Here is a 144179-nt window from a genome sequence, read left to right as displayed (position 1 = left end):
GACCCCTATTTAGCACGTAAAGTCTCTGGAAAGCCGTTTTGTGGTAGTACCCTTTATCTCGTTCAGCAGACAAAAACGACAACCAACGGCGCGGGGCACGATACGTTGTAATTTCGTTCTGGTGCACCAGAACGAAATTCAAATTTCACGATATCTTTGCTAAACGAATTAATCTGCAAGAAATATTTTGTGCATAAACATTATGTAGGCCCCTAAGAGGTTTCCAGAGGTTTCCAGTGCATATAAAAATCTCAACTTTTTTTTGAGAAAAGTGGGGGGACGAGGCTGTGGATCACGAAATGCCCTTTAATTTAAATCCCAGCGAAAGTGTACAAAAAATTATTTATAAGGCCCTTCGCACTTGATTATTAGTTTCCTGTTTACCGGAGGTTTTTTTTTTCCTTCCAAATTTCCCTTAATTCTTGTCAATTTCCTTAATTCACCAGAATTTCCCTCAAATTCCCTTAATTCTCTTCAATTTCCCTTAATTTCCCTCAATGTTCCCAATTTTCCTTCAATTTCCCCTCATTTTCCCAAATTTCCCTTAACTTCCCTCTGCGAGTTAGCGCAGCGGTAATTCCCTCGCTTTGCACCACTTTCGGGAAAAAAGCCTCTTGACATCAAAAGTGTTCGGAACTGGTTTCGGACACTTTTGATGTCCCACTGATTTTCAGGAAAAAAGCACCTTGACATCAAAAGTGTTAAATCCCCTAATTTCCCTTAGGCCTAATTCTTGTCCATTTCCCTTAATTCACCTGAATTTCCCTCAATTCACCTGAATTTCCCTTAATTCTCTTCAATAACTTCCCTCAATTTCCCCTCATTTTCCCAAAGTTCCCTTAACTTCCCTCAATTTTCCCAAATTTCCCTTAATTCCTCTCCATTTCCCCAATTCCCCTAAATTTCCCTTAATTGCCCACAATTTCAATTAATTCACCTGAATTTCCCTCAATTTCCCTTAATTTCCCAAAATTGCCCTTAATTTCCCCCCATTCCCCTCAATTTCCCTTAATTCTTGTCAATTTCCCTTAATTTCCTTTAATTGTCCACAATTTCAATTAATTCACCTGAATTTCCCTTAATTTTCCCAAAATTGCCCTTAATTTCCCCCATTCCCCTCAATTTCCCCAAATTTCCCTTTCTTGTCAATTTCCCTGAATTCACCCGAATTTCCCTTAATTCTCTTCAATTTCCCTTAACTTCCCTCAATGTTCCCAGTTTTCCATCAATTTCCCCTCATTTTCCCAAATTTTCCTTAATTCTTGTCAATTTCCCTTAATTCACCTGAATTTCCCTTAATTCTCTTCAATTTTCCCAAATTTCCCTTAATTCCCCTCAATTTTCCCAATTCCCCTCAATTTCCCTTAATTGCCCACAATTTCAATTAATTCACCTGAATTTCCCTCAATTTCCCTTAATTTCCCAAAATTGCCCTTAATTTCCCCAAAATTGCCCTCAATTCCCCTCATTTTCCCCACTTTTCCCTTAATTGCCCTATAGGCCCTCTCCCTCACCAACGATGTTGATGCAAATAATGCCAGAAGAGTAGGCCTATTTGCATCCAAAAAATCTAAATTTCAAAAATGCAGAAAATTGTTGAAAATCGTGTAATGCCCCTTTAATGACCTAATTAGCATATTTCGGGACGAAACTCTTTTCCAGTATGGGGCCGGTATACGGTAGGCCCTCCCCCTAAATACCGATACCATAGCCATGCGACAAACGATGTTGACGTAGGCCTAACAGCATTTTTTAGCGTTTGTTACTAAATTGTTGAAAATCGTGTAATGCCCCTTTAATGACCCACACCGACACCGCCTGGCTAATAATTATTTGGTGCAGAAGGGACACTAAAATGAATACACGGGATCGATACACGTGAATTGCTATGCACGATTTTGATATCAGACGAAAATCTTCTGATACCGGGTTAGAAAATGATGAATATCTCCCGTCATGATTTTTTTCTCAAGAAACCAGATTTGGTCTCATAAACTTGGAAATACGTGTTGAACAGATATGATAGTCGCTAGAATGCGCTTTGAAAATTGGCCGTGCGCTTTGAACTCAAAATTTGACCATTTTATATACAAGCGGCTAGGGGACGCAGGGGTAACCTTGTCAATCAAATACGTCATCTATTGTGTCCAATTCTTAATCCGATAAGTGATCGATGTATATCGATAAAAATAGGATCAACATCATGGAATTAAGCTATGGCGGCGCGCTTTAATACTTTACGGTACCTGGATTCAGCACTCAACAACAGGATATCATGACTTAATTTATTCTTAAAGGGGCATTTCGTGATCCACAGCCTCATCCCCCCACTTTTCTCAAAAAAAGTTGAGATTTTTATATCACTAGAAACCTCTGGCTACATAATGTTTATGTACAAAATATTTCTTGCAGATTAATTCGTTTTGCAAAGATATCGTGAAATTTGAATTTCGTTCTGGTGCACCAGAACGAAATTACAACGCATTGTCTATGGAGCAGTGTAATACACATAATCATGCATAACTTGCAAACGCAAAGTCGGAATCAACTGAAATTTTTGGAATAGGTTTTTTTCGTGGATATCTAATGAAAAATGACATAAATAGAGGATGCTAGGATCACGAAATACTCCTTTAATGATAACGATTAAAAAAACAATAATAAAAATATAAACAAAATAATGATAATAATTAATATTATAAGAATATATTTGTATATAAGATTTCTTTTATAAGAAATTAAACATTTTTTTTTTAAATCATAGGTCTAAATATGAATTTGTTACGTTATACAGTCATATAGGGCCTAATATCCGCACGAACAGCAAGCATGACTATAACTTGTCATAAAATGTATAACTTGAAAACCTACGTGTAATAATTTATAAAATAAACAATACCAATTCAATTTAGCAGAAAAATGTTATATTAAAATGCGCTTTGTGATTTTTTATTTGGTTAAAACTAAGCACTTTAATAATTCTCAAATTGTTGAATGCGTCTTTTGAGTAGGCCTAATACGTATTTATTAGTATTATAGTTTTGCAATATTATTATTTGTTATTATTTATATATTGTGTTATTCAATATTGAATTATGTTCAATTATCCCAGCAAACACTAAAATTTTTCGAGTTATCGACATTTCACAAAAGGTTGTCAGAAAATGTTTAAATGTCGGGTTTAAAGGGTAGGCATAAAAATTCAAAAACATTTTTTGATAACTTACTGCAAATATTCTCAAACATATCATTATTTAAGTGGTGCATGACAAAATATTTTGCAAAAAATGTTGGCAGAAAATATTTTTCAATAACATTTTGAAAACATTTAAAAAACATTTTTGTATAGTGTGTTTCTATACAAAACGTTTTAAAATGTTTTCATGACCTTATTTAACCCGACATTTAATGTTATTAAAACGTTTTTACCAAAACCAAAACCCAAAAAATAGGCCTATTAAACCTGTTTAAAACGTTTTTAAAACTTTTTGTGTTTGCCGGGATGGCCTTTCAGACCTTCACATTAAAATGTAGATTACTTGGTAGCTTTATATTGGTCAATGATTTAACATAAAAGTTATATTATTATTTATAACATTGTGATGATTTTTCATTATTATTATATATTTTTATTTCATTTCAAATTGTAATATTTTATAAGTTATTTAACTCATCCACGCAGCATAACTTGGTCAATTTCGCACAGTGGTCCTCTGGGGATAATTGCCTATCGATTGGATTGATCATGGGTATAAACGTATTGGTGATGTCATAAGCTTAACTTTGGTGGACAATAGAATAACCATTGATTGACAAGGTTACCCCTGCGTCCCCTAGCCGCTTGTTTTTATATTGCGTTGGTCCTGTTATGGACTACAGCGTGCAGCGTGTAGTACAGCTGCACTCACTGTAGGCAGTATAAAAGTCGATGACCATTGACCTCAATGGGGTATACAAGCTTAATCACGCACAACCAAGATCGATTACCCGGCTATTGTGAGTAGCCTTAGTTATGTCCCTCGACTAATTATTAGTTTGAAAGAGCTTTAAAGGTTTGAACCAAATGGCTAATCGTGGCTGTGGATTTAACCTACCATGGCGATTCCTGCTATGAAGATATAGGGTCGATGACACTGTGTGACCTAATTAGCATAATTCGGGACGAAAATCTTTTCCAGTATGGGGCCGGTATAGGCCCTCCCCCTCACCAAGTACGCATAGCCATGCGACAAACGATGTTCACCGACGTAACAGCATTTTAAGTTAGCGTTTGTTACTAACGGACGGACTAACGGACTAACGGAGAGACATGGTGACTTATAGAGCTGCTACCCGCAGCTAAAAAGTATCCAAACGGTGACATTGCAGCACATTCATGCATTACATCAAAGCTCCACTGGGCGCTCCATTCCTTTTTTAAAGGAATTTTTATTTGGATCAAGAAATCAGGTATAGATTTGCCTGAGATTTTGAATGGGATCAAGACACCAGACTTTTCAAGAACTTTCATATTAATCATATTCATCGAGGACTGGAACCGCAAAATAATAATTATTATGAGTGAGTCATACTGCAGTTACTGTCCGTTTTCCTATACACAATACACAGTGCTCTCACCATTGACGCGTGACCCCTACAAATGATGTATGTTGGGAGAATGGACACTTGCCTAGTTAACATCACTGTGTGAAAAATAACCAGCCAATATTTTATTTATTCTCCAAAACTTCTAGCAAATATATTTCTCTAACATGACCTAAAATTACAGCTAGGTTAGATGTTCAGAAATGGTCGTACTTTTGTAAAATATGAGTGAGGGCAAGGCATAGCTAGCCAACTCCCCGTGTTATTTGAATGGAGATTTGACCGAAAATATTGGTATCGGACCGCTCACTTCTGAAGGATGCCACAAAAAACCGGTAAAAGCTACATTTAAATTATTCTAAATAGGTTCTAGAAAATAAAGTTTTGTAACATGTCCTAAATTTTTAGCTAATTTAGGTGTTTGGAGAGGGTCGTACTTTTGTGTTTTAGGAAGGACATGTAAACGACAGATAACACCAAAAATATGAAGAAATTATTTCTAAACCGTGTTAAGTCAAAAATCATTATGTTGCTCATTTTCAAGAATGCTGGTTTACAAAAGCACGACATTGTCTGATTTCGTGAACAAAGCCACACATAACGTTGTTTCCTTTCGTTTCCTTTATAATCGGTTACCCAACTGAAGCTATGAATAGGCCTACCAGCTTTATTGCGATATCGCACATGAAAACAGTCACTTGTGCACAACCAGAGAAGATCCGATTTAATCAGTTGAGCTGTTTCAATGAGTGTTATCTTGGTTTAATAGCTTTTAATGGGGTTAAGTCCTGCAAAGGTCGAGATGAATTCTACTGTAGACATGACTGCATCATGTAATTTTGACCTGATTTTGCCGTCTCTGTTTAGTAAATCATGCCGCATGCCGCACACCACCTGCACCACAATTTGACCTTGTATAGCGCCATCTAACGATTGTGGTCAAAGCAGTGTCCTGAATTTACGTAACAATTGAGTAAATTTGCATTACACTGCCGCAACTTTCACGTACGTAAATTATGCACACTGTAAGTTCCATTTTGTCATTGCGGCATTGGGAATTCCCCACATGTGTCACATTTCGGCAGCAAACAATGCAACAAAAATTGCTTATCTCGCTATTTCCCGGCATCGTCTCAACGGTTAAATCATGCAATAGTAGGGTTGAACTATCAGAGACGTACTAGGATTAGCTTTGAGATAGAGGTGAGTCGTAGTTTAGGTGTATTTTTGCCTTGAAAATGTTGGGTATTTTATTGAATACAGGACACTTCGCCCACAATGCACTTCGCCTACACGCAATTTCGCCTACACGCCATTTCGCCTACGTGCCATCTCGCCCCCTAATTAGCTATAGCGGCAATGCAACACAATGGCATTGTGGATGTATACTATCTATGCGCACAGGATGTATGTGTATTCAGACTGTACTATCAATGATGTATTCATTAAATCGCCCCCATTGAACGGACGAGAATAGGCCTAGTGACCACGTCCTGGTGTAGTCTTGAGAATAGCGATATAGGTCACATGATTGTTTTTAATGATCGTGCTGTGGTGATTTGAAGTTGAGAAGTATAGTTGTATTTCCCCCTCACCTAATTTAGCTAAAGCGGCAATTAGAATAGTAGCTCAGTATTGCGTTTCCGCAAAGTGCATCAAAATTTAATAGGCCTACGTTTTTATGTTTCCAACGGTACCGTTTTTAGTCTTATGGACTTTTGCATGTTTTCTAATTCTTTATTGGGTAATTTGTAATATTCGTCTTTTATATTTCGTAATGGTTTTTTTAGTGTTTGGCTTTCTTGTTGTTCTCGGTTCTTGCTATAATTTGTTATGTTGTTTAATGTTTATTTGTTTTGGATTTATTAAAGCTTTGTCTGAGTGGATTTTTGGTTATATTTTCAATTTAGTTTTTCCTTTAATTAGTGTACTGTTGTTTATGCTTTTCTTTGTTTGGTAAATTAATTTCTTTGTTTGGGATAGGCCTATGGCTTTTTGCTTGTTTTTGTTACGTTTCTAGTTCTATTTTGTCTCGGTTTGGGTTAGTTATCCTTTTCTTTATTTTGTAGGCCTACTGTTTTGTAGCCTACTATACTAATTGGTACGATCGTATTGTTTTTTGTATATTATGCGTTTTTTGTTTGTTTTATTTTGTCTGTATGTCTGTCTGTATTTTGTACTGTTTCCTTTTGATTTTGTTTATTTGGTATTGTTTTCTGACATGTTTGGGGTTGGGCATTTTGTTGTCCTATTTTTGTTTTCCATTATGTTTTTCTTTATTTTTTTTTGCGTATATGCTTTTCTTTGGTCTTGCTTTCTTTTGGATTTAGGCCTTTTTGTTCTATTTTTATGTTTGTTTTTCTACTTTTTGTTATGTGTTATGTTATTGTTTATTCTTATTATTATATAACCACTTTTGGATGGATTTCCGTGGTTCCTGGTGGGTTGTTGTTGGCATCTGAGTCTGACTCGCGGTAGGCCCTATCTGATCGGTTTGGTTTGGATCCAAGTTGGTCTTTTATAATTTTCCTTTAGCTCCCGATAATAATATGATCTGCGAACTAATACACAGATTGTAGGCGCTGGAATGAAATAGCAATTTTCTTCGTTTTACCTCATTTGTTTGGCTCGAAATTAAAAGGGGATAATGCGATCAGTAGGCCTACGAGCTATCAGTGAAAAATAACATTTAAATAGGAAGCTATTTTTTATGCAAATCACACATTATTAAAGGACCACTTCGTATGAAATGGGGAGGTTTTGTGTAAGAATATAATGTAACAACAAAGTAATTATATATAAATATAACATATTATTGTCTTTCTGTGTGCCCACGGACAAACAAAGTATTTAAGCGAATTTAAAAATATGTATAATATTGTACTATAGTCATATATTATAATGTAAGAGATGCTTTTATATTTGTGTTGTGTTGTGTATGTTATTTTTATTCTTTCTATCTTTTTTTCTCAAGTTATTTGTCTTTTGTCCTGTTTAATATGCAAAATGAATAAAAAAAAAATTAAAAAAAGGACTACTTCATATAACTTCCAAATCTGGGAGTTTGATAAACCTAGATTTGAAAGACACGTAGGCCTATGTCATGTGCACTTTATTCATGCATATCTTATACGGGTGTTGAAACTTTGCTTTATAAAACAAACTGATAATGATGATTTATATGTTTAAGCTAGTACTCTATGTCGTACTCAATGCTATTTGATAGTCCGACGAGTAGGACCTTTTTTTCTTTATAGTTACCAAACTCAGACTATGATCAGTACTAGTATCTCACATGGCGTAAGAAATACCATGAAGACGAATCGCGAAAGTTCCTTTTCGGGTGGGGCGGTTATAGTGGACTTTCACAGTTTATCTTTCTTGACTGGCGAGAACTACTCTTTGACCGTTCCTCATCAGGGATATCCCTTTTAACAAAGGAGCACCTGCGCATATGATGTAGCATAAACACCGTCATCATGATCTGACTCGTTATACTTAATTGCTTTGGCTTCAAGTATTTATCATTTTTATATATTTATTTGATTCAAATGCAAGTAAGGCTTTAGGTATTAGGTATTTTAGTCTCAGCTCAACCCACAGTCAGAACGTTTGAATTATTTATGTATTATGACATGACCATTGACAATACAATAACGTTTCAAAGGGAAAAAGAATTAGGCCTAGGCCTCAAGAAAGAAAGAACAGGTTTGAATAAAGAAAAATTAAGGACATAAGGAAAGAACGACTTTGGCCTTATGCCTGAAGGAAGAAACCGGGTTTAACAATTATAGTTTGAACCATGTGATTACCGACGGAGTGCAAAACAAACATTGGACGGGAAAGAGAAAAAATGATTATAATTGGTGTACTGAAATGACATGTGGAGTCCTTCTTTCTTAAATTTCTTGGTGACAAGCTCAAAGTCGAACCTTCCCCTAATTTCTTAAGTTTCTCCTATTAATTTAGTGTGCGAAACTGAGCTGTCAAGAGCGGGGCCAAGAGATAAAAGCCATATAGTGTAGGCCTTGATCGTTTTACATAATACGTTTCAACCCTGATCATACTGATTTTTTGGCATTGTAATGTTTAAACATATCCACTGAGTATACATCAAATTCATTCTGTTTGTAAGACATCGGAGCTACCCTGGGAAAAAATTTCAAATAAATGGAAACATTTTGTGTAATAAATGTGTTTATTGATATACGGGCTGTGATTTAATTTGAAACTTCACGTAACTCGTTATTTTCCCCAGATTTGGAAGATGTAGGTTGTTTGGCTTTATATACCGGTACAGGTATGATTCATTTTAAACTTCATATAACTCGTTATTTTTCCTAGATCCTGTTAACACGCGCACCGCATAGGTCTATCAAATACCATACATGATTTCAATTTAAACTTCATATAAATCATTATTTTGCCTGTTCATGTGCGCACCGTCTAGGAATAGGTCTTCCCTATCTAGGCTTATCAAACACCCAGATTTGGAAGCTATAATTACTCGGATGTCGTTTGCATGATCAGGCTGGCCATACACACAATTAACACTTGTCTAAAATAATTCCTTCCTTGTTTCTATTATTATATTATCTTTCTTTCATTTATCATGTGTATACCTTCTTGTATATTATACATATGCACATCCTATTTCTTTACTGATTTCTAACAAACACCACCGTCAAACACCGAGAAAAAAATTATAATTCGGATGTAGGCACGCAAAAGTAACTTTCCCCATTTCCGCGCTGGATTCTTCGAGATGTATTCGTGAAGGGGTGTGTATGGAGTGTTAGGTGGGGTGGGGGTGTGGGGGTGGACGTAAAGAGAACAAATAAACAAACCAAAGTCAATGAGAAAGATTATAGAATTACAGGAGAAAGAAAACAAAACACAGATTCCAGATTCAGTTTTATGCGCGCAAAAGTAACATTTTCCATTTTCGCGCTTCATTCTTCGAGGTGTGTTCGTGAAGGGGTGTGGGTGGAGTGTGAGGTGGGTGTGTGTGCGGGAGTGGACGTAGAGAGAACAAATAAACAAACCAAAGTTAATGAGAAAGATTAGAGAATTACAGGAGAAAGAAAACAAAACACAAGTTCAGTTTAATGCGGCATAAAAGTAACATTTTCCATTTCCGCGCTCAATTCTTCGAGTAGGGACTAGTATGTGTGCATGTGTTCAATACTGCTCATGAAGGGGTGGGTGTGTGTTAAGGCTGGCATTTTCGGTCGGGTGGCAAGGTACCCGCCGAGATTACATTACCGGGTAGGAAATACCCTCCCGGGTACCGAAATTCAAAAAAAAAAGTTTTTTTTTCGGTTTTGTAGTGTCCCTGGACCTATACTAGACCTAAATGCTAGGATCATTCATGGTTGACCTAAAAAAAAAAAAAAAAAAAAAAAATTCAAGATATTTTGTTATTTTTAATATGAAAATTGATAATTTGTATTCATGTCATAGTCTATTAATGATTTCAAAATGCATTCAAATTCAATACATTTTGAAATCATTAATAGACTATGACATGAATACAAATTATCAATTTTCATATAAAAAATAACAAAATATCTTTGAAATTTTTTTTTTTTTTTTTTTTAGGTCAACCATGAATGATCCTGGCATTTAGGTCTAGGTCCAGAGACACTACAAAACCGAAAAAAAAAAAAAAAAAAAAAAAATTTTTTTTTTTTTTTACAATTCAGTACCCGGTTACCCGCCGAAAATTGCGGCGGGTACCCGGGTACAAAATTACCCGAAAATGCCAGGCCTAGTGTGTGTGTGTGGGGGGGGGGGTATGGTTAAAGGTTTAGTATGCCTACATGGTCAAATATCCCATTCCTGCATATACGTGCATGATGATACGTACATTCCAACCCGTGCTGCACTCCAAGAGTAGGCCTACAAATGTCGGAACCCCCGTTCTTCTATATAGGCCTACAGAATTTCAGCTTCAGTTGAAACTAGTAGGAGACCCGGGTCCCCGGCCGTATATATTTAATATTATTATTTGCGGTCATAAGGTATTTCGTGGGCAAAATTGTGCGATAAATAGGAGTAGGATAAAAAAAAGAGGCCTTTCGGGGGCAGTTGCTAACAAATGAGAAATGAGGCCTTTCGAGGGAAGACCCCCCCAAAAAAAAGAGTTCTTTCTGGGCCATATTATAAAATTTAGGACTTTTCCTACAAAATGGTCTTGGGAGCTGGCCTTTTGCATGAAAACAAGAAGAAAATGATGGGTCTTTGGATGTGTAGGCCTATTAGGTAGCGTTACTAATAATATTTGACAAAGAATAACCCCAAATTAAAATTTTACCGAAATCGTATTTAGTATTAACCAGTTTTGCAAACATTTGAAACTTTTTCTTCTTCGCAAGCCTCCAATAGGCCTACGTCGCAAGCACAAAACATATAATATTCTTGGGGTCTTAATCAAACTGAGAGCATACTTGACCCGGGACTTGTCAAGCAATCGATCGTACATCAGTGTGTAAGGCATGCCGCATGCGCGCGGGGCCCGGGACTTGTCAAGGAAGGTACGTCGGTGTATTCTGCCATTTTTGCGTGCTCAGAATCACGGTACCATGCATTGATTGAACATAATCACATCCGGCGTTTTCGTGTAAGTGGTAGCTAATATCCGCCGCTAACACGCGGTGCAAAAATGGGGCATACGTCACTGCACAGCACCCCACAAAATATCTCAAAGCTGCATGCTGCTGGCGTTTATTTTGGTAGTTGTGCGCATTTGTCTTTGAAAAATTTGCCAAATATTTTTTCCCTTAATTGTTTCATTAGGCTATGTCAAAGAAGATCTCTGATTTAATATCTTTTATAGGACTGCAAGTTTTAAAGGTTTTGAACATCTCAAACTTTATTTTAACTGAGTTTGAGTCGGTAAAATGAATGATTCGGTTAAATAAAAATACACAAAACTCGTAATTAGAGCTTTTTTTTGCCATATTATATAAATTATTAGGTCATACTGGCCATAATTAATTTAACACTAAAAAGTATGAACTTATATGAAGTAAGTAAACATAATTTGTAAAATAAAATAACACATTTCAAATATATAATAGGGGCCTAATTGTTCAATCATGAAAACATACTTGTAAAAATAAAATACCCCAAGTAAAATACATAAGGATTTAACATAAAAATACATTTATAAGGCCTAAATTTCGGACATATTAAATTAATTATTGTTCGTGAAAATATAAGCTAATAATAAGTGATGCAGATGATGGGAAATTTGGAATCAACTTTCATTTAATACCCTTATGATTTTGCCATAATTCAATGGCTTTCCTTCGTCTTCGTGTGCATGGTCCGGACTTACAAGCACAAAACATGTTTTAACACGGCCCGCAATTACAAATTTTTTGTTGCGCACACTACCCGTCCTCCAAGGCTGGCAAGTAAAGACTTCCGCGAAATCGCCGGGTATGACATGGGTAAATCAATGGCACTGTGACCGTATAGCACGCAACGTATCCAGTATATTCAATTTCCGGGCCATAGTCCGTGGTTTGGCTGGCGGTGTGCAGGCACGCAGGGGACTTGTCAAGCAATCGTCGGCAGCAAATACCCGCGGTGTAAAAAGGGGCGAAACGCATAGCACATCAGGCCCTCGCTCGCGCGGTTTGTTTTAAATTTGTCTCGGAGAAAATGGCCAAAATTTATTTTAAACACTTTATCACGTTATTAAAAGCAGGCTGAAAGTTTTAACAATCAATGGTATCTGGGAAAATATTAAGAAAATTAAGACTGCCATATTTTTCTTTATAATTATCTTCATAAAAAATTATCTTCATAAAAATTCACGTATAACACTTTAACACGAAGTTATCAAATTATAAAAAATGCATGTTGAAAAAATGCCTACACATATTAAAATATTAAAAAAATATTGTTATAACCACATCAGCACGGTGTGTTAAAAACCGAACATAATCTACACTTTCGATCTGAGCTGAGTTAATAATAGTCTGACGTTTTATAGTGCATGGTTCATCAGATCATCATTCACAGGCTGATGTATATTTCAATTCGGAATTGGTCTGGCTTTTACAGTACAGTGCCAGGTTTTAGTGAGTCAAAACACGAAATAAAATGTAAAAAACCGCTAAGTAGGACCAAGGCCTGTTATATCATGTAGGCCTCCGGGTAGACCTATTATTCATTATAAATATTATGCTGCGTATAGCCTATTGCAATGGGTTTTTTTAACTATAAAGCAACAACAAAAAAGGCAAATCATGCATGATATACAAATGATTGATCTTCCTTCCATTCTTTCTTTCTTTTTATTTCTTCCTTTCCTTCCCTTTCTTTCTTTCCTTCCTTTCTATTCATAGACACTCAAATCACCACCATCGGCCTGAAAAAGCTGTTCAAATAAGTTTGGCTAAAACTTCACCATTTTGGCCGCCATTTTGAATTTTGGAACATAAGGAAGCCATTTTGGATTTCGTAAACTGTCTAAATGACTTTCTCATGTCCATAAACATATATTTAGACACCAAAATCACCACCATTGGCCTTAGAATACATTTTTAGTAATTTTGACCCCCCTTGTAGGGGCACCCCCCGGAAAAAGCAATTTGGGCACATTTTTAATTAAAGTGGACTACGGGAGCGTGTTCTACATAAAATTTCAGTCTAGAAACCGTATCAAATATAAAGTGAACACTATTTCCCTTCCATAATCGCCATTGCAATGCACTGCATTGCATAGGGGCGAGATGGCACGTAGGCGAAGTGGCGTATAGGCGAGATGCCGTGTAGGCGAAGTGCGTGGGGGCGAGGTGTCCTGTTTCCATTTTATTTTTCCTTCTCACTTCCATGTCCCATGACCATGGCTGCCCTGTAACTTCTCAAAACTTCAGGAACTTTTCTCACGGATCCCCTCCTCACCTTTCCTTTCCTTCCTTTCCTTTCTTATACTTCCTATAGCAGCTCATTTGAGCTAAACTGGAAGTCCTCTGGAACTTAGAGGAAGTGATTATGCACTTACATGCTTATCAAGTCTTGCCCCGGCCCCGGGTCCCCGGCCCTGGGTAGGCTAGCTCACATCACACTCTATAGGTGGCGCTATTCGTCCATAGGGAAGTGGAATGTGCATGTACGGTCCAAAAATGGCTTTACACTGTGGGGCTCAATGGAGAAAATCACTAAAAATTAATTTTGACAAGCAAAACCTAAGTGATGTTGACTTATGTTGGTACTGGCATGATACTGGATTCATAAACTATCACATAGTGCAATCCATGTTCCACCAAGTCGACACTCGATTTAGCTCAAAAGCAATTTGTGTGTAAATCAAGACCATCCAAAACAGCTTTCTTACAGTAAAGAATAGGAGGTCATCTGAGGTCACATACAGTAGTGTGCATTGTACATGTGCCTGCTGTCACAATTTCACACACAAAATTTTGGGCAATTTGATGACACTATTTTTGTCTGTAACTTCAAAAGTATATGCACTAGAAACATGATTGATCCCTTATTGTTTAGGTAATTTAATTCTCTTTCAAATGAAAGAACTTTCAGCTAAAAATATTGAACTTCAAAATTTTATGAGCATCCCTACCCTGGGCCGGGACACAGCGTCATCGTCCCTATATCTTCATGTTAAAAACTGCCGTGATAGTATGGCGAATCCTCTCGTTTTTCAATAGCTACGCATGGCGATTTTGTTCGAGATAGGCGAAGCGACTCAGGCTAAGCATAATCGACTATCATATGAGACACCACCAAGTTCTATTCTACACATTACTACGATTTGCGCATGCTCTAGTATCCCATATGGTGTTGCTATTACAAGGAAATTTGATTTGTTTTCAGGTAAAACACAGGTTTTGTTTTTGATACACTCACTTGAAATTAAATACACTAATTAAAGGCCATTGCTGTTTGCTCTGGATACATTTTTACTGTATTTTTAGCGTAACGATTTTTAAATCATAAGTTAAAATTGTGATATATTTAATTTTGAGAATTACAGTTATATAAAAGAACACATTTAGCCCATCCAGCTGCTTAGAATATTCGATCGTGCACGTGTATATCACAATGCATATGTAAACTTTCTTTATCTGTGTCAACAATAGAATATTGATCACCAGCGGGTATGGAGCGGGATATGAAAAATATTTATAATACAGGGCGTTGACACTGTATGCGGGACTAAGCGGGGGACTTAGCCGGGAAGTACATTTTGCCAGCGTGACATCCCGGCACTGACCGTTAAAGTCCCAGTCTCACGGGCATAAATTTTCTGTACATCCCCTGCTATGACTCGGCCCCCGCTAGCTGGGCTACAGTGTGACAATCCTGGCACAATCCCCGACCCCATGGGCCGGGACTTGCGTTAAAACAATGTACAATCCCGGCTATGCCCCGGCCCATCTTGAAGAGTTAAATATAGGCTACGGTATACGGAAATTTCTTTATTTGTTTGGGTTGGTTTTTTTTGCGAAATGCTAGAAGTGCGAGAAGCTAGGCGAAGAAGAAGGAGAAGACTGAACACAACAAATACAATAAATGCCCTGTTGTACGGGCATAGATAAAAAGAATTAGAAAAGTTCAAAGTTAATTGAACTTTTTAGGGCAATAATATTGCATTTCGTCCGTAGCGGGACAACACGGCCAATTTAATAGTGCATGCCGATAATTTTAAAGACATCAACATGTTTAAGCTTTAATTCACATGCAGACGCATAAGGATTTAAAGAAAATAAAGTGTTTAAAAAAAAGTAGACTTTCATTTATATATAATGCACGAAATTGGTTTGAATATAATATTGGTTACTTAAAACAAGTAATTACCTCACTCCTCAGTTTGCGTTGTAGCGCCACAATCGTGAAAATAGCGCATTACAGAAGAGTATGCATGTCAAAATCTGCCGTTCTTGGTATACTGATGTTTTTAATGGTGTGACTTCTTCGTGAAAGTCCCGCTATGTCCCGGCAGTGCGGGGAAAAATTGTACACCCGGCAAAAGCCCCGCTAACATGAATGATTGGCCCGGCATACGGATAGCTGCAGCTTTTGTGTACAGGGATTTTTCTATCGAGGCGCTGTTGTGTTGTTGATGTTGAACCAAGTTGGATAGATTGGGCATTGGAGTGTGTGTGGGTGGACGATCTACTGTACATTTGATTTTAAATTGTGATCCAATGTACATGTATAGTCTGCACGGGAAGTGGCGCGGCTGTTATAGGTGCGCCTGTGGCTTCGGAACTAGTTGTTGTTTTCGGAATGTTTCGACGTGGAGAGGTGGTGGTTTATTTGCGTGCGTTTTGGTGCCCCATTTGTCGGATGTCATTCAATATTGACAGCGTAGTAGTGCTTTTGGGAGTCGCGCTTGCTTCGATTCCATAGGGATAGCTGCAGCTTTTGCGTACGGGGATTTTTCTATCGAGGCGCTGCTGTGTTGTTGATGTTGAACCAAGTTGGATAGATTGGGCATCGGAGTGCGTGTGGGTGGATCGTCCTTCCTTTTTATGTTTGGATATTGTGGGAGCAGCTATTTGGTTCTGGAACTATAGGCGTATTTGTGGCAGCTGCGTTACTTTTTGTGCAGACTTTATTTTATTGATATGCAATGCATGCAATTTACAAACTGCAATTTATACAGTTTTTCTTGGTATTTTTAGTGCTTTGTAATTTTTAAAGATTAAGGAAATTTTATTTTTCAATATTTGTATATTTTTTTATAACTTTGTATTTTAATATGTAAAGAGGGCCCCAGTGGAAAGCAGTTCTTTGTTCACTGATCTGGGCTACCCTCTGTAAAGATGCCGTTAATAATAAATAATAAATAAAATACATCCCCGGCCAAGTCCCGGCTAACTTCCCGGCCTGCAGGGCAATGATTTTTTGTACATCCCCGGCTACGTCCCGGCATGTTCCCCACTATGTCCCGGGTCCCCCAGGGCCGGGAAAAGACTCGATAAGTGCACTATACAGATATCAGAACCGGGGATGGTCCCCCTTCTCTTTTCGAATAGGCCTCCGACACTTAACATGCACAGGATTTGACTCTTCCTGTACACGGGTCAACCACAATGTTATGTAAACTTAAAAACAAAGAATGATCAACAACTTGCACAAAATCTTGAAAAGCGCCCTCACTCTCAATTTTGACCTTAAATGTCAATTTTCACGAAAACCCAACATCCAATTTTCATGGAATTTTAAGAATTGATATTTCGACTTCATTTACATATATTTAGACACCGAAATCATATCAAAATACAAAAATATAAATAATCTGAAGTATTTTGCACCATAATTCACTCATTTCACTAGATAAAGTATGGTGACGCAGACTGACGCTTGAGGGCGCTGCACACTTTTTTATTCGATCTACATCCAAAAATTTTGTCATTTCAAGTTGAATAGAAAAAACAAACTGTTAACAGAGAAAAACAACCAAAAGACCCCCGTAAAGCTCACTCCTATTGAAGTGCAATTTTAGCAACATATTTGATGCGAACGCCCATCATGATTGCCCGTGTTTACTTCTGAACTTCTATTGCTTTACACTGGGTCATGCTTCATCACTATACTAAAATGCAGTAAACCTTTGACGAGCGCGTATTGTAAGGATACATCGCATATTTACTGCGTTGCACGCACTTGTCTCTGATTGGCTGCTGAGGCGATCTGTTGTTGCCAGTGGAAATTTATGAATGAACAATGATGAACGGTGCGCCGTACGCGTTGTTAGCGCCGAATTTGCAACATCACGGTAGTCGCGCTCGTCAAAGGTTTGCTGCATTTTAGTATAATGCGACTAGATTTCAAATGCAATGGTGCAATGGTCATAACATTTTGAAGTAGGATATTTCACATGGAAATTGTTTTGTTTAAAAAGGTGATTACAAAATGAGGGGTCAGCCATGTCTGTAGGACAAAAATTAGCAAAGTTATAGGCACTTTTTCCAAATTCTGTGACCATCATTGACAGTTCCTTAAAATGAATTACAAAAATCAACAACATTTTTCACCATGCGGCGATGCATTTTACATAACAGAGATTTTATTTGGGGAAATCTAACTATCGATCACTGCATGATAACATCTGTATCAAGGTATAACTATTGACACTTTTTGCCTTCCAACCTCAAGTTTCTGGTGTCCAAATTTCAAATGTCTGTATTACCTAGCTGGTACGGTACCGTATTCAACTTTATTAATCACAGTATATTTCTAGAGGGCAGTTAAATTTAGGTATAACGTATCTGGCGCAACATGAACGTACAAAAATGTACTTAACGTAAGGAGATTTTTGCATTAATAAACCTGGAAATGTTTACTTGAAGTTGAAGATCTGTTTCGTATGAACTACATTTATATACTGGTAACACTAAAGTGTTCTTGATTTATGGGAATGTTAATATCATCAACACCATGATATAGTTTTTAATCCATTTGACTTTTTATGACTTTTATCAAACTTCTTTGTCATTTTACAGAACTATTATAAAGTGCAGCTATAGAATGGCATCAGTATTAGTAGTGGTTTGCCAGAAATGTGGCACTCAGTTACCATCGCTGAATTTTCTGTGTCGTTGCGGAGGACAACCAGTTATCTATCAACAACAACAACAACAGCAGTTTGCAGGTAATGTATACCTTGGTGGGGGTGGGGGTCAGTGGTGGTGTTAAGAGTAGGTGGGGAGGCATGATCGGTATTCACCCAATTTTTGTTTTTTGCCCTGGTTGCCCCAGTCAAAACAAAACAAAAATCACAGAAAACCTACTGCTGAACATGATGGTATCAGCCTATATTAGTGTACATGTATGTTACTTTACTTGCTTACTTGCTTACTTACAACCTTTTGGTCTGAAATGGACATATCTTTAAATGCCATGAAGGTATGAACCCCCTATTGGTGTCAAATGAAAGCGGAAGAAGTAAAGAATATAATAAACTCATTTTCTCACCCGGGGGTGGCACTCATTATAAGCCCTGGGTTAATATTTATATGGGTCCTTTTCCCGGTCCTTTTCATATCTCAAAATGCCAAGAAGGTATGTACATTGTACCCCCGATTGGTGTCAAATGAAAGAGAACAAAGTAAAGATATAATGAAAATAATTTCCCCACCAGGGGTGACACTCTTCAGAAGACATGGGTCAATATACATATTTTGGGTCCTTTTCATATCTTGGAATACCAAGAAGGTATGACCCCCTGGGTGGTGTCAAATGAAATAGAAAGAAGTAAAGAATGTATTAAAATTAGTTTCCCCACAGAGGTCACACTCCTCATTAGACTCGGGTCAATATTCATTTTTGGGTATGACCCCCTGAGTGGTGTCAAATGAAAGAGAAATAAGTATAGAATGCATTAAAATTATTTCCACACTTATTTTGGGTCCTTTTATATCGAAATGCCAAGAAGGTATGACCCTGAGTGGTGAAATGAAAGAGAAAGAAGTAAAGGATACATTAAAAGTATTTCCCCACCGGGAGTCACACTCCTCATAAGACCGTGTCAATATTCCTGTTTTGGGTCCTCCTTTCATATCTCGAAATCCCAAGAAGGTATGACCCCCTGAGTGGCGTCAAATGAAAGAGATCAGAAGTAAAGAATATATAATAAAAATAATTTCCCCACCGGGGATGACACTGCTCATAAGAACCAGGTCGATATTCCTATTCTGGGTCCTTTTCATATCTCCCAAGGTATGAGCCCCCCACCGGGTGATAGTGATATTCCACAATATACTGCCAAAGCATCATGATTCAGCTACAAATGTATGGTGCGGTAACTGCTCTAGTTCATTAATTCTTCTGAAATTGATTTTGTCACACTGAAAACAATTTCAATTACTTATCTTTTTGGGAGCAAAATTATGAACTTTTGAATGCCAACTGAACACTTTTATTTTAATTTTACTGCATCACAGTGCACACAATTTATCACCATATTTTTGTAATTTTTAAATGTGGCTGAAAAATCCTGTAAAATGTTTCATGCCACATGATAGTTTGCTCCCAGTACCTAGAAATAGTTGTGGCACATGGTCTATATTTCTTTCAGCATATAATCTATGTGGCATGCCACATATAACCTTTGAAGTTGAACCTTTGTGTAAAAAATTATCAAAGTCAATAAACTAAATGAATTGTGTATTCTCTATAATTTCAATGTATGCTATCTATTACATGGCACGTTTATATAACCTTTGTAGTTGAATGTATACATTTCATATAGAATGTTCAAGGTCCATCAACTTCAAAGTATCAATAGTCACTTAAAAAGTGAAACTAAAATTAGACCAATATGTTCATTTCAACTGACTGGGAAAAATGCCATTTAGATCTGTTTTGGTGTAAAAATTAACCAATCATTAATCTAATGGAGGGTTTTTGGCAAAGGGAAAGGAAGGAAGGAAGAAGATGGAGAGAAAAAAAGTTGTTTTCCCCAGTCCTGGTTTGAACCACGCTACTGGGGATTGCAACCCACGGGTGTGTACCTTGGCCAGCCAAGGTTTCTGTGCCTACATGTATGTGTGTTCAGATGATGACACAGTCGCTTTGTGCTGTAGCCTTTTGGTGAGGTTAGAAGTGCATGGGAAGGAATTTTTTTTGAATGACGGTTTTTACAGATATGTTCAAAAAAATATGTTTTTCACTTAAAATTGATATTTTATTGAAAGACTTAAATTGATAATTCATACACTCTTAGATAGCGTGAACCAATCAGAGCAATCGTTAGAAAAATCCAAACCATGCATTGATTGTGTATATTGTGCACTCAGCGTCGCAAGTAATGCTTGCACACACGTTAAGCGTCGCGTAGGCTTGATTCATTTTTGGGCAGTTGATGCATTTATATTTGGTTCTGTTTTCCAATATTTTTAGTGATAATTTTGTTATAAAACAGCAAAAAAAAATCACATGTTTTTTCTTCTCGTGTATGAAATAGGTTAATGAGCAGCGTATTACTTGTTGGGAGTGAAATTAGACAAAATAATGCACGCGCGCTGATGTTGATGCGTCTAATGCACGGGGCTCGACCGGCTCGTGCATTATTAGATGCATCAACATCAGAGCAAGTGCATTATTTTGTCTTTCACTCCCAACAAGTAATACGCATTCTAAAACCTATAATTCAACAAGTATCAAGTACCGCTAGTCAAAATTGACAAATGGAAGAAGCACTATATTTGTGGGGATTTAAAAAAAACCGGAAGGTTAAAAAAATAGAACGGGGGAGGGAGGGTAGGGGTAGACCAACCGACCCAAACATTTCCATTTTTCCCCACTTGAGGGCAACATAACAATATTTTTGCCTTATTACAATGTTGATGCGGACATGTGTGACTTCGATATTGAATGATTGGGGGTGTAGGATATAAAGTATAATGCATTTTAAAAAAGATTACACACATGGCCATTAAATATGGTTTGCAGTTGAACATGGAAAATACCAACAAATAATCAGACGTTGGTGTACCAACAATTTTTTTTACAGGATTCGAGTTCCAGTGCATTAAGGACCAAGCTGAGTGGATCATTCCACCATAGCCACATTTCTAGGGTCTAGGCAAACAAGGGAAGAGGCCTACGCATCATACACTAGAACATGGAAACATTCAAACATTACAACTAGCGCACAAGATCAAATTAATGATGCTTAATCGTATTCTTAATATATCAATATACAGGGGAAAGAAGAATTACGCATCGCACACTAGCACAATTAAGCATGAATTTACAAATGGAAACATTACATGCATAGGCAGATATACCAGAGTAAAAACTCCGGACATACCTGCCTGTGCGGGGACTCGAACCCCAGACCTCTCGCTTGTCGGGCGAGCACTCTTACCACTGAGCTACACAGACTGTCCCTGATAAACAGGACTCAAGTCTGGTACTTATGGATATGAGCAGTCATGCGGGGTAAACAGTACAAACAACACATTACATACCAGTGTACGAGATCAATTAATGATGCTTACCCGCCGGCCTAATATAATCATGCAAACAAGGGAAGAGGCCTACGCATCATACACTGGAACATGGAAACATCCAAACATTACCAACTAGCGCACGAGATCAAATTAATGATGCTTAATTGTATTCTTAATATATCAATATACTAATGGTCTAGGCACATAAAAACATGTTGTCAAACCTCATGCACATAAAAACATGTTGTCAAACCTCATAACTGGTTCATCTGGATCCAATAATCATCTGTAATTAAAATGACAGGCAGAAAGATAAAAGAGACTCAAAAAATGTGTGGAGAACTTTCACCACATTGTAATCTAAAATGATTTCCACTTTTTAAATTACAGGTTTCCAACACCATGGGCAACAAGCCAACCTGCAGTGGCAACAGCAATGGTCCGAAACAATGGCACCTCCTCCACCATCTCACATGGTTGCCCAGAATCCGCAGGGAGGCCGCGGGTATGGAAATCCATATCAATTGCAACATCCCCAACAGCAGCAGCAGTACCAGCAACAACAGCAGCAGCAACAGCAAGGGATGGTATTTGGAATGGCCGGAAGGGGTCATCCTCAAGCATACCCAAATTATGGAATAGGAGCTGGACATCAGAAATCGCAGAGTCACCAAGGTATGGCACATGGTACATCAGCCCATATGCAAGGTCATCAAGGTTCCAGTCCCACTGACTCTAAACCACCAGCAGCTCAACCATCAGGGCATGGCGGTGGACAACCCAAACAAGACACCACAAGGTCTACATGTACACCAGATAAACAATCTACAGGACGTGTGATTGAAATTGAAGTGAAGAAAGAACCACCTGATCCTCCAAAACATGCTTCCATGGAAACAAGTATGTCATCTCAGAATCCAGCAGCAAAAGCATCTGGTCAACCAGTTCTAAAATTACGACCTCCTCCGTCTGCAAATTATCAGCCAGCTGCTCCTGGGGAAGTGAAGATTGAAAGAAATGCTTCAGGAGGAAAAGGGAATGATGGTGGTCAACATGAGCAACAGAAAGAAACCGGTGGTGGGTCTTCAAGTAGGCAGGCTGGTCAAGTCTCTCAAGGAGTCAAGACTAGATCATCTGACAGCTCAACTGGCAGCAAAGATCAGCCTTCAGTCTCTGGCAAAAAAGATCAGCCTACAGGTACGGACAAACAAATGGAGACTCGGTCTAATTCATCTGCTGCAGGATCAGGCTCTCAACCAGGGCAAGATAAAGATGTTGGAAATGAGAAGATGGATGTGGAAGGAGGGAAGGGTTACACTATTCAAGATCCACCATCGATAGAAGATTCAGAGATGGAAGATGCCTCAGGTGAGTAGAGTAAAGGAGGTTAAAGGTCAGTTATGTTTTTGATAACAGTCCTTCTGATGATTGAAAGTTTGCACCCTTTTTAGGTTATACAGCTCATGGATAAAAAATAATTTGGTAGCGATTACAATTTTTTCTCCAAAGCAAATTTTTGGCCAAAAGAGTAGGCCTACCCTTTTTGTACTCCATTTACAAAAATTTGTTGAACAGGTTCAGAAAAAATACCCTTTTTTAATCCATAAACATATATCAAATGAGTTGCTTACTTGGTAACATAAAAAATGCCTTTGTTACTCTTTGTTTTTGAAGTATTTCTCATATATTCCATATTGCCTTAAAAGAAAACAGTGCTGTTGAGAGTTTTAAAAAGAGTATTCGTTTGGGAATGTTTTACTCTTAATACATGTTTGTAGTACAGTGTAGGCATAAATTTACAAAACAAGTCTCAAATTTGCAAAATCAAAAGATAGTTTTCAATTTCATGGTATGTACCATTTTAAGAGCTTTAATTTGATGAAAACTCCATCACATTATTGCACTTACGCTTCCAGATATATGACCATTTTAGTGCTGATCAGAACAATAAAATGCAAAGGTAGTTGAATACTATGATTGGCTATATCTCAAAATCAATATTCCTGACATCCGACTCATTTTGCTTGATCACATCACATATATATTCTAATATCTAGAAATATTGTTTGTCCCTCACTTTAAAGCAGGTGATGAAGAACCGCAGAGTAATACAACACCAGACAGCCAGACGCAAACTGACCCCAAAGACTCTACAGGTGGTATACACAGCAAGAGACGTGCCTCATCAGGTGCCAGCAGAAGCAGCGGAGACACACCAGGCACTGGTGTCGATAGATCAAACCAAGCATCCAGTCGGACTCATGCAACCTTGACAGATGACAACCCTGATGGTACACCAGGAGATACCAGTAGCTCATCTTCTAAGGCAAAGCAGACACTGGCAGAACAGGCTGGGATGGCAAACACTGGTGGTTCTGGTGACAAAGATGCAGCCAACTCTAACAAGGGAATGTCATCTACAACATATACAGGGAGCTGGAAGAAAGATAAAGATCAACAGGATGGTGGTGGGGATGCTAGTAGTGATGATACAGATGTTTTGGAGATTCCACCATCAGATGACCCATCAGGAGCAACCAATGCTAATCAGGTGATAATGAAATGTGTTTTTTTTGTATCAGGCAGTAATGCATTGTTCCCCCATTCAGAGCAATTTTTGATATGCTCAGAACATTTCAATGTAAAGTGACAAGGTTACTGCTTGTATGTCCATCAAAATTATAATATACTAATTTATTTCCACAATTGATAACACAAAAAGGCCAGAAGTAACTACACCCTGATAAACTATAACTTAAGATCAAGGTTCTGATCATGGCCAATGCCCAATTGTCGTTGATGGTTACACCTGGGAAGATGTGCTGTTTATGGCACCACTGCTTCACCAGGTCACAGACAGAAAGAAATAAGAAAGATCTACAAGCCAAAGTTTGTCCAATGCCCCAGTCCCATTCCTATTTTCAATTGTTGCTTTTGAGGGGGAACTTATTATCATTAATCTGATCAGGTATGGGATGAAGGGTGGGCAAGTGCAGAGCCAAACAGGTGGAAACAGCCAATAATCCAATAATTAGAGTACTGAATGATTACATGTACTTTGAAACTTGGTTGGATGTGGAAGCCTACATACAATAAATGAAGTATAAAATATAGTCCAGTTTGTTTTCAGATACCCAGATTATGCAAGATTTTTTTAAGGAGACACTCAAGTCAATTGCTCAACATCTACAGAGAACACTTTGGGTGTGAATAAGTCAGAGCAACTCTGGATAAATACTTGACAGCTAAATCTGAAAGGGACTGTCTTGTCAAATACATCAAACTACTCATAAAGGATCAGTTACTGAAAATCCTGATATGCCAAGTGATCCAGGTGTTTTTTAGTTACATGGAACTTCAATACTTGGCATGCAGTGTTATTTAGTGTTTTGTTGCCCAAACATTACTGAATGAAATGACACTGAGCTGTTGTATATTTGTACAATGTTAATGCTGATTTTGAAAAATAGTGAAAAATAAGTCTGATCCTTTATTTTTGGTACTTGTTTGATGTTTATATGTATTTCTGTGGATAATCTGTTTAATACACTGATGTTATTCCTTTTTTACAGCAGGATGGTGATGGTCAGTTCTACCAGAAACCAGCAGAGGATGAAGCTGAATTCCAACCAGTTTTAAGCAGAAGACAAAAGAAGAGAGCTAAAAGAATAAGAATGAAGAGGATCGGTAAGTTCCTCATGAAAAATATAGTAGCATCTAACCAATGAAAGTTTGAAAATGTTGAAGCAGTCCAAGGTAAACACAAAATCACAGCTAAAATATTTCATCAAATGATTTGGAAGATGGGGGCTACATCGTGTACACCATATATCCTAAAAGTAAAATTACACTACAACGAAAAAAACGTTAGGATGAGTTTTCCACCGTGCGCAACTGAATAGCCTGCTGAGCATTAAACTCAACTCTATATTGAGAGATGAAAACATGTTCGTAAGTTGGCCAGTGATGGGATATTTCATCACCTACTGAATTTGACAGCAGGATTCAGCATTCCCATATTGTTCATCCTTCAATTCCCAAGTTTCAATATACCATGGAGAGAGTGGACATCCTAACCAAATCTATTATAATAGATAATATGTGACCCTTCGCCACAACTGAGCCCGGATGTCGCTAAACTTGATTTTGCGCTACAGTGAAAATTGGTTTGCAAGGCCATTCCGATGAAAAATGAGATTTTTAAAGATTTGAAATGATTAATATGTTTCCTTACACTAGTCCAAGTTTCATTGCAAAATATAGAGTAGAAACAAGTAAAAAACCTCATTTTCTGAAGCTTGTCGTTCTAAAAAATATTCCTAAAATTGAGTAAAAAGTGTCCACTGCTACTGAAAAATTCTCTCGATTCGAGTGCCGCCATGTTTGGTATTGCCGGAAAGCTGGGGATTTCCAGATTCATTTTCTAACAAAACTAATGCAATGTGTGCACTTATTGAAATAGGTGCATACTTTTCTATGGATCATAACTGCCATCCTCTCAAAACTTTTTGCATCTGTAAAGATGCACTAAACTATTTTCACATTGACAAACCAATGTGTGCTGCACTTGTTGTGCTAGTTGGTGCTATGTGCTACATAGTTGGTGCTATTTTACTGACATTTTCATACCAGAATGCCATTTTTTATTTGTCCCATTCTAGCACAGAAGTTACATACTAAAAATGTATAAATTATGGTAACTTGCTGTTAACATTACAAAGAGCATTATACCCAGCCTAGCGCTCTTTTCAGAGCGGGCAGTTCAATAAGTGCTGTCGAGGATCATCATGCTAATGACACAGTTATTTGTGGTGATAATTAAGTGTTCCAATTGATACTATAATCCTGTCTTTCATGTATTTGATGATTGTAGAATTCACAAAAAAAATAAAACACTTAAAAATCGCAATGCAAAAATGGTACAAACTCGAAATGGCATCTAAATTCATAAGTTTAGTTATTTGTTCTGTTGCTATGGTGATGGTGTAAGATGTTAATTTGTATTAATTAGTGTTTATTTCTATTATTTTTTTAATTGTTTTAAGTGTTTCTTATTTGCTTTTATTGTATAAATTGTCTAAAAGCTTTCGTTAACACAGCTGATATCAACATTATTGGATATGGTTATGTGTGTGAATTTTCATCCGTTTATTTTTAACGATATCCGATACTGATTAATGAGTATCTAATTAATAACTCATTAAATATGCACAAATAAGATGAAGTGTGGTTTCTTTCTCTTTTAATAATTAGGATAGGATATAATAAGTGTCTGTGCAAAGTTTGGTGGTAATAGCATGTATGAAAGGTAATGGTCGCTATGGTCAAAAGTTGTAAATCATTTAAAAATTGGCAAATTTTGAAACCCCTGACTTTAAACTGTGTTTTTCGGTTTCGCGTTTTGAAACCGTGACACCTTTGAACGACCATAACTTTACTTCTAGATATGATATGAAGCTGGTTGAAGTGTTTTTAAAGCTTATGGTATGGCATTTGCAAGTATGCCAAAACCTCAAAATGGTTTAGGGGCGACATCCGGGCTCAGTTGTGGCGTGGAGTCACATATATGTAACCGATTAAAATCAGATTGATTTTCCTCATTGATACCTCGATCAGCAAGTGGTCCCATTGGGATTGAACCCAGGTTCTGTCCACCAGAAGCATAGGCGTAGATCCGGGGGATTGATGGGGGGATAAATCCCCCCAATATTTTGCCAGGGGGGATGGTCCATACAATCATCCCCCCAATGTTGACACCTGAACATGGGTTTCTGACCAAATTAACCTCATATTTGCCAATTTTAGCCCCAAAAGTGCAAATTTGTGTGTGCTTCGCGCGCATTTGTACCATAAACTTATTCTGTCGGCAAAGGATGCTGGATTCAACATACTTCAAGAATTTTTTCCAACCCCATCCCCCCATGTCAAAAAGAAATCTACGCCACTGATGTAAACCACTGCACAATACTTCTCTTCAGACCAGCACCAGCACCAGCAATCTAGCATAAAATTCTAAGATAATTTTTTGTTTTGTACATTTTATCACTTTAGAGCACCTGATCAAAGGATTGATGCTTCAAGTTCAAACCGCCCTCAAGTCGTCATAAAGCCAGTAGCGTTCCAGGTAGCAACTGGCAAGGGAACAGTTGTGCACTTTCATACGATCATTCCACCGGATTTTGACTATCAGCCTAGTACTGATAAGGTGTTTTTGCGTATGGGAGGTTGGAGATTTGGAAAGTTCAATTACAACTGCTTGCAGATGACATTAGAAAGGTACAGTTTATTTGCTGATGACCAGTGTGGTTGATGTAAATGTCAAAATCAGGTTCCCATATTACAAGGTTGCCAGTTTAACTCTAATCTGTCCTGCTATGTTTTTAGGTTACAATCTCTTTTCTGTGTTTGAGCTGTGTATGTGCACCACAGACAAGAGTCTGAGATAGGTTCCAACTTCTCTGCAAGTTAGTGTAGGTCATCCTAGTTTATCCCTAGGAATTAAATTTATTTTTGGTTGATATTTCTGTGATTTCAGGGAACTACAAGGAGGATATTACATCCTAACAGGCCACGTAAGCATTGATTCTTCAATGCTACAGAACGAGCAAGTTCCATACAAGTTCATAGTCATGAAAAGCGTCGAAAAGTTTGCGTGGGAGTGGATCCATATTCATCATTCGGACATCTGGAACCATGTGCTTAGAGTACCAGGGCAGCACTGCAAAAATGGAGGTGAATCATTTTTAATAATATGAAAAGATGTAAGAGTCATCCGCTCCTAATATACATGTAGGCCGCTCTTTGCCACAGCTGTCATGTGGAAGTTGATGCAGATGTATAAATTAATTACAGTAGTCATAATTAAAAATCATGGCATTAGTTTGAATATTGACAGCTCAAGTCCTAGATAGTTAGAAAATGAAGGTGTAAGATTATGTTTGACTTTTAATGCTTGCTTTCAGGTGTGTGGCATCAGTACAATGATGTAATGCAGAAGAAAACCAGGGAAGTTGGCAACCTGAAGAAAGTTACATCAGCTCTCTCTTCATTTGGATCCTATCTACTTGGAAGAGGTGGAGACACTGAAGGAGAAGTATCTCGACTGGTACATGATAGGCAGTTGGCTGTCCTTACATTCCTCCCCAAATGGGAAGGATTTGTTACTGAAACAACAGAGGATATTGAAGCTTTGGATGCCATCTTACAAGTGGAGCAGGTTTATATGGGTGCTGCAACTCCAATGGTTAAGATTGAATACCTTCCTATGAGGTACTGGACACCTGATGGTTTTGATGGGGCCAAGGTAAGTAATTTTTTATTCAACATAGGGTATATTGGTTTTCATACACATTCATCACTTTCTCATTTGGAAGAGCAGGAAGAGGGAAAAAACTACCCTTGCCGACACTAATTTTCTCCTTGTTGTAAATATCAAGTCTTTTTGTGGGATACAAAAATACACATCATGTGGAATAAAGAAATGCACTTCAATGCAAACAAATTATAGAAATGGTGGAATTGAAATGAGGTATTATTAAGATGCTACAATTTAAAAGGAAAATACATAATATCCTACTTTGATCAACGCACAGGCACAACGCCTAGACGTTGATCCACAAGCCTCAGCACACTTTACAGGTTGTCGCTGACCACTATGGCCCCACATCATTCCATAAACCATTAAACAACAATTCAGGGACTTTGCTGCTTCAAGAGCGCACACCCTAGACATTCCACAATTAACCATCGCAACCAGGATCAGCTCCCCATGTTTCGTACGGGTTACAACGAGACAAATTAGCAGTGAGTTCCTTGTCCAGGGAATTTCAAGCTAACTCAATTTTTCCACGAGGCGTACTAGGCACCGCTAGGGTTCGAACCCGCAACCTCTCGCACCATAGTCGAACGCCTTAACGATTGAGCTAACTTGACTGCTTAAAATACCCAATATTGCCAATATTATACACATTTTCAGCTACTGCTATTTTTTTTGCATTATGATGAAAATAAGAAACTTCATCAAACTCTACATGAGTGTATTATTTTAAGAAGCACAAACTTCCCAGTGAAAGTTGTTTGTGGAAGACTTTTTAAAAACAGTTAGTTTTGATTAAGTGTATCACTTGGCAAACATACATATTCTTACATGTTAATGTGTGTATAAAAAAGAAAGTGCCCCTCAAGAAATATCTTGCATAGTCTGGCAACTACCGTATGGACTATCATAAATTTGTAATGCGTTATGTGCGTAAACTGGAAAAGAGTATAGGGCAAGTAAAATATCAAGTCTGCCCAGTGGTCACACGATAATTTAGAAATTTTGCAAGGCGTGATAAGCTTTTTACCCAATTCCTGCCCAAATGTGTCTCTTATTGGAAGGAAGTTCTCAAATAAATTTTTAAATATCTAATTCTTTATTAAATTGAATGGAAAACACCAATGTGACGTTGCCATGTTCAAATCCATTTATACTGAAGCACTGTGGCATTGCGCTTGATAACTGCCAACATAGACTAATGCTAGGATTCAAATTTCATTTAATGTCAATGTTTTTTTCAGCTCTTGTTGTCATTTCTCTCTGCCAAACTTGCCTCTTTCACCAAAGCGACCGACTCCAAAGAGACTCCAACAACCAGAGACATTGAAAACCGACTTACTTCAGCTTTGGCTATCACCCTGCTTGTAGGTGTATACAGCCTTCCTCTGACAGACAAACAGTGGGGACATCTGTTAGATGGTCTTCAATTTCCTACTTATCTTGGCAAGAAAGACTGCAACTATCTTATGAAATCTCTCTGCGATACTTTCAAAGCACGCAAGAAGTAGGTATATTTTATCATGTAGATCAGAAAGGTGCTGTGTAATAACTAAATATTTGCTAAATGTTATTTGAGTTTTCTGTGTTTGGACAGCCATTGTACTACAAATTAAAGTGTCAAGCCAGAAAAGTTTGAATTTACAAATTTTACATTTGATGCTTTGAAATTGAAATCAATGGATTGATAAATATGCTGTGAACATGAATATTCACAGTCATCAAATACAAGATACATCGATCACCAAACGCCAATGATTTTGAAACATTTAAAAAAAACACTGAAGCTATGGCAGTATTAGGCATTGGTATTAACTGCATTAATATTGTATTAATTTATAATAACATTTTATGTTTTTATTACAACTTTGTACTACTAAGGGACATTATACTCAGTGTAGAGCACCTATGCAAGAATTCTAAGCTTGAATCTGCACATGAAGGAAATAAATACAATTGGCTTCTGGTTCTACCCATACTGCACTTTCTACGAGTGGAAGCAGTACCACACATAGAGGGACCTTTGACTATGGACTACAAAAATCCAAAATGGTGGGGAGTGGAGAATCTTGGTGTGGACAAGATTAGTGACATTAGTGACAAGTAAGCAAACCTACTTTTGTTTTGTTTGAGCGGAGTATTATTTAAACCTTGATGCAAAATATGATTTGCTTTTGGCATATAATACCTTCAGTTTCAGTTGTGTTCCGATACTTGGTTACTGTTTTCTTGTTTCAACAGAGTCAATAAATGGAGAGCATTAACTCCACAATATATCTCACTATTACACTATTTTTTCAATTATTCATTGTTAAGTAAATGTTAATGGGGAAAAGTTGAATATATATAATACTCTATAGTTTATTTCCTTTCACAATATAGACAATTAATTACTGTTGTCTTGTCTTTATTATTGTGGGTGCTTTTTTAGACATAATAGTTTGGGTTCTATGCAAGGGTCTATTCAGATAAATGTGGTAGGTAATGAGGTGTGTACACAATTCCATATCAATCCACGATGTTATGAGTTCCACCTATTACGAGCTGATCATAGTATAGTTGCTGTTATCTATCACTGCATAATCTTAAGGCATTGTATTAAAACAAGGTTTGTATTAAAGAGATACCCAAACAGTACCAACTCAATATTGCTCTGTGTGTTGAACACTATGGTAAATCCACCATATTTGCTTGTCGATAATGGAGGCAAAATAAAGTGAATTCCAATCTTGGATACCAGTAAAATAAAATGTATTGCATGCTTGACTTTTTGCACGAGGAAGAATAAAGTTAAACTCGCTGGAACGAATATATCCATGTATATCAGAAAAAAGTTTAAAATTGTCGGAAAGGTAAGACACTGAGGTGCCATTGAAAATCTTAAAAACATGATTGCAAACACAATCTTTGACATAGAGCATGTGCAGTCTGTCAAGTTCCTGTTGTCCTCTATGCATCCGGGAGTCAAGGTTCAGGATGAATCTGACCATTTGGAGTTTATTGGACTTCTAAAACCACTTCTAATAACTTGGATCAAAAGTTTTAAACTCTAATCATTTGATAGACCAACACAGATCAAGTTCAACTTTCATGAACAATCAGGGTTGAGTTGATTCACTTACACGTCACATAGTGTTGTGCGCAGAAGTTTGTCATTCTGTAAGAACTAAAGCAGACCTTTCAACAAATTGTACTTGTTGAGGAATGAACAGGTACACTGTAAAGTTCAGGAAAGCTTTCTTTATATACCCATCGCTTGAATTGCCTTTGATTTGATTATTTTACAGAGAAGCCTACATGTTGCAAAATATCTTGGGGCAGCTAGCACCTTTATTTGAGATAGATCGTCTGCTTCCACGGAGTCTCCTGTGGCTCAAGATGACACCTGAAGGTCTCCACCAGGTTCTTCAGGCTCAGCAGTTTCCACCTGCATTGCTATGCTGTGCTTTGCATAAAGTTCTTTCAGAAGTGTCAACACTGGATAGGGATAAGATGAAAGTAAGTTCAGTGTAAAAGGATATTCCCAGAATTTGTGGAGGTGATTGCCTGAAATGTTTAAAAACCTTATTTTGACTTCATGATGCAGTAGATTCAGAATTCAACGTGAAATATCATATGGGAAGTGCATCATTTTCTTTTTAACAAAACAGTAATTTGTTTTAAAAATTTGGTATCAGCTGTTTGCCATTATGTTGGTCTCAATGGTCTGTGATAGAGTTTTGGCTATTTTGTGTCAAAACGTCTAGTGCAAATTCTTTTAGATGCTAATGAAATATCAACCTAAATTTTATAGTTAAAACCACAAGAAGAATTTTAACTACAATTCTGATCTTTGGATGCACAAAATGACAATAATTATGATCCATGTCATGTCAAAATGATTTTTCCTGAAACTCAAATTTTGAAATGTATGTGCACTGTGCAGTCATTATGAAATGAAATTTGTAAATGAAAAAACTCAAAATCTGTGAATATCCCTTTAAGATTAATGATCTCAGATGTTTTCAAGGTAAACATCTTTGTTTTTTAACTAGTACAAAACTTCACAAATGATGTAGCGAGAAAAAGAAAAAAGAAATGCTTTAAATTACGTATGTTGTTGATAATAAAAAATGTTCAAAATGTAACATAAAGGAGGCCATAACAAGTTTTCTGTTGAGCTAATAGCTTATATCTTAAAATGATTAAATTAACTGCGTGGACTAAAATCATACAGAGATGCTACTTCCCAGATTTTTTATGTAATTCTTAATTTGTAACTTTTCCAAATTTTTTTTTTTTTCAAATATTCTGCCCCCTAACTGCTAGGAGCATTTATGGTTAACATTAAAAAACATAACATTTTGTGTCTTCAATATGCAAATTTGTGTTCACTTCATAGTTTATTAATGATTTTAAAATGCATTAAATTTGCATCCATTTTGAAATCATTAATAGACACAAATTATAACTTTACATATTGAAGACAAAACTGATTTGACTCTATACATGTACTATACCATGATCGGCTCATAATAAACGAGAATTATTCAGTTTTTGTTATTACGTGAGTCAATAAAGCCTGACTTATGTCCGCGTAAAATCACAAAAGACATGAAAGTGCACATCACTGCGCAATACACAAAGCGCAGTTTGCAAAGGTGCTACGCCCAGCTATGTGTACACCATTCTATATCAAGCTATGATGTTATGAGTCCTGCCTATTACAAGCTGATCAGAGTATAAGCGTTTGAAACATCAAAACAAAAAGAATTCTCTTTTCAGAGTACAAAAATTTAGTGTTTTACTGATATTTTCATGATGCATAGTAATACTGATAAGTTTTAAAATGAACAAAATGAGCTGGCCTAAATGGCCTTAATTACTCTTGGAAATGCATGATTTGGTATCATAGTTTTATAAATTTTCTGTTTGGGTTGATGCCCCCACACCCTGCAGGGAGCTACACCCTTTGACCCCTGCAGAATGCCTTGTGCAGGTGCTCAGGGAAAGCTCGTTTGCTTTTTAGGTAGATCAATAATTTCAGGATTTTTTTTTTCACATCCCAGTGGGCATCTCTGATCATAACATTTCTATAGCCATGGGTAAGTTTCACATTTCCAAAGTTTGACCATGTAAGCCTGCTTTTATCCACAGACAGATAATTAGATACCTTGTAGCTCTTTTTGGTCACTGGATTTTCTGTCTAAAATCATCATTTTTTCATCAATAGGCTATGGCTGTGAATTTGAAGTTGCTCAGTGACCAGGTGAACAAGGATGATGACGATGAAAGCAGGTATGTATGACATTACTTGAGATTAAGTTAATATCCCAGCCCTATATGTGTTATAGTTTATTGAGAATTAATCGTTTTCGTTAATACGTTTTTATTTAAGTCCAAACTTACACTTATGTAAATTTGTATAAGCACTGCATCCAATGACATGCAAGCCATTCTATATCAGTACATGATGTTATGAGTCTCATTTATTTGGCCAATTATAAGCTGAAGCAGAACAAAATATTGAAGTAGCATCAGTGGCGTGCGCAAAGGGGGGAGGGCAGGAGGGCCACAGCCCCCACTTTTGTTGGTCATTCGATCGGGGAAAAAAAAAAGTCATTTCCCCCAAAATGACTGATTTCGCCCGCACCTTACACTCCTAATCAGACTCCATTCGGGGGAACCGAACAACCTGCCCCCCCCCCCCACTTAGTAGTAGCATGATGTCCATTACAGTCCATATGTTAATTTGTGGATGTGGATTTTTAAGTATAAGTCTTTAATTCCTAGCAACAAGCTTTTAGGTCTTGTATATTCAGGTGAATTATTATGTGCTTCATGTTATCCTTATTTCAGTTTAGTAGATTACACTGCCCAACACAGTTTTTGGTGACTTTGGTTTGAGAGTTGTTTTTAGGTAATTTTGGGTTGCCGATTTCAAATATAGCATTAGTTTTTTGCATATCACGTCAAATTTTCACTCTATGACTATAAATCATGTAGAAATATACAAGATTCCATGTGTTTCAGAGCTCCATTATGTGGTGCAAAGCATCATGGGAAGGTATGATTGTCTGCTATTTTAAAAGCTTAAAAGCTGTATTTATCAGTCATCATGTATCACGTACAATATTTTAAGACAAACATGGCAAAGGCAAAAAGTATAACTCATCCTGTCCTTGCTTATTAAACATATGTGTTCTAAATAGTAATTCATGAAATTTCACCATTTGTCATAGAAAAAAACTTGACCTGATAGGGAAAAACTGATGCCATATTTGAAATCAGCGACCCCAAATTAGTTAAAAACAACTCTTAAATCCAAGTCACCAGAAAAAAAGTTAAATTTTGTTGGCCAGTGTTATAAATTGGTGTATAATTGTCATTTTATTTTTCTTCACATTTGTATTGCATGTTGTTCATAAACAAATTGTCCTCAACCTCAAGTAATGTCAGTCTAAATTAGTTTACAAGTTCAAAATGTCATTGATATCACATCTTTATTTCTTATTCCAGCAGCAACAAGCAGAAGTCAATGGCCATGTGTGTACAACTTGCCAATCATGTCAGTAGACTAGCACCAACTGTATTCGACAAAGCAAGCAGACGAGAATACTATAGTCTTGTAACTTCATATTGTGACTTGTTTGTGGCCAGCTTTAACCTATGTTTTGTGAACCATCCAAGACAGTTAAGATCACAGCAATCTCTGATGACCAATGTGGAGAGATCAGCAGTTGAATTACTGAAGGAACTTTTGAAGTGGCTGAATTTACGACTCTCAAACTACTTTACTCATGATGGAAAGACGCTAGTATTTGCAGAGGAACTAGATGTAAGTGTATAGTTTGAAACCCCTAAATTGTACATGTATATAAACATAAAAGTATTTTTTAGGAAGCCTAGCAAATTACAGTTTCAATCATATCAACATATTTGTATTTCATTGCTTATGTTAATTGTTTTACAGCACTACTATGAACTTGGACAATAGTAATAATATGCTAATGATTAGTTTGTAAAAGTGGGTGTATTCATGGTCACTTGGAGATAATTTTTGTTAAGCTATTTTACAGTAATTTGACCTTTTTGTGTATTTTGTCAGTATTATTAATATTAGTTGAATTAAAATATAACTTTATATAACACAGATGTGGCACAGTCTTTTGAGCAACAGTTACGTGGATTCTTCTGTGGCTGAACAATGGAATCACCAACTTAAAACAGTGCTTGAAAAGCGAGTGAATAAGGTAAGAAACAAACCAAAAATAATGTCATGAATGACACAAAGTAAGTTTTTTCAAAGTCATTTCAAAGTCACATATCTGAGGTCAAATAAGATATTATTTTTTGAATTGAATGAAAATGGGTTAAAATGAAGAGGTACATGTAGGTGCAAAATGCCATTTACAATGTTTTTGAGTTATAAGGCCACTTAACAGCTACCCTTTAAAGCTATATATCAACTACAACATACGTACAAGGCCCAGGTAATATGTGGCTCTGCTAGGGTCTGCTGACCTTACTACTAAAATCTGCCACAGACTATGTAACTATAATATTTATTATGATATGAATTTTTTGCCTGTTTCATTTTTTTTGTAGTTGCGTGATGACCACAAGCTAGAACTGTTTGGAGCTACTGATGTAACCATTTACCATGGTGATATTGGAAAGGTATTCAGCGAAGCAGCTTTCACAGCTTTGGATGAACTGATTAAGGTTAGTCATAATGAATGATATTGAAAAAATGATCCCTAAAATCAAATTACTGTCTGGTCTTATTCCGTAAGAGACAATACAGAAATGTTCTGCTTTTGTGATTGAATGCATTTACCTGCACCCCATTTCTGTGTACCTACATTGATTTAATTGCAGGTGACACTTTTTGGGGGCTACCGAAGAGATCTTTTTGGTTTTTGGTCATTAGGTGAATTTACACTTTTTAAACATCCTTTTATGATGTTCAAGAATGATTCTAATTAATGATGGGATATTATTTTGTTGACATTCAATGACAAATATCAATGTATCTTTGCATTTGAAACCTTTTTTACTTCACAAGGTATTCCCCTTTGTAGTTGAGCATTTTGCAAAAAAATATGCATTGGTATTTGTGTGTATTATGCTCTGCAACCTTAAATTAATGCACATGTTTGCAACCAGCGCAGTATGCATTTTCATTGCTACTGAACTTGAGGAGAACCAAAATATAGTCATTAATCTCCAAGTTTATGGCAATAAATATTAAAGATGGTGAATAGAAGCTCAGAGTTTCTCATTTTGTTAATTAAGATCTCACAAACTGCATGTTTATAATCTTTATTCTTATTCACCTGATAATTTGATATTCTTAATACTAGGTCAAGGGAGATCAAGGACTGATTTCCAAAATTGGACAATGGATTGGTGGCTCAGATCCAAAGAAATATGGTCAGTTGTTCTCAGATGTATTACTAAATGCCTGGCCAAAACCTGCTGCAAGAGGGCAGCAGGTTGGTGAGCTACAAATCCTTCAACATGTGCTCAGATGGACACCATTTGTCAATTTCTTCAAGATAGTAGGCAAGTACTGGATGGTGTTCTTTTGATATTTAAAATCTTAATTGATACTATGGACTATGAAACACATTATCAAATGATAAAAAAACCCAAAAAAAACATGCCCATGTTCAATGGACCAGGACTGAGTCCCTGTATAATGGTGGCTAATTGGTGTAGGAATGTGTGAGTGTGTCAGTGGAAAGTGTGATACGTACGTTTATTATAATAACATAAACTTGAAGTCATTAGGGTGAGGGAAATTTAAGTTTGCTCTGCAATTACTGGAGTTTTGGTATTCCGATGTTTTCAATATTTCAGGCAAAGTGGGTCACTTACATTAGATCTAGGTTTTGATATTGTTTTAGGTGTACCAAAAAATGCATGCCCGTCCCCCTCGGCTTGCCAAAATATAGTTAGACATATTTCAAATCCATACACATCCTTGAAAAAAGTGTGATACATTCACTTCATTATTAAAATTACTAAATATAAATGCAAGCAAATACCAAAAATACAATTCCATGATATGTCATGAATTTACTTACACAGATGCTGACACAGGCTTTGGCAAGATCCTCTCCCAAGAAGCCCAGAACCAACTGGCTCTAGCAAAGACACTATTTGAATCGCTACGTGAATCTGTCCAAGATGGCACCATATCAGTAGGCCAGCTTAAGCTTATTTCAGAGGGAAGATGTATGCAGCAATTTGTAGAGCTGTACAAGATCATGACATCAAGTAAGCAAGGAAGTGATGTGGATCAAAAGTTACTGAGTGCTACTGAAAGGAATACAAGAGCAGTTCTGAGGTTGTTGAATACACGGAAGAGAGAGTTGGAAGCACTACAGCATCAGATAGAGCTGAACAAGAGGTTGATTGCTGTGTGTAACACTATCCCGCCAGGTAACTAAGGAATATATTTTCATTGTAAATTATTGTAATACAGCTTGTCTGGCCAAGCATGTTATATTCAGTTTGTTTAAAGAAATGTTCTACTTCGTAAAAAGTAACAATAATAATAATATGGAAATTTATATCACATAAGTATCCATCAGAGTCGTTCACTGCGCAACAAGAAGAATATGCAAACAAAGGAAAACATGATGAACAGAGCAAAATACAGAAACTATATACAAGAAACCTTAATAAGAAAAACATTCTACACTACAAGTTATCAGCAATTTCCTGTGACATCCTTTTTTTAAATGCAGAGCAGGGATCATATTGAACTGTCATGGTTGAACAAATTGGGGAATCCAGGAAATTCCTCCTGAGGAAAATTGTGCATTTTGAGGGAAATTTTGCTTTCCCGAATAAATATGATAAAAAAATTGTTGGAAATTTTGCTATCATTGTGGGGAATTTGGCTTGTAGTCAAAGAATATTAGGTAAAAGGAATTAATTCATAATATGCTGATATTTTCAGGAAAGGTCAAGGAAGAATGGGATAAATGACACACTAAAAGTCCCCAGAAGTCCTCCTGTGATGGCATCCAAAATGGCCACCATTACATGTTTTATTAAAGTAGTCCCAACATAGTATAAAAGGGTATCAAGCTGAAAGACTTCAGATACAAGCAGTAACAGAAATAAGATGGGAAGATAGAGAATAAAGGAAGGGGACAGTAACAGAGAACAGAAGGTAGAAATGATCAACATCTTGTATTTTACAGTTGACACTTCAGTTCTCCAGCAAAAACTCAAGACAAAGATTCCAGAACTACAGTTGAACAAAGTGTGTAAGCCAATCACCATGGAACAGCTAGCACAGCAAGGACGAGAGCCCCAGCCAGAAATCATTTTCTTCTCTCATCCTATGCCAATACAGAATGGGTTGCAGCCACTGAACAGCATTCAAGACTGCAAAGTATTCCAGAAGTAAGTTAAAATAAGCTGCTGATAGATCTTGTGTCATGGGTTTGTTGAAGCTAAAGAGATTGGGCTCTCAGACTCCAGACTCATCAGAATAGCCCGTTCCATAAAGCTGCTATGGCAAATTCACGGTCATGGATTGTCAGCCATTGGGTTTATGCCTGTAAGTAGTGTGTGTTACTGCATTACAAGCAGAACGCAATAAAGCACAAGCACATTATTTAGAATATTTCAGATTCTATGGGCCGTTTTTTCAAAGATAGGCAAGAAACTGCTTAAATGCAATTGGGCTTAAGGACCAGTTAGTCATATAATTATTAAGTCATATTATTTTCTGCTATGCCTTTCACTTCAAGTAAGTAATCAAACATGTTAAGGGTAGATGAGGTATTGTTGGTCAAAGCAGCCAAAATCTAAATCGATATATTATTGAAAAATAACTCTTTTATTTTTTGCAAAACTTCATTTTACAAATCATATACTTTGAAAACGGTCTTGATTTATTGTTGTAAAATGACACCACAGGACCTAAAAAGTATGTGGTATTTGAATTCTTCTTTACTTGCTATGAAATGATCAATGCAATATTTGCCAAAGCTCACTACAATTCGCAAGATGCTGTAAACTACCAAATCACAACAGTTTAAAATAGTTGTTAACTTTAAAATATGCTCAAAATTGCATACCCTTTGCTTGACACAACCTTTTAAGTGATGTGAAGTTCAAAAGTAAATTCATAAAAATGACACCAGTGTTAGAGCTAGCCCAAAGCCCTTCCTCTAGACATGCTTTGAGAAACCTGCATTTTTAAGTCCAATTTTGTTGGTCAATGTGGATCTGTACGTCAAGGCAAGCCATGTTTTTACCAATTATGGAAAGGGAACAGAAGAACAATGTTTGCTACAAAAGTGGAAAACTAGCTGCAAAATTACACAGAAAACTGTCTCAAATGCTTTCACTCAAATGTAATATGAGCTAATAAATAAATAGGCTTGGATTTGGGTTTGAATTTGAAATTGAGGTGTTTCAAATATTATATACTAGAAAGATATCAACTAGCTAAAGCTTGCTGAAACTTTACATTTTAATTTTGACAAAAATGCCAGGTGTTTGTGTGGTATGGGAAGTCAGCATGCACAAAGTATTGAGACAGCTCTAACAGTGCATTGTTTGTGAACATTGGTCAGTTGGCAAATGATGACCGACACTCATCACACTTCTTAACATTTTTTTTCAGAACTTTCATGAAAAGTGCTTTTGTCCAAACAAATTGTTCTTTATCCAAATGGTATGATTTTATAAATACCCTTTATGTGCCATTGCTCAATCTTACTATAAATATGCTAATGTTGTATCTATCTATCTATCTATCTATGTGTATAAAGGCTCCGTCAGTTTCGATCCAAATGTCGCCAAATTCATACGGGAAGCGAGGCTTATACCGAGGCGGTAATCTGAAAATTTGGTTGAAAAGCGGTCAAGAATTGGCTGTAAAACAGTGAAAATATGGGTAAAAGCGGGGTTTTGTTATGAAAATCAGTTGCCAGCCTACGCGTTGACTGCAGCTGGCGGCAGTAGCTGTCGGCACAGCGTGCGTATGTCGCACTACGTAATCTTGGCAGAAGCGGCGAGAGCCACACGACTTGCGTGCAAGAGACCAGTGGACATTATAATACGGAAAGAAGGAAAAAGAGAGGACGTAATAAATACGGGAAAAAGATGTGTAAATGAAAGGGAACGAAACAAAGAAGGAAAGAAACTAAAAATGAACATGTAAGAAGAGACAGATTTAGCCTAGATAAATAAAATGTACCTATTCAATGATTCTACCTGTTCAGTAATTCTTCCTGTTATAGTGAACGCTCCCATTTACTCATCTAGCAGGGACCCGCGCAAAGCGCGGGTATCCCGCTAGTATAAGTAAATGTTCTTGTTTGTGATAACAGACTGCTGAAGAAGCATGCTGCAAGACTGAGAGAAGGGAAACCAAACCCAATGTTGTCAATCCTAGAAGTATTCACACAAGTCTTTGGTCCAGTCTATACCAACCAACTACCAGAGGTTCTCACAAAGCTTCAAATGGAAACCATTACACTTGGTCAAGTGGATTTTCTATTTCGAGACATCAGAGATAGACCTCAAATTCTACAGAATGAGTTTCAGATGCTTGCCAGGCTGAGATCAGATCAAAATGCAGTGTGGGTGGCACCCAGATTGAAACAGATTCAGGATTATTACAGAGTCCAGCATCAAGCTCAAGCAGCAGGGGAATTGCTGAAGATACGGGATGCTTTCATTCTCAATGGAAATTTTAAACCTATGGAGACATTGAACAATGTGGTAAGTAACATATTTCAATGGAATTCATAGAAAAAAAACTGTCATATTTATTGAAGAAAAGTTATGAGGTGAAACCGCTTGGTACTCTAAGTCAGTAAACATGAGGAGAACTTAACCTACTCATATAGGGAGCTTTTTGGCAAAGGGGAAGAAAAGAAGGAGAAAGAAAGAAAAAGAAGAAGAAAACTTTTTTCTCCGGTGCGGTTTTGAACCACGGACCCTTCGGGTGCTGTGCACAGGGATCGCTTGCCACAGGGGTCTACCTTGGCCAACCAAGCTTTCCATGCCCATATGTGTGGTTGCATGATAACACAATCGTATCATATGGGCAGGGACAGGCGATTTGTGCGGAACTTTTTTTCCGCGCAATTGGCTATTTCTTTTCCTATGGGCAGGGATACATGATTTGCACTGAAAAAAGAGTTCCGCGCAATTTGCTATTTTTTCCGTGCAAATCGCCTGTCCCTGCATATGGGATACCTGATTACCTGTACTTGCAGATGCTTTGTGAATTGAGCTTTTGTGGGGTATGGTTCGGTTACTGTTAAAGAAGAAATAAAACTAACAAACAAGTGAGTTTGCCAGAAGTGAATTGTTACAGTACTTCTGAAAACAATTTTATATTAGTATTATTTTTACATTTTGTTTTGGTGATTTTCAGTCTTACTCCAACATTTTCAGTGCAATTTTTATGTTCAAAGTTTCATTGTGTTTGTCTGAAATTGAATTTTGCAGAATGCAAAGACTTTCAAAAATCAGCCACTGGGAGCCATCAATCAAGAGGTGATCAATGCAGCTAATATTCTGAAGAATGTTGGAGAGAAAGAAGTGGAATGCTTGGAACAGCTGGCACGCTGCAAAGAACTCATCAATTGGGTGCGACAAGAGATCAAAGGTCAGTTAACATTGAAAATGATTTGCATGTATTATTTTCTGTCTAGTCTTTCTATTCTACCCAGTTTGGCTTTAGCCTGCCCACACCCCTCCTCAACCCGATGGTCTGTATGCACAAAACAAGTTAGACCAGATAAGATAAAATAAAATGAAGATACTAAAAGTTGTTTTTCAATATTTACTTGACAGATGTGCAAGAACTGAAAGTGTTTGTGGATTTGGCCATGATATCTGCTGGTGAAACGGACATAGAAGTTGACCGTGTATCCTGCTTCCATAGAGCTGCAACTGGATATGCTCCATTCATATTTGAGTTGAAGGATAAAGCTGGGTACAGAGAATTACTGAACATGACAACAAAGGTGTGGAAGGCTTTGGAGAATGATCAGCACCTTCCGCAGAAACTGGTATGTGCTTGTTAACTTTCAATAAATTGAGGATATTGTGATAAATTGTAAACATTTCATCAAGGATTTTCCCATGGTGCATATAGCTGGGGGGAGATTACAATTGGTGTTTGCACAGGTTAAGGTCATTTCATGGTGGTCAGCAGCAACACTACATGTCATCAGCCATGAGCTGTTGGTGATGGTTGCAAAAGGACAAAGTCTCATAGCTTGGGCACCTGGTGTTTATTGTTCTGTGGAATATTGGGCTATTCCATTTAAAATCCACCCCTACCCCTATGGAAGATTTAGCTAAAGTCTTCCACAGAGGGAGTATGAGTTTCAAATAGAATGGACAATTGGGTAACTTTCATTTGAAATACTCAATCCATTTGTGAAAGATATGGGTAAAGCCATTACACAGGGGGAGTATGGGTTTCAAAATGATTAATCCTGACCAATTACATTTGAAAAACATACTCCCTCAGTGAAAGATATTTCCAAAATCTTCCACAGGCGTAGTGTGGATTTCAACTGGAATAGCCTATTGTGATCTTGCAGCAAGGAGATCTCTTGATGGATTACAACAATTTGGCCATCCAACTTGCCTTATGAAGTGCTCCTGATTGCTGTTAATTTGATGGATTGCTGACCACCCAGAAACACCTCCTGTGAGAGTCAACTTGGATATAAACATCTTTAGGTTGCTGAGCAAGACAGAAAAAAAATGACCTGCATAACGTTGTTGGGCAGGAAAACCTATGTGCTTGTAGCCCCTGAACATGTTTAAAACAAAACTGCCAACAGATTACATAGGAGATTTGCTTTAAACATGTTCAGGGGCCAAGGACACATAGGAGGTATTTCCTGCCCAAAATTAAGGAAGATAAGCGTTATACGACAAATAACAGAACTTTTGTACTTGAACTGGGGTCATCATAGTGGCAACTTGTAATAGTTTGATAACTGTCTTATATCTATAACAAATTTACAGAGTTGCAAAACTTTTCGTGATAAAAACTCGAACGGTGGTGATGCAACTGCAAATTTCACTTTTGCAAACCAACATGTAATCATTCACCGAGTTACGCTGCATATTCACCTCATTTTTTTTCAATCTTAGTGATTAAAGTCTAAAAATGAGCAAAAATACCTTAAAAATATCCAGGGACCTCAAAATAGTGAGCATCAGTTACTAACAACTACATCGCGTCAAACAAAAAAATCTTGTGTCTTCGCGTATCAACACGCCACGTCAAAAAAAAAAAACGCGTATCATTTAGTTCGCGTCATCTCGCGACATCGCGTATCAACACGCTGCCTCTAAAGTAAATGGGAATAATAAACACGGGAAAATCAAAATGAGTGAGGAGAGTGCATGGGTGCCATGGGTTGGCGATATTACTTAATAACAATCCGTGATACATAGGTGATCATGATGCATGATGCATGGGTGATGCATGAGTTACACAAATTGTTCGCAATAAAAGGGAGGGTGGTGTTGCATTTGTAAAATTGAATTTATTTACGAACCGCGAAAGACGGGTGACCGCTAGTATTGCAAATTGCTCACATGTGTACGTTCTGTATAGGGCAGCTATTAATTTTTTTAACCTTCTCATGTCCCAACAGGTGTCACATCCTTATAATATGATTTGGACTGTAAAAGGGGCCAACATTACCACAATTACTCAAATCCAGAAGTAAAGCACATGGCATGTATATTAGAATAGCTGGCTTATAGCAATTGTGCTGCATAGTGCAGGTCATAGGCTGACATTGGATCCAGAAGACAACTTTGAAATGAAGTTAAATTTGTGTAGCTTTATATTTTGGTAAATAGCATATTTTAAGACTAGGTACACAAAATCAGTTGACATGAGAGGCATTTGACGCACCCTGCTGGATATCAATAACATCCATGTACATTAGCATTTTTACAAGTAATAAAATGTGAATTGATTGGATCACATATGATTTATAATTATATTTATGATATCATGTCATGCATTGATACCCACAGAGAGATACACAAAGACAACTGTTCTGGCTGAAAGAAGTCAAAGATTCTCAAGGCTCTGTAGAGACCTCGTCCCTGAGCCAGGCAGAAGCCATCAATGAGGGCGGTGTATACACAGTCGGCAATCTGAGGGATACTGCCACCATCAAACTACGCGTTGCTATACGTGAGATGACGGTAGATGAAGAGGAGGAAGAGAATGAGCGAGTCTATACTTTGGAGATGTTGCGTGATTTACAGAGCAAGTTGACGTTGGTGGCAGGCAAGACACAAGAGGACAGGCAGGGATTGCAGGCACAGGTGGAACAATTTGTGGAAGTAAGTGAAATTATTTGTATGTATATTTGTAACCCAAAGGATGATTGAAGTATTTCCTAAGACCTATTTAGTAACATTTGTAACCAGCTTTGTGTTGTCAGCAACACTGCATAATGTTTGTGAGATTTGAAAATTTCATTATTATATGAACTGCAAAATTTCACTTTGTAAACATCAGTCTGAAAGTCTCTCAATTCAAATTGTTGCCATGGTATCTGCTGAAGGTAGATGTGGATTGGAAATTATCATATATCTGGTATAGGCTCCGCTGTGGTCAGCTTCGGCAGATGAGTCTGGGCTGGAGGATGTGTGTTTGGGACAGCCGGGCTTGGCTCATGGGGCCCTTATCTTCCCGGCTGCCATGTATGCCTGTGGGTACCTGACACACTGGAATTAGGTACATTCATGTACAGGCACTCTATAAATGAGCTGCTCTGTTCATTTGATATTTATTTTATCAAACGTTCTGACATACATAACTACAAGACACGGTATGTAAATGACTTTAACCTAATCAAAAATAAGAAAGTCTTTTCTGATCATGCCATACGTACAAGAGGTCCCATTCTTTGGAATTCTTTAGATAAAAATCTGAAAGCTTCAAAATCTGTTAAACATTTCCGCAATCAATTCAAAACAAAACTTATCTCTAAATATAATTTATCTTTTCCGCATGCACTCTCCCCTTCCCTTGTCTTGTCTTTTAGTTATGTGATAAATGTGATGTTGATTTGTTTTGTTAATATCATTTGATTTTAGTGAAAGGCTAACTTTCAGGCCTTTTCGGTCTTCCAGCCTTTTCCTCCATATGTACCGTGTTTGTATATATTTCTTTTATATAAGGTCGTTGATTTTTATGGAAATGAATATGAATGAATGAATGAATGACCGGATATCTCTCTGGCAGTTTAAAAGAAGATATTATCAGTAGAGTTGATAGAATTTAAAGCTAAAGTGGCAGTTAAAGCCCTGACAACACTTTTACAATGTGCCCATTTACCTAATTTTGGTTTACCACATTTTTTATTTGAGAAATGTCCACAGAAGTTATCTTAAAAACTGACTACTGTTACTAAATTGAATTCTCTGACATAGGTGTACTTGTCTGGCATTGCGTTATAATGCATTTGTGTACTCTGTAGAAGCTCCAAATGTAGCGACTGGCTCTTTAGTAACAACATCGGTTTGCTTGATTGGTTAAAATTTTCTTGCATATTGCTTACAACATCATACGCTTGTGGAATGCTTGTTTGATGCACTTGTTTCTTGCAGCAGCAAATGGAACAGTACAATAATGTTTTTTAAGTACAATTTTGTAAGTAAAGTTTGATAAGATAATCGTTATTTTTTTATTGATACAAACAGGTATTCACAGCAGCCCAGCAGTTAGCCTCCACATACACCAAACTCAATTCAGCTGGATGTATTCTCTTCAAAGAATGGAAGGCTGTATTGAAATGTGGCAAGAGATTAGGCGAAGTATCAGTGATTGTAGATTTTGGCGCTTCTGAGCTGCTACTCCTAAAAGGCACACGCCCTCTCATGGTGGAGCTAAGATTCTTGCGAGAGTTCATGGATGACTGTCTGAATCAGTGGCATCACTATGTTAATGAGCAGAGGTCCAAATGTTATGAGCTCAACTACTACACCACAGAGCAGCTGGTTATGTTACGGCAACATGTAGCGCAATTCACAAAAACTAAGAGTGCGATTCCAGCACAGGTAAAAAATGAGTATGATAACATTGGTTGAAATTGCAGAAAGTTGATTAGGCCTACAAATTTAAGAAGTTAATAGTTGACAAGAAACTTTGTGCAATGAAGGTAGTCATATTAGGAAACTACGCTCATACTTTGTTTCACTTTGATTTTGATAATGGCACAAGTGCTTTTCGCAGATGCACCGCAAGACCATTAGATAAGATTAGGTTAGCGCAGGTGATTCAATGCTGCAACCAGTGAAATATATGCACCTACTTAGGCCTGGGTGCTCAATCTCGCCGATTAACTCTTCGGCGTGCCCGGAACCTAAGCCGCAGACCCACGCCGATGCACATATGCTGAGAAATTAAATACTGTTGCGATATGCACTAACAAAATGTGTGTCTGCTCAATGAAAAGCCATGTTCAGTCACCCGTTCATCGGCTTGATCGGCTCAACTCCTGCATTTTTCGCAACCGGCTCATAACACTTGACAACAATACCCTTACAAATTAGTGTCCTTGAGTGAGTTGATTCTTTGCCGGATTATATCGACTGATCCGCAAATTGCTCACGGTGAGTAAACTCAAGTAGGTACTACAATAAACATTAATATAAAGGTTTTGTGTAATGAATGACAAACCGCAGAACAAGAAGATGGCAAGATGTTACGAACTCGATGCCCATAACTGCTCGCGATTTCGCAACCAGGGATATGGCTACACTATATTAATTTGTCGGCGTACTGCGGCTTGAAACTGCAAGCCGCAGGAGAACAATCGAAATGCTACGAGACGACGCAGAGTTAATCAGCGAGATTAAGCACCGGGGCCTTATTGCCCAAAAAAAAGGTCCATGTTTCTTCGGAATTGGTAACTAAGACTTGGTGATACCCCCTAAAAACGGTGGGAATTCCCAATTTTGAAAGCACTTTTTGCAATTCTCACTTTTGTTTCTTTTAGGCAAAATTTTGCCTTGGGAATTCCCAAAAGTTTCTGTAAAAATCTGTTTGCCTTCTGTAGGGGGTCATTAATTTCCGAGTCTATTTGATAATAATATATATCCCTTAATTATTCCTCTACAGATCTATGTCTTGCTGTCCAGTGTCAAACAGATGTGCAATCCAGATGACATCGATGTTGCCCTCAAAGCAGCCATGAGACAGGTGGCTCATGAAGCAGCACCTGCTCCCATGGAGTCAGAAGCCATTGATGCGCCAGAGGTGAATGAGGCAGACATATTGAATCAGAAGAAGTTGCTTGCTAAAAAACTGGTCGATGAGTTCTTATTTGATGAATCCATGGCACTGGCAGCTGTACAGGTTTGTTTCATTGATACTTTTGTATGAATTGCTATTAAAAGTTTGGAAATGGAAAAGTGATAGATATCGGTCATAAGATAATAGAAATTATTATTCATGACATTTCATGATTAGGCTATATGCATGGGTCATATATCATTATGGAAAGAGGATGATACAGGCACGAACCCTAGTCTACAAATAATAACCACCACAGCCAGGAGCAGCTCTGTGAGTCTCATATACAGGCAGACTGACAATGAGTAGTAAGTTCATTGCCCAGGGGAATTTCAAGCTAGCTTAATTTTTTTCACAAGAACTAGAATAGACCATGCACTAGTTTGAAATTGTACCATCAAGCACTCGCACACCAGAGCTTGTAAGCTTACTGGACTGCTCACTACAGTTTTAATTAAATTGCCAAGGGAATCTTGGCTTGTGGAATGCCAGTGTCCTTTTCAACTGATGTACGGTGTCTGTAGTTAAAAATTACGTAGGCCCCCCTACCAAAGGTAAATCTTGTACAATAGCTATAGAACCACATGTGTGATGACACTGATTAACCCTGTTCATTCCCCTGGGGATTTATTGGGGTGAGGTATTGAAATTTAGGGTATAAAGGTAAAAAAAACCTGCCCTTTTTTAGAGACCATTGCACAATCTGGCTGCGAGATCTTTATCATCACCTGCATTTGCCCCACAATGCATTTACAGTAATGGAGAGAGCTGGTAATTGAATATGAAATTTGCCTTCACTGGGGATCGAACCAGGGACCTCTCCTACCATAGTCAAGCATTAATCACTGGACCACGCTGCTATCTCCTTAAGACTATCTGCCGTAAAACATGTTTACAAATGTTTGTATTATTCTTCCTGTAGGCTGTTGGATTAGAACATACTGATGATGATTTAGATGAATACCTGGATTGGTGTGTGGATAATGATGAAAACACTGAACTCATACAAGAATTGGTAACAGGATTGCAGGCCCAAGGGCTTAGGCTTAGTGATGATATGACTGACGAGGTAGCGACTGGGGAAGAGATGGATGATGATGATCTCAGCAGGCTAGCGGAGGAGGAAGAAATGTCATTTCCATCAATGGCAAAAACGATGCAGGAAGTCACAGAAGAGCTTTTGAGAGATATAAACAGAGGGTATGTATGAGCAATGACTAAGAGTATGGTATGACTGTGTCATGGCAGGGGATAGGAGCTAAATACAGATGAGTGGTCTTTCTAAATCCTCTCCCCCTGCCCCCATGAATTGCCTCTTCTAAAGTTACTACTGTCAACATGACAAAAGGCCAGGTTTTCATGGTTCTAAGTACTGCTCTAATAGTAAAGAGAGAATAAGATAAAATACTTTTTGTTCCGAATTTGACAGTATTAGAAGAAATGGCTAAACAAAAGCATTCCAAATATTTTCATAGATGTTGCAGTTGGTATTTGAATGTCAAGAAAGCTAATTTCAAACAGGCAGGTAAAAGAAATGGTTAGGTTTTGTTACTTTCAATATCATATCATAGATATAGGCAGTAACTTCAAGCTGTTGAATATTACAAAATATTTTATATTTTATAAATTTTAAAGTATTTTATAAATTTATAGATGGTATTCAGTAATCAACATGTGCTTCTGTAAAACTGTTTTATGTGTGTGTCCATGTTTTTCTTTGACTAGTGATTTGAATAATCAGTTGAAGCAGTTGTGGCAGAATCATCTGCATTCCATGAAGTCAATGGATGTTGAAGATTGTCTCAGCTTGGAACATCTGGGCATCATTCTACATCATCTCAATGAAGCAAGTATGTATGGTACATCCTTATAATACCCACTATGAATAGTTTAGAAATAGGCTATTCCAGTTGAAATCCACACTACCCCTGTGGAAGGTTTTGGAAATATCTTCCACAGGGGGAGTATGTTTTGTTGCATGTAGCTGGTCAGGGTTAATTATTTTGAAGCTCATACTCCCCCTGTATTATGGCTTTACCTATTTCAAATGGAAGTTACCCAATGTGTTTATTCTAATCAAAACTTATACTCCCTCTGTGGAAGACTCAATCTAAATCTTCCACAGGGGTAGTATGGATTCTAAATGGAATAGCCCAATGATAGGCCTAAAGTACAGAATTGCTTTGATCCTACCTTCATGTTAAAATGTCCGATTTTGTAATTGTCCAATTGCATGTATGTTTCCCATTTTACACCATTCATTACAAGTACTTTTTCTGATATGATCAAGCTAAATGAGTCACTTGTCGCTAATTGATTTTGAGATACAGCCAATAATAGTGTTCAACTTTCTTGGTATTTTATTGTTCTGAGCAACATTAATATGACCATATCTCTAGAAGTGGAAGTCCAATTATGGTGGAATTTTCATCAAAATAAAGGTCTGTATATAGCAGATTTGATTATATATACATTTTAATTGATTGCATCACATTTATGTGTGTTCCAAAATCAAGAGTTTTGTTTAATTTTAAGGTATCTGGTTTGTCCCTGCAATTGTTGGAAGTATCCATTTATTTGAGCATGCTTATTAAAGTCCAAGCTTGAGCACTTAACAATAACCCTTATCCTAATCGAAATTCTAGCCCCAAACTTTAGCCTTAATAATTCTAAGCCTATCATGGGGTGTTTTATGAATATGGAAATGTCCTAAATTTGGCAATATAAGCCCCAAATCCTAACCTAACTGCAAGAACCATAAGAAAATAGACATCACAAAATTTCAAAATTTTAGAATCAAGTATACTAGACCTTTGGTATTTTCAGTTTTTGATAGCCTAATGTTTGTTTAATGTAATATTATTATAATAACTCAATTTTAAATGCTATCTCTGGCCTCCATGGACCAGATCATGTCACATATTATGTAATGATATGACCACGTTTTTTCTCTCACAACTCATATGTGTTTTCTCTTTAAGACCCTCGACAGCCTGACAGAAAATTTCCAACATTCCTGAAGACGGGCCAACCAAACCTTATTGTCAGATCTGCAGGTAAGTTGAATTTATCTTGCTGTTTATTTTTATTTTTGTTTTTATTGTTATTTGTTTGTTGTGATTTTATATAATTTCCAGAATTTAAAAAATGTAAGAAGGCAGTTGATACAGGATTTGTCAATTCTTTATGCAAAATTGTTTTAGAATGAGAATGGATTTGTGCAAAAGGAAAAACTGTTGCACACATCTTATAAAAGAAAATGTTGATGTTCTTAAAGGTGGTATATTTATCACTCCATCAACACGAAGGTGTGAACCAATTTTGATATTACAGTGCTATTTTATGAAATTGTTGTGATAATGAGTTTGATATTTGCCACATCTTATAAAAGAAAATGTTGATGTTCTTAAAGGTGGTATATTTATCACTCCATCAACACGAAGGTGTGAACCAATTTTGATATTACAGTGCTATTTTATGAAATTGTTGTGATAATGAGTTTGATATTTGATCCTTTTGCAGGAGATATCTGGACAACAGTGTTGTCATTATACATGCATGAAGGAGGACATCTTCCTACTCAAGAAGAAGTGCTGATATGCAATACAGCTACAACTCTAGAACAGGTAAAGGTACCTAAATAGATAGGTGCTTGATACAAGCTGGTTTTCCTCCACCATTAATGTTCTCACAAAGCTATTAACTGTCATTAGAGATATGATCCTTCATCTTCTTTAGCCTATTTCATTCCACTTCAGGAGAAAGGCCTCTTCGCCAACTTTCCAATCCATTGTATATTGAGCTATTCTCTGTCAAGCATTTGTGCTGTTAACTTATCCCTCCATCTCCTGTTTTGTCTACCTCTTCTGGTTAGGTGTCTAGGGTTGAAACTGTTGCTCAGTGTATCTTATTTATGTATTGTCATACCTAATAGCCAGGTATTCTGCCCACCTCCAACCGCAACTCTAGAACAGGTATAAGGGTACCTAAATAGAATTTGACATGCTGTTATAGGTGCTTGATGCAAGCTGGTTTTACTCCACCATCAATTTTCTCAGAGATATGTTGTCAGAGATATGATCCTTTATCTTCTTCTTTAGCCCACTGCACTCCACCACAGGAGGAAGGTATCTTCGCTACTTTTCCAATCCATTCTATCTTGAGCTATTCTCTGCCAAGCAATGTTGTTTTGTGCTGTTAACTTAACCCTCCATCTACTGTTTTGTATTCCTCTTCTTCTGGTTAGCTACTATGGGGTTGAATCTGTTGCTCTATGTGTTTTATTTGTTAATATCATACCTCCTGGCCAGGTGTTCTGCCCACCTCCATTTTTTTTTTTTTTAATTTAATATCCTGCACTCCTGATTCCTTTCTGAAATCTGTATTTGCTGTCCTGTTTTTCTTTGTTACACCTATCATAATTCTTACCAAAGCCCTTTATGTCACCCTGAGTTTCGTCTCCAAACATTTGGTGTTTATCCAGGACTCAGTGCCGTATGATGAGTATAAAATGCACTGGTAAAATACCTGCCTCTTCAAAGAGATTGGAAGAGAAGTCCTTAAACAAGTGTAACTTAGTGATCCGTTCATATCAGAGAAGTATACCAATGAGGCTGGCTGGTAAAATCTAGCATAAATTTGATGCCATGTCTATTTTATCTATTCCTTATGGAAGATGTCCTAGCATAATTTGCATTGACTTAAATAATCTTTTTTTTTCATATATTGCTATTTGAAGGTTCTGTTGCTATGGAGACGAGCCTTGAGTGACCAATTAAAGCGAGTGTTCTGCCTAGTGAGAGCTGATTTATTGGACTATGATGTCAGTGTGAAAGCAGAGCAGCAGTTGCATCATTTGATGCAAGGAAAAGCTGGTAAGGGGAAATATTTATGAGGTACTGGGACATCATTTGATGCTAAGGAAAATCTGTTAATATATGAGATAGATAGAACAGTGTTACTTTTCCTCATAAATATTTATTAGATAATCATGGCATCTTATTGGTCAATTGGACTAGCAGACAAGTAAAATATTTTGAACATGTCCAGGTGGTGTGTAATCAGGCTGATGCAGGGGATGTGCTACCAAAAATGACTAACGCCTTTTACATCCCCATCTCGCATCCTGCTATGTCACAATACTCTTCTGCCAATGGATGTGCAAACCATGGATTTAGTATAAGGCTGTTTCTTATAAAATATCTATTTGAATTATTTCACTGAGCTCAGCAAGGTACAATGATACAGAAGTGTGAGACCAAATCAATCTGTAAATCATATGAGTGAGTTATCATATGGTTGATTTGTCAAAAGACTCAACTTAAATTGAATTTTGTTTTTGTCATCAGGTTATCATCTAGTAATACTCAGCAGCAGTGAGAGAGAAGACAGCTCTCACATTGTAACAGCACTGGACCAATATCGTGTGGACATTCCTGGCGTCCCATCAATAGCTGAAATACAGGCCTATCTGAGGCAGGAATTGGAAGCACAAGCACAGAGTGTACAGGATACCACAAGAGTTCACCCAGCAGCTATGATTACTCCACATGGGTAAGTCATTGCGGTTAAATTTTTTTTCCCAATTCGTGGCATCTGGCAGGAAAAAGTTGCCAAAGACCCTAACAGTTTTTGTACAAAAGACAATGTGCTTTGTCTTCCAGGTCTTCTTTTACCAAGTAAAGGGTGTACATAGCATTATCTTCAGTAGAGTTCATCTTTCTGCATCCTCAGGATATGTCCCAGGAGTTGTAGTTGCTGTTTGAAAAGAGGCTCAGTTTTGAATGATTAACCAAGATAAAAGGAGAATGGGCTAAAATAAATCAGCAGAAGAGGTTATAGTCGGGCTCTCATTCACGCGCGGATGGGAAATAGTGTTCACTTTATGTTTGATACGGTTTCTAGACTGAAATTTTGCGTAGAACACGCTCCCGTAGTCCACTTTAATTAAAAATGTGCCCAAAGTGCTTTTTCCGGGGGGTGCCCCTACAATGGGGGTCAAAATTACTAAAAATGTATTCTAAAGCCAATGGTGGTGATTTTGGTGTCTAAATATATGTTTATGGACATGAGAAAGTCATTTAGATAGTTTACGAAATCCAAAATGGCTGCCCTATGTTCAAAAATTCAAAATGGCGGTCAAAATGGTGAATTTTAGCCAAACTTATTTGAACGGCTTTTTTATGCCGATGGTGGTGATTTGAGTGTCTATGAATATGTATGTGGACATGAAACAGTTATTTACATAGTTTATCAAAATTCAAAATGGCTGCCTTATACAAAAAAATTCAAAATGGCCGTAAAATGCGAAAATTATTCTAACTTATTTGAACGGGCGCTCTCGGGCCGATGGTCGTGATTTGAGTGTAGGTATATGTTTGAGAACATAAAACATTCATTTATATTGTTTATAAAAATCCAAAATGGCTGCCCTATGCCCAAAATTTCAAAATGGCGGTCAAAATGTCGAATATTATTCTATATCATTTGAACGGGATTCTCTGGCCGATGCTGGCGATTTTGGTGTCCAGTTATATGTTTGGGGACATGACAAAGTCATTCAGCTAGTTTACAAAATAAAAAAAATTGCCCTATGGTCCAAAATTCAAAATAGAGGCTAAAATAGTAAATTTTAGTAAAAATTACTTCTTAGGCTGATGATAGCGATATTGGTGTCTATAGGTATATGTTTGTGACATATAGGCCCCTATAGTGTACATGACCAAGTCATTTAGATAGTTGATTAAATCTAGAATGGCTGCCCTATGCTAAAAAAATCAAGTGGTAGCCAAAATTGCAAATTTTATATTGATTTTATCTAATTATCATATAGACACTCCAGCTCCTGGGACTTAATTTTTGTTTTAAATCTAAAGTCGCCTTGTCACAATATAATCACTTATAAATGGAACATAGATGCCCAAAATATTCAAAATGGCGTCATTAACCAAATGTTAATACTAACTAACACTATCACATTTGATGTCCATTGATCTATTATGATTTAAAAGGTAGTCCAAAGACGATTGAAAATGTTGTATATCCCGTAAAATGAAAACTAGTTCTATCTCTAAACCTGGGCACTTGAAGACCTTGGCGGCCATAATATGAAACATCATATAATTAAATAATCATTATAACGCCAATAAGTAAAGTGATAAACCCTAGAACTAAGTAGGGGGTTGTACCACCCCAAAGATTTTCATCCGCCATAAAAAAAATACGCGTATTTACGTCCAAACGACTTAAGCTAATCGTATATCCATCCATTGCGCTCATTTTAGTGATAAAATGTTTGCCCAAATACCTTACCGGGTAGGACCGACCCGGGACCGACTCATCAAAGATGGCCATAGGGGTGGGGGAGGTGAGGCTCATCATGATTTTCATTTTACTCTTGTAAAATTATTCCAAGATATATTGACTTGTTACTTGTTAGTTGAAATAGCCATTTCCTTTTATATTTATGAGAAATTTCGATGAAAATCGCACTTTAGAATTAAAATCGTAGATTTTTTTGGCCGAATCTATTTTGCCTATACTTTTGTAGATAGCTAAAATTTCCCAATTTTACATGGGTGTGCTCACATTATGACGTCATAGCGATATATCTGGAGAGAGTAGACCTATAGCTATACTTTGGTACCAAATATAACGGCATATGACGTTTGTAATTGAAAATTAGGGGGGTTGCAACACCCCATCCCTTTGTTGTCCGTGTTACAAAATATGGCTCAGTAGTTCTAGGGTTAAACTTACAGACGTTTCCACTTTTGATATGTTATGAGTGAAATTAATGTGCTAAAAGTGGAAATTATTGTTTATTATCTATCCTTGCTCAATGGACACTCGCTTTTATCACAAGGATATCAGGTCTTTGTCAATATTATTACCAAACAAGCGAATGTGATGGCTTTCTAACAAATCCAGCTTTCTCAGTTACCTGGCTCCAAGGAACAGTCGCTATATTATTATTATTATACTACTGAGAACTACTGAGCCATATTTTGTACCACGGAATACGAAGAGGGGGGGGGGGGTGTTACCCCTAATTTTTAATTGTATTAGGTACCAATGTATAGCTATGGGTCTCGTTTATCCAGTGATACCAAAAGAAGTACAAACATTACCCACATAATGTCGCTATGACGTCATACTGTGAGCACATCCTTGAATATATGAATGTACAACCCCGCCACCCAAGTCCGTACTTTGGCCAAATTGAGTTAAGCATGGAAAATTGTTGCTTATACATAGGCCTATCATATGTATAAAAGTTGAATCCAAATCAACCCTCTACGTGGGTCTATTAGCATGTGAAATCCAAAATGGCCTATACCCGGCATGTATATACACATTTGTTTTTTAGTTTTTCAAAATCACTTTCGATGGACTTGGGTGGGTTTTGTATTCATGTATTCAATTCTGGTTATTTACAAAAGTAAAGGCAAAATTGATCTTCTTCCAAAAATTCTACTAAAATGCGATTTTCACGAATTGTCTCCTAAATATAAAGGAAAATGACTACCCCCCCCCCCCCCCTATGGTCAATCATCTTTGATGGTCAGTCATACCCCGGGTAAGGTGCTGGGGTAAAAATTGTATCACTTAAAAGATCGTACAGGGTGGATCTACGATTAGTTTAAGTCGTTTGGGCGTAAAGACGCGTGTTTTTTATGGAGGATGAAAAACCTTAGGGGTACGGTACAACCCCTACGTAGTTCTAGGGTTAATCACTTTCTTTAATTGGGTTATAATGATTATTATGTTTCATATTATGGCCGATCTTCAAATACCCCGGTTTAAAGATAGAAATCGTTTACCTTTATACGGGATATACAAGAGTTGGCCACCTTTTTAAATCATAATAGATCAATAGACATCAAATGTGATTATTTGGTTAATGGCGCCATTTTGAATAACTTGGGCAGTATGTACCAATTACAAGTGATTATATTGTGACACGGCGACCTTAGATTTAAAACAAAAATTAAGTCCCAAGAGCTTGGGTGTCTATATGATAATTATGTGAAATCAATATAAAATTTGCAATTTTGACCTCCACTTGAATTTTTTAGCATAGGGCAGCCATTTAAGATTCCATCATCTAAATGACTTGGTCATGTACACTATAGGGGCCTATATTTCACAAACATAATACCTAGACACCAATATCGCTACCATCAGCCTAAGAATATCTTTCAAGTAATATTTACTAAAATTCACTATTTTAGCCGCCATTTTGAATTTTGGACCATAGGGCAACTTTTTGGATTTTGTAAACTAGCTGAATGTCTTTGTCACGTTCCCAAACATGTAACTGGACACCAAAATCACCACCATCGCCTGAGAATGCCGTTCAAATGATATAGACTAATATTGGACATTTTGACCGCCATTTTGAATTTTTGGGCATAGGGCAGCCATTTTGGATTTTTATAAGCAATGTAAATGACTGTTTCATGTCCGCAAACATATACCTACACCCAAATCACGACCATTGGGCCGAGAGCGCCGTTCAAATAAGTTAGAATAATGTTCGGCATTTTGGCGGCCATTTTGAATTTTTTGTATAAGGCAGCCATTTTGGATTTTGATAAACTATGTAAATAACTTTTTTATTTCCACAGACATATTCATAGACACTCAAATCACCACCATCGGCCTGAAAAAGCCGTTCAAATAAGTTTGGCTAAAATTCACCATTTTGGCCGCCATTTTGATTTTTAGACCATAAGAAAGCCATTTTGGATTTAGTAAACTATCTAAATGACTTTCTCATGTCCATAAACATATATTTAGACACCAAAATCACCACCATTGGCCTTAGAATACATTTTTAGTAATTTTGACCCCCATTGTAGGGGCACCCCCCGGAAAAAGCACTTTGGGCACATTTTTTAATTAAAGTGGACTACGGGAGCGTGTTCTACATAAAATTTCAGTCTAGAAACCGTATCAAACATAAAGTGAACACTATTTCCCATCCGCGCGTGAATGAGAGCCCGACTATTATGTTAACCAGTGGCGTAGCCAGTGGGGGGGGGGGTGGTTTTAAAACCATGCAAAAAAATTTTTGGGTCAACAAATCACAATTTCAGTCGGCAAAAAATATTTCCGTTGGTACACTTACAAGTTGTGCCCCCTCGGTTCCAAAATCCTGGCTGTGCTACTGATGTTAACCTTACCATTTATGCATCTTGGTGGAAAAGATAAGGGAGGTCAATGCCTTGTGTATCAGCCCTGCTAAGACTCAAGCTAAGAACCACAATCTCCAAGTGATACCGAGTCCATGCTCTTCTGTTATTCTCATTATTTCTGCCTGTTTTATCTGTATCCAACAACAGTTGCACTGTTGAGGTCATAGTATCCAGTCGTCCAGGAGTAGGCAAAAGTCTAGCCATCAAACGCTATGCACAGAAACTATGCAAGCATCTAGGCCGTAATTCTGGTGACAAAACGTGGGTGACAGTGCCACTGCAAACAGCCCAGGTAGAGGAGGATATAGTTGTATCTGCATTGCTTCCATATCAGCGAGCATCTTATACAACTACCCCACGGATCTTCCATCTGGATATTGCACCAATGGTGAGTAGTTTGTTAGATTAATAAATAAATTATGGATTTATAGATCACCCTATGCTTCAAGCAAATTGAGAGCAATTCAGAAATGAAATATGTAAGCAAAATACAATAGACCTTTCAGCAGCTGATTAGAAATTCACTCGGTCGGGGTTACGCTATCAATTGCACCTACACACTTTTCATGTCTGTCAAAGGGGACACGCCTCGCAAAATCCCTATTGGTTTTTACAGGGCCTTTCAGTTCAAATCAATTTTCTCAGCACAGAAAGTACCAATTTCCCTTGTCTTTGGTAATTATTTAAAAGTTGATTTCTGTGATAAGAAGTCAAATTTTTGGAATTATTTCATCAAGAGGTGTTTATTTTATGGCATGTTTTGTGATTTCCCCCATTAAGTGCAACAGTAAGTGTCCCCTTCGTGTCCGAGGAAGCGAGATGGAACAGCCAAATCTGGGTAAAAGCAGCCAATGGGAAGAAGTGATCTATCGCAACAGAATGGTGTGTGCAGTAAACAAAAACCACCCCAATCACACTCTGGCAAGTTTGCGATTGATGAGCTTGTGGTCACGGTTGTTTGATGTATATAGAATTGGCTTCATTATTAAGAAAATGCAAACTATAGATGGCGCTATTTATCTAAAAGAGTATTTCTTAATTTGCCAGGGGTAGGTAATCAATACTACCATTTAAACAGGTGGAATAGGTGAAACAAGCAACAAAGAAATTTTGTAAACATATTTCATCAAAAAACAAATGGAATTATTATTATTAAAAGCCTAAAAGAGTAATTTCCAGTATCTAAATAGCGCCACTAATCTTGTCATAAATAGATACATTTTATATCCGAAAAAGCTTTAAAAAATGCTGTGAAAGTGAATAATTGTGTAAATAAGGGGAAATTAAAGTTGAAAATGACTCAAAAGCATCTGTATACATTAATATTGACCGCTTTAAGCTGTTTAAGCCTTAAAATGGGTTGTACATGATGTTTTATTTAAAAACCTAATAAATGATCACATCAAACAACGGTGGTGTGGTATGATTGTTCACACCAATCACATACCATGTTGCTCTTACTTTACGCAGCTTATTAAATGCAGTGTCCGCTGCATTGTTGAATACACCTTCAAAGGGCTAGAAATTGATTTGTTGAATATGTTTTATGGTCACGCATGATTGCTCTTTTTTGTTTAAGTCCTGAAAAGGCCTATTAAATGTGACAAAATCTGAAATTGAAATGGGAGGTTAAGCCTCAACTGCTGGAGCACTCTTTACATGTGCAGGAAGCCTGTTCCACTCTCTAGGGTAGAATGTGTAGTTTAATTAAATTGGACCACCATCTTCTAAATTATGCACCTGTAGTTCACCTACCTTCTTTGTACAGTATTTCCAGACTTTTAAGATATATTATCCAACTTGTGACAGATAAGTCTCAATCATTATTATAATCTCAAATTTCTGCCCTTTTCGCAGGTCAAGGATGGTCTAGACCATCTGCTCTTCAGTCTTCTGATTCTAGGAGGCTTATGTAATAGCCATGGCAAAGCCTGGAAACGCAAACCACAAGACTTGTATGTTGTTGAGATCACAGACTTTGCGTTACAACATAGACACACTAGGGTAAGATATGATTTTAACTTTATTATCATAAGACAAGTTTGAAATTTAAATGGGCATTATATCGATGGCAAAGCCTGGAAACGGAAATTTTTTAAGAGCAGTCACAAGTTTCTTGTGAAATTGATGCTGGATTATATTAAGACAAAGTTTTTGCACATTCAGCTGATTATGTCATGTATTTTTTTCAGCATTCATCCAAGCACAGTACACATCCATTCTATGCCTTACTGCCAAGTGTTACTTGCAGAGCACCTCAAGAAGTACTTAGAGCTATGCAACAGTCAGGTAAGATATGCTCTGAAATTATCATGTGTTCAATAAACTTAAATGGCCATTCATGATCAGTAGCCTCTCGACATGCCTCACTTTTCTCCAAAAAAAAAGTTAGACTTTTTTTACCACAGGGAACCATTGGCCACATAATGTTAGTAGTCTATGCAGCCATTTGATATACATATCATATAAGGAAAATAACTACAAAATTGGAATCAACTGAAATTTTGGGAATAAACTTTTGTCATTGATAACAACTCAAGCATACCATAAAAAATCATAGACTACTCCTTGTTTTTATATGCTCAGCTTTGAATCATGTAATTATAACTGGCTTGTTATTTAATAAAATCTATAATGACCTATTAATGTATATTTTGACACATTTCAGCTGACTGGCCTAGTAGTGACCCCAAGGTTGACAAGGAAGAGTTCAAGAGTGAGGCCTATCAGAGGACCTTCCAATACCTCATGAGGCGACAACAGAATGTCAATCTAGATACCTTCAACTTTCAGCGTAATTCTGTAGAAGGCACAGAGAAACTATTTCTAGAAACACTTCTTACGTAAGTTTTGCATTGTATCTGTTCCCTCAGCTGTAGGGCCGACATTTCGGTGTGTGTACTTTTATTTATGTGTGTATATTCTGTGTTGGGGTCTGTATCATGTGTGTTATGTGTTCCCCCAGGTTATTTACTCAATTTTAAGTGATTAAATTTCTTGTATCTTTACAAAGTTATGGCTAATGTATAAACAGCCAGTCTTTACCCTAGTCAGAACTAGGTTTAAACCCTAACCATGCCAAATGTAACAAAATATAGCAAAGCAAAACCATGTGATGGGATGACACAATCATATATATGCACAGTTCCTTTGGCCAGGCCTGCAAAACACTTGTAGCTACCAATCAGTGATTCATGCTTGGCACGGGAGGGGTCATGGGGTCAAAACTAGGGGGTACCAAGCCATTTTGTTGCTCATCTTCAATCCTTTTCGTTCCTTCTTTCCTTTCTGCATGTTCCAATAGCCAAAAACCACTTTGAGTGTTAGGGTTAATCAATTATTAATTGTTAATGATTTTTCTTCCACCAGGGATCACACCGGTGACCTCTTGTACCAGAATCAAACATCTTAGCAACAGTGTCATGCTACTTTCTACAAATATAATCTATCACATGGTCACACTTAGCACATTCTTTCTTTGTTTTTTACCATACAGAAACTGTGGTGTAATTGACCCATCCTGGGCAGAGCTGCGTCACTTTGCACATTTCCTGAGCATTCAACTTCAGGATTGCCAGCAGTCAACATTCTGTATTCCTGAATTACTAGCAGACACTGGACTTCAAGGATTCAAATCATTTGTTGTCAAATTCATGGTACAGATGGCAAAGGTAAAGAGTAATGTGATGTTTACCACTCTGTGTGACAGGATTTGACTTCATCTCTGTTAGAAAATACATTACTTATAATATTGTGATGTACCATAACTTAGATGAGGTTGAGGACTTACATGTACTCATACATTTACAATTAATTTTAAATGTTAGTGAAATCTAACAATCATTGATAACAGTCACACATTACCCATTACAGGACTTTGCCACGCCATCCCTCAACATGAGTGAAGAGAGTCCATCTAAAGCCATGCTGCTATTGGGTAATAATGATGGAAGAGGCAATGGACAACAGGCAGATATCCCAGAGTTAGCTGCCTTTCAGCTCAGACGAAGATGGGAGTCAAGGTATGTGTACTATTCTAAATTGTATACAGAGCTTTTTGTCAGTGGCAACCCAAGATTACAAAATAATGTTTAATTGAAGTCATTGAATTGGAAATCAAACCAGTGTTGATTTTACAAAAATGATATTCTGTTCATCTTAGGATGGAAGACGTGACCTTAATCTCCCACACGTGTAGTGTTAATTTCAAATGGGGTTACCTGAATAGGCGACTCCATTTGAAATCTACACCCCCTGTGTGGAAGATTAAGGTCATGTCTTCTGTAGGGGGTGTATGGATTTCAACTAACATAGCCCATCGTGAGCAAAGTTTTAAAATGTGTAAATAATAATAAAACATTTTTGTACGGAGGAAAGATTTGATTCAATTTCATAAAGGTGCCAATATGTTCCAAGTTTCCTTTCTATTTATTATTCACAGCTTCCATCCCTACATCTTCTTCAACCATGACCGCCAATCAATGACATTCATGGGTTTCATCATCGACCAGCAGGGTTCTCTGATTGAACCCACGAGACGACAGATCGTTGAGCCAGGTTTGATGACACCTCAGCTGAGGGGAGGGCTGCAGCTTCAGCGAGTAGATCTCAACACAGATTTTGATCAGTTAAGCAGGTTAGTGTTGGGATCAATATTTAGGATTGTCTATATACTGAAGATATATTGGTTCATATAAAAAGTCCGCACTATAGGTTAAATACCACTAAATAGGCCTGGGCGATACATTGAAATACGATGAGGAACTATTTGTTTTCATGGCATTGAAAAGACTGCATTAAAATCGCTGAAATTGATCAAGTTATATAGCCAAAAAGTACTTTTAGAGTTTGATGCTTCAAAATGGTACATTTTCTCTCATTATATGACATTTTTGATGTAATAGTACCAAAATTCATACGCACGGCTTCGGTTTTTAGTAAATAGTCGCCTTATCATATTGTAACTTTCAGCTTCGAGGGCGCACTGTCATTTTAAGGTGTTTATGGTTCAGTGCGTTAAAACAAGAAAAGTCTCCGGTCAACCTATGTTGAATTTTTGATCATTTGGCATCTAAATCATATAGTTTCACCTGATATTGGTGGCATTGAACTGTGAGAGTTCTGAATATGAGAAAATTCCACCCAAAATTAGGCATTTTCCCATTGAAACATGTGTAATACATAATTAGTGGTATTTAACCTATAGAAACACTGAATTCTATGGATCTGATATTCGTCATGGAGACTTTTCTAGCTATATTTTGCTTACATTTCTCAATATTTAACTGTATTTGCCCTGGGAAGACAACGTGCATCTTCTTCGACTACTAAGGTATGTTTTAGAACCCGTTGAGGGTAAGGGTTGGGGAGGACTTGTGGCATTAGTATTGGGTTTACGGCTGGTTTCTGTGATTTCAGGGCTTCTATATTCAACAACCTTCGCTTGCCTGCGTATACATAGAGAAAGCTTAATGATGATGAAAAATCAATGTTGATGATCATATAAACATGCCACTTTGTTAATTAGACCCACATGCACATTTTGTTGGTGATTTCCTTGCCCTAAATAACGTACATAGGCCTATACGTGTAAATACAGTATAGGCCTAGGCTAGGCATTTTGCTAAAGCTTTAAGGCGCATGTAAGGCCTATAGTCACGTGTAAAATAAAACCTAGTCTTTGTGTGCACGTTGTCTATGGGCCTCTACAGCATCCTGTGTGGCCTCACTCTATCCTAACTCAAGCCGGAACCCTAACTTGATCTATAACTCTATTTTAAACCCATATCTAATCCTCGGACCTAGCCGTATCTCTATCCCTATCCATGAGCCTAGCCCTATAAAAACCCTATTCCTAATGCGAACCTGACCCTAATCAACAATTCTAATACTAAACAGCAAGCCTATATCGGAACACTAACCCTGAATCAATCTTAATCTGATCTGATCGTGCTAGGACAGGCTACAGATACGACTCTCAAGATATAGTCCTAGGTTGAAGCAAAAACAGCGAACGGTCATCACACAGGGTGTCCGAAAATCATTGATATTTTACTCGTCATGCTGTTTTCCAGAAATTTTCTTGTTAAAACATGTATTGCAAATGTCAATGTTTACATTCATGGCATTTTTCCCGAGATTGGAGCACCTTTGTGCTTATATAGGTTAAATACCACTAAATAGGCCTGGGCGATACATTGAAATACGATGAGGAACTATTTGTTTTCATGGCATTGAAAAGACTGCATTAAAATCGCTGAAATTGATCAAGTTATATAGCCAAAAAGTACTTTTTAGAGTTTGATGCTTCAAAATGGTACATTTTCTCTCATTATATGACATTTTTGATGTAATAGTACCAAAATTCATACGCACGGCTTCGTTTTTTAGTAAATAGTCGCCTTATCATATTGTAACTTTCAGCTTCGAGGTAGCACTGTCATTTTAAGGTGTTTACGGTTCAGTGCGTTAAAACAAGAAAAGTCTCAGGTCAACCTATGTTGAATTTTTGATCATTTGGCATCTAAATCATATAGTTTCACCTGATATTGGTGGCATTGAACTGTGAGAGTTCTGAATATGAGAAAATTCCACCCGAAATTAGGCATTTTCCCATTGAAACACGTGTAATACATAATTAGTGGTATTTAACCTTTAGTCTAGTCTTGGTATAGCCCTGTGTGTAATGATATGGTAAATACACTATATTGGAATGTTATGTTTGGGGATAAAAATAGTGTGTGTACCTCCAGCAGATATCTGCAAAAGCCAAAAATGAAGGATGATTGGCATCTTTAAGTTTCAACATTACAAATGTTTGTGTATATAGTGCATAGCACATTACATGCAGCATGCAAATAATTGAGCAGTACACTACATTTAATACGCGGATTTAGGGTTTCTCTACCGGAAGTCAATTTGTGCCGAAATTCCTTCCCACAATGCAATATGCGTACTGCATAACAAAGAATATTGATTAACCTCCGAATTGTATCTATTGTTATGGGAAATAAGTGGGGCCAGGGGCCATTAAGCTCCTGGTTCATTGAAAATAGCCCCTGGTTCTCTGTAAAACCCTGTGAATCAGGGGCTATTTTTTTATAAAGTAGCCCCTGGTCCCGTGCTTCTTATTTCCCAGCCTGCATGGTGGTGGCACTTAGTCCATACATGGACACCCTCAATCTGATATGCAACTTAGCTAGGATGGGTACAAAAGCCATGCCAAAGGTAATGTTAGACTGTAACAGGATGGCAAATTGATTGGCAGCTTTAGACTGATATTCTAGTAAAATCTGGTACTCAAAGCCTCTATGGGCATGTACGACTGAGTGTCGTTATTGTATTTTGACTTCAAATGGATGAGGTGTTCATGATTTTTATCTATGATTATGACAATGATGACAACTACTACAAAGATGACGATGGCGTCAACTACATCAATGATGATAACAATTTTAAGAATATCACCATGGATTCTCAGGAAACCAGGTACTCGTCAGTTTCCCAAGTACCAACCTTGTAAACTATTATAATATCATAATATAATTCCTACAGAATTGAGAAACTGATGGCTCTCTGTATGGTGTTGGGTGTAGAAGATGTGACTGACCCAGATGACACCTATGAATTGACCACAGACAATGTCAAGAAAATGTTGGCTATACATATGAGATTCAGGTAATATAATTTATTTAGTAAAACAAGTTATGTAGCTCAGTAGAAGCAATTTCCGACTGACACGGTACTCCAAAAGTCAAACCTTATGATACCATGGAGCATGGTGGCGAAGCAGTTAAGATCGGACTGATCACTAGGTTGTGGGTTCGAGTCTCATTGAAGCCAACATGTTGTGTCCTTGGGTACGCCTTTCATAATCTCGTTTGCTTCACTACACCTAGGTGTACAATGGGGAGCTGTTGTGGGTGATCATACTGGAGCCATTATTGTTGGCAACCACATGGTGCATCATATCGTAGTGGCAGTGGAGTAATTTGAATGCACCTGGAACAAATTGAAAAGGCGTTATATAAATGCCAACATTCATTTATTTACTATATACCACTTAGCATACGGGTAAACTACTCTCAATGCAAACAGCCTATAGATACTGGCAATGACTTGTTGGTGTTGTAAGTTGAAAGAGACTCAATGAGATAGATTTATAAATACTGAGTAATTATTTTATTTTGTCTGAAGATGTGGCATACCAGTAGTGATCATGGGTGAAACTGGATGTGGCAAAACTCGTCTCATAAGATTCCTGTGTCGTCAACAAGCAGGATGGCGCTCTATGGAGGGACTCAACAACATGATTCTCATGAAGGTATGTCTAGTATAAGAGACCTGTGGAGTAGGGTTTCTTCCAAAACAGTGCTGGAACAAGTGGTGTATCCAGGAAGCTGCTTCTGGTATTTGTTGCCTTCTCAAATAGAGAATATTCTTATTTATGAGAAATGTAGCTATCTTTGCTGGATATTTGTGACCGTCCAACACAAACCGCTCGTAAAGTCAGCAAATTGTATTCTGAGTTACAGTGCAAAATGTGCATAAAGGTTGTAATCATATGTACCTGAAGTTGGTGGTACATGTTTCGCATTTTACTAGTGCCAGTCAAACAGCCTTGTTGACTTGGGAATGATTTGAAGTGAACGCCAGTTATGACCGTTTGATATTTATTACCAGCAATGTGCAAAAGAGACATTATGTAATCAAATTTTGCTACATGTTATTTATCCTGTTCTGATTTTGAGAGGGTTTTATTTTTGTGAAATTCGTGAGTAGACAATAATATATTTTTATACAGAAAGCCGGTTACGTAATTTTTCAAATAAATTTTGCAAACCAAGCAACTCGCATGTACATTACTTAAAACTTCAAGTACAGAGGAAAATTTTTTCAGACACCTTTCAGGGTGTATTGCTTTGAAAATTTGGATTTGTTTTTGCAATAAAATTGATGGTATTATTGTGCAAGGTCCATGGTGGCACTACAGCAAAAGATATCCTGAAGAAAGTGAAGGGAGCTGAAGAAAAGGCCAGACGAAACAAAAAGAAATTTGGTGTAGACACAGTCCTGTTCTTTGATGAAGCCAATACAACAGAAGCTATAGGGCTAATCAAGGAAATCATGTGTGATGGCAGATCAAATGGTGAACATATCAATATGGCTGATGGAGCACTCAAGATAGTGGCAGCCTGTAACCCATATAGAAGGTAAGATATATACGATGAGAGAATAATTTCAATCTATTCAACCAGATTAATCCAAAACGTACCTTGGAGCAACCAACGTTGCGGTCAGTACCACTGACCTTCAGCTGGGTTGTGATGTTATACACCTTGAGTCCCGATGACGTCACCCTGTGACGTCATTTGGCGAGGTAGAGGCCTGCATACGATACACCAACTCACGTAATGGTATGCTCCCAGAAAGTACAAAAAACATTGGAAATTATCTTACTTTTTTCATCTTAAAAAAGTAAGATATATACCTTTTTCCAAATTTATTGGAATCCACTTGATGCTAGCTAATAATATCTACAGTTCTTTGTTATATACTAACCTACTCAATGACCCTCAAAATAAAGTCAAATAAACAGTACCCTCTTGTATGCTACTGGAATAGAGTATCGGACAAGATTGTTTACTTTACTTACTTTTTGGGTGGGTGCGGCGTGCCGCACCCACCCTGTATTCTCTGACTATTGACCTACTTCTTCACATGCCGCAGTGTTGAGAAAATATTTGTGCGGTTATATCCCAAACACCCACAGAGGTGATAGTTTACGGCCAGTTTTGTAATTATTACTTGATTTTGATATGTAAGTAATACAATAAAGTCGTCATAGGCAGTAATGTGTTTGTATTAAAAGAAATAACAAAAATAATTATTTAAGTAATAGAAATACTATTTGGAAATTGCAGCAAGATTTGCAGATGTTTTTATTTGAACAGTACCAGTTCACCAGTTTTGCTAGTTTTCCTAATCTTTGGGCTAAATTAATAGCATCGTGAAGGTCATATATATCATTTGATACTGCCAGCTCCGGCATGTAATTAAATACAGCTTGTATGTGCATTGTGTTCAGTGTGTACATAGGCTATTTACTTTTCAAATCTTGTGACAAATAGTGCTGGCTGATGCTTGTATAAGGTATTATAGACAAATTATTAGAATGCATGTGCACCAGTAGAAATGGCCCAGGTTGAATAAAATAAATAAACATATGAATGAATATTTTATTCCCTGGATTATTTTTGTTGGGACAAAATAATGATATAGTTTGACGCTTTGAAATACAGTTATGTTAATCATAATAAAGTTACAAAGTTAAAAAATAATATCGAAATATTGTAAAATCAAACATTTCCCCTCATAAGTTGCAATACAACATATTGAGGAAATTGATATGACAGATTTTAAACTCTGATATGGAAAGATACCCCAGCCCTGTTGTCTCACCAGAGAAGATGAGCAGAAGTCTTTCTATCTGATGATAAAAAAACTCTAGGTATGATTACGAAAATGTTTTAAATAACTATTATCTACAAAAGTTTTATAACCATGTTTTATATAAAATGTTAACATAAAACGTCTTGTGTTATGATGTGAAGGGTTAATATAAAAACAGGAAAATCTGTTCCAACTGACCAGCAGAGAACAAAGGATAAGCAATAGATCAGATTAAAATCAGGAAAATATGACACAACCTCCAATGGGGAATAACAAGCGTATAAGCGTATAAAGTTAAAAACTCTTTTAACTTTGTTTATACGTTTGTGTTATTCCCTATTGGAAATCGATGTTGTGCCATATTTTCCCTGTTTTTAATTGTGAACTTGACTTACTCATTCTTTCATCTCTTGACAATTTTTCATTTGCCCACCCTATTCCTTTTAAAGGAATTTTTATCTAAACTGGCTGCAAGCCATGGTTCATATGTAAGTAAGTGGATCCATGCAAGTCCTGACTAGAAACTTATTCACATCATCAGTTAAAATGTTGAATGTCCTACCATTCTTTTCTCTTGTTACTTGCTTGTATAACCTAAATGTTAAATAGCTTCTTATAAATAAATTTCAGAATTTATATAGCGCTTTTTCCAGAGGATTCAAAGCGCTGTAATTTCGCTGCGTGGTGAATCATCACAATCAGATCGCATCAACTAGGCTAGTTGCAGCCGAACCTGGCGCAAACCTATCCGCACTTAGATTGTAACATCCACCCATTTTCTGCAGCTCCCCAAATTCCATTGGGTGAAGGAAGTTTTTGATAACGAAACAACTAATCACCGATTTTGAAAGCAGGAGGAAACCGGAGATCCCGGAGAAAACCTGCGAGAGCGAGCATGGATCGGGATAAACCAAATGCACATGAGTCCTTGGGCCGCGCCGGGGCTTGAACCCGGGACCTCAGTGGTGCAAAGCGGTGGAAATTACCGCTGCGCTAACTCGCCCTCCCTTTCTGTTATAATAATGATGTTATGATTTAGTATTATTACATATTGCATCTCGCAGACATTCAGAAGAAATGATCAAGCGCCTGAAGACAGCAGGTCTTGGATACCATGTGTCAGCAGAAAATGCACAAGAAAAGCTAGGTAAGAGTTTATTGATAAATGATTGTGTGTTTCTCCGATTGAACATTGCAAAGGTTTGGGCATGTAATACTACATGTGCATTATCAGCACATTTCATACCAAATGCAAACAAGCATATACTTTAAATCGTGGTTTGCCAGGAGTGTGGTGAAATGATCCAGATGTACTCTTTATTTTCATTCAATGAGCGACATGCAAACATGGCAGCTTCCAAAAGTCTATTCTTGTTGTTGAAAATTTCCAATGTTTTTTTGTACTTTCAGGGAGCATACCATTACGTGAGTTGGTGTATCGTGTGCAGGCCTTACCTCCTAGTATGCTGCCATTGGTATGGGATTTTGGACAGCTTGGGACAGATGTAGAAACCAAATACATCAGGCAGATTGTCCAAAGACATGTAAGTATACAGAATAAAGCAACTGTAAGACCATGCATCACACATGATATGATTGCGCAATCCTGCCAAACTACATATACCCACCAAAACGTTGGTTGGGCAATGGTCACATGTGTGGCATTCTTTAAGCGTTCAGCTGGTTTGCACCCAAGGGGTTTGAGGGGGGGGGTCAACTCCCCGGTGGGTTAAATAACTTTTTTCTTCATCTTCTTTCCTCCTTCCTTCCTTTTTTTCTTTCCACTTGGGCAAAAAGCAGGTTGGGAGTTAGAGTTAAGTTTATTTTAAAGACAAACAAAAAAGGATCAAATAAACCCAGGTCAAGAGCTGGAAAACCCAACTCAGGCAGGGTTTGACAAGACAACATTATATATTACCATTCAGAATGTTTTACTGTGGAAGTGAAAAAGGAAGGAATAGACAACCTTGATATTCTACATAGGTTCTAATAAGCACTAATACAAGTTATTTCAAATAGCACTTAATATTTACTTTGTGAAGGCAAAAACAAAATGACAATTTCCATGCAAAAAGAATTGAAAGTCCACAAGGATTGCTAATTACAGGAAGAATGCTAATTATGTCAAAAATTATAAAATGATCTTTTACTAAATGAGGTAGTAAGGTACTACAGACAGTTTGTAAGCTTCCAGCTCAATATCTTTTACTTTGTGTATATATTTCAGGTGAGGCCAGATAAATTGGCAGATGACCAACAGGCCAATGTCATCACCAGAGTGTTAGCTGCTTCTCATGATTTCATGAGATCACAAAAGGTAAGAGATGATTTGATTTCTGTAAATTTATGAACAGAAAGCCAGGCACCCAATTGAAGGCTGCAGCTATGTTCCTGGTCGATGCTGATCAATTCAGCAGGGGATAATATATCTGAAATGTAATAACTTGTAATTATTTTGTATTTCAGAATGAGTGCAGCTTTGTGAGTCTGCGGGACGTAGAGCGATGTCTTGAAGTCATGGTGTGGTTCTACAATCGTATGGACATGCTGGAACCAATGATGGATCGCCTGAGGAGAGATGAGAAGAGGAGACAAAATGAGGGGATGAGACAACAACAGGTGGAGGAAGATGAAGAAGAGGATGATGATGATGAGGTGAGATGATGCTTTCAAACTGGTTGAGTAGCATTTAACATCCTGGAACACCGTTCATTACGGCTGGTCAAAGATTCTGGTATCAACAGATTTCAACAGACTTTCAATTCTTTTTGGTCTCTACCATAATTCTGATTTTTTTACACTATTTAAGAATGGCACTTTTAGACACAAGATTGCAGATTTGGCACAGCACATCATTCTACACATTTGAATGCTGAAAATTTGTGTGTAAATTTGGATTTTCAACAGACCACCTCGTTTTAGTGTGAATCACGCAAACCGGTAACCACTTGCTTTGAATGCCATTGTAGTTCCACTTTAGGATCGGGCTAGCTGATAAGGTCTCCGTCATAATTCAGTAGTGTAATTTTGTTAATTTGGGTTGTGAGCACTGAGCATGTAATTACAGAAGCTGATCAGATTAAATATAATCGACGTGAAAGTGGCTGATTCAGCAAATTTGCATTAGCTGAGGATGCCTCATTATGTACAGGGTATGTACAATGTGTGTATTTTATTTATTTATTTATTTATTTATTCGTTATTTATTCAGGAAAATTCCATCAATACAAAAGTACTGGTCTCCCTGGAAGCCCTGATAACATATACAAATAACATTATAAGAATATGAATAAATAATATACAAACATATAAATATAGAACAAGTTCAAATTAACATATTAATGAGGAGGGCTACAATAAGTTCCTTATTAATTTAAAATACATACAAAATTATAAGGTATTCAAGGTTTTCTGATCGGATTATCAATATGCTGTAGGGTTGTTTATATTGTACTTTTCATGGACTTGCCCATGGAAAAGAGGTATAGAAGCAAAGGCATGTGGTAGAAACAATCTGGTATTTCGGTCAAAGCATTGTGGTCAAAGAAAATCTGTCACAAATAGTAGACCAATTTGACGAAGGGTAAGATGAACAGATTCAAGCCATCAATTACTGTTAGTTTTTTATATCACACCAATAGATCATCAATGCACCAGTGATGAGTTTTGGCCATATCTGATGTTGAATTTGGTTTCTTTCTATAGATCTATCTCTTTTGCAAGCGTAACAATTAATGCTTAAATATTTATCTGCTTCATTTCCACAGCTGCTAGATGACTTGACCATGTCTCTAGTACTTGCCCTTGGAGTATGCTACCATGCATGCCTACAGACCGGAAGAGCTGCCTATAGACGTGCAGTATCAAGAGTCTTCACTGAGCCGTGTTCTCTACCTGGTGGAGCTGCCCAGATGCAGGAAGAAATATCCAGGTAGGATGATTAGGGAAAGTTTTCTCTCTATGAGGCCACATGGAAACATAATGTGATGAACTGTTAAAACCCCTGTGAATGGTGACTGAAATTTAGAATATAAACAAAACCACAATAGCTATCCCCAGGAATTTAATAGGTTTCATATATGATATAAACTGTCTATCATAACCAACCCGGATTAAATGTTTTATTTCTTAGATGCCAAGATGTGTTCCTCACAGAGCTTCAGCTTCCTCCCAACATTGCCAGAAACAGTGCCCTCAAGGAGAATGTCTTCATGATGGTGGTGTGCATAGAGTTGCGTATTCCACTCTTCTTGGTGGGCAAGCCTGGTAGTTCCAAGTCTCTTGCCAAAAGCATTGTAGCCAATGCCATGGAGGGAGACGCGGCACACAGTAAACTCTTCAAGAATTTGAAGCAGGTAAGAGGCAAGATTTAATGTAGGCTGAGAGTGTGGAATTTTGTATTTTAACTCAAGCATTCAGGGCTTGATTGCACCATCAAAGCATGAAAAGCAGCTCATAACAAATATGCCAATCAGTTACAGAGCAAGAAAAGCGATCAAAACAAAATAAAATGATGAATATCAAATAGACAAAGATTGCATAAAAATTGAATCGTAAAAGATAACGATACAGTCAACATTATTTTTCTGGTCTTTCAGAAGATCTACACTAAGCCTATACTGGCAAACAGCACCTACCTGGGTCCACCCACAATTATGAGAGATCAGTAGGCTGACAATGTGTCAGCGTACAACAGGGCTGACATTTTGTGATTTCATGTTCAAATAGGCTCAAAGAAATGATGAAAGGCCATTCATTTAATTCACACCTCAGAACGTGTTATGTTTGTATGCAGACATAATATATAAGATGTAATATGCACACATATTTTACTAAATTCTATAATTATTTTTCTTTTGACAGGTGCATATGATATCCTTCCAATGCAGTCCCTTGTCAACACCAGATGGTATCGTAGGTACATTCAAGCAGTGTAGTCGCTTCCAGGAAGGCAAGGATCTCAACCGATTTGTGTCTGTGGTAGTACTAGATGAAGTAGGCTTAGCTGAGGACTCGCCAAGAATGCCTCTGAAGGTAAGAGACCTAGTGGGCCATAATGAACCATGCATACTATCAAAGTTTCACCAAAAATGTTTCTTTTAAGTAAGAGCAGAACAGCATCATATGGTATCATAGATTGTCAATTTTGCAAGGTTTTCAATTTTACTTATGAAGGCAAGAAGGTGTGTTAGATTTTTTGTCAGCTGTCTATTGCACATGTAAACCAGAACTAAGGATTTGAAAAATGTGATAAAATGTATGACAAATTCTAGGTTTGGATTAATATATTATATTACATAGCATTGGGCTATTCCAGTTGAAATCCATACTCCCCCTGTATAAGACATAACCTTAATATCCCACACAGGGAGTGTAGATTTCAATGGGGCTACCTGAATGGGTGACTGCTTTTGAAATCTACACCCCTTGTGTGAGAGATTAAGGTCACATCTTCCATAGGAGGTGTATGGATTTCAACCAGAATAGCCAATTCCTGGTGACTGGGATGTTGTTATCCTTGGGAAAAAGGTGTACTCTTAGATTCAAACAGGCAACATACTGATCTCTTGAACTGACACTTTGTTAAGGCAAAAAAAAAGGGGGGTTGTCTCAAAGCTCACAAGTTGTTTGAAAACAAATGCAATTTTTTTTTATTCCCGACTTGGTATTTTTATGGTGTTTTGAGGAAAAAACCCTGATTTTGGCCAAATTTTTCCGGAAAAAATAAAAAAATAAATTTTTTTTGGAAAAAAACAAAAATCTGCATTTCGTTTTTTCAAATCTCGCGATTTTACAAATGCGCAATCGAGCTTTGAGACAACCCTTTTTTTTTCCCCTAAGTTAGCCATAAATACTGAGTGTACATGTTAAAGCACTAGATTACATATATAATTGTTGGTATGATCATCACATTCTAAAGCTTAAACCACAATACATTAATTCCATCACAGACCCTACATCCACTGTTGGAAACCGGCTCAGAAGAAGATGAAGACAGCCCAGCAGCACACAAGAAAGTTGGCTTTGTAGGATTGTCTAACTGGGCCTTGGATCCTGCCAAGATGAACAGAGGAATTCTGGTGTCCAGAGAAGAACCTGATGAAGAAGAACTTGTAAACACAGCTAGGTAAGACAAAAAAATCTGTATGTTTGTGGTAAACCAACCGACCCTTTTAAAAAAGCTGGCCCACTTTTTTTCCAGTTTTGGAAAAGCAAGAAAAATTCTCCAATATTCATATTTTGTTTAATTTTGGATGATTGTTTTTATAGAAATGTCCAATGACACAGAGCGTGTCTCTAAATTTTTATTTCTGGAACAAGACACTTAAAAATTGACCAATAACCGACCCTCACATAATTATTGTACACCTGAGCAAGATGGATACAAAGCGCACACATACAAGTGCACAGGGATCTTGATCTTGATAGAAAACTGCCCAACGCTCCTGATCGAGTCAAGCGGATAGGGTTTGTGACACACACACCTCCTCACCCCCCCCCCCCCCTCTTTCTCACGCTCAGGGTGTGTGTCTGTTCCTCTTTTGCAGCTTCTACAATGTCTCCTCATTTTGTTTTTGTCCCTGTCTATCTCCTCTCTGTAGTATCTCTCCTTTCAGTTTGATTCGGTCACAAAGGCTTGTCTTGACTTCATAAAATATTAAATACTTATATTTCATATATTTCATATTGTGTGTTTTAATTTGATAGGGGTATTTGTGCAACAGACCCTCATGTGCTAGGTTTGATAGAACCATTGATCCCATCATTAGCAAAGGCCTACCTCTCATTATACAAAAATCAGAAGAGAGAATTCTTTGGTCTGCGTGACTACTACAGGTAAGCACCTATAACAATCAAATTGAACTTTCATTGTGACAACTCAGTTTCTGGTCTAATTATGCAAATTAGATTGTACAATGAGTCGCCAAAATGGGGCTTTAAAGTAAAATATGAATATGCATGATATTGTCAATGTTTTCCAGATCACAAGCATGAAGTTCATTGTTCAGTGGGTTATGTGATCTTCAGAAATGTTTGACAAAATTATGTAATATGCTAAATTTCAAACAGTTTAAGGGTGAAGAGCATGTCAGAGATGAATTGCACATCACTTTTGCCTTGGCAAAAGAAGTCTGTTATAAGGGTTGGACCTTTGCATGATTTATGACATCAAAGACGCAGCAGTTATACCTTCCTATTATATGCTGATACCCATTTACACCCGAGTAGAGAGATACAATAGAGGCCACCGTGCTCCCCGTACTCATCATTGTACTCATATGACTACTGTGTACTGTTGGCTTAATGGTCTTGATATGTGAACCAAAAATGTCACTTTCCAAACTTAACCAATCTGCTTCCATTTTCTTTGTAATTTATTCCAGCCTTATCAAAATGGTATATAGTTTCTCTAGTAAGTCTGGCAGAAGTCCAACTCAACTGGAGATAGAGCATTCAGTGAAGCGCAACTTTGGTGGGTTGCTTGGTGCTGAAGATCCGATGAGGGATTTTGAAGAACACATGCAGATGACGGCTTTAGCTGAGGTTGGTGTGGGGTGATTCATAATTTGCATATTTCAGATAAGGCTTTACATTATGGATAACACCTTAAAATGTCTTTTTGATAATTGTTTTAAATATTAAATATATTAATAAATGTAGGCACTCATCTGATGATTTAATGTTTTTGTTATCTTTGTATGTTTTTTCTTATCTTTTGATTTTCTTTGCATATTTGCATGTTTCTTGTGTTTTCTATGTGGATATGGTAGAGTGACATTGATGATAAAGTGAGTTCAATGTAAAAACTAAACTCATTCATTTCATTTCTGTAATACAATTATATAAAACATCAAAATACATTAACTCCATGCCTTTCTTAAGTTGGCTCAATACACGATACCTCTCTTTGTAACCAAACAAAATAGTTGATTTGATTTGATTTGATTTGATTTGATTTGATTTGATTTGATTACTTGATAATCCAGACAAGCAAACATACAAAAGTAGAAAAAAGGCAAAGACATAGTCAACAGGGTCCCCGGTGTATTCCTTAATAGCAAAATAAATTGCATTAAAATGGGTCTCCGATAACCCTATTGACAAAAAGGAAAATATTTTAGAAAGCAAATCCATACACAACAGTTACTGATAAAGGCACACACATCTGTACAATTTGCACAAAAAGAAACAAACTAAAGACAATTTCATTGGTGACCATAACCTAGGGAATGCAACAAAAAGGAATTATGGAAAGCATCAGTTTGGCTGCTATGGAAATGGCAGAAATCTATGTTGACTGTTTGCCTGGAGAGAAAAGAGTATTAAGCTTGATATAGTCAGTCAGCCCAACTAATATTGTATTTATTCTACAGACATACAACAGCAAATAGTTCAAAATAGAGCTTTTAGAACTACATGTATTAGCAATTTAAGCTTAATCCGCATCTGCCCTATTGAGTATTCTTATGGTATTTCTGATTGGCTCAATACCTGATATACCCCTCTTAATAACCAATCAAAATAGTTCTCAAATAAAATCTAACTGCTACTCAAAAGCAACAATATCAGGTTATTATTAGATTATTACATTGTTTTCTCATTGATATTTCAGGCCACCCCTGATGACCCAGACTGTAGTCCAGCAGGTCTCCTGCAAGCTAGTCTTCAAGGTCATGCAACAGGAGAAGGGTAAGTAAACAAGTCCTGGAAAAATTAACAAAGAAATTGTAAATCAGTAACAAAGCAGGTTATGGCCTTACATTGGGGTTTCTCATCAGTCTGCTAACAACGCAGAAATGCAATATAACACAGCAAATACTTGCTGCTACCTAAGTAAAACCAATATGAGAAGTAAGATCCTGTTTCAAGTTACTTTGCTGTTCCAGTCCTACTATATAGTTTGTCAGCAGACTTCATTCATCATGAATAGTCCTTTTATCACAGGAGAGAATTTTATTGGCTCATTTATGCAATGAATTTTTACTGGACATACAATGTTTTCTTATTTCAGTGAGAGTCGTTACCTGTTAGTATTGACAGAGAACTACGCTGCTCTTCCAATCCTACGTCAACAGCTACTGAGCCAACAGGATGCTATCATTATATTTGGCAGCAGCTTCCCATATGATCAGGAATATACTCAAGTAAGAATTCTAATTGAAGAGAAGCCACCATAAACATAATCCTAACTAACCCTAATCTGTCATCTGAACCCTAAAACCTAATCCTAATCCTCATCTACTGGGATGAGAGCAGTCATTCTAAAGTCTTACACATGCCTACTGAAGCCACATCTGCTCACCAAACCTTGAAAACTTTTCAATTTCATTTGATACAAAAGTCCAGCACTAGTCTTTGGAGGACATAGCTAACTGTTATTTATCTTGTTTTGGTTACAGTTGTATAAGTCAAACCTGTTTATGTAGCAAGTGCCACTATACATTGAACAATTTATCACATTTGATGAAATTTACTTGTATTATGTTATAATCATGTTGGATTGGTACAAGTATACAAGAGAATCATTAGATGATTGTTTAAAACTGCATGGAATTAGCCTAGCACATACAATCTTCTATTGAAGGATTATACAGCTTTATTCCCTAAGCTGCTTTAAAATTCCTCAGTGGAGTCTTCACACTAGTCCAAGACATTGATATCTTACACCAAGGATACACCTAATCCGTTATTATATTTTAATTTTTCAGGTGTGTCGCAACATCAACAAAATCAAAGTCTGCATGGAGACAGGCCGCACTGTGGTGCTTCTGAATCTTGAGAACCTGTATGAGAGTTTGTATGATGCCCTGAACCAGTATTATGTAATGTTTGGAGGACAGAGATATGTTGATTTAGGATTGGGGACTCACAGAGTGAAATGCAGGGTGCATAATGATTTTAGGTAAGCTTATGCATGCATAGAAATATACATCCGAATCAGTAGTGGAATTATCCACTCAAAACGAGAAAAGAAGAGATAGCTTCAAAATCTGACAGCTGGCAAGTTACAATATCACAGGACAGGAGTTTTGGTCTTGCTCCATATATAGTCTGATCAGCACCAAATAGGTTGCTTTTGTTACTACACCTGGAATGTAAATCTCTTTTTGTGCAATAATTGTCCTATATGTTAAACAATTGCCCTATATATGTTAACTTTGTATGCAGAGAATGAAGCAAAAACATACTTGAAGCCTTTTGCTTAAAAAGTTACCTTTTTCAGAGTCTTGGTTAGCAGCGACGTAGCTTGCGACACCATCACAGCGTCTTCATTCAGCGTAGTATGGTGTCGCAAGCTGCTAACCAAGACTCTGAAAAAGGTAACTTTTTAAGCAAATGTCAAGAATGACAGAGTCCAATATCAGTATCCATGCTGCTATACTTGAAGCCATTTATCCATCAATTTTATAGCTGCAATATCATATATATATTATATATATGTGACCATATTTCCGTTTTTTAAAGTTGCAAATCTTTTAAAAACTAGATTGTCTCAGCAGCAGGGGACATTAGGCTGTCATGTGCATCTAGGTGTAGAGGCTTATCCTCTTATTCCCACTTGAGCATTCTCAAGTACACTTAAAGTTTTTTGGTCTCCTGGTCAATTCAGTTTTAATTTAGGGGTTGTTGTTATGTTGTTATAGCAACAAGCTCAGTTTTTCTGTCAAGTCAGCTGTCACTTTAGTGGTGTGCAGCCATTCAGGTCTCCCGTCTTATTTTTTCATTCCTTTGTTATGTCCATAGTTCTCCTAGTGATGCACTTGCAATTGTTCCTTCGATCTTGATGGACCAAAAAATCCCACCCACCCTCCCCAAAGCTTGAAGGGTGAATCAGTTAACTAAATATGGTTAAAGATACTCCAATAAAATGGTATGTCCAATTATGCTGCTTTATGCTTAAAAATAGAGGCTTTGTATGGAATTTCTTCAAATCTTGAAGAATATCATTAGTAGATTGTCTCTACTTTCTACTGCATTTTATAGAAGGGGAATGAATGCTTTGTATGGAGTTTCTTCAAAACCTGAAGAATCTCGTCAGTAGATTGTCTCCACTTCTACTGCGTTTTTATAGAGGGTGGTGGAGTTTCTTCAAAACCTGAAGAATCTCGTCAGTAGATTGTCTCCACTTCTACTGCGTTTTTATAGAGGGTGGTGGAGTTTCTTCAAAACCTGAAGAATCTCGTCAGTAGATTGTCTCCACTTTCTACTGCGCTTTTTATAGAGGGTGGTGGAGTTTCTTGAAACCTGAAGAATCTCGTCAGTAGATTGTCTCCACTTTCTACTGCGTTTTATGGTATTGATTGGTTTTATTGGGCTATTGAATGCTTTGTATGGAGTTTCTTCAAAACCTGAAGAATCTCGTCAGTAGATTGTCTCCACTTTCTACTGCGTTTTTATAGAGGGTGGTGGAGTTTCTTCAAAACCTGGAGAATCTCGTTAGTAGATTGTCTCCACTTTCTACTGCGTTTTTATAGAGGGTGGTGGAGTTTCTTGAAACCTGAAGAATCTCGTCAGTAGATTGTCTCCACTTTCTACTGCGTTTTATGGTATTGATTGGTTTTATTGGGCTATTGAATGCTTTGTATGGAGTTTCTTCAAAACCTGAAGAATCTCGTCAGTAGATTGTCTCCACTTTCTACTGCGTTTTTATAGAGGGTGGTGGAGTTTCTTCAAAACCTGAAGAATCTTGTCAGTAGATTGTCTCCACTTTCTACTGTATTTTATGGTATTGATTGGTTTTATTGGGCTATCGAATGCTTTGTATGGAGTTTCTTCAAATCCTGAAGAATCTCGTCAGTAGATTGTCTCCACTTTCTACTGCATTTTATGGTATTGGTTGGTTTTATTGGGCTATTGATTGCTTTGAATGGAGTTTCTTCAAAACCTGAAGAATCTCGTCAGTAGATTGTCTCCACTTTCTACCGCGCGTTTTATGGTATTTGTTGGTTTTATTGGGCTATTGATTGCTTTGTATGGAGTTTCTTCAAAACCTGAAGAATCTCGTCAGTAGATTGTCTCCACTTTCTACTGCGTTTTATGGTATTGAATGGGTTTATTGAAAGCTTTGTAAGGAGTTTTTTCAAAACCTGAAGAATCTCGTAAGTAGATTGTCTCCACTTTCTACTGCGTTTTTATAGAGGGTGGTGGAGTTTCTTCAAAACCTGAAGAATCTCGTCAGTAGATTGTCTCCACTTTCTACGGCGTTTTATAGTGGGCTATTGGTTGCCTTCATGCTTTCCTCCCTTTCTACTGCGTTTTTATACGAGGGTTATAAATGCTTTGTTGCTTATTTGGAGTATCTTTATTTACTTGGTTGTAAATAACGGTGGATTTAATATATTATATATCAGTAAATGGTTTAAGCATTGATGCCAGATCTTGCTGAATACAAAATGTTCGTTTGCTAGTGTTGGCATTGTTTATTCTTTTGGAGATTTCTAATTATTTAATTGCCGTTAAAAATGCTGTTTTCCAATCCAATCCTCTGTTTGATCCAAAGAGGTATCTGTTTAAGATTGGGCTATTGAATGCTTTGTATGGAGTTTCTTCAAAACCTGAAGAATCTCGTCAGTAGATTGTCTCCACTTTCTACTGCGTTTTTATAGAGGGTGGTGGAGTTTCTTCAAAACCTGGAGAATCTTGTTAGTAGATTGTCTCCACTTTCTACTGCATTTTTATAGAGGGTGGTGGAGTTTCTTCGAAACCTGAAGAATCTCGTCAGTAGATTGTCTCCACTTTCTACTGCGTTTTATGGTATTGATTGGTTTTATTGGGCTATTGAATGCTTTGTATGGAGTTTCTTAAAACCTGAAGAATCTCGTCAGTAGATTGTCTCCACTTTCTACTGCGTTTTTATAGAGGGTGGTGGAGTTTCTTCAAAACCTGAAGAATCTTGTCAGTAGATTGTCTCCACTTTCTACTGTATTTTATGGTATTGATTGGTTTTATTGGGCTATCGAATGCTTTGTATGGAGTTTCTTCAAATCCTGAAGAATCTCGTCAGTAGATTGTCTCCACTTTCTACTGCATTTTATGGTATTGGTTGGTTTTATTGGGCTATTGATTGCTTTGAATGGAGTTTCTTCAAAACCTGAAGAATCTCGTCAGTAGATTGTCTCCACTTTCTACTGCGTTTTATGGTATTTGTTGGTTTTATTGGGCTATTGATTGCTTTGTATGGAGTTTCTTCAAAACCTGAAGAATCTCGTCAGTAGATTGTCTCCACTTTCTACTGCGTTTTATGGTATTGAATGGGTTTATTGAAAGCTTTGTAAGGAGTTTTTTCAAAACCTGAAGAATCTCGTAAGTAGATTGTCTCCACTTTCTACTGCGTTTTTATAGAGGGTGGTGGAGTTTCTTCAAAACCTGAAGAATCTCGTCAGTAGATTGTCTCCACTTTCTACGGCGTTTTATAGTGGGCTATTGGTTGCCTTCATGCTTTCCTCCCTTTCTACTGCGTTTTTATACGAGGGTTATAAATGCTTTGTTGCTTATTTGGAGTATCTTTATTTACTTGGTTGTAAATAACGGTGGATTTAATATATTATATATCAGTAAATGGTTTAAGCATTGATGCCAGATCTTGCTGAATACAAAATGTTCGTTTGCTAGTGTTGGCATTGTTTATTCTTTTGGAGATTTCTAATTATTTAATTGCGGTTAAAAATGCTGTTTTCCAATCCAATCCTCTGTTTGATCCAAAGAGGTATCTGTTTAAGATATGCTTAAGATTTGCTTAAGATGAAATTGGTTAAATGTGATTCAGAAGTCAACTTTTGTTTGTCCAGCCTGTATGGTTGGCTTATACACATTTTTCCAATAATTCGTGTGTTTATTGATTTATATGAAGATAATCAATAATTCCAAATGCTTGCTGCAATTAATTATCTCAATGTATATAATTTGTTTAATTGATATGAAATCTGTTATTATCTCAATATAGTCTTAATTTCTATGAGATTGTGAAATTATTATAAATAAGCTTATGTGTATTAAATGGTCCTCATGATCGTGGGGGCAATGCGGAGTCTATTCTTTGCGTTGTTGTGCTTTCCTGCTGTCTCGAGACAATTGAAATCAGCACAAAAAATACATTAAAATGAGTACAAATAAGCCTAGTATTGGCTCAGTGGTTCCTGAGATAGCTCTTGATATTTTGAGAAATTATCTCAAAACTTAGGCTTTTTATGTTGAAGCGTATGGCCAGCATGCAGAGTATTAAGGAAGGTTGATATCAACAAAGCCTCAACTTGTGGTGCTGATCAAAGTACATATAGTGGCTGATAGCCCCCATCTTTTTAACCAATACCTTTTTCACTATATGGTTTTGTTTCAGACTCATAGTGATAGCAGACAAAGATGTCGTGTATGAACGCTTCCCAACTCCTCTCATCAATCGTCTTGAGAAACACTTCCTGGCAACCTCTACCATGCTGACTATGGACCAGAGAGAAATAGTGACACAACTTGAACAATGGGTGAAGAATTTTGCTACCATAGATCTACCACAATACAAGAGGGACACCAAGTAAGTCTTTGTATAGTATAAAGCTGAGAACATGGGATGAGCTTAAGGCAAATTAAGAAGACAAGTTTTGATGGGTATATTTTCCCCTATCCCACATGGGCACTTCACTGGCGATATTCTGATATCCACATTCAAATTTCAGAATTTGCATACAGGCTATGTGCAGACTTATTCATAGAGATGAGTGTGTATACCTATATATAGCTGTACCCTATAGTGCATGATGGAATAAAATTATCGTATAAATTTCTGTATTCTCGTCTGTGTTATTATTGTACTAAAATGAACTTTTGGTGCTGATTTAAACATGATGCACTCTACAAAAAATGAAATGTCTTTTTCTTGTACAGCTACAAGTTTGCTATATCTGATGCCTTTGTTGGATACCATGATGACACACTTGCTTCACTGGTGTATCAAATATGCTGTGAGATGGGAAAAGCAGAGGGTAATGATGAGTGGAAAAATATGGTAAGATGGTGTCTCTGTTGATTTATAGTATATACTTATATTTGTGACCAGATCTGATCAACTCAGGCTTTAATTTGGCAATAATGAAACCAAAATAAAGGCAAAAAGTGCGGAAAAAGACAATAAAAATATAAGAAAATTGACATATTTAAGATTCATGACTTTGTAACCAAGTATTCAAGAGACCTGTGGATTCAGCATCAGTAAATGTCAGTATTGAGCAAGTTAGTAATGGTAGTAACGCAATTTTCAAAATGTCTGACTTTGGACTGAGTGGATCAGTTCGGGTCACATTTGTAGATTATCCATGATTTGTACTTTGTTAATTTCAAGATGCATTAGACTACTCCAGTTAAGATCCATACACCCCCTATAATGAAAGACATGACCTTAATCTCCCACATAGGGACTGTAAGAAGATTAAGGTCATGTCTTCCATAGGGGGTGTATGGATTTCAACTGGAATAGCCCATTTTGTAGCTGAAGATGTAGGTTGTAATAACTTACATTGGGAGCATCAAGTCTGAAATATTTCTCAATTTCATGTAACTTTCAACACTTGAAATGCTACTATGTATTCAACATTAATGCATATCATAAGACATTGTAAAGGTTAATTTTCGGGTTGATTCGGTTTTTTTCTTTGGAGAAAAAGTTTGCCTCAGAATACATTGTTTAGTTGTCAGAAGAAATAGAAAGTTTGCCTGTGATGTAGCCAATACAAAGATGACATTTTTCTCTCCTTAAATTAAAATTTTGTTGTTTGATTATGTTCTATCTGTAGGTGTGTGACCACGTAAAGAGCCTACTTCTACAGTGCGCCACACCAGAAGCAGTGTGTCGTCTCACCAATTCCAAACTGAGACAGGAAGCTGATGAATTACACAGACAGTATATGGAGGTACAGCAACACAGCAGTCTAGCAAGCTATCTCAAACAACAGCTAAGGAGTGGAACACCAGGGGGTGATGGACACCACAGGGAAATAATTCATCAAGTAAGTCTTGATTTGGGTTCTTATTTTCTTAGGTTTCTTTATTTCATTTTCCCTTTTGGCTTGTTTGCATGGTTTTTTCTCTCATCTTTATCTTTTTTGTTTCTTGCTGTCTATACACCAATCCGAGAAGCGTTTACTGTATTTGGCCCTCTATTGACGGCAACACAGATGTACCAGAGCGGGAGATTTAATTAAGTAATTCAATACTCATGATTGTGTATTGAATATCACTATTGTGTACAATTCCCGGTACAATTCTGTATAGCACACAATAAATAATGGATGGAACCCCCGACCTCGGGACACCGCAGTTTTACATCGGGGACACCGCAGTAATGGCGAAGTCGGATAGGTGTATACAACTTTCTTTCATATCCTTTCTTTAAAGCTGAATTTAATTGTGAATTAGCTGTGTGTAACATCTGCATTTCATATTGTGTTATACAGTAGCGTAACTAACTTTAAACATGCTATGTTTAGCAGTTTTAATGGATTGAGATTGCTGTCTCCTAAATTTGCAGAATGAATGACTTTAAGACGCAGCACCTCATCTGTAAGGTGCGGCAAGGATATATCATTAACATAGCTAGAGGCAAATGTCTTGCAAGCACTTTCAATGTCCTCATTAGACATGTCTTGATACTGCCACAAGAAGCTGAATCAATTGTTGATATTTTCAGCCGCATTGTAGCGAATAGTAAATCCAGCAATTACAGAGTCTAGGATCTTGTAATATACCAAATGTTTGAATTCTGTTTCCTCTGTAGTTTCTCCAATTTCCCCTTCCAGTATTCATTTCTTGGGAGCTTCACCATGGAACATGCGTTGCCTTCCTTTCCTTTTCTCTGCAAATGCTGAGACAATACCCATAGCATTGGCAACTTGTTTAGATTCATCTACAATTGCTTTGAAATTGTTACACAATTCCTTCATGCCATGAAGCAGACTTGCTAGGTTTGATACCTCAACATCAATTGTGATGCGATCAAGCAAAATCAGTCGGAACTCGGCCATAATAAATTTTCAGTTTCCTGTAGGATAGTAAAAAGCATTTACAAAGCTGGATTTTGCAGAAAACCCCATTGAAATTGAACAACCAGTTCCAAAGATATGAGCAATTTAAGAGTTTCCAAAACAAGAGGAAACAAAAGGAAAACCTTTCTTTGTTTGGCTATATCTCAAAATCAATATTTCCGAAGTTCGACTGATTTGGCTTGATCGCATCACAATTGTAGAACTTCTTGCCTGGATTATTTCATTCCATTGATCAATAGTGGTCAAGATCTTTAGCCAAATGGCAGACATAACAATACATTTGAACGATGAAACATATGCTATTGATGTCATGTTTTGCTTTTGCTGTTAAATTCAATGTCAAATGCTCCCTAAGGGCTGCTTTGATGCCTGGTAAATGAGCTGCAAATGGACGTACACTATCTACGCGATCTGTCCATCGTGTGCCAGACAGCCCATGAAGAGAACATCCGATATGTTCCCGCCATTTTGGACTACTGGAAAATGTGTTGTAGACAGTCTGTACAATACCAAAGAAAGTTACAGCTTCTGGGCAAATGGCTGCCGCATCAGATCCGACAAGGTGAAGTGAATGACAGGCACATGGAGAATTTACGGATTAAAAGTTTTTCCTGAGAAGATGTCTTTGTGTCCCATTATACTTTCCTGACATATTGGCCCCATTATCATAATCTTGTGGGCAAAAAATTAAAATTTGCCGAAAATTGTCAAAAAAGGCTAAAAGGTACACAGAGGCATAAAAAGTCTTAAATATCAGGGTGGCCAGCATCTCACAGGGGTAATACCCCTAACAGGAGCAGCTGCCCTCTCCCCCCTTAACTTTGACAAATTTGTCAGCAATTATACCCAGTACCTGTTTTGTTCTATTGTTTGTTTATTTTTCGACAAACCTTGGATACGCTCACACCTTCCTCTAGAATGAAAAAGAAATCAGACAAACTTTTAAGTCTTGTCTATAAATTTATATAATTAGTTATTAATTACTATTAGTAGTTAGAAGTAGTATTTGCAGATTGTAAATTTGGACATTAATTTGTTTCTGTGCAGGTGACAACACATTCCAGGCTGCTAGTGAAAGAAGACCGGATGTCTCTTGCTGGTGAACTAGACCTGTCACCACAGTGTGTACAAGGACTATTCCTACAGAAATTCCAGACTGAGCAACAATTCTCTGCAGAAATAAGGTCAGTTTTTCTGTTTTACTCTCAAAAAAGTTTGTTGAGTTGCTTAAATTAATTATGTCATATTAACCCAAACATATTAACTACTTCAGCCATTTTTCTGTGCAATACAATTTTGTGAAATCTTTTTATTGATATCAGCACTTTCAATTTGCTTTTATTTCAACAATGAATCATCTTAAGTTTGCAATGAGTATTGATATTAAAACGATTTCATCACTTTAAACTGTGTACCTGTACACCAAGGATTCCTTTTTGAATGTTGGCCCCTTTTATTGAAAGTCTGATCATCCACGCCATGACCTCCTTGTTAAAATTTTCAAATGCATTTGTGATCCTGAGCTTGATTGCGAACTCAAATGCAGTTGTGAGTTTGAAACAATGGGTAGTGACACATGGTTGGGAACCACTGATCTACTATCTATGTTGATGCAGAATGTCATGAGAAGACATACAATTTTACTTTTACAGAGACTTCTTTGGTAGCAGACAGGAAAGAGAGGGTCTACTGCTTGTACAATGTGAAGATGGTCATCAGAACAACCAGTTGATAGCATGTGCCTCATATTGCATACAGGATGAGAGAACTCAAGCCAAACAAGAAGCTTCACAGAAAGGCATTCAGCTCTATCCTGCCCATGTTGTGTTTGTGATTCAATTGTCTCGTATGGGCAAAGGATTCACTGGATTCCAAGGTAAAGCACTGATCTGAACATAGCTTCTAATGTGTAGTGACAGCCATGATTAACTCCTGTGCAAATGTGATGGTACACTCTTTGAATGTGTTGAGCATGATTTATTTTTACATAAGAACATAGTATTAATGCATATTAGACCATGAACCACGAATGGGCTGCAATGTCGTCAGAACTTGTTTTGAGATATGGTCCATTGAACTTCTCACAAACAAATAGAAAACAAATTTAGAATTTCCCAACTCTAACTGATTTTTCACTACCTTGCTAGCAAGCAACAGACTACAGAGACAGGTAATAAATCAATGTGAAGCTTATTTTGAGGAAACATTGCTTGGCTGATATCTTACGCAGTGAAAATGCTGACATTACAGCATTTATGGTCAGCATTTGTGGTGGACAGTCACATATTACCATTATTTATTTATGTGATGTTGCAATGGCATTTACTGTTGATCTGGGATACCTTCAGCAAGGTTAAATGACAACAGCCATCCAGATCACAAGCGATGATGCTCAAGAATTCTTTGGGCTTCTTTGGAAAAATATTCAGGAGTTGCTGCTGCTGTATTGTCAGTAAAAAAGAGAGTGGTTGCCACTATATTCTGTTTTTCTGGAATCAAATGAAGATTTTTTTATTAATTTAAATCAGGTCATTTTTTTGTCAGTATTTTGAATCTAAATGAAGCTTTTTAATAGTGCAATATTTCACTAAATGATATTTCCTGTCCATTAGGTGGCAACTCACGTTCTACTCACATTGACGACCTTCGACCTCCGCAACCAAATCGTCCTGAAATAAGTACTCTAAGAGGTCAAGGAGTGCATAGTCTCTTGCAGCAAGATTTGGCTGCAATGAAAATACAAACTGGCTATGAGCCTGCAGAAGCATTGATGGAGACAGAGGCTAGGGATGCAAGGGTGGAGAATTTGGAAACCATGGAAATTGGAATGGAAGGTGTCAGGAGGGAAGAGATAGAGGTAGAAAATGGAATGGATGCTGATGATATGGCAGTAGCTGATATACAAGGTAATTATTTGTTATGATATGAAGTGTTCAAATGCAAAACATGACATATCTACCAAGGCTGCCTTGTGTATTTTGGAACAATATAGTTATTATGTGTAATGAGATTACTTTGTAATGGATTGTGAAGGGTACATAAGGGTGAACACAGTTTGAAAGTTCATATCCATTCAAAAATATAAATATGATAAAAAAAATAGAAAAATGCTTTCAATATTGATATTCTTGATTAAAAAATTAGCACAAGGCGGCACATAATGTTTATTGTGTTTTGCATCTGCATAAATGAATGTACATTGTTTGGTCCAGATGTGAGTATGATAGTGAATTTGTCTTATTATTATGCCCCTTAGGGGAGAGAGGTTCAACAGTAAAACCTATGATTCATAATTATATAATATCTCAAGTTCATGGGTTTAGATCTCTTCAGCATTTAATGCTGTGCAAATTGGGTGATATAGTGACAATGAAGACATAGTTTGGTTTTCAACCTTATTGGATCGGAAGGATTAAAATGCATTTTAGTGGCTGTCAAACATGGTGGAGTCTACACTCTTTGGCTCTACCTGATTGGCTAAATCGGTTTTAAATCTATGCTAATGTTACAAAGACTTGCTGCCCAATGTAAGTCTGTGAGTGCATGGCTATTATTGTTTCATGGATTGACTCATTTGTATTGCCTTATAGAAGAAACAATGGATACAGCTGCACCTCCAGTACAGCGAGCTGTGGAAGTAGAGCCCTGCATCCAGGCAAGAGAACAGAGTCGAGTTCAAAGGTCAGCAGCCCCAGATGTCGCTCAAAGAGCTAATATATATAGAGGTAAGAGAAACAAAAGTCTTTGGGAAACATATTTGATTAAGTATAATTAATTGTTTAAATTTAAAAACCCGAAGACAATACCTATTGAAATATGAACAAATATTTCTAATTATATCCTTCATTCATAGATTCTTGTTCATTGATTGGTTACAAGTGTGTCACATGATCAAAAATAAACACACTATTCTGTGAGAAGTGCAAAAAAGTACTATTTACGTCCGTAAATAGTACCTTCAAGCCGTAAATAGTACTTTTGGATATTTACTATTTACGGATAGCAGCATACCCACGTCACAGTCCATAAAGCATAACAATAACATTGAATGTCGACATTGACTATGAGAGTATTTTGTCACTGCCGAGAAACGACAACACAAAAATGGCGAAATATAAATCAAGCTGGAGTGGGTTGCTACTGCTGAAGAAGATCACGATTTCAGCTGTTTAATTTGAATTGTTACCAGTTTTAGCGCAGGAATGTGTTTTAGACCAACACAGTCAGATTCAGAGCAATACTGACATGGTAAGCTTAAAAACAAACACTGACAGTGCGAGACTAGTCTTGGACCACCGGCCGTCTAGCCGGCCTAGTGCCGTGCATACGGAGTAGTGCCGTGCGTACAGATTCCTCTCCCGATGCATGATGGCCTTCACGTTTAGGCCTACATATAAATCTTTTTACATGTACCGCCACTATAGTTACTGTGTGGTAATTATGTCACGACAATCATGCACTAACCTTGCCATGCAGAGCAACTTGCAGAATGGAGAATAGCAGGTAGCAACAGTAGCTAGAAGGAGCCTGTCTCCCAACAACACTATTGAAGCCTGTCAACTTGTACAGGGCTGAATCACAACTGGCGTGGCCACTTTTCTTCTTGATTTCTTCTTCCCTTGTCTTGTCTTGAGTTCATCATGGTGACCATGATAAAAGTTAATGAAGAACTAACGCGATAACAGTTCAGAATAGTTCATAACACGATGGAAACTTCCAATTATCAAATTCAAAAGTCAAAAATAACGCAATCAGCAGAACACAACTGTGTGTAAAGTACTGGAACACTTCAAAGGGGAAAATATTTACAAGATGACTCTCATACTCATAGAATAATAATAATAATTCCTGTGGACTGCTTTAATAATCCACCACAAAGTCCTGGAGGTGTGGTGGTGGCTTGCGGTGACGCTCAGAACGTCTGGGGCCATTGATTGCAAGACCGGTATCTGTTGGCGTTGAAGGAGGATCAGCATCTGCTAAAGTTGTTGAAGGACTATCTGCTGATGCTATGGGAGGACTCTGGGAATGAAGCTCATGCATGTCTGTGCTAGACTCTGCAGGCTGAATGCTCTGCTCGCTGTTTATATCATTAGATGCAGGGGTAGAAAGCTCAAGTGGGATGAGAGGAGGAACCCGTGGCTGTGGACTCTTGTCCACAGGGTCATCATCATCGCTACCAGTACCATATGAATAAAGGCGACCTGGTCGAGGATGTGGTGTGTGCTCTTGCTGATATGGAACTGTGTAGCATTCAGACTTCTTAACGCGATATGAGGCATTCCTTAACTGTGAGCCTATGAACTTGACATTGCACCAGGTACTGTCAACTGAAGTAACCAAATACCGATTTCTGGCACGTGATTTATCATGGTCAGTTTTAAAGTACACAAGATCACCAACATCAATTGGTGAGGAAACGACAGGCTGTTTGTGGGGAGTCTTCGAGCGCTCGCTGTATGGGTGATTAGACTTGCGGAGCTGATGTTGTGACTGAATGAGCTGCTGGTCACAAATGGGGATTTGTTGATTGCTGAACTGATCACGTTGGAACCACATCTCTCGTGCAGAAAGACCATGTGACCTAATGCGGGCATTTAAGTTGGCAATGGCGATTGAAAGGGTGAGGTCCGTTATGGGGCCACCCAATGGGTCGAGGCGAATCAACTCATCTTCTAGTTCCCGAATAGCCTTCTCAGCAACTGGGTTTTTATTGACATTCTTGATGCGGCCTATCTCAATGGTCATTCGGTGCTGTTTGAGGAGATTGTCCTGAGCAAGGCGTACAAAGCCAGGGGCCGGATCTGTGCGAATAACAGCTGGGGGACCATCTAGTGGGCGCAGTTCAATGCACAAGTGAATTAAAGCATCCCGGAGAGTGTCATGACGTTCATTATCAATAATACAAGACGTGGTGAAAGATGTGGAGGTTTCACGGAGTACAAGGATGCACTGACGAGTGCGTCGTATGACATCAGCAGCGAAGGATACACCAACAGTTTCTGGAGGGTCACCTGTCGACTGGGTCAGGAGTGACTGGGGTATGTTGCTGAGGGATGCACAATGGTGACAGCCTGATGTGACTTGGTCAATGGTTTTATCCAGATCCAGGGCATAAAAGTGGCGCTGTGTGACTGAGCGAAGTTGGTGTCGTGTGGGATGATCAAGTTGAATATGAAGTGCTGTTAATAAGCCACTGAGAACTTGGCGGGGACAATGATGCACTCACGCCGTAGGTGACAATGGCTGATCACGGTGAACAACTAGTAAACCATCCTTGGCGACTGAAGCTACCTGAAGATATCGTTTAACATCTTTCACATTGGTTGCTTTCTTAGACGGTCTTGTGCCCTGTGTGAGATGTGCATGACATCGTCGCATATCGGAGCACTCCTGCTGGATACTTGTCCAGGCTGGTCTACTGGTAAACGGGAGGCGGGCATGCCCAGACATAATGTCTTGGGTAGATATACGGAGAACTGTGGATTCTTCCTCTCGTTTCACAAAGTTACAGATCTGACACACTGGTTCGGTGCAATCAGGGGCATTGCGGCTTGCAAAATCGGAGGGAATGTTGGCAGACCCAGCAAGGTGGCGTACAGATGCTTGATAGCGACTGACGGTAGACAGAAACGTTGAAACCCGTGGGCTTGTGGAGAATTCTCCACGACAAAGCTTCCCGTGAAGGCTTGAACACATGGTTTGCTGTCTGTGAGAATACACGCATGGTGATGAGACTGAATGAGCAAAGGGCTGAAGTGCTTGGTAGAGGCTGCTATTGAAAGGGCTTCAACTTCACAGGGTAGCCATGTAGGTTGACGACCACGAAGCTTGGCACTGAAGAATCCAGCGAGGAGTGGTTTATCATTGCGAGTAACATACAGAGTTGATCCAATACTGTGTTTCTTGACAGAACCATCTGTAACAATCCACAATTGGTCATCTGGGCGTGGAAGGGTGATGGTATGGGATGAGGTGAGAGCTGTCTGGGCAGTTCTGAAAGCTGTATTGAGTTCATCTGTCCATGGTATCTTGTCCTTCGACTGGAGACCAGCGATGGCATTATCAAGTGGGCTGAGGAGCTGGGTACAGTTGGGGATCACACGAGCCAGTACTTTAAAAGCACCTATGAAGGATCGAAGACCACGTACATTGCTTGGAGTGGAACATGTGCTGAGGGTCGCAACTTTGTGGGGACTAGCCCAAGAGTGCCACTGGACCATATCCACCCCAGGATCATCGTATTTTTAGGACAAATGATAGTCTTGGAGGCAGAAAGACGGAGGCTGCATTTGTACAGGGCATGGAGTACTAACCGCCAGTTATGGAGTAGCTCTTCGACTGTGTTGCCTCCACAGTACAGGTCGTCGGCGAGCTTGGTAACAACTCCCTTTTCAAGAAGATCACCAAGTACACGACACATGAGCTCTTCCAGTGCCGTTTCCGAACCAGGCATTCCCATAGCTGATCTGGTGTACACACGTATTCCATGCGGTAGGGTGTAGCTACCCCGCAGTACTTCATTGATGCCCGAGACAAAGGGATCTGATAGAATGCACTTGTGAGGTCAGTTGCAATGAGATACCTCCATCTCGCAATGTTGCGGAGAGTAGAGTCGACGTCTGGCATGAGAGATGGCTGCGGCTTGCTATAACAGCCAACCTCTGCAAAAGCGGTTACCAGCCGAAAACCGCCGCTGGGTTTCTTTATTAAGAATGAGGGGTTGAGGTACTCCACCGTTACGCCGATGTCCTCTGGACGAGCAAACACACCTTGTTTCTCCAGGTCGTCAAATTTGTGTTGGAGTGCTTGGAGCTTGTCCGGTGCATACTGTGGGAGTCTACCCTTTCGCTGTGGTGGCTGGACCGGCCCCATATCGACAACAGCTTTGCAGGGACCTGCTGAGCCATTTAGCCAGGAAATAAAGGATTGAAGACCTCATCATACTCCTCTAAAAGGGTGCGGAACTTCATCTGATCTTCGAACTGAGTGTGTTGTCCGGATCCACCGAGACAGATACAGAAAAGGGCTGAGTTGGTTGGATCTTTGTAGCACCACTTTGTCTTACAGGTAGGGTTTCTCTGGCTTCTGGGATGTAAACGGAACGGATTTGACCAAAGTGTTCTTGGCGTTTGAGGGTTAGGGGCTCATTGGTGAGATTAGGGACACGGATTTTCCCTGCAATGCTTTGCACTATAGTAGGATTGGGCCATATCCGGTTTGCTGCGAGGGTCTTGGCAATGTGGGTGTCGGTGCGTGGCTCCAGGGCATAGGTACCGGCATGAGGTGACACTTCTTGTGGTAGCTCAATCTCAACAAAGTCACCTGGCCAAATGGTTGTGGTTACTGAAGGGGCTCGTAACACATGGGCACTTCGCACACTCTGGTGATTAGGCTTGTCAGTAATGAGCCGAGATCCATATAACCATGTTGTTCCATCGAGAATGATCTCGTGTTTAGCAGGTCTGATTGTGATGTCATTAACCTCCATGAAAGGAATGCCAGCCAATACATCAACATCTAAGTTCTCAACTACCAAACCCTCAAAATGGAAGTCATGTCCATCCCGAGTGAAGGTCACGGTAGTTTCACCAACAACAGTTAACGGTGACGAGCCATCAGCTTGGTGTGCCGATTGAGTGCTTTTACGAATGTTGGCGTTCAGGGATTTTGTTGTACTTTCTCGAATGAGGTTTCCTTCTGCTCCACTATCAAGTGTAACTCTGACTGAATGATGCTTGTGGAAGGCATTAAAGTATGGCGACTGGCGAACTTGGACACGATGTGTAGTTGGTATTTCTGAGAGTGGTTGATCTGGTATGTTTTGTTCCACGTACGCACATGTGACATCAGAGGCTTCTTCTTCATCATCATCTTCAAAAATGTTGGCTACTTGGCGGGCACGTAAGATAAACTTTTTATCTTTGTCAGGTAGATAAGAGCACTCGCTAAGGAAGTGTTGGTACTCCGAGCGCCCAACCTGTTTGCATATGGGGCATGTCTTAGTTGGTCTTGGTCGTTGGGGTGCTGTGCGTGATCTTCCGCCAAAGGCGCCCTGGCGGGAAACTGTTGAGGACGGGTACTGTAGCGCGCATTGATCTTGCATTCTCTGATGTCTGTAATTCGTCAAGAAGGGAGTCCAGGGCTTGAGATATCTCTGGTTTGATTGAGGCCAAAGTTCTTGAACGGAGTTCGGTACCGTATCGTTGTTTCACCAAACGAGGTAGATCATTGTGGATTAAACGTAGCCATGTAAGCACGATAAAGTTCTCCAAGGATGGGGTAAGCTCTTCATCCTCATCAATAGCCTGACCATGGTGTGTTATCCCTCCATCTGGTACAAGTAGGTTGTCCTCCACAAAGGCCATGAGCCGCTGATAGAGATCTTCATGACGCTCATTTGGTTCTAGCTGTATGGTGCTGAAGTCAAGAAAGTGACCCCCGGTGCTTTGAAAACCGTAGTGCAATCTAATTGTCTGCCAAATATTGTTTAATGATTTGGAGTTTTTGATGATGGTATTACGCGCGATGATTGGGCAATAATTAGCGATTTGTCCTAGCATGAGATCCAGGGTGGCACACTTCTGTTGCGCTGTTTTCCGTGACGGTGCTTCAACATCTTCTCCATCATCTATCATGCCACGTTGGGGGGCTGTTTTAGTCTTGTTGCCCCACTGTAGTCCTTCAGTAAGGTAGGGGGTGAAGTTTTGATCTAGGGACAATGTGTACAGTAAGTTCTGTTTCCAATTCTCAAAAGAGTTTACTGTCTCAATCTTTGTGAGACTCCACTGTTTGGGGGGCACGATTAGTAGCCATATTGTAAGACTGGTGAGGGCTCTGCAATAAACCAAGGCAGTGTTATGACAGTTCAATACTAACTGACTGATTGTCCACTGGGAAGTGTGTGACTTGACATGTGATGTAAGCTTAACTGTAGAAAGTATGCTTAAGCTTAAATTTAGGTAAGCTTAAATTCAGATAGTTCCAGACAGTGTCACAGGGTGCTAGGATGCAGTAGAGTAGGTTTCACAGGTGCGTGGAATCCTTTTCCAGTGCTGCCACCACGCCACTATAGTTACTGTGTGGTAATTATGTCACGACAATCATGCACTAACCTTGCCATGCAGAGCAACTTGCAGAATGGAGAATAGCAGGTAGCAACAGTAGCTAGAAGGAGCCTGTCTCCCAACAACACTATTGAAGCCTGTCAACTTGTACAGGGCTGAATCACAACTGGCGTACATCTTTTCACTAATCTTTGTACAAATAATCTATGAATGACATGAATGAAGGCAAAGTGGAATGAAGGTACAACTTGAGTCTTGAACAAATATACACTGACAATGAGTAAGCTTAAAAAACCTAAACCGGCCTACCGTGCATAGGTCCTACCTAGGCCTTTCTCGCAACATGGTGGAGTTTTCATGTAATCTTTTAACCAATCAATGAACAAAAAATCTATGAATGAAGGATATAAAACAAATATATACTGCCTTCATTCGAGGTACTGGTTAAAACTATGGTCCCTCACTGAGATCAATAGTACTATTTTCCTTCGGGGCTGCACCCCTCAGGAAAATAGTACTATTGATCTCACCTCGGCCCATAGTTTTAACCAGAACCTCTCATGGCAGTATATATTTGTATATTAAATGGGCTATTCCAGGTAAACCAATACACCGACTATGGAAGACATGACCTTAATCTTCCACACAGGGAGTGTGAATTTCAAATGGGGTCAGCTAAATGGGTGAGTCCATTTGAATTCTACTAACTCTGTGTGGAAGATGAAGGTCATGTCTTCCATAGTGGGTTAATGGATTTCAAATGGAATAGCCCAAATGCCCCTGTAAAACTTACGGTATAAGTTTTAGACTTAGAAAATGGAAAAAAAAACTTCAGTTTTCTAGCATAGTTTGGCAGCAAATCATTTTTCATGTGTAGGACAACATTCAAAATACTCTATTATACCATAAACATTTTATGCATTTTGAAGTCCTATTACCAGTCATAGCTAACCATCTGTCTAGCCATCTTTTTGGACGGAGGGCTACACTATTAATACATAATATTACTGTTTCAAACTTGCAGTTGCTGCTTTGCCCCCCATTGACTGTACCAAACTACTTCAAGAAAGTCTACATGCAGCAGCTCTAAGGATTGGCGATAGTGAGGAAAGAAGACACAGGACCACAGAGCGCATCACACTACTGCAGCAATATTTGCAGCCTGGTGTAGGCCAAGGTAGGTCAAATGAAAGTTTTCTACAACATGAATTAGTCAAAAATAGATAAAACCTGTATTGAAAGTTGAGTCTCTAATAAAAAGTGTGTGTGAGGTTCCTCATGTAGTAGTGACCACAATTGTATTAATCTATTGTTCACATTATCTAAGCCACTCAACATCAAAAAATAAATCTATGCCTACAGCATCATAGGCTGTTGTCCAGGTTCGTCATTGAAATGCAGTCAGGATGCCTATAATGGAAAAGACACTTTCATTTAGCGTTTGTTAAAAGACATCTATTTATGGATTAGACATCATTCATCGGATCATGATTGGCATCAATCTATCGACCAACAACTGAATATTATTATAAAAAATATAGCTATCAGAATATAACTCTCTATATTCTGTCAATTACAGGCCCACTCAACTTCCTGTCAGCAATAAAGCAGCGTGTGACAGCATTGACTGGGGAGTGGGAAGAGAGAAGTGGTAGCAGAGATGGATGGCTTCATAATGAAGCAATAGCAGTAGCTAAGGTGCAGGAGAGTGGCACATTTAGGTCAGTAAAAGAGATGATGTTTTGTTGAAATATATTTTACTCTACTTGTGATGTTAACAGTGTTCTCTTGAAGGCCAAGTAGAGAGTAACACCATGTTGGATTTCATAGTGGCAGATTCAAATCATGCATGCTAACCTAATTCTGTGGTGGGGAACAAAAACACATATACAAGGGTGATTTGTCTGTACGCTGGTGACGCAATTGCGTAAATGCACTGATTTGAGTCTGCCACTACCAAATCCAAAATAGTGTTAGTCTTAACTTGAGACGAGACACAGTATATGTAGGGTAACTCTACACAGGATGTGCATCAATGGGAACTTCATCTCTTCTGTGCACAGATGGCATCATGCCATGAGCACCCTACATGACACAACCAAAAAGTAAATTTTAAAATATCTGTTTTCTTGAACTATCTTAACATAGGCGATCTGTCTGGCAGCATCTGGTTTCCATAGTAACTCCTCTACTAGCAGAAATATTGGCATTCTGTGACTACAATGACAATCTGAGTCTGCTAAACATGTATCCACAAGGACACTGGCAGCACCAGCTATGGCTTGCCATATTGAGTGATCCCACCTTATCACCACTACACTATGCAGATTTCCTTTCACCTAAGAATCAGGTATTGAGAGAGAAGGCTTTGGTGAAGATGTTAGGGAGTGGTGAGAGGCATTTCACTGCTAGGTTGTCTTTCTCTTGGCTACTGAAGAATCATCTGGACTTGGCGCATACAACTGCTAGGGAACTCAAAGGTAAATCATTATTTTGATTTTGTTAAAGTTATCCTCTCTTGCATTTTTTTTAAGTGAAGCTCTGTCAAACTGATATGTAATGCTTTGAAAGAGCGAGAATGTCCAGATTAGAGTACAGCCAGAGCCGGGGGGGGGGGCTGCTGGAGTGCAGCCAATTTGTGCTCTTGTGCCTAAGTCTGTTTGTTCTGTTCTAACTCTGATATATCAATCCTTTGGTAGAGTCACCTTCAGTAGTTTAAAGGACTTGCAACTTTCTGTACAGTGAAAATGGCCCCTGAGCACTCAAGATTGATGGTCTAGGTCTAGATAAAGCTTATCTAACTGTGCTACATGGAATACAGTGGATTGCTGGGGAATCTTTATTATAGTCCATCTGGCTTCTACGAGTCAGTGAGGTCAGTACTTTGTTGCAGGTACTTTGTTCATGTACCGCCTTTGTTCATGCCTCATCTTTTAATAATGTGCCCATTGGAGCATGCACTGACATCACTGCCTTGATGAGGAAGCCAATTGGATAGTAGTCATAATCACCTCCTTTTTCAATGGCCAAATATTTAATTACTTAAATTAGGCTGTAAGATGATAGGCAACACAAATAATATGTGGGAGGAATGCATGTAAAGATAAGATGACAAAATTAAAACAGAAAGATAAGCTTGGGTGTGCTGGCAAAACAAATTAATGGAGCCAAAATCAAGTGAGAACTACTAGAAATTGAAGCATTTTGCCTACTTTTAGAATTTTACCTCGTTTACTGTACTCAACAAAAAGCAAAAACAGGTCAAATAATAATATGATGAGAAAAATTCATTTACATTGCAGCCAACACAGAACAGTCCACCGTCCATGAAATATTCTACAGTCAAATTCATGAGTCGCCATGGGGACGATTGTTAAACCAGATCATACCGCCTGGAGCCAGTCAAGAATTCATGGAAGCCTACATGATGGACTATGTTTGCATGGTGTACACTACTAAATCTGATGTGGAACGAGAGGTTGGTATAAACATGTGTCATATGGAGATGATGACATTGCTCTGCAATCCATGAACGTATCTATTTTATATAAAATTTGCATGCATTTTTATCAATTTTGTTCAATTTTTGTGAAATCAGTTGCAGCTTAAACTTTTCATAAAGGTTTTGTGATTACTGCACAAATATGGAAGTGGGGAACTGATTGACTAATTGAGATATGTCACAAGATATAGCACCTCCTTCACTGAATAAGTGGCATAACATTGAGAATTGGGAACTAAAAATATGCAAAATCTTTCCATGAATGCTACAATAATGTTTCGAGTTTAGCACACCATTTTAACACTAATATCTCTATATAATTTTTCACTGCAGTGTGTTTGCCAAGCATTGCTATTGACCAGCCAAGTTATGATGCGTGAATCAGGTCAAGGGTCAACCTTAATCGAGTCGTTGGTGGGGCTACATGTGGCGCATGCTAAGATTCAAGGACGTCTGCTGCATTTCTCAAGATTGATGGAGGTGTATCCAGACCTTGTGATTCCAAACAACCTACCAAGATTATCAAATCAAGATGGAGAGATGGTAAGGCTAAACTGGTTTGGAAGTAGATAGTGGCCTATCCGGGGGTGGGGCATTGGGGCATTCTCTATTGATAAAGGTGTATCCAGAACTTGTGGATTCAAACAACCTACCAATATTATCAAATCAAGAAGCAAAACCAGTAATTCACTGTGCAGCTTAAACAAAACCGATCAACTTCAAACTTGTATTTACAAACCTTTGCTGTGGGGGCCACCTTAATTGCAAATCGTGTAATTCTAATTTATTTCTGTTGTACACCCCGCATATTGAAAATAAGGCTCTCTTGTGGAAATTCTAATATGAGAGAAAGAGATGTGCCTAAAAGATGAGTTTAGCACAATATGGTGTTGCCAAAAATGTTGGCTTCAACTGCCACTGTAGCTTGCACATTGCATTCTATTGACAAGATACCCAGTCAGCAGATAGTACAACAAAACAAGTCTCGACATCAGATAAAGATATTTTATTGACTAGAATTTAAATAATAGTGATCTTGCAGCTCAAATTGCGGTCAAATGCGACCATTCTTTTGTTCATTTTCCTGTTATTGTGCAGTGCATGACCAGCTCTGATGGATACTTGCATATTATTATTATTATTATTATTATTATTATTATTATTATTATTATTATTATTATTATTATTATTATTATTATTATTATTATTATTATTATTATTATTATTATTATTATTATTATTATTATTATTATTATTATTATTATTATTATTATTATTATTATTATTATTATTATTATTATTATTATTATTATTATTATTATAAATACTTAGTTTTCACAGTGGGTATCAGGAAGTGCTTAAATCATCCCCTGGGATTACTATAATTTGAAGAAAAGAAATATGTAATCACACTTGGAGAAAAAACAAATTATGATTTCTTCTTTTTATTCTTTTTAGACTCTTGATGCCAAAGCAGTCTATGTCATCATTGACAGCATCCAACCTACTAACGCTGAATGCAAAGAAGAACAGTCTCAGCATATCTGGCTGAGAAAGGTACAAGCAGCAAGGCCCGTGATTGAGACTGTTATACAGACTATACTCCAAGGTAGTGCAGAGTATGGTCCTGCAGCAAAGAAAATTGCAGAAAATGCCAAGTAAGTCTTCTATTAAATGTCACATCTCACAGGTCATACAAGCATGAATGGAATGTCTCTTAATATGATATATGGTCAAATATGAAAATGGAAGAATGTTGGGTTCAGTTTATTTTGCATTGTAATGTTTTCAGCAAAATGAAAATGACTAGAAAAGGAATTTATGATAATGTTTTAAAAATACTTTGAGCTATGTCATGATTCCTGGCTGTGATTATGAGCAATATAACACAACAACTGGCAACTGGGCCAATGGACTTAGGTCCATATGCACAAAAGAGTTAGACCGGATCTAAAGTTAGACCTGGTCTAACTGGAATTTAGTTCCATCAGGAATGGTCCTTTACTCTTATTTCCTTCCTAGAGTAGCTAGCAAATTCTAAAGATTTTAATGCAATGTTCAAAAATAATACAAAATAACTTAAGCAAATGTAAAGGAAAATGTCCTTTCTCCTGGGACTAAATTCCACTTAGACCAGGTCTAACTTTAGACCTGGTCTAACTCTTTTGTGCATATGGACCTTAGGGTGCATTTAAATTTGTAACCATACGTTAACTAGACCATACAAAACTATACAGCACAAAGTTACTACAAGTCCATCATGGGATTCGATTGCGTAATCCTGCCAAACTACATATAGGCACGAAAGCATTGGCTGGGCGAAAGCCACACACATGTGGCTTGCTATCCCCGGTGTTGTGGTTGGCATCCAGGGGTCAGATAAGCATGTTAAACGGCTGCATCGATGATTTGATGTAACTGAATCCACTAGACTAATAGCACAATAACACACCTGCTCACAAATTGAGTCTGACTGATAAGCTTGAATGCCTTTTATTTCATATTGTTTTCCCATCAGGCAAATGTGGGACAAGATGTCAGTGCAACGGCTGTTCATAGAGAATGTGTGTCCTACAAATGCAGATGTAGATGACAAGATTGCACAGCAGGCCACAATGCTGTGGAGGGTAGGTGCAAATATTAGGTTTCAGCAAGTTATAATTGTAAAAAAGGGTACAAGAGAAATATATTTCAGTTGGTATTTATGCTAGGACTGGTAGGTGCTGAGTTTCATTACCCATCTTCAGGCATCAAATCTTTCATCAGTGTAACATCCAAGTGTACATAGGGAACATTTCTTAGGCTATTAGGAAAAACAATAATTGCATTTATATGGAACATACATATCTCAAATCTAAACATTGTGTTTGTTTTTACAGGGCATGCGTAATGTCTCCAGTATGAAGAACATCGACGGTCTTAATCATCTAGAGAAAATCCTCATCCTGTTGAACAAAAGTGCAAGCAAGCTGCATTTCAAGTAAGTTTCATGAATGCCATTTACACACCCTGCTATAACATTCCAGTTCTTTGAATTTCTACTATAGTTCATTTTAGAGGTAATTAGAGTTTGTGTACTGGAATCATAATTCTATTACCCTCACAACACAATATTGACCCAATCACACATTGTGTTTTGTCAAAACGTGTGATGTGAAAACATTATAATTTGGGATGATGTGCTCTGAAAACATATGGAAATTATGCAATAAAGCGTGGACATTCTACACAGAGCAATATGTGAGGTTGCACATTCAATTTCCCCATGATACGCACGTTTACTGGCAGTGTGGATGTGCACAGGCTTTACCTTGATGTAAACAACTTCAAATATATTGACAAACAAGTAGTGATATTTTTTTCACTGTAGTTACACTGTAGTTTTGCGATAAGAGAATAGAAACAAAGGTTGCTGCATTATCGTTTACACCAAAATAATGTGTCCATGGCGATAAAAAAATTAAAATAATGGTTCAGTTGTGCCTCTGACACAATATTTGGGTGTAAAGGATAGTGCAAGCATGATGTTGGTACACATAGAAGTGATTAAGGATTTCTTTGAGGTTAATTGGCATAATCACAAATTATGCTTTCTCTTAAAATTGGCCAATGAATGATTGAACTCAGTCATAAGAGCACTTTTCTATTCACCCATGGGTTCTAGCTTAAAGTTTAAAGAAAGTTTTTTTCACCATTGACCAACTCAAAGAAAAGAGTTACTGTGATCAAATTTATGATACTGTCTTTCATAAAAGATGTTAAGCAAAATTGAGAAATGCTTAATAGTGCTCCTGGAACACAAGACCTAACCCTAATCTTAACCCTAGCCCAAAATCCTGAAGCAGTAACCCTATAACCATAACCCTGATGCTCTAGGAGCTCTATGTGTTGACAAAATTTTAATTTTGCAAGATATTGAAGCCTGTGATGTGATATAATGTTGTATTTTTCAGCCAATGGTGTACTTTGTAGGTCTTGTAAATTTGTAATCTATTGTTTAATTGGAAAAATTTTTGTGCAATTATTATTTTCACTCTTTGCCAATTGATATGCGAAAAGCACAAAAATTAATTTAGCATGAAAATATCTACTTTTACCATATGTATTGATTGCTTTAAAGGTATGGCTTTGAGGACTGTCCAATATGTTTGATGACCATACAAGAACCAGTTGAGTTACCATGTCATCATGTGTGCTGTAAGAATTGCATCCGGCAGCTATTCCGTGATTTAAACAAACATGAATGTCCAACATGCAGAACTGCTGTGCCAAAAGACTACAAACCACTTGTGACCAAAGAAAACAAGTAGGTCATGATGTACATATAAGGCTTACATGTGGCAGCTATTCCCTGTTTCAAATCAGTGATGGACCCTAGACCTATGCTATATGGTCCTTAAGACTTCAAGCTGCCCATGAAGGCCATGATTAATGGAAATCATATAGACAAATCTAACGAGCCAAGTCATGGTCAGGATTTGGTCGGCCATTACTGGGTCCCTGGCGCACCTTACTGGAGTTGTGACTGCCCAATTGGGTGGATTAAAACCCGCTTAAAAAATGATGTTATATTGTATTATGCTGTAAACTTTCATCATTCTTTTGTCTACGTGTAACACGGGTGATGGAATGCAGTTTAAAATTCCCTCCAAGGACGCATCACTTCACATTTTTGGTGAGATTTACTCAGCGGGGACCCAGTTATGGCTGCTATTGAGGTGTAGCAATGCGTGAAATTGGATTTGTCTATAGCCTTGCAATATGAGATGTCTAAACCGAGTCAAAATGAACCAGTATTTGTGACAATCATCATGCTAACAAACATGTTTGCTAAAGAGATGATAATAGACTCATTCTTATGAGGCAGACGGCAAGAGGAAATATATGATTCTGTTGCATTCAATTTGAGAATACTAAATTATGAGAGGCGACACTCCAGTAGCAAAACTGAGGACAGCATGATGTCACTACGAAGATTGACTTGCAGAAAAAAGGTAATCTTGAATAGGTAATGAGCTGGACAAAAGGTGATTCTCATAATGAGTTATGCAATGACGTAAAAAAGCAGACGAGATAGATAAAAACGTCTTTTCTCATCTTTTCTGGGATACCAAATGTATGGTACAGCAGGGCGGGGCTAATTGTAAAAAGTCAACTCGAACAATGGTACAAAATTGTGATTCTTTGCACACATACACCTGATCGGTGGTACAGAAGTCGTAATCCTGTTGAATTATGATACCAGGCTGAGGTGACTCCAAATCGGTATAGGCAATCGCTACAGAGTGCTGTGGGCCAGATTAAGCATGTAAGTCATCTGTATTGATCTTAATGATCAAAAAAAATTCATTTATGCAACTTCTTTTACCCATATTTATTGTGGAGTCTGAAAACTATTACATTTTGTATTGAAATTATTGTCACCGCCAACAATAATTTGTCTTTCAATTCTCCTCTCAAACCTTTACAGAGCTGCACTAGACAAGTTCCATTCCTTCCGACAACGCTGCAATGCCTTCTTCATGGATGTAGTCTCCCAGCTCTGCTTTGCTGATGGCACGGCACCAAGCCATGAAGTCATTACCAAGCTGCTTTCATATGTGACAAGGAAGACAGAGTCGGACATGGAGACTGGTGCTATGCAGACCAAGATGTTGACAGCATTCAAAGGAGACTGTATAGACCGTACTCCTGTTATTAGATCAGTGCTATTACAGTTACTGCTACAAGCAAGGTATACATGAAAACTGACAAACCCATAAAATATATTAATAACCCAAAGGACTGGTTCATGCCTGAACTCAAAGGCTACAATCAAAAACATAATTTAAAAGACTAGTTTGCATCTTATGTCATTTGTCAAAACATTAAAACCATCTCAAAAGTTAGATCTTAGTAAAAGAAACTTTTTTCCCTAAAGGCACCATGTTAACAATGCCTAGAAAAGTTGCTTTTTGACCTTTTACGCACTACTTACTAATCAAGGGTCATGAGGAGTTTGACTGGTAGTGACATCAGATGCAAACTAGTCTTCTTAATTCTGTCTTAGTGCCTATATCTCTGTTGTCATTAACATTGAATTGGAGGAAAAGGGGTGGCGATTTACATTTATTATGCCAGAGTATGCCAACATTATTGTCCTACAAAAAGGTATACCTAGAAATTGACAAACTAATAAAATATATAAGCAACCCAAAGGACTGGTTCATGCCTGCATTCAAAGGCTATAATCAAAAACAGAATTTAAAAGACTAGTTTGCGTCTTATGTCACTTGTCAAAACACACAAACCATCTCAAAAGTTAGGTCTTAGTAAAAGAAACTTTTTTCCCTGAAGGCACCATGTTAACAATGCCTAGAAAAGTTGCTTTTTGACATTTTACGCACTACTTACTAATCAAGGGTCATGAGGAGTTTGACTGGTAGTGACATCAGATGCAAACTAGTCTTCTTAATTCTGTCTTAGTGCCTATATCTCTGTTGTCATTAACATTGAATTGGAGGAAAAGGGGTGGCGATTTACATTTATTATGCCAGAGTATGACAACATTATTGTCCTTCAAAATTTAGTCTGTAAAATATAACCTATTATTTATTTAGCGAAATCTTACTTTTTATGTATGTTATTTTTTTAGTGTTGGTGAAGTACAAGCGTACATGAGTGAGTACTTGGACCAAGCTCAAAGAGTACTGGTCAACAGTCCTGCACATGATGTACTAGAAGTCTGTACACTGTTCATAAACTGTATAGAGGTAAGATTGAGTCAGTACTTGGACCAAGCTCTAAGAGTACTGCTCAACAGTCCTGCGCATGATGTACTAGAAGTCTGTACACTGTTCATAAACTGTATAGAGGTAAGATTGAGTCAGTACTTGGACCAAGCACAAAGAGTACTGGTCAACAGTCCTGCACATGATGTACTAGAAGTCTGTACACTGTTCATAAACTGTATAGAGGTAAGATTGAGTCAGTACTTGGACCAAGCTCAAAGAGTACTGCTCAACAGTCCTGCACATGATGTACTAGAAGTCTGTACACTGTTCATAAACTGTATAGAGGTAAGATTGAGTCAGTACTTGGACCAAGCACAAAGAGTACTAGTCAACAGTCCTGCGTATGATGTACTTGAAGTCTGTACACTGTTCATAAACTGTATAGAGGTAAGATTGAGTGAGTACTTGGACCAAGCTCAAAGAGTACTGCTCAACAGTCCTGCACATGATGTACTAGAAGTCTGTACACTGTTCATAAACTGTATAGAGGTAAGATTGAGTGAGTACTTGGACCAAGCTCAAAGAGTACTAGTCAACAGTCCTGCACATGATGTACTAGAAGTCTGTACACTGTTCATAAACTGTATAGAGGTAAGATTGAGTCAGTACTTGGACCAAGCACAAAGAGTACTGCTCAACAGTCCTGCACATGATGTACTAGAAGTCTGTACACTGTTCATAAACTGTATAGAGGTAAGATTGAGTCAGTACTTGGACCAAGCACAAAGAGTACTGGTCAACAGTCCTGCACATGATGTACTAGAAGTCTGTACACTGTTCATAAACTGTATAGAGGTAAGATTGAGTCAGTACTTGGACCAAGCACAAAGAGTACTGGTCAACAGTCGTGCACATGATGTACTAGAAGTCTGTACACTGTTCATAAACTGTATAGAGGTAAGATTGAGTGAGTACTTGGACCAAGCACAAAGAGTACTGCTCAACAGTCCTGCACATGATGTACTTGAAGTCTGTACACTGTTCATAAACTGTATAGAGGTAAGATGTAGGAGATATACTTACATGTCTAAAATAGTGTCAAAACTTGGTTGGCATTGCTTACATGTAAACAGTTATTTCTGATGCTTTAAGATGGATGGACCAAAAAAGTGTCTTATCCCCTGGCTTTAGTCATAAAGAGGGATATTTCTTTTTATCATTCATGACATCAACTATATATGAAGGGAGTACATTACCCTATCCTTGTTATAAAACATGCATTCAACCTGTTGTAAATGGTTGATTTATTAATTCAAACTTTCCTGTACAGGATGCCTTGTATCGCAAAGCTTCATCTCAGGCAAACCCTAGTCTAGGATTGCTGAATTCTGCTACCCTGGAGTTCCGAGAATCAGCTGCATGGTTACGTCACCATGCGCCAGATGAGGGTGTGACAGTACAGTACCTACAAGCTATAGCAGGGGCCAGATTTGGAATGGTAGTAACAGCACAATTTCTTCATGAGAGTAACAGGCCACATGATAGAGAAATTGAACGAGAGGTGAGTACATACACATGTAGGCGGTAGACCCAGGGCCCATTTTAACTCTAACTGTGCCCATGGTTTTTTGCTATCAGAAGGGAAAGAAGAAATGAAAAAGGAGAGAAGATGAACAAAGTAGTCACTTTATACCCCTGGATTCAAACCTCGGACCCCTCACATGCATTGCAGAAGATCACCAGCCTCTAGCCACGGGGGTTACGCTGGCCTGGCCAGCGATTCCCTGAGTATATATGACTTAAGGAGGCTGTGTACTCTCAGACATGCATGTAGTAAAAGTGCAATAACTTTGTAATTATTTATGCAAGACATATAAAAGTATACATTTTTATGAAGGCAAGACATCAATAAATCTTAATATAAATACAGATTTGGGGTAAAAACAACAATTATGAAGAAAATCACAAAAAAGTGAGTTTTTGGCAATATTTGTTAGGTACATCATAACAAAAAAACACTCTTTCCAAAATATTTTATTTTGTTTTTAGCTCAATCTTGAGGCTCCATTCCAAAAACGGTTTTTAATTTTTTGATATTGGCCATATGTTTTGAGATATTGGCCATATAAGGCATCAAATTGAACTTTTTAAAATTCACAAATGCATATTTGCACAAAATGATGCCTAAAATCGGAAATAGACCAAAATATAAAAAAATGAGAAAACCGTTTCTTGAGTCGATCATGCTTTTTACAATGATCATATTTGCTTACCTATAGATGCTGTATTTATTGAGTTATCGTGTACCTAAATCGTCATTTTACCGAGAAAATGAACATTGAAATAATGGCCGTTGAAGTTTAAAGTGGTCACATTTTGCACTTTCATCGAATCTCACAGGAGAATGTGCCAGTTTTCGTTTTTGTACCTTACATTACGTTAACATCGGGTAAATCCACAGCCCCTTGAGAAGTTTGAGCGAAATCCATTCATAACTTGATATTTAAATCGGGGAAAGAACTTGAAAAACCCACATTTTATCAGCTAAAACGGAGCCATTTGACCGCTAGGTTTTGTGAAATCAGTGCTTCGCGGTGCTTCCATAAGATGCGCCGCGATGCAGATAAGCGGCGATGCGTAGCGTATTTTGCGTTAACAAATTGCGCGATACGCGAACGCGATGCGTTGTTGCTGCTGCGTGTACCCTGCTGGTACAACAAAGATTTTCTTTCCTTTTCAATTTCAAACACGAGTGGAATAGTGAAATAAAATCCTTAAAATATTGCAGTTGGAGTTTACAAATCTGGATTTTCATTCCTTGTATTTATAAAAAACATAACAAAGTACAAACATATCAAAAAAACTCAATTTTGAGAAAGAAACAATGTCTAGAGTACACAGCCGCGTTAAGCTGATTGCATCATCGCATCAGGTGGAGTACATGCACTAGCAGTGGTTTTAATAGTGAGCTTTAGTGAGCTCTGGTTGGGTTAGGGTTAATATTTACAATATTATGAACCAGGATGAATTGGGACAGTTGGGATACACACTCTTCTCCTTACGAAACTGCATCCCATATCGAAGGAAGAGGCACATTTCATTGTTCATTTACCTACTTTGTAAGGCTAAACAAAAAAAAGGTTCGTCTCAAAGCTTGCGCGCGCATTTGTAAAATCGTGAGATTTCAAAAATAATTTAAAAAAATCGCATTTCGCATTTGTATTCAGTCCACTCGTGAGCTGACGAACCTTTTTTTTTTTTTTTGTACCATTGGGAGTAGAGTTGGGCGACTATCACTTTTTTCATAGTCGACTAGTCGGCAGCCAATAGTCACGACTATGACTATAGTCGCGACTATCTGTGGTCAAAATTGGACCGAAAAATTGGGTGAAAGATTGGTGCTAATTTACAATAACAAGTCAGCAACACCAATTTAATGATGATTTATGGACTTTTTAATTATTTGTTTGTTAGTGTTACTATTGGTAAGACGATGATTAATGTTTTTATCACATTTCGCAGTTTATATGTTAGTATTTGGTTGGTTTTGGTGTGGATATCTGGCACTTTTAACATGATTTTTTAACATAAAAATATAGTTGTGTTAGTAGACTTTTGGTTTTTAATAGTCGTAGTCACGACTACCAGTAATAGTCACAACTAATGACTAATGGCGACTTGTATATGCTTGTCTATGGACTATTCCATTTGAAATCCACACTCCCCCTGTAGAAGAATTTGAAAATATCCTCCACACAGAGGGAGTATGAATTTCAAATGGAATGATCACATTTTCCACTTCATTTGAATTTCATACACCCTCTGAGAAAGATTTAACTTGAATCTCCCATTGAGGGAGAGTGAGTTTTAAATGGAGCTACTAATAATTATGTTCATTCCATTTGAAATTCATCCTCCCCTTGTGGAAAGTATTTCCAAAATCTTCCACAGGGGTAGTGTGGACTTCAAATGGAATACCCCAATTTAAGAGCTAGTGGACCATGGACCCTGAAGCAATAACTCTAACCTGTCCACAACACTCCTTGCAATCGAACAAAAGGTTCTGAACTTATACCATATCTGGAAACAACGTTTTTTGCACTTCACACAGCACTATAATTTTCCAAACTTTGTATTTTACTTTCCTTAGATCAAGAACTTGTTTGAAGAAGCCAAATCTTTCTGCAATGAGGATTCCAACCATCAAGCTCATCTATTCCTGATACGGCAGCTGTGCAAATGCTATGGCACCAATACCATGGATATGCTATCCCAGCATGCACAGCTAAAATGGGTCAAACCTAGGGAGCTGAGAACAGCAGTAAGTAAAATATGCACTATTTATATAGCCTATATGCTGTCCTTGAGGCAAAAAAAAAAAAAATTGAATGTTGTGATTATTTCAAAGACTACTCATTTTTGCAAGAATCTGTGATGCTAGCTGGATTGCTTGTGTCATTTCCTTTCTGAATATGTATATACTTATCTTTAATAAAAAAAAACCCAATATCTGTATTACTGCCTCCAGGAAGGCATACAAACTATTCGGATGGTCAGATCTTATGCTATCCCAGCATGCACAGCTAAGATGAACCAAACCTAGGGAGCTAAGAACAGAAGTTAGTAAAAACAAAAAGATGTTAAGGAGGTGTGTGGATGGTCATATCTGATGGACCTCACAGCCAAACCTAAGAAATTGTACTTTGCTTGGAATATCCTTTTCATCTGGATATTTGAAATCTATTTAACTTTCTTTCTATATTATTATATCATGATTGTTGCATTTTGTGAATTGTTGAATATTTGTATTGTTTTCAGACCACACAAGTTCCAGACCGTTTTGTTGTGTGTGGTTGTGTGTACCGAGATATCAGAGAGGCCTTAGCACAGTTTGTAATGACAGACCAGTTTGGTGGAGTTACAGCAGCAGTCAGGGTAAGTGAAACAGATTATCTGCTGATGATGATGACGATGACATCGAAGACAACCACAATGATGACGGCAATTTTAGATGAGGAGAGTAACCCAGGACATCTTTCACAAGAAGCAAAGACTTACTAGGGCTCACTTGTAACTTTTCATTTGACTGTTGCCTCAGACAGACATGCCAACTAGTACGGTTTCACCGTATTTTGTATGGTAAAACATGAAAAATACGGTGGTACGGTCAACTCCCGAAAAATACGGTATTTGATAAGTCATGCCTCAAAAAGATAAACGGCTGCAGTAATAGACTACCGATCTAAATTGACATCGTTTGACCTGTTGAATTGCATGCATGGTATTAAATGTAGCTTTCATTTGATCTGTAAACACTGCATCAATTTGGCCTTGTCGACCACTCGGCACGCTTGTCTTAAAAGTACTCTGGCATCGTAAATGTTCGCGTTTGCTGGCTCTATGTAGCTTTCACCGCCACGCATATTTCTGGCTGAACAATTGAAAAGAGCCTAGTCGAAAGGGTACCAGTAGTCACGCTTGCAACAAAGCACAAGAACTTGAAGAAAGAAGTTAAAGCCACGTTATAACATTTCCATAAAAAGTAGATCAGTATTTTTTTTCCATAAAATGTTAGCTTTTACTGTCATATATATCCCCTTTTAATTATAACCTGAACAACTGAGGTAAAGCAAAGAAAATTGGAATTTACTACCAGTGCCAATTGTTGTCAATGTGTGTCACTCCATTCGGTTGTGCTACGACACGATCCTTTATGTGCGTTGCCATGTACATGTACAGTACTGTGTTATGAACATTGAGTATGTGTTCGACTAATATTTCCATCATAATAATAAAACAACGGTTCCTGCGTTCCTCGTGGTGTTTGTTGTGGTTTGTGTGTCACCAAAAACGTAAATATGGCATGGGAAGAAACCTGGAAGAAAATGATGTTTTAAGGACAAATATGCTGTGAAATGGAGTTTTATTGTGAGGAATAGGAAAGACATTCACTGTGCAAGATGCACAACACATGATTTGTAGGAAAGGTACAATTTATAAAAATACGGGTTTGGGGTGCAAAATGATCATTTTTGATCATCTGAGTATGGAAAACCGGATTTCAAAGTTGGCATGTCTGCTCAGATTGAACAAGGTTCTTTCAACTTTTCTGGATATATAATATCTATTTTGCTAAGTGTATGGTGATTTAAGTTTCAGTTGTGCCTTTGGATGTTGATATTTCCCCTCCCCCATCTCTCTCTCTCACTCATTTATCCATTTCTCTCCCTCTTTTTCTTTCTATTTCATACAGGATTGTAAGAAACCACAAAACCAGCGAGAGGCAGCTTTGTTGTTAGCTTTATACAGAGAGGTGACATTGTCCCACTGTGCTCAGGGAGACCAAGAGGAAGTGCCACAACAGGTGAGATATCAGTATGATTTGATAATGAAATGTCGTCACAACTAATCCCCATTAATCCTTGTTTTTCATTTCCCTTCCAGTAAACCTCTCTTATGCTTTTTTGCTGATATGTTAATTTGGCCTGTTTTTAAAGCCACAATTGAATATGTTTGGGTTTTTTTGTTTTTTTTTTTCTTTCACCTAAACAGCATTTTTACCCAAATTCTCTCTGATGTATTCATCAAATGTTCACCCTAAATATGTAGGCCTATACTTTTAACCAACAATAGCAGTTATGAGGCCCAAAATTCCATAATCCGAGGGTTAAGGACAACCTTAACTGCAGTTGGATTTATGAACTTTGTGAATTTAAGAATTGCGATTTTAATTGTTAATAATACACCCCCCATATCAATTTTTTTCTCAGATGAAGCAAGAACTACAGACTTACATACAGAGCAGCCCAGCAGTCCACTGCAAGGTATGAAGCAAATACATGAAGAGTTCAGGTTCAAAATGAGATATATGTAAAGGCTCCTTTACATATAAATGTATTTTGGTATTAAAGGAGGATTTCGTGATCCTAGCATCCTCTTTTTATGACATTTTTCAGTAGATATCCACGAAAAAAGCTTATTTCCAAAATTTCAGTTGATTCCGATTTTGCGTTTGCGAGTTATGCATGATTATGTGTATTACACTGCTCCATAGACAATGTGTTGTAATTTCGTTCTGGTGCACCAGAACGAAATTCAAATTTAGCGATATTTTTGCTAAACTAATTAATCTGCAAGAAATATTTGGTACATTAACATTATGTAGCCAGAGGTATCCAGTGGTGTAAAAATCTCAACTTTTTTTGGGAATAGTGGGGGATGAGGCTGTGTATCACGAAATGCCCCTTTAATATTGTTTCTTTATGTAATGAAATACATTTTTAATTATTTCCTATTTGTATTAGTTATCCAGTCAGACTGATAGGTACCCCAAGCAACACTTTTAAGTCATTTGAGGTGGTGTTTTTATTATTATTTAATGAGTTCTGAAAGTCAAAACATTTCCCTTGCAAATCTATATATGTTATGATTCAGATAATAAAAATGCCAGCATTGATGTACACCTTTTCAATTTGTTCAAAGGTCTTTATATTTATTTTGCTGTCACTATGATGTAGCACACCATGTGAGTGCCAACAACAGCTCTCCATTGTACATCTTGGATGGAGTGGAACAAGCAAGATAAATTTCCAAAAATTGCCTAAATAATATTAAAATTTGACCTTTATTGCCAGTTACAACTAGGATTAGGATATAGCTATGTTTCATCTGGCAAAATGGGGTTTTAATTCCAAAAAAATTAGTGCTGTATTTTTTGGGAATCGGAAGTAAAACAAGCTTGTCTGCCTATAATCGGGAACACATGTTGTTTTATAGTTTGATCAGCTCGTAATCAGCGGGCCTTATAACATCATGGACTAATTATCTATATATTTTGTTTTGAGAATTGTTTTGTGGCAGCTCATCAGAAGTGTCACAAATTATTCATTCAAGTCCTATACATTTTCTATTTTCTTTAACACACACAATATAAACCAGATAGGTCAACTATATTCATCATAACGTTGGTCTACTGTTTGGCGTAATGGTAATTTATTGGTAATAGCCTAACAATTCTCTCCTGTTACGAGCTGATTAAACTGTAGGCTTGTTTGCTTAATCATCAGATACAACAAATACAACATTTTCTTGTTTCTCCTATTTCAGCAATTAGCCAATTTACTAGTGACCAACCAACTGGGTCACCTATTATCAGCAGCCCCTGGCCAGAAAACTCTGCAACAGACCTTGTCATCTCTTGTAGTTCACACTTTCACAGCCCTTAGTTGCGCACCAAACCACCATTTGCTACGACCACTGCAGAACTTTCTTAATGCACCAGCTCAATTACAGGTATGTGCCTTATAAAGTCAGTGTAAATACACTTATTTTATATTTGGCCCTTAATTTCAAAACTGGACATAAATTTCCATGAGAAATCCGCTCTCAACTAAATTGATATTAAGGGTGTTGGCTCTTACTAGCGTTGTTCCTTGTTATGCAAATGAGCAGTTTACGCTTCCATAGCTTCTACACAGAGATTTCGGAGCTATTTTTTGTCATTTCCCTATTCCACGCGTGCATCAAGGCCGTTTCTATACAGTTGAATGAGCATGAAAAGAATCTTCCACACGACTATACAGTGCGTTTTTGTATACTTTTGGAATGTAATGCTGAGTTGATAGAGGATTGATATCAAGCAACATGCCAAAATGTGTAAGTCTATAGATGTTCTGCAGAAGGGGATGACCCAATTGACACATGATCAATATTATTGATTATGATATGCAAAATATATTAAAATGTAATAATCATAGCAAGAATTTGCCTAATTATGCACATGATAGAGGATAACCAATTAACCCTACATTGTACATGTTTGCATTGTGATTATTTAATGAAACTTGAAGGATTATGAACACTTTTAAGGCTTATTTTTAAAGATTCTATTCATAGGTACAGTGTTTCAAAAATATCATTAAGGTAAAAATATCTGTGGTTTTGTAGGGAAGAACATTTTCTACAGCCAAATGTATTCTTTGTGGTCTGATTTTGAGATCAAATCCTGTGATGCACATAGAAAGAATGTTTGTAAAACATGCTCATTATTTGTTTAATAAGGTGGTTTTTAAGCCACGCAAGATGCAAATGACAAAGAATCATTCCTGATTCATGTCTAAATGGTCAATAACAGGCACTAACATCCAGTTCCTGATATCAACCAAATAAACCCATAGGGGAATCTAAAGCATCCAAATGTCACTGACTCTACAGGATTTGAACAAGAGAACCTCACATCACTTGTCAAATGTGCTATCAATTTTAATAGCCCAAATTAACCTGATTTCAATTCCATTCAGTTCCCCACTCATTGGGGAAATGCTGTGATAAGCATTTTTTATTATGTTCACTACCTAATTTCTGTTTAATGTTTTATCACTTTATCTTCTTTTTTTGAATTACAGGCTTCTTTCTTTCCTACTATGCCTGAAGATTATCGCATGGAAGCCAAACAAGCTTTAGGGAGTGCAGCATGGTATGGTACGTATAGCTTTCATTCTAAATTGTTTAACAATATTATATGAAGTTATTATTAAACTTACGTTGTCTCTGGGAGAGAATCTCTCTCTCTCTCTCTGGGTCAGATGGTGCAAGATTGCGCTGCTACTATGCTCTGATCTTCACAAGAGTATGCCATGTATGGAAGAGAATATCGTATGATATAATCACAAAGATGGTATAACTACAGAAAATATTTTTACATTACTAAGTTTTGTGTAAGAAAGCTCATGGGTTTTGTTCTTATTGTGATACAACTAATTAACATATTATGTGTTAGGGCAGGGAGATGAAATACTGATTTTAAAATACAATTTTGTGTCATTTTATTTTGTTCTAGAATGCCCGAATGGTCACCCGTACACCATAGGAGATGTAAGTGAATTTTGTCATCGTAAATTGGTTCATTATATAATGTTCTGTATTTTATTTTTGTTTCACAAAACTTGTAGATCAATTTTCTTTTGTAGGAGTTCAGTTAAAAGTTGCTAACCTGCTGTTAATAATGCACAAAGCTGATTATTATAAGCAGAATTTACTATTGCTATATAGGTTATTCATAACCTCGTGAATTATTTATATGTGATGCTTGTTATATAATCACATTTTATTATTTGTAAACATGTGCACGCAAATGTAGGTTATTAATATCTCACAGTTGACCGCACAGTGCGTAACTGTTCCAATCTCGCACATTTGCGTATTGTTTCTTTATGCGCAAACAAGAGCGCGTAACCACAAGCAAGCCTGACTACTTGTGCATCATGTATCAAATACGCATTAAAACAGTAAGCGGAAGATACATTTTCAATAGTCTTTAACACAAAAATATTATGGTTTTTTTCATGAAGAAAATGTCTCAAATGGTAGTAATGAATGACAGAATAACTTTGCACCATCTGTTTTACGGTCATTGCATGAAATTAGAGGGATTTGTTTTGGGCCTCAATATTTTTCCTTGGAAGCTTGTGCTCAGCCTAAAACAAACCCTCCCAAACCACACATAATGACCTCAAAAAGCATGCAATATCCTGTTCATTACCAGATGCAAGTATGCATTTATTTTCAACAACTGAAACAGTCAAAATGTCACCAGAAACCACCGCTGACTTTTTCTTTTGTTTTATTCATATCTTTTTGTTCACCATTCAGTGTGGTAAACCTAGTCAAACTAGTAAATGTCAAGACTGTAGCTTGCCCATTGGAGGTGCAAACCATGTACTAGTTGGAGGAGGAGGACGACAGGTTACTACTATGTAAGTGAAACTATCTTTAGTTTTGGAATTGATTAAACAAATAAAGATTGGATTTTTGAATGCAAAATGGGCTATTCTAGTTGAAATCAATACACCCCATATGGAAGACATGACCTGGGAGTGTGAATTTTAATTGGGTTTACCTTAATGGTGAATCCATTTGAAATGTACACTTCCTGTGTGGAAGATTAAGATCTAAGGTCATGTCTTCCATAAGGAGTGTATGGATTTCAACTGAAATAGCCCAGTGTGTACATTCAATTCGCTGTCGTAGTGCACGTTAGTAACCATTGGTTCAAGTCTGGGCTCATGCACCTGTTCCAAATTAGTATGCCATAGGCTTTGTGTTGTGATTATTTCGATCAATGGTTTGTAACAAAGAAAGCGTGAGCCCGTTGACCTGGCAACTGTCATATTCTAATGTGCACTATACCAGCAAATTTATGAAGAAAGAATAAAATAGCATTTTAGTGTATACAAGTTCTTTGGTTATTGGTTGATGGATTCATTAATTAATACATTCTTTGTTTGTTCCATGATAAAGGGTGATGTAGTATCCTTGGCCAAAACAGTTTGTTTACTTGTCCTCGCCGACCACCCCTAATCTTGACAATCTGTACAAAGAAATACAGACCCTAATTTACACAATTCCAAAAAAATTTGTTGTTTTTTAGAATTTTTGACATCCTAAAAAGTTGTTGAAACATTTCCTTCAAACTTCTAAACTGTTTTTAAAAATATGTATGAAGTGATACAGTAATAAACCATGAATGAATGAATGAATAATATGAATTGAATATCCACACTATCAAACAGAAATCTGGTCAAGCGCAATCGCTGTTATTGCCAGTTTTAAGAAAAACAGTTACTGAATTAAGATTAAAATGAGCAGAAATATTCTGAATGATTTTAAGCACCCCTAAAATTTCTTCTGTTTTCTGTCTTGAAACTCTAGCATGATTTTGCGTACAGAGCCACATGGACTTTGAGTGCCAGTCGTTAAAATAATGATTGTCAACCTATTGTTATTCATAGTCTGAGAGTTCAGGAAAGGGCTGCCAATAAAGGGGCAAGATACCAATAGAGGAGCATAGCCTTAATGCCATCAGTATATCGATAAGGATCTGAAATGTTTTTCTCTGCAGGCATGATACTACTACAGCAGGTCATGTGTTAGGAGAAGCTATCAATAGAGGGGCAAGAGCTGTACCAGAGCGTAGCCTTAATGCTATCAGTATATCAATAATGAGGGCTTTACTACATGCTACTATGATAGGAGCTACTCTCAATAATCCAAATGTAAGTTGAATTGATAATATAAAACTACACAGATTTGGACTCTGATAATATCAAGAATAACAGCAATTCAGATGACTGTTTTCTAGAACCACCAAAATTCTTCAAGCATGGAGAATACTGCTATTACCTTACACCTGAAATCTTGTTGTTGCCAGAAATAATTCTAGTCTGTGAGGAAGATTAAGGCTAATGAAAGGTGTTGTAAGGTTTCCTGCAAATGTTGACCTTTTGTATTGAAGATTTACATGAAAAATATTTAGCCTTTTGGGAAACTTCATGTAAATCTTCAATACAAAATGTCAACATTTTCATGTGATGGTCGGCTTTTTATCCCAGCTACATACACATTAAGTACGTAGCATTAGATTAAAAAAATCTACCTAGTTTACTTTGAGGAATGTTAAATGTCTAAAATGTAAATTATTAAAAAAATCTAAATTATTTGATATCAGAAGGACATTCCTCATATTCAGAATGCAATTTGGTGAATCTGACAGATCACTCAGGTCCCACAAAAATACTGCGCAAATGTAGGTGGCCGAGCCCTTAAGCAGTATTGACCAGGTCATCTTTCTCAGTCTTGTGCCTTTTTAGGGGTGCACTCACCCTTTGGGCTATATATATATAATCTATTTGAATTTCATCCACTCGGTTATAAATTGGCAGCTGTCAAGTGCATTCATTTGGCTGTTCCTAAGTGCAGACCACCCTTCCAAAATGACAGATGGGCATGTGGCTAGCTAAAACAATGTTTGGCAAACAACTGATCAAATCAGCAGCTCATTTGTTCCTGTAACCTTTGTCTTAATTTATAGGCTGTTCATCAGATGATTCACCCCACCCCAGCCACCCAGGCTGCTGAATTTCTGATGCATCACCTGTTGACAGATCTCAACCATCTAGCTGCAGCATGTGGTAAAAGCCAGGATGATTGCCTATTCATTATCCATATGGTGCTACATAGAATAACAACAAGTCGGGATCAAAATGGTGAGAACATGATTGCTAATAATGCATTTGCACTGATGTTGATGCGTCTAATGCACTTGCCCCTTCAGGCTCGTGCATTAGACGCATCAACATCAGTGTGCATGCATTATTTTGTCTAATTTCACTCCCAACATGTAATACGCGTTCATTAACCTATAACTAAGCAACACTTGTGATAAAAATCGCAACTGTCCTGAAATGTGTTCTTGCACAAAAACATTTAGTCCTTGCACAGGTGAGTTAATACTGGGGTAATGATTGTGAACATTCAAAAAGTGTATCTGTATGTCTCTTAAACATTTGTTTGTTTGATATACATCGAAATTAACGAAAATTATCTCCAGCCTGATGCCTCTTGTTTTTTTCATTGAAAAATCATTTCCACATAATGTATTTCTTACACAGGAACATTTGGTACAACATGGCCAAATAAGCAATGCAGACGAGATTGGGAAATGCAGTTTAACCAAGCATTTATCACGCCTGCCATGGAGGTAAGAAATACTAATTTTTATTCATTGGATTTTCTACCAAACAGGAACTCCTTAAACAGTTATGACTTCTGTAATTGTAACTGTGAAAAGGGCAAAATAAAAGCCTCCCCAAAATTTCCCGCTGTACAGTATACGATGCAGGAGGGAACCCAAAGGCCCATATATTATACCTTTAAAGTGTGGGATGAGGCTGTCAATCAGCTCGCATACCTCTAAAGGATGGGTATTATACAGCAAACAAACTCACTTGTGGCACTGTCATAACAGTGAAAAATGAGAACATTGACCATTATCATAAAAGATTTCAAGTACATCTTGATGTTCATGACTACTGTAATTCATCCAAAAGTGTTTTAAAAAACTTTTATTTTTAACAAATTGTTTCAGAACTTGGACCAAAATTTAGCAAATGCTAGTGAAACACTTAGAAAAGACCAGCGCTTCAGTGCCAACCCGTTGATGCGGCTTCTACACCAGCCTGTGGTTCCTATAACAAAGCCAGAAGACCTGAATCAACTACACAGTCTCCCAGCCATCTGGCAACACAGACCTCGTATCAATGTAGAAAGTCTGCAGCAGTATTTAACACAGAATATGCAGCAGAGCAGTAGAGGAAATCAGCAAGAGAGGCCATTGGCATTGCTGCAAGCTTTCTTGGAACAGGTTGGTCATAATTATAATTATGACACATTATAGTTTAATCAGCTCGAAATCGGCAGGAATTGTTAGGCTTTTACTACTACACCAAAAAGTAGACCCACATTAAAAGTGATATAGTTGACCTGGCTAGTCTACATGCTGCATGTTAAAGATAGTAGACAAAGGATAGGGCTTGAATTAATCATTTGTGATGCTTTTGATGAGATGTCACAACATAATTCTCAAAATAAGATATATTGATATATTTTAAGACCCGCTGATTATGAGCTGATCAAACTATACCTGTATTTTTGTGCAGATGTTATTATCAATTGCAGGCCTAACAACTCCACACAATGCAGTATACTATTGGAAGACACCAATAATAAATTGTTAACTTTGTTCTCCATTTCAGGCAACGGTTGAGAGCCAATGCCTTTTAATATATTGACCTTTTTGGTAAATCCCGTAAGCCTTTTTTTAACCTTACATACGTCATGCTGATACGCACATCGTTACAGAAATGATGGTCGCTAATGATGTGCACATTGGGGCAAATAATGTAGGGTTAACTCGTTAAAGACTTGGGGACGGCTCCGAAACTCAACAGGCTGTTGATGGTGGTTGAACCGTGTTATATTGTTTAAAATAATAGAAACCGGCTCCAACCAGACAGAACCGGCAGTTGAGTTTTGAAGGCTGTATGGGATTTACCGAAAGGGTGAAATCCCAAACCTTAAGAATGTGTAAGAAATCCAAAAGTTTTAACCCAAGTGAATGGGTCTGGGAACTAAACATTGAAATATTAAATATTTATGGTAACATTTCAAATATTAGGCCTATCTGTGCTCATAATTTGGAGAACCTACACAATTGAAGATATCATGGATATGGGATTATTTCTTTTGACTATTTAGGAGGCCATCCTGCAGTTATTACATCATCTTCCAGACATCATCCGTCTACAACAGATGTTGATAGACAAGTACCATAGACGTATTGATGCTGCAGAGGCTACATCCATGAGTATACAAGAATTCCTGGAAAAATTGCCACAAGGTAGGCTTTGTGCATGTAGGGGGTAGTGCATACATTTAATTATAATCAAAAACTGAAGTTTGATTTTGCTTGACAAACACCTCAAGTTGATAACACATGGCGTTTCTGAGGACACACATTTTAACTAACTTTGGTGTACTCATATCAGAATAGTAGTACAAGGGTGGGTAGAGTTTATATATAGGGGGTGCACAGGTGTGTGTACTGTTTGGCCTCAATAGCGGCTTCCAAATACCGACACATGCAGAACAGCCAATGGTCCTTGCTGCCAAACCTTAGCAATAGACTAACACCATTATTGCATTTGTGACCTGCCACAATGGAATGAGTTGCCAGTTGGTAGTTTTGAGACATCCAGGCTGACTGAGTTGATGGCTTTGTTTGCCCCGCACCTGTTCAAGCCAGAAGTATGTCTGCCTGTCCTTTGTGAATGGGGGCACAATGGGCCACTCATGAAGGAAACCATGACCACCAACGCAGTAGCCAGGGCATTTAAGAACTACCAACTTGGGACTCATTTAGTGGTGGCAGTTCACATTTGATGATATGTCCCCTATTGATACTATAAGTCACTTTCCATGGTTGCCCTGCACCATTAAATGTAATTTGCATTTACGAAAACCCAGGCACACAAACTGCACTTGCTTAATTGTGTGCATACACCCTTATTTGATAGCAAACAAGTGGGGGTGTGTGTGTGGCAAACTATTGCTGAAGGGATTCATAACTTCTCTATGTGTTATTTCCTCAAGTATTTCTTTATGTTTCTTTTCAGATCATCAATATGTCAATCAAATACAGCCTCTTATAGGAGTCTTCATGGACACATGGAACCAGGTTAGAGAGCATATACCAAACTATGTCAACAATGGTAAGTATCATTGAGCCATTGAGTCATAATTGTTCCAGTAGTAGTAATGAACACAAGTTCCATGGCAATTCTTCTTGTGTATAGTTAGAATGATTATTTTTTTCCCCTTTAGAGAAAAATAGCAGGGAAGTCACATAATTAACAAAAGTCCTCTTTTTTATTTTGTGAAACACTTTTGGACACATCTTTTCATGATGGTAGTCATTTTTATACCAAACTTCTCATCATGTTAGAGTTAATCTACACACTCTGTTCTCTTCAGTTCTGCAAATTAAGGTTGAGATGTTTGGGTTGATAAATCACCTTTTTTGGTCAAAATCAAAAAAAGAAATGCATTTTCGTCAAACATGGCTTCTAAATTCTACACATTGCAGGGCTTCCTTGGAAATTAGTGCCTTAGAATTGAAGGGGTAGCCCATTCTAATGCCTATAGAAAGATCAACTAAATAAATATATTACACATCAAATATTAAGTTTGCTCTCATTTTACTTTTTGAAGTAAAGCTATTTAAATACTAACATTTTGAGATCAGAAAAAATTGATCTGAGTTATGAAAAAGCAGAAGAAAAAGCATGTTAAGTTATCAAGAAACTGTCAAGAAAAGTGGACCAGTCTGACGAGTGTCTCACAGTTAGACTCTAATAACTGCAAACCCGACAATTTCACACAATGAACTCAAAATAGATGTCATAAAACACTGTTAAATATAACCAGTTTTAATTATTGTTATTACCTACCCTACAAAAAATCAACCAGACAAATTCAACATTCACGCAGACAACAAGAGCTACCAATCACAGAAGCGTGACGGCATCGCATAGGTGTGTGCGTTGCCATAACGCTTAGCCTATACAGGCACACACGCACAAAAGTCATTGTAGCGCGTCAAGAGTCATTGTGAGTTATTAATGACTGTGCCATAAGTGCGCGGTCAGGCTATCAATATCTTTTGATTGGATTGCAGGCTTCGCGTATGTAAATGAGGTTATGAATGTACTAAAATATATGATGAATTGTAATTGGGCAGTGTCATTGCCTTGTTCCTAAGCTGCTGTGAACCACTGATAGTGGCCCATGTGGCTATCTTTATAGTGCCTACAATCCCGGCCATAAGTCATTCGAACACTTGTGTAAAAGTTTGATTGTTTTGACCGGTATTTTAGTTATACTTAACATACTGAAATTTAGCTTTCTTTGGTGTAAAGTTTGAACCCGTTCCTACTACTACAACCCTCCCCCTTCCCCACCAATCAATGTTGGATGTCTCTAAGGGTGCATGGCCAAATAAACAACTACCAACATTGATCGGGGGAATAGGGGGCATATTTGCAGCACTCATGTTAAAGTATTCGAACAATTTTGACCAGGATTGTAGGTGCCTATATAAGTTCTTGACTGTGTCACCCCTCATGGGCTATTGTTCACCCCATCATTATTTTGAAGAAACAATTGGTACTTGACAAAATGAGTTTTACTGATTGAAGTGTATGCCTGAAGTTATTAAAGAGACATGTAAAACATTAGTTATTAGTGAGCCTAGCCATGCTAAAGACATCCCATGAGGTTGGAGTCTAATCTGGCTCTATTTTCCTTGCATTTTATAAATCCTAAATACACTATAATACTATAACATTTCAGTCAGTCTTACTATCCCATCATATTGTGTGCTTTCAGGTGGTCTTGCTGTCCCACGTGAACACTGCATGCAAATCATGACAGAATCCAGTAGCCTAGCCATGTTACTACCAACACGACGTGAGGCCGGTGTCTGCTCTACAGCCTTAGTAGATTTCCTGATCCGTGAACACAATGGCTTCATAGACACATATCATAGATTGCAGCCTGGACTACCAAAGTAAGTTATCATCATATTTGGTAGACAAGCTAAAATTTGTTGACTGCAATTAAGAAACAAAATAGTTTGTACACTTGTAAAAAGAACTTTAATATGCACAAGGGAGTTAGAGAAGTCACTATGCCTTCATCCTGTATATGAGTCAGAGACTATCCCTGTATCTCACCATTCCCATCTGGTACTCACCCCATTAAGACTATTATAGTGTGTCTTGTCTCAAGTTGAGAGTAATGCCATGTTGGATTTCACAGTGGATTTTGCCTAATCCTTCAGGTCATATGTTCATGCATGGAAGGATGATGTGTTCCTACGCAACCACATAAACATACTGATTGAATCTGCCACTATGAAATCTAAAATGGCTTTACTCTCATAATGAGATGAGACACTATAGCATAACAGCCTGAAGGTTTGCATGTACCGTATTGTCTGTAATAAACTCTCCCCCTCTAATAAACGCCCCCTCCAATTTTTCAATGAAAAATGTACAAAAATGTAAAATTTCCATGCCATATCGTGTGAGTAAGCTTAAAATTTGCATCAGTCATGTCAGTGACAATCGCTAAATTGCATGGACAATAATAATGATAATAATAATAGCAACAAAGCACATATCCACTCAATTAAGAGTGCTCAAGGCACTAAAACAAAGATACTAAACAAGACATAGAAAATTAGAAGTAAATCAAGGAAAATAACTTGAAATAGGACAAAACCTATTATGACTAAAACTTCCACAGCATTCATTTTATTAATTACCTAATTATGGTAGAATTTCACTAATTTCATTCTTGCTTGATGATGCACTTACAGGTGTAAGTTTTTTGCATTTACCATGGAAATGTAATTCTCCACGTGATTCCGTGGGCGGCGCCATCAGTAGTATAGTTGTAAATCCCTCCTTTCTACAGGAGCACCATCGGGCAATTGAACCCGATTTTAAAGTATTTCTCACTGAAAATTCACTTCTAATTTTTTCCCATTGTGGTAATCACTGTATTGTTGTTTCTCTGCTGCAATGATTTAATAAAAAAGACCTGAAACTGACCATTTGTGAAAAAAAGAGGAAAATGCTTTAAAAAATAAGAAAATAGTGCAAAGTCATGCTAAAAAAGCTCAAATTGGGCTGAAAATAACAAATTATGCGTAAATTTCAGGAATAAAAAAAAAGAGAAAATTTACACTTGATGGTGCATTTCTGCATTTCCTTTCCTTTCATTGATGTGGTCTTTTTGAATGCAAATGAACATGCACCAATATTTAAGATTACACTAATATTCTTGAAAAGAAATGGATCTACACCATCTGTTGTAATTGAATGAACACATCATGAGGTATGCCTACATCCAAGGAAGTGAATCCAACTCACTCCTGATTCCGATGTCTTTTGATCACTTTTAAGAAATGACCGCCGGATAAAATAAAATAAAAAGTTATCAAGAAACTGTCAAGAAAAGTGGACCAATGTGACGAAAGTCTCACACCTAGTATATATGGTGAATTGTAATTGGTATTCTGATTCCAATGTCTTGCGACTGGTTTGATCAGTTTTAAAAAAATGCTGTGCCCACATTTCGTCCTTTGACATACAACAGCATACTGTTGCATTCATTCAACAGAAATTCTTACTATACACAGAAATATTAAATATGAATCAAAATAATTTTGTTCTGTTTTTCTTGACCCAGAGCTACTGTTATCAATCCATGCGACGCCACCATTGATCAAGGGATTTATCTCCTATTGTGACTAAAATTCAAATTATTTTGTTCTCTTTTCCTTCTCAAACCAGACCCGCTGTTATCAATCCATGTGACGCATCCATCGGTCACCTAGTCGCCTATCACCATGACAGAGATTTATTACCCATGATCCTCTCTCATTGTGACTATGCCATGGAAGCAGGTAGTAATGGAACAAGGCTGACATACAACCTACTAGGCCTACAGAGACAAATCAAGGAAAGATTTGTACAAGGCAGACCTAAATTGGTACAAAAGATAGAGCATCTGGTATTCAGACAGGATTCAAGGGATGCTACAGTCTTCCAGGCATTGAGGACTAAGATACCACAGGTAGAGTATGAGCTTGTAGTATATGCCATGTGTGTTGTATATGTAGGTGAAAAGCTGATACTGTAAAAGTGGGAATTTTCGTGCAATTATTTCTTCGCGTTTTGCCAATTTTATACATTTCTCTTGTTTTTAAATTTGAAATTCTAATTTCACTAATAGAATATATTTGGTTGTTGACAAAAAGCATGAAAATAAATGTAGCTTGAAAATTTCAACTTTTACATTTAAAGTAGTGTAACAGGATTAGTTTTTCATACATGGGACATGGTGCATGAGCAACATCCACATTGATGTCATTGAAGAACCTTCCGAACCTTCTGAATGTTTAGTCAGCAGGGCGGTACACCACATATTGCTAACTTGTGTGGGTTGCACGCATTAAATTACAAGTGTGTCATCATTCTGCTTGAAGTCTACAGTGTCATCATCCTGCTTGAAGTACTCTCATCATTCTGTTTGAAGTTTACAGTGTCATCAATCTGCTTGAAGTTTACAGTGTCTTCTCCCATGGAATTCCAGTTCTTTAGTGTTCTTGGAAAAAAAGAATATTTATTAGTGTCTTTTCTTGCGAACAGCACTTCTGCTTTCTGTTTCCTAGTCCTGGTGGCGGTTATTTGCGATGGCTTGATATATGTGTCCTTGTTGATACCAACCAACTTGTCTTGAATTTTGGTGCTGGAATGGGTTTGCAGAATGTTGAAGTTCCTGAAGATGACGTTTCGGATGGGACTATTGCTAGGATGATATTTCATGACCAGAGGGATACTATCCATATTATCTTCTTTAGAAGTAGATTCCAGTGCTGTATCTCTATCTGTTTGACGAATGCGTTCTGCAGATGAGTTAATGATGTCGGGAGGGTAATTGCACTTTTGGAAGAATGTGTCCATTTCATCCAACTTGTTCACAAAGTCACTGTTATTACTGCAGATGCATCATCTAAACTGGCCATAAGAAATGGATTGCTTGCATTTGTTGGTGTGGCTGGAATAATACAAAAAAAGCTGTGGGAGTATGTGGGTTTGTAGTAAACCATGGTAGCAAGCCTGTCAGAGTTGATGCTAATGGTGAGATCCAAGAAGTTAACGGTAGTATCTGATATTGTCCAGGTGAATTTAAGGGATGTAGAAAAGGAGCACATAAATTGAATAAATTTCTCCAGAGATTTACGAGGTCCATTTATGACTCCAACAATGTTGTTGATGTACCTTCTGTAGAGACTAGGAACCGGTCCCTTGTATGCACGGAACAGTTTCTCCTCAAGGTAACCAACATGAATGCAGGCAAAACCAGGGCCTAGTCTAGAGCCCATAGCAACCCCTTTAACTTGGAGAAAATATTGGCTGTTGAAGCTGAAGCTGTTGTACTTGAGAACCATTTTGCTTTAATTCGCATGCCCTTATTTTATTGAGTAAAGGTATGCCCGTTCCTGTTGATGTACCTTTTTGCCCTCCTTTCTTTTCCCTTCTTTCAGTATTATCATGTCCACTGGTCTCTGGCCCTTAAATGTGTGTCTCTGCGTCGTTCACATGGCGTAGTGCGTATTACGCACGCAGTGCCGACGCACTGCCTGCCAGTTTGTTTGTTTGTTTTATTTCTTCTTTTGCCTGGGTTACTCATTCAGTGGATGTTTTAAGGTATCTTCTGTTCTTCCATGAGGCCCAGTTGCGTTGACGCGATTGGTTGGCAACCGATTTTAATAACAAACACCCTTGGTTCTAAGCATATTTGTCTGATTTTGAGGCAAATTCTTGACCGTTTTCAACCAAATAAAGTTTATTACCCTTTCTGCATATTCCTTGATCATCCCTTGAAATGTCCATCAGTCTGTCTAGTATTTGGGTCAGTAGCTGGGTCTGATGATCAATGGCAGATGTTGTCTTGTCAACTTGTCTACGTCGTTTCCTACGTCTATGGTCATCATCGGGTGAAGCAGAAGAGGTCAAAGGAGATGCATGAACTGAAGATGCTGGTATGGCTGAGGGTACATATATGATGTCGAACAAACAGGGCGAGAAGCTGAGTTAAGATCATGGGCATGTGGCTCACAGGTTGGTGAAACAGCGAAAGTCAAACGTGAAGATGGTGGGGCAAGTTTGATGTCCTTTGAAAGGCAGTGATATGTTTTGAGGTGTGTTCGGTGTTTAGAGGTATTTCCGCATATTCCTTGATCTCTCGTATGAATTTGGCAACATTTGGATCAAAACTGACAGAGCCTTTCATGTACATACAATGTACATCATATATATATATATATATTATATATACACGCATACAACTTTTCCTTATTTACAGTAAGATGTGATTTTACGCATTCACATGATAAGATGATAAAACGATGATTCAATGCATAGAATGTTAACAGAAACATGTGTTACAATAATGTGCACATGATCAAAATGTGCAAGGTAATATTATGACAATAATTAATCGCTGAAGGTGCTGTCAGTATTTTCTGGCATACATGTAAGTTGCTTGTTCAGTCTTTTAACATCCATCAAAATGTCCATCAGTCTGTCTAGTATTTGGGTCAGTAGCTGGGTCTGATGATCAATGGCAGATGTTGTCTTGTCGACTTGTCTACGTTTCCTACACCTTTGATCATCGTCGGGTGAAGTGGAAGAGGTCAAAGGAGATGCAGGAACAACATTGTGAGAAGAAGCTGTTGCTGAAGCTGAAGATGCTTGAATGGCACGAGAAGCAGAAGTGGCTGAGGATACATATATGATGTCTAACAAACAGGGCGAGAAGCAGAAACCGAGTTAAGATCATGAGCATGTAGCTCACAAGGTGGGGAAACAGTGACTATCAAACATGAAGCTGGTGGGGCAAGTTTGATGTCCTTTGAAAGGCAGTGATATGTTTAGAGGTGTGTTCGGTGTTTAGAGGTGTTTCCGCATATTCCTTGATCTCTCGTATGAATTTGGCAACATTTGGATCAAAACTGACAGAGCCTTTCATGTACATACAATGTACATCATATATACATACACGCATACAGCTTTTCCCTATTTATAGTAAGATGTGATTGTACGCATTCACATGATAAGATGATAAAACGATGATTCAATGCATAGAATGTTAACAAAAACATGTGTTACAATAATGTGCACATGATCAAAATGTGCAAGGTAATATTATGACAATAATTAATCTCTGAAGGTGCTGTCAGTATTTTCTGGCATAAGTTGCTTGTTCAGTCTTTTAACATCCATTGAAATGTCCATCAGTCTGTCTAGTATTTGGGTCAGTAGCTGGGTCTGATGATCAATGGCAAAAATTACAAAAATACTATCAAAAAAACAAAGCCAAAACATATTTACTAAAAAACAGTACAAACATGTAGCAAGCAAGCTCAATAAACTTACAATACAATAGCAATTTGAATCAGCAAGATTATAGATTATAATTTTAGTGACCACAAGAAATAAGCATTACACTGTCTGAAGATAAAGGACCAGATTTCTTTTAAACTGACCTATTGTTCTAGCAGATTTTTAAATACAAGGGTAATTCATTCCAAAACTTGGAACCAACATTTAGTATGGTTCTGACTTTATGTATCGGTAATTGATAATCGCACTTATTTCTAGTTATTTCAAACGAACAGGGCAAGAAGCAGAAGCCTAGTTAAGATCACGAGCATGTAGCTCCCAGGGTGAGGAAACAGCAACTGTCAAGCGTGAAGAGATGGTGGGGCAAGTTTGATGTCCTTTGAAAGGCATTGATATGTGTAGAGGAAGTAATTAATCCTGTTATAGTGAACGCTCCCATTTACTCATCTAGCGGGTATCCCCCTAGTCTTACTATAAATAGGGGAATGTTGTATGTATGTGTGTATGTATGTATGTGGTTTATGTAAAAGGCTCCGTCAGTTTCGATCCAAATGTCGCCAAATTCATACGGAGATCGAGGAATATACGGAAATTGCCTGGACTTTATTTGGTTGAAATCGGTCAAGAATTGGCTGCAAAAACAGTGAAAATATGGGTAAAACGGGTTTTTGTTATGAAAAACTGCAGCTGGCAGTCAGCGCCGCGTGCGTAATGCGCACTACGCCAATGCACGCGTAAACGGCACAGAGCCACACGACTTGCGAGCCAGAGACCAGTGGACATGATAATATAAAAAGAAGGAAAAATAAATCGAAAATTAAAGACAAAAAGGTACATGGACGGGTCACGGGATTATGATAACGGATGAACACGCCCGCATACACGCTATGAGAGGACGTAATAAATACGGGAAAAAGATGTGTGTTGTATAAACAACATGAAGCAGTACTATGAAGAAAAATGAAAGTAATAGGCCAACGGGTTAAAGTAACTAAATGAAAGGGAACGAAACAAAGGAAAGAAACTAATCAGGAAATGTACCGGTAAGAAAAAAAAAGAAGCTAAAATAATGAGAACAGAATTGAATAAAAAAAGCAGCAAATAAAAAAAGAAGGTAAAAGGGAAATGTAATAAAGAGACAGATTTATGTAAATAAAATACACCTTTCAATGATTCTACCTGTTCAGTATTTCTTCCTGTCACAGTGAATGCTCACATTTACCGTACTCATCTAGCGGGGACCCGCGCGAAGCGCGGGTATCCCGCTAGTAAGTAATAAACATCTTTATAAGCATAAGTAAATCGCATATCCATTCAAAATCAGAAAAGAGCACCCCTTTTGGCGATTGGGTGTGCAGATCTGAAGGGTATGGTCATCCGATCAGTCTGGGTTTGGTTCAGCAATCAGAGGGCTCTAGCTGCCGGCGTTTCTGACGGTTGTGCTTTGGCCAATTCCGCAACTTCACACTTAGTGTGTTTTTGAGCATTCATGTTGGATTATAGCCTGTATCTTGTTATTTGGTGTCCCTTGAACAAAGTTGGATTCTTCTGGTCTGGGTACAACTTGCACACAGTGCAATACATCTTGCTCTCTTCCTTGCTAACCATTCACAGGGTTTACCCGACTCACCATTCATCTTCTACTGCTCTCGCCATTTTCTTTCTCTCTTTTCTTGATATTTAGTCTTCTTTAACACCTGGTCAGTAGCGCCCTATATACAGCAAAATTACACGCCATTGGCATGCGGGTGTGTGCAAAAGTCGAGCCATGGTTATTTTTGCTGAATGGTTATATCCCAGATACTATGCAACAGAGGCAAAAATGAGTCTGCCTGTTAGTAAACTAGTGTGGACAATCTTGGAAACTTAAAATTGCAATTGCATTGGGTTCCATTTTACTTATAGTTACCAATCTTTATATAAGGAGAAAAACATCTAATCTGGTAAATGATTTTGAATTTGCTTTCTAAACTATTAAACAATAAATTGAGCACCTCAATTTGCAACTTATCTCAATACAGGAGAGTCTTTCACCAGCCATCAAGCACCAGATTCTTTCAGATTTGAGGAATTTTCCAGATCTCTGCGACTGCCTTGCAGCATTAGACATTGCCATTGGTTTCTTAGTGAACACAGAAGTAGAAGCTTCAATGCGCATCAGAGAGTACCTGCATCGAATGCTAAAGCTGCCTCTAGATAGAGGGCTCAAACACAGCCCAAAGGTACATGCATACGATAACAGGGTTTCACACATCTTATATTTCCAATATTGTTACACCAACCATATAATCTGTAGGTTTCAAAATGCATCTCAATTTATACATGATTTTGTAATCCTATAACACCCTATATTGTTCATTAGCAAGAGTTATAAGTAACTGCTACCACCCTACAAGATAAGGATTATGGTTAGATTTGAGGATTTGGATTAGGGTTAGGATTATGAGATTAAGTTAGTATAGTTAATATGTTTGGGGTTCTTGTTGACAACCACTGTTCTAAAGTTGCTCCATTTCATTTTGAGGAAAAATCATTTTAGTCCAGTCAAATTGGGTTTTGACTCACCACTAATTGCAACAGAATTTTTTTCACTCCTATGAATGTCAGAGATGTCCCCTGAACAGCATACAAAAAGTATACTAAAATATACTTGGTGGAAAGGTAGTTTTTGGCGGGAAAAGGTCATACAGGGGTCAAATTTCAAAATTGCTCCAATCATTTTAAAAACTATACCAAATTATTCCTCTAGTCATAAGGATTCAGAAAAAATATAGTTTGCCATACCTGTGATGTACGGTTCTTGAGTTATAGCCGAAAAGGTCAAAGGTCAAATGTTGGGTTCAACAGAGGTCAAAAACTAAAATTGTCTGATTTAAACCAAAATGGTCTCAAATTGTTCGACTTGCAAACATAATTTATTTAAAGAATATTTGCACTGTTTAGGTTGTTTAATTACATGCGTAACATCGAAAACTAGGTCGGGGTCAATAGAGTTCAATGGTCAATGACCTCTTTTACCCTGCTACCTAGGTAATGAAACATCCAAGATATGGCAAACTATTCTTATTTTGGAGTGTTTTTAAAGGACGAACACATTGAGACCATTTTTAAGGAGATCGGAGCATTTTTTCGAAGTTGACCCACATGGAGCTCAAAATTTGACCTTTGACCTTTTTGCTTATAACTTGAGAATGGTACATCACAGATATGACAAACTATACTTTTTCTGAATCCTTAAGACTAGAGGAATGCTTTGGTATAGTTTTTAAAAGATTAAAGCAATTTTGAAATCTGACCCCTGTATGACCTTTTCCCGCCAAAAACTACCTTTCCACCAAGTATATTTTGGTATATTTTTGGTATGATGTTCAGGGGACATCTCTAAAATGTATAAAAGTGAAAAAAATTCTGTTGCAATTAGTGGTGGGTGACACCACTAATTTGTTTAGATTGACTGGACTATTTTGGTACATTACTTTTGGTATTGTCATTTATCCCTTCTAAAGACCCACCTGATGGGATCATAATTATAAAATCAAATTAATCCCCATATTTCATTGAAATGATATTGCTCTTACTCTTACCAGTACTTGTATCGATATTTCATATCGATATTAAACAGGATTTTCGACATTAAACAGGATTTAAGGTTAGGATTAAGAGATTGGGTTGGGGCTAGAATTATGTTTGGGATACATGTTGGCAACTACTATTAAGTTGCTCCTTTTCATATCAAAATACTTAATTTTGAGGAAAAGTCATTTTGCTATGTTATATGGATCATATTGTTATTTACCCTTCTTAAGACCCCCTGATCAGTAGGACCCCAATTGTAATATTATAAAATCAAATTAATATCCATATTTTGTTGAAATGATACTGCTCTTACCTGTGTTGTTATTGATATCCTTTATTGACAATAAACATGCTGTTCTTGTTCTTAGGCCCAGCAATATTGCCGTCTAAATCACATCTTATCATTATGGCAAGCCTTGGCAGTAGAGAGAGCTCGTAGGCTACTAGACAATAGACAGGTAGGTTTTCATAGAAAACAAAGGGCATTATGTGAGAGATATACAGTGTGTCCCCATAAAAACTATTTGCTGCTTGTGTTTTGATGTAACTAACTCCTATTGTACAAAATAAAATCACAAAATTTAAAAAGGAGCATGTAGCACAATCTGTTTTCTATATCAGTGTAATTTGCATCAGATTCAATTCAGTGGTTACAAAGAAACGGATGAGTATGTAACCATGAGCTTTCTCATACGCGCACATCTGATCAGAATGTTTGATTTCATTGCTTTTCCTGCAACTCTTTACGTGTTTTGTGTAATCATAATAGCATTCCGCTGTTCATGTTGAGGTGTCCTTAAATTGATTTATGTTGTTGACTTATTCGACTGTAATATAATATTGTTACTTATAGGTTAATGAATGCATATTACTTGTTGGGAGAGATATTGCACATGCGCTGATGTTGATGTGTCTAATGCACAAGCCCCGAAGTGCATTATTTTGTCTAATTTCTTGAGCAATAAGTAATACACATTCATTAACATATTTCCTACAGGAGAAGAAAAACAGCATGTGATTTTTGCTGTTATTATTACAAAATTATCACTAAAAATGTTGGAAAATAGAACCAAATATAAATGCATCAACCTGCCCGAAAAATGAATCAATCCTACGCGATGCGAACGCATGCGAAAGCACTTCGCGTAGTACGCAGAGTGCATTAGACACTATCAATGCAGGGTTTGGATTTTTCTAACGCTTGTTCTGATTGGTACTCGCTATCAAAGAGTGTATGAAACATATTCAATGAACTGCCGCTTGGAGGATATTACATAATGCATCAAAACTACAACATACTTTGCAGCAGTTAATCTGTCCAACTCGTTTACCATTCTCATTGCTCGATGCTCAAAATACCATCACCCCTAAAAATGATCAGTTGCAGTTGAAGTTGATTCAACTTAAGGTCTTAAAAGGAGATGGTTATTCATTCCAAATGTTTTCCAATTTCTTTTTTAGTTTGAGTAAACTTATTTGCACAACAACAAAACTAATACCGTAAAAACTCGTTTGTTATCATATGTGCTTACTATCGAGCGCTTTTAAAACATGCAAACATGAAGAGCTCCATCCAAAAAAGTTTAAAGGTTTTTGAGCAAATCGTTGATACACATAGTTGTATATGATCAAGTAAACCTCCAAATGTGTGTCTCAACCCCATTAGCTCAGTTGGTAAAGCATCAGACTTTGGTACAGTTTCACGTTTTCAAAAGCGCTCGATAATAAGAGCATTTGCTAACTATTATACCAAAAGTTTTTTGGTATAGCATTAAATAAATAAAATGCAAAATACTTAGATATTCATGACAAATAAATATTGCATCAAACAATCTTATCATTTTCAAACAGGATCCATTTGAAGGAGTGAAACAAGACTTCCGTGATCCAATCAACCCTGAGCAGCAGCATGCATTGGGCCAGTCACTGAGGCATATCAATGTCGAGCATCTAGTAGCTGAATTGTATGAATATATCATGTTGGACCTCAAGAAAACTAGCAACCAGGAGCAAGATAGATCTGAGTGGCCGTAAGTATCAATATGACCTGTTTCATCCTTTTTTATATTAGGAGACATTGGGCTGTTCCATTTAAAATCCACACTACCCCTGTGGAAGATTTATCTAAAGTCTTCCATAGTGGGGGTATGAGTTTCAAATAGAATAGACAATTTGTGACCCGGCAGCACAAATGAGCCGTAAATTCCCTAAATTGTATTCTGAGTTACGGTGTAAAATATGTACGAAGGTCGTATTCATCGGTAACTTAAGCTAGCCCGACATCTGTCTCATTTTGATAGTCAAAAACTAATCAATAATCCTATTGTTGAAGTGGATAATAAGCTTCTACCTTGGATGGCTATAGAACTTTTAATAGCTCTGGTCTTTGTTTGCTTTTGCTAAATCCTGTTCAAGTGGTGGGTTACCAGGCATTGTATTTTGTACAGGTATGCATAACCAACAATTAACAATGAGAGAACTTTCTTAAACCTCGTTGACTTGGGGATGATTTGAAATGACCGCCAATTATGGCTGTTTGATATTTATTGCCAGAGACACATGTAAAAACGTAAAAAGCTATAATTTTGTTGAAGGAGCAAAGTTTAACAAACCATATCCCCGCTTCTGGATATCGTTTGAAGTCAAATGATATACCATCTTTTAAGTTTATTTTTTAAACACAAAATAAAACAAAATTGACTGGGGGAGGAATTTACGGCTCATTCGCCGTGAACGGTCACATTTGGTAACTTCCTTTTGAAATACTCACTCCAGTTGTGGAAGATATAGGTAAAGCCATAATACAGGGGGAGTATGGGTTTCAAAATGATTAACCCTGACCAATTACATTTGAAAAACATATTCCCTCTGTGGAAGATGTTTCCAAAATCTTCCACAGGGGTAGTGTGGATTTCAAATGAAATAGCCCATTGCAGATGTACATGCAAACTGTTGTGTGATTATTGGAATTAAGGAGAGCCGACAGCCACTTTTCTTCAGACAATGATACAAATACAAATGCAGAGTGGCATTGTGAGATGTTCTGTACAAAATAATGCTGATTTTAAGGATACAGCTCCAGTAAATCTATTTGTTGTCTCTATTGGCCTACATTTGTTTCGCTTGCTATAGCAGAGGAGAAGGGAAATGGTGATCATCTTTAGTCCACCCTATAGAAGGCTACAGTATTAGCCTAGAGGTAGAGGGTGGTCATGTAGTTTGGTATGCTAGGCTATCGGTCGGAAGGTTGTAAGATCATGAGCTTTCTCATTTATCCTCTATCCAACTCGTTGTGGTCCTAGACGTACAGACACCACAGCGGGTGCATAGTGTGGCGTGGTTTGGAGAGTCACGTAAAATGATGGTCCCATGTACCAGAAGAGCAATATCTGTACATGTAAAAGTTGCAGGCCTTTCCGTAAAGTGCAGGTGATCAGCCCGGGCCTGTTGTCTGTCACACTCAGCATTGAGGTCAACTTGCGCTGCCCTTAGGGGCTTGGCAGCATATCGACCTGTGGCGTGCTTTGAGGGATCTGAGTATCCAGAAAGCGTGATTAAATGCAGTTTTATTATTATTATTATAGCCCACTCTGCTTCCTTGAGAGAGAGACTGTGATGCCAGTACTTTGTCGGAGTTACTTCACACGTGTACAGATGTACTGTCATTAATAGTGTACATAAACACGCCAGTTCTTTAAGTATAAATATGCGATTTAATACTACTTGCACTGAAGCATGCACTGATGTCACTCTCAAGGAAGTCAAATGGACTAATAGTGTACAAATGTTATATGATGTGCCAATTCAGCTACCTATCATGCATAGAGTGGGGACAAGAAACTTGTTCTGGAGGCCTGTTACTTCAATATGAAAACATGGTTTCTGGTTTATTTACCGCATGAGTGAGAAAAACTATACAGATAAGCATTATAAATATCAGATGTGTGTAGAAATAGTGTGAGTCCATAAAGCAGCCCGTCTGTGAGCATATGGCAGCTGGACAGGCTACAAATTACCTTTAAAAAGAAAAAAAGAAAAGTGACCACTTTTTTCATTTTAGTATTGTGCCTTTAATTGAGAAACCTACTTGATGTATCTTCCACAGTATCTCAGCTGTTTTGAGTGCTTACATAGATGGCAAAGATGGTCAGCCTGTGCATGAGATGGAAGAGCAACTGTCAGCTGATCTGGTCTTGAGACATGCAGTTGATGTATGGCGGCATGCAGTAGACTATATGCAGCAACATCAAGCCAGGGCAGGAAGTGCCCATCATTAATATTAAAGGAAATCTGTGTACAGAAATGTGCTTAATTTGCCTTTTTTGGCAAAATTTGGCTACTATTCTATGATTGCAATACTGTCCTATTGTGCAATTCATGTAAAATGTAATTGTGCACATATTGTTAGGTAATGTTTATCTAAACAGACCCTATGCACGGTCATCTCAAACCAAATTTCTACCACAAACTGTATGCTCGAAAAGAATAACAAACAAAAAATGCACTAGCGGCTCATGCATTCGCAGGAAGAACCTTGTTTTGAGAGCAAGATGGTGGAAAGGGCACATAGAGAATGGGTTTTGATAGAATGATGCAGCTTGTAGTTATTGTGTGAATGAGACCAAGTTCATTGCAATATAGAGCAAAAGAGAACTTTCTCAGTAGAAATGTTAATTGTATTACTTCAAAACCAATTCATTTCCTGTGATAAAAAACAGTAATAAGTGACTATATAAAGTGGTCACATTCTCAGAGAAATTATCAGGAATTGAGGATGTATAAAATTCACTACAAAAAAATTGAATTGGATGTGCAATTTTGTTCATAATTAAATTATTATGAAACACATAATTTATTAGCTTTGCCCAATTTATACACAAATATACACTTTTGATTATGTACTGATAATGGCATGTGTACACATGATGCATGGCACCTGCTTATAAATAATTTGTGAAGAATTTGAGGTGTTAATTTAATCAATATGTGATAAGGGTAAGAAATAGGTCAAAATCTTATCACATTTGTATTAAAGATTGTCTTCTTTATGTGAAATGTATTGATATGGGTGTAAATATTGATCAGAACACTATTTTACATTCCTGATATATATATTGTTCTTATGTAATGGAATTTTCATCAAGAAGATAATAATTAATAGTCAAGTAGCTTATTGTTATTACCATAGTTCCAAGCATGTATGTGTAGTTACACCTCTTTCACAACTACAATGTAATCATGGGTTGGATTATATACCAGAATATCCAAACTGAACATGAAACTCCCAAAATGGTGTAATTATGGCTGTTTCTGAAATAATGTGTCACTGACTGTATTGATGTTATTCAAGATGTGTCACTGACTGTATTGATGTTATTCAAGAAAAGCATAAATTAAGAAAAACTGTAAAAACTTCATTTACTAGTCAGTGACCAAAAATGTTCTTGCTGACATGTGATGAAATTTGACTTTTAAGGAGGACTTCTACAAAAAATACCAATCGCATGCAACCATCAATACATATTCAACCAATCAATATCTGGTAATTTCAATGCGTATTCATCCACGCAGTGGATTGGCATGCAATATAATGCTGTGTCAAGTTAAAGCAATGTGGTACAATCATACCACATCAAGCACTCATTGAATGTGCTGTTCCCAGTGTGTGATTAGTTGTGGTGTTCATTTACCGCACACCACATCTTCCTGAGATTTTTAATTAGCTACTGATATATGAAAAGGTTTATTGCAATAGATTGTTGCTGTCCATTTTTATCAAATCCCTGTCAACAAATTGGCATAACCATCAATATTTTAACATTGTTCTCTCAATCTCAGCATTATTGGACACAAACTACGGGGTAAGGATTATACCTGGATTTTCAGTAATTTTGGAATCCCTCCCAAAAAATATTGGTTGGGATTATGATCTTTAGGACTATACCCATGTCAGTAGAGTGTCATGTATGAATAGGATTATGTAGTAACATGTACTCATTCATGCTGATTTGTAACTAAAGAACATGCATGAATTGTGTAAACTTTTATATGTTATTATACAGCTATAAATCCTATATTATGTCACAAATACTAGATATTATTACATTAGATTCAGTAGAATTAGAGAATATGTATTATAGTTTCTTAGTGTCAAAGTTTTAATATGTTTATGAATGTTTCGTGGAGAACATTTGTTGTTAAGATTGTAGACATTTTGTTGGCCCAGCACAACATTGCCTCGTTTTCATTTTTGGCAAAAATGAGAATTTGGTACCAACCAAAATTTTGTTTGGAAAATAATGGGCTTTCTATTGACAACATAGACTTATTAGTCCATTTCAAATTCCAATAAAGCCATAGATCAGTGAAACAGCCTTGTATGCCAGAATGATTTCAATGCAATGATCTCAAAATGACTAAAATTGAGACAAGGACCTTCAATTTTATTTGTAAGATTGAAGCTATACAAGTAGTTAAGGAAAGCAATGCTACACCAATTACTGTTGATTGTGACAAAATACTGAAATTTAGACCCATCAAAGTGTATTGTAAGTTTACCATCAAACAATTTGTTGGTGAATGATGAGGTGACTCTTTAAAGTCTGTATGCACAAAACAAGTTAGACTAGGTCAAACTTTAGACTTGGTCTAACTATGGAGGGATCCCATCAATATTTTCTTTTCCTCCTTTACTCCTAGTAAAGTCCAAATGGTTTGAACATGCAATATGTAATGTAATGGTAGCCAACAAAACATCGAAGGCAAGATCAATACCACAGCTTATTTAGTATATTGCCATCTATGTGCTGTTTGTAAGAGGTATTACGCAAACTATTACAAGTAGAAACAAGTCTTGAATATACCAAGGAAATGACAAAATAGTGAATTTATTATTTCTGCAAAACGACTTTAATAAGTCACAGCATAAAAAGGGTGACGCAGGCAGACTTACAACAGGAAACTCACAGTCAACTTTCAAGGGTCCATAATATATATTCCATGTTAAAAAAATACTAAAAGAACACAATTTTTCTTGCCTATGTAGATAACTTTTTTCCTATTAAAAACCCCAATGGTTTGTAATTACAATATTTAGAGGTTTATATAATCCTCTATAGTGTGTGTAATGTAGAATGCATGCAACTGACAGCTCTTCCATTTTAGTCTAGAACTAATGCAATATATAGTATATTTATCCATCCATATTATGTGTGCTTCTTTATTTGCGTTTTAATTTTTACTTTTGTGTGTATATGCGCAACTCAGTTGATATTTTTTCTTTTACTTGCATTACTTAGTTTTAGAATTAAGTTAGTTCATCTGTATAGTTATTATTTAAACCAGCGATTTTAACTCTAAATTGTGTGAGTACTGACTGAAAAGAGAGCAAGGTATACAGGTCTTCATATTAAATGAAGGTTAAAGTTCAAACCAAAAGTTTTTATATACATAAGTTTTATTTTACGATCATTGGATGAAAGTACCAGATTACTTTATTTCAATTAATATTTTTCTGTTCTTTCCTGCTAATCATCATGCTAGAATTAACTAGAAACATTGTAGATATAAGTAGAGAAAGTAGAGAAAGTTAAATTGACAAAGATAAAGCAAACTCAATACTTTTAAGATAAATGTAGCTATACCCAAGTATTCATCACCATATTTACTAAGTGTGTGTATTAATGTAGTTTTAGAATGATTCAAGTGCCTATAAAATATATATATATATATACCTGCCTTTTATTTCAGTTTGTAAGTGGGTGTAACAGGTTCTACACAGGAATGAATCACTTGTTCCTGCGAAATAAATGTTTATGTATTAGTTCTGTTGAACTCAGAGAGCTTTGATCCTAACATCATACATGTATGACCCCATCGATCGATATATCATGCCGCCCTCTATAGCTCACTTGAGGTTACAAAAATACAAATTGAATTATGATATATTTCTATTGTTTTATTTTCTATAAGGGAGCATTTATTCCATTTTCTCATTAAAAGATAACTAAGTTATATCATTCCTGTGCAGAAGCCATGACAATTAGTCTTCAAAACTTTTAATTTCTTGATTCTATTGATTTTAGATGGAAGAACTGTGTTTGATTTTCAAACTTGAATGGATCTTTCCATTTTATATGTAATGTCTATGGAGATGAAGATTAGAGAAGGTTGAAAAGGGTGATATAGCCTCATTTTAGGCTCTAAAAACTAATGTAATTGTGTAACAAAGTTTGGATACAATGCTATTTTGAGCAAGTAGTCAAAACAAAAAATGTCCTACACTTTACTGGTTATGAAACACTAAGTTGGTCTATTATAGTATATCGTCGGTCGCAACACATAGTGGCGTAGAGTGATTTTCCAAATTTTCCGTTTCACATAGTGGCATATAGCTTTAGAGCTAGCTATTATCCTATAATAGTTACTCCTTGTTAACTATTAAAGGTACAGTTTAATAGTTTCAACCTTAAACTTCAATTCCAAATGGAATCGGGCCACTGAGAGATAACAGTGTAGGAGTATCGACTCCCTCACTAGAGGCATAACCTACAAAAACGTTTTGCTCGGAAACATTTTGTCCTTCACGTACGCCACTATGTGTTGCGACCGACGATATGATAGTTTAACTCATTTTATTTCAAAAATGTATAATCCAGCTTGCTATGACATGAAAATCAGTCAAACACAAACTGTTTTGCTTTTTTATTGTTCATGGATTAATGATAGTAGATTCTTGGTAGCAGCTAATTATACCAGGACATACGTGTAAACTGCAATTACAACTAACAACTTTTAAATGACATATTTTATATAATCAGCAATATATAAGTGATGCATGTATAGTTCATCATGGAGAAAAAGTTCATCTCATAGGAAAATTAAAAACATTATAACACTACAAAGTGTATATTTTATTAAAATATAAATTAACATGTAACATGGCCAATGATAAGAGTTTTCAGATAATAAATTTGAAAATATACTTATTCAATACTAGTTTCATGTCGTCTTCAATTATTACGGTACTCGATTTCATTTAAAAAAAAAAAATGGATCTTGCCTTATGGTAGGAATGCAATCAAAAATGGGCCATATGAGCTAGAAAAGGTGTCTCTAACTCACCTAATGAAAAAAAAACTCAAACTCGCATGTTGGAACATCAGAACATGCTCGACATAACAAACAGTGGTCGTCCTGAGTGACGCTCTGCCCTCATTGCTTACGAACTCCAGAGGTTGGATGTAGACATCACTGCTCTCCGTGAAGTCCGATTTTGGGGTGGAAGGCAGCCTCAAAGAACATGGCGCTGGATACACCCTCTACTGGTCGGCCAAGTCAAAGGGGGATCGATGCATCTCAGGTGTTGGTTTCATGATCAGAGACTCCCATTGCATCCAGATTTGGAAACCTGCTCACCGGTCACTCTGACCGCATCATGTCCTTGCGTATCCCTCTTGCAAAGCACTCTAACAGAAGACAAGATTTTCATCCTCGGCGATTTCAATGCCGGAGTAGGTTGAGATTCGGACACCTGGAAAGGAGTACTTGGAAAACATGACATCGGAAACGGTAACGACAATGGTCGCATACTCCTGGAGCTTTGTGCTGAACAGCAACTTGTCATCACCAATACTATATTTCAGCAAAAGGACAGCCTAAAAACAATGTGGATGCATCCTCGGTCCAAACATTAGATAGATTACATAGTTACACGCCAGAGTGACCTTAAAGATGTTTTACACACCAGAGTGATGCCCAGTGCAGAATGCCATACTGACCATCGCCTTGTACGCTGCACTCTGCAAACTGAACCTCCAATTTGAACCTAAGCCAAGGAAAGGAAGCCTCCCATAGACAGTTCACCAGAAGTGTTCTGGGAAGAGTTGAAAACCACCATCCAGCAGTCGGCTGAAGAAGTCCTGGGTTACACTTCCAAGAAAAATCGTGTCTGGTTCGATGAGATCCAAACTCTCATGGCAAAGAAGAGATCAGCGCTTCGGGCCCACCTGGCCCAGCCTCTTTGTCCAGAAAAGAAATCAGCCTTCAGAACTGCATGCAGCATTCTTCGTGAGATCCAAAACAAGTGCTGGACAGACCTGGCACAGAAAACCCAGCTTTGTGCAGACACAGGAGACTATGGTAGATTTTATGAAGCCTTTAACCCAGTCTATGGCCCAACACATCAAGTTCTGAGCCTATTGCGCAGAGACACTCCTCACGGATAAGGCCTCTATTCTGAACCGATGGTCAGAACACTTCCAATCCCTCTTCAGTGCCAACCGCATGCTACACGGACACTGCACTCAACCGCATTCCTCAGCAGCCGATAAAACAGCTTGACGAGGTTCCTACACTGCAAGAGACCTGTAAAGCAATCGAGCAGTTGAAGACTGGAAAGGCTGGAGTAGTTGATGGCATACCTGCGCAGATATGGAAGCATGGAGGACCGATACTACACATCAAACTACATGAACTCTTCTATTGCTGCTGGAATCAAGGCAAGCTTCCCAAAGACCTAAGAGATGCAGTTATTATCACCTTGTACAAGAACAAAGGGCAAAAGTCTGACTGCTCCAATTATAGGAGGATTACCCTGCTCTCCATCTCTGGAAAAGTTCTTGCACGGATCCTCTTGAACAGACTGGTAACCACCATTGCAGAGGAACACCGCTAAGAAAGTCAATGTGGTTTTAGATCCAACAGGCACTACAGACATGGTATTTGCTCTACGCTAGCTCCAGGAGAAGTGTTGTGAACAAAACAAAGGGCTTTATGTCACTTTTGTGGATCTGACCAAGGCATTTGATACTGTGAGCAGGGAAGGACTTTGGCAAATCTTGGAACGCCTAGGCTGTCCCCCAAAGTTCCCCAACATGATCATCCAGCTCCATGAACACCCGCTTGGTCAGGTAGACTGAATAACGACCTCGCGGAGTCCTTCCCCATTACCAATGGGTTGAAGCAGGGCTGTGCCAACTCTATTCAGCATCTTCTTCAGCATGAAGCTCCATCAGGCCTCCGTCGATCTTGACTACGACGGCAGCATCTATATCTGTTACCGAATTAATGGTAGCTTGTTTAATCTGAGGATGAATCTTTTTGCATTGGAA

The 144179-nt window shown here is 37.5% G+C and overlaps 3 protein-coding genes across 3 annotated transcripts; all 3 read left to right on the top strand.

Moving 5' to 3' along the window:
• Nucleotides 1–37222: 37222 nt before the first annotated feature.
• LOC140150124 (E3 ubiquitin-protein ligase rnf213-alpha-like) lies at nucleotides 37223–78982 on the top strand. The gene is made up of 39 exons (XM_072172128.1): nucleotides 37223–37316; nucleotides 37915–38268; nucleotides 39039–39243; nucleotides 41184–41577; nucleotides 42313–42472; nucleotides 42661–42878; nucleotides 44881–45195; nucleotides 46561–46917; nucleotides 47981–48217; nucleotides 49077–49354; nucleotides 49880–50004; nucleotides 51136–51210; nucleotides 51677–51780; nucleotides 52893–53028; nucleotides 53503–53707; nucleotides 58501–58741; nucleotides 60211–60357; nucleotides 60546–60642; nucleotides 61022–61196; nucleotides 61850–62024; nucleotides 62227–62375; nucleotides 62795–62989; nucleotides 65908–66030; nucleotides 66550–66676; nucleotides 67327–67565; nucleotides 69870–69952; nucleotides 70216–70349; nucleotides 71033–71122; nucleotides 71272–71460; nucleotides 72573–72736; nucleotides 72938–73160; nucleotides 73669–73839; nucleotides 74757–74932; nucleotides 75514–75642; nucleotides 76191–76350; nucleotides 77420–77496; nucleotides 77819–77951; nucleotides 78516–78709; nucleotides 78976–78982. The coding sequence occupies exons 1-39, from the start codon at nucleotides 37223–37225 to the stop codon at nucleotides 78980–78982; spliced, it is 6855 nt and encodes a 2284-aa protein (XP_072028229.1).
• Nucleotides 78983–84060: 5078 nt separating this feature from the next.
• LOC140150123 (E3 ubiquitin-protein ligase rnf213-alpha-like) lies at nucleotides 84061–139215 on the top strand. Its single transcript, XM_072172127.1, has 38 exons — nucleotides 84061–84102; nucleotides 84591–84803; nucleotides 86886–87022; nucleotides 87491–87714; nucleotides 88451–88744; nucleotides 89429–89563; nucleotides 96930–97082; nucleotides 97485–97626; nucleotides 98054–98385; nucleotides 99208–99383; nucleotides 99741–99950; nucleotides 100866–101065; nucleotides 101926–102034; nucleotides 102287–102387; nucleotides 103528–103713; nucleotides 104878–105141; nucleotides 106042–107179; nucleotides 107451–107681; nucleotides 110271–110441; nucleotides 110939–111055; nucleotides 112374–112484; nucleotides 112891–112944; nucleotides 114227–114412; nucleotides 115525–115600; nucleotides 115959–115993; nucleotides 116771–116874; nucleotides 118020–118173; nucleotides 118989–119163; nucleotides 119569–119657; nucleotides 120045–120320; nucleotides 121214–121355; nucleotides 122131–122226; nucleotides 123902–124082; nucleotides 125875–126157; nucleotides 131514–131714; nucleotides 133437–133526; nucleotides 134920–135098; nucleotides 137174–139215. Exons 1-38 carry the CDS (start codon nucleotides 84061–84063, stop codon nucleotides 137343–137345), a joined length of 7179 nt encoding a protein of 2392 aa, XP_072028228.1. The 3' UTR covers nucleotides 137346–139215.
• A 265-nt stretch (nucleotides 139216–139480) lies between these two features.
• On the top strand, nucleotides 139481–143743 carry LOC140150122 (uncharacterized). Its single transcript, XM_072172126.1, has 3 exons — nucleotides 139481–139616; nucleotides 142900–143208; nucleotides 143343–143743. The coding sequence occupies exons 1-3, from the start codon at nucleotides 139481–139483 to the stop codon at nucleotides 143741–143743; spliced, it is 846 nt and encodes a 281-aa protein (XP_072028227.1).
• Nucleotides 143744–144179: the final 436 nt, after the last annotated feature.

The sequence above is a fragment of the Amphiura filiformis genome, chromosome 4 (genome assembly GCF_039555335.1).
Source record: "Amphiura filiformis chromosome 4, Afil_fr2py, whole genome shotgun sequence".
NCBI classification, from domain to species: Eukaryota; Metazoa; Echinodermata; class Ophiuroidea; order Amphilepidida; family Amphiuridae; genus Amphiura; species Amphiura filiformis.
This window is presented reverse-complemented; position numbering and strand designations above follow the sequence as displayed.

What these genes read in the sequence shown, in the direction of transcription:
- LOC140150124 (XM_072172128.1), top strand. Translation starts at nt 37,223, where the DNA reads ATGGATTGGTGGCTCAGATCCAAAGAAATATGGTCAGTTGTTCTCAGA. An exon ending in AGAGTGCGATTCCAGCACAG is followed by an intron (nt 46,918 to 47,980) that starts GTAAAAAATGAG and finishes ATTCCTCTACAG; the next exon opens with ATCTATGTCTTGCTGTCCAG. An exon ending in AAGAGGATGATGATGATGAG is followed by an intron (nt 71,461 to 72,572) that starts GTGAGATGATGC and finishes TCATTTCCACAG; the next exon opens with CTGCTAGATGACTTGACCAT.
- LOC140150122 (XM_072172126.1), top strand. Translation starts at nt 139,481, where the DNA reads ATGACTAAAATTGAGACAAGGACCTTCAATTTTATTTGTAAGATTGAA. An exon ending in TAGACCCATCAAAGTGTATT is followed by an intron (nt 139,617 to 142,899) that starts GTAAGTTTACCA and finishes TTTGAACCTAAG; the next exon opens with CCAAGGAAAGGAAGCCTCCC. An exon ending in TGCAGACACAGGAGACTATG is followed by an intron (nt 143,209 to 143,342) that starts GTAGATTTTATG and finishes ATCCCTCTTCAG; the next exon opens with TGCCAACCGCATGCTACACG.
- LOC140150123 (XM_072172127.1), top strand. Translation starts at nt 84,061, where the DNA reads ATGTCTGACTTTGGACTGAGTGGATCAGTTCGGGTCACATTT. An exon ending in CAGTTACTGCTACAAGCAAG is followed by an intron (nt 105,142 to 106,041) that starts GTATACATGAAA and finishes TTATTTTTTTAG; the next exon opens with TGTTGGTGAAGTACAAGCGT. An exon ending in CCTGGAAAAATTGCCACAAG is followed by an intron (nt 121,356 to 122,130) that starts GTAGGCTTTGTG and finishes GTTTCTTTTCAG; the next exon opens with ATCATCAATATGTCAATCAA.